The 144,179-nt window shown below is 44.1% G+C and overlaps 2 protein-coding genes, 1 non-coding gene and 1 pseudogene across 6 annotated transcripts; 1 reads left to right on the top strand and 3 right to left on the bottom strand.

The window, feature by feature from the left end:
- Positions 1–25,585: 25,585 nt before the first annotated feature.
- LOC126948961 (putative neuroblastoma breakpoint family member 5) lies at positions 25,586–37,480 on the bottom strand. Its single transcript, XM_050781385.1, has 10 exons — positions 37,346–37,480; positions 35,725–35,897; positions 34,730–34,736; positions 34,175–34,292; positions 33,028–33,100; positions 31,318–31,703; positions 30,257–30,308; positions 29,721–29,740; positions 28,937–29,037; positions 25,586–27,936 (listed from the first exon to the last, which is right to left on the bottom strand). The coding sequence occupies exons 1-10, from the start codon at positions 37,478–37,480 to the stop codon at positions 27,712–27,714; spliced, it is 1,290 nt and encodes a 429-aa protein (XP_050637342.1). The 3' UTR covers positions 25,586–27,711.
- XYLB (xylulokinase) lies at positions 31,436–134,759 on the bottom strand. Of its 4 annotated transcripts, XR_007723472.1 has the most exons (25): positions 134,618–134,633; positions 132,932–133,014; positions 124,746–124,869; positions 112,539–112,608; positions 109,610–109,690; positions 107,352–107,438; positions 106,900–107,028; positions 105,784–105,849; positions 104,400–104,472; positions 102,481–102,599; positions 99,805–99,886; positions 98,119–98,159; positions 97,375–97,490; positions 96,407–96,522; positions 95,647–95,720; positions 93,157–93,253; positions 78,935–78,993; positions 76,833–76,920; positions 72,924–73,018; positions 58,408–58,562; positions 44,874–54,403; positions 39,779–40,415; positions 35,725–38,496; positions 34,175–34,389; positions 31,436–31,532 (listed from the first exon to the last, which is right to left on the bottom strand). XR_007723472.1 is itself a non-coding variant. In XM_050780318.1 (21 exons), the coding sequence occupies exons 2-20, from the start codon at positions 132,981–132,983 to the stop codon at positions 58,431–58,433; spliced, it is 1,701 nt and encodes a 566-aa protein (XP_050636275.1). In that variant the 5' UTR covers positions 132,984–133,014; positions 134,618–134,633; the 3' UTR covers positions 42,884–54,403; positions 58,408–58,430. The 4 variants fall into 4 exon arrangements, 3 of the variants coding, with proteins under 3 accessions (XP_050636275.1, XP_050636276.1, XP_050636277.1); XM_050780318.1 differs by lacking the exons at positions 31,436–31,532; positions 34,175–34,389; positions 35,725–38,496; positions 39,779–40,415 and having other exon boundaries at positions 42,884–54,403; XM_050780319.1 differs by lacking the exons at positions 31,436–31,532; positions 34,175–34,389; positions 35,725–38,496; ... (1 more) ...; positions 44,874–54,403; positions 58,408–58,562 and adding an exon at positions 63,121–66,867.
- LOC126949509 (small nucleolar RNA SNORD45) lies at positions 40,031–40,110 on the bottom strand. Its single transcript, XR_007723788.1, has one exon. It is a non-coding gene; the product is annotated as a small nucleolar RNA SNORD45 (small nucleolar RNA).
- On the top strand, positions 41,440–42,658 carry LOC126948484 (palmitoyltransferase ZDHHC7-like; annotated as a pseudogene).
- Positions 134,760–144,179: the final 9,420 nt, after the last annotated feature.

Here is a 144,179-nt window from a genome sequence, read left to right as displayed (position 1 = left end):
AGCCAGCGGGGAAACCCGGATGTTGGATACAAAGAGGCGGGCGGGCTGGGCGGGGAGGGGGAGGGGAGGCGGGCCCTCCGGCCGCGTGGTCCGCGCCCCCCTGAGGGGCGGGGCCCCAGAGAAACAACAACACGGAGGCCCCGCCCCCAGCCCGCGCCCGATGGGAGGACGCGCATGCACCACCCTGCGCACTGGGTGGTGGACGGAGGTGGCGGGAGTGGGTTCCTGACCACTTTGCCCGGGAGCCTGTGGCCACTGCACTCGCAATTAGTGCCCCGCACGCTCGAGCCCACGCTCCTGACACATGCTACCCTACAACCCCGGAATGAGTGGATAGCCCCGGGACTCTGGCCCAGACCCCTCCGCGCCTTGGATTCCCCACCTGTGCAATGGGGGTGACGGTGGACCGTGGGAAAATCGGATGTCTTCTGATGGGCGAATTAAGTGGCAGAAAGAGGCTGACTTCCCTGAATTGACAAGCAGTCCCCTGTCTGCAATCCCTTGCCACACACTCAAAGGCACAGGTAGGGATCCTGGGAAATGGTGATTTAAACCCAACCAAGTGAGGGAGGGGGCAGAGTCCCGCCCCTCCAAGCCCAGCAGGTGGAAAAGGGCCTCTGGCAACCTGCTTGCCCTCCCTAACCCCATCCCGTCTTCAGCATTTCCTGCGCCGCCCGCAGCGGCCCTGAGCTTCAATCTGCACCTTCAGAACTTCTCAATTGCTTCCAGAGCCCTGCAGTTGAAGATCTTGTCTAGCACATGGTTTTGCTGTTTTCCTCACCCCCAACTCCCTCCTTGGAGGGCCATCGTTCTCTGTCTCGGATTCCACCCTCCTTATCACACAACTAGAGCTTCAGAGGAACCTGATGGGGCTCCCAAGTAAAGAGGGAAAGACCATCATAGCTCAGGGATGAGGCTCCGAGATCCTCAGATAACATTAATTGTCCTTTGTCTCTCTACTTGACATCCTTGCTTGGAGCAGGGCAGGAGCAGCTGAAAGGGTGGTGGCACCTTGGAGGTCTGGGTCATTTCACTTTTCTGAGCCTCAGTTTTCCCATATGCAAAGTGAAGAAGTTAGACTCCTTCAGGGTCTTGCATCTTCTTAATGGCAGAAACCTATTCAAACAAAATCTTATGTAAATGTTCACTATAGGTGGAGCGAGGTGGCTCACACCTGTAATTCCAGCACTTCTAGAGGCCCAGAAGGCACTTGAGGTCAGCAGTTCGAGACCAGCCTAACACGGCGAAAACCTATCTCTACTAAATAATACAAAAATTAGCTGAGCATGGTGACACACACCTGTAATTCCAACTACTCGGTAGGAGGCTGAGACAGGAGAATCGCTTGACCCCAGGAGGGCGGCGGAGGTTACAGTGAGCTGAGATTGCACCACTGCACTCCATCCTGGGTGACAGAGTGAGACTATCTCAAAAAAAAAAAAAAGTTTACAAATAAATGTATATTGTTCTGATTGACACTGATATATGGTCAACTACCCCTGGTCATCAGAGCACCAGGAACACCTCAGGGACCACACTTTGGAGGCACTGCCCAGAAAGATTTCTGGGTCTTTAAAAGTCCCTTCCAGTTCTGGGAAATCCTATGTGAAAAATGATGGCCCCTGCTTGATGCAACCCCTACAGGTGACCTATTATCTAAGCCCTTTAACACAGAATTGAATACTATGCAGCTGTGTGCCAAGCAAGAAGCAGTGTTGTATGGTACACCCTAGCTGTGTATAAGGTATCTGGTAATACCACAGGAGGCCACAGTGATAGACTGTGATAACGGAAGTAAGTCCATATCCAGTTTAAGTGTCTTTTCTAGGGAGTATAAATTGTTATCTCCATTCCAATATGGACTGAAAGGTATCAACTTATCCATGTGCCAAAAATTAGATTGGCTGGTTCCTCTCTTCTACTCCATACCAGGTCAGGTATCATAATAAGGGCTCAGAGTGGTCCAAGCTGCCCAAATATCTGTGTCTTCCACTCTGACCTGTCTGGGAACTCCAAATTTATATCCAACTGCTTACTTGACAACTGTAGTTGGTAACCTATCAGGCATCTCAAGTTTGACCTAGCCAAAGCAGAAGTCCTCGTTTTCCCCATAAATCTCCTCCCCCGTTTTCCCTGTCTGAATCAGTGGCATAAGCAACTACACCATTGCTCAAATCAGAACCTTATGAGTCCTACTGAAACCAGCCAAAGAGTCCCATAGACAGTTGTTTTTGTTTTTGCTTTTAAGACAGAGATTCACTCTTATTGCCCTCACTGGAGTGCTGTGGCACGATCTCGGCTCACTGCAACCTCCACCTCCTGGGTTCAAGTGATTCTCCTGCCTCAGCCTCCCAAGTAGCTGGGATCCCAGGCACGCCACCATGCCCAGCTAAGTTTTGTATTTTTAGTAGAGGTGGGGTTTCATCATGTTGGCCAGGCTGGTCTTGAACTCCCAATTTCAGGTGATCTGCTTGCCTAGGCCTCCCAATGTGCTGGGATTATAGAAATTGACCTTTTGCTGTTAAAGCTTGAAACTTATTTGTTTTATCCGAGTTCCTTCCTCAGGAAAGGACCTTCAGGCCTCTCACAAAAAGTATCAAAGAACTGAAGCCACAAAAAGTATCAAAAAACCTGAAACCAGATCATTGCACTAGATGGTGGGCTCCTCAGTCACCATGATTGCTTCCTTGCCCCTCCCATGTTCCTGCTTTCTTACATATCGTTACATTTCTTTCCTGCTGTATAAACCCTTGGTTTTGGTCGGTCAAGGAGATGGATTTGGGACTGCACTCCCAACTCCTCGGCTGCAGCACCTGATTAAAGCCTTCTTCCTTGGCAATACTTGTCATCTCAGTGATTGGCTTTCTGTGCACTGAGCAGCAGGACCTAGACCAAACCCCTGATGTTTCGATAACAATACTTGATTCCTCCCATATACAGTCCATCAGCAAAATGGCCTCAAAAGCGTTTCCATCACCCGACTACTTTTTTCCATGTACACTACTGCAACATTGTCACTGTTGCAAAAGCAGTGAACTAGAAGGGATCTTAACTGGTCCTCTGAATTCATTCTTGCCTTAAATAAATCTTCCATATAGTAACCGAAGTGGATTCCCTGCCACCATTTTGATCATGAGCTCATCAAGCAAATACTAGGCTGGTTGAGAAAGGTGATAATGGATATTTGAAAAAGGAGTTCTTTTTGGGTTTTCTGTTCTTTTGAATGACTACAGGATTGCTAAATACCACATTTGATGTCAGACATGGGGTGACTGAAAACTGAAAGGCAAAAAAATCCAAAACCCCAAATGTCTGCTGTAGAATTTATGTCAATGAGTTCTGCCATTAAGGCATTCAGTGTGTTAGGACCACTCTTCCCTGGCTTACCCACTCTTCAACAATCAAGACCAGAAACCAAGGAAATGAGAAGAATCAGTTGAACATGACATTCTTTAGGATCAAGCTCATGAAAGAAGATGGAAAACTATAGAAGTGTAATAAGACTTAGTATCTATACAATTATAATGAATTCTATTAAGGGATTAAATACATTTGTTTAGCAAGATAAACTTTGAAAGTAACCACAATTTTTATAATGTTATTTGGGGATTTCTTCATTTGAGAAAATATAAGTGGCCTCACCCTTTCTCAGCTTCTGAGAGGCCCTGGTTAGACATACTCTGTAGAGGGTAATTTAGGCATAGCAATATGAAATTAGACAATTTTATGAGAGTACCATTCACAGTGTATAATTGTGGGGGGAGAGGTGGGCAGTGCATGCTTTCTTTGATAGTACAATTCCCCCAAGACTTAATAAGCTATCTGTTATTTCCTAGACATAGTTCTCAAAGTGCTTTATTTCTTTGCCTTATTTATTTTCTTCCGAGACCTTGTACTTTTCCCTGCCTCCTTCTCTTAACTTAATGGTAGTTACTTGAGGTCAACTAAATGAATTGGCCTGGGTAGAAAGCTAACACTATCTCTCAAGAGAGATTAGATTATGCTGTGCTAATGGAAAAATCCCAAAACCTTAATGACTTAAAAGAACAAAATTTATATCTTTCTAGTGATACATGTTCATTGGAGGTCAACAAACAAGCTCTACTCATTATAGTGACTCAGGGACACAGACTAAGAGAGCTACCTTTTGATATATGCTTCTACTATTGGAGAGACAAGGGGAAGAGAGCATGTTAAATGCTGGCTCTTAAAACTTCTACCAGACTGGGAAGATGATGGTTAGGTTGTTGGTTGCATTGTTTTTCAATCTTTCAAAATCTTCACATGAAAACACAGAATAAGCTGGGCATGGTGGCGTATGCCTATAATCCCAGCACACTGGGAGGCTGAGGCAGGAGCATCACTTGAGCCCAGGCATTCAAGCCTAGTCTGAGTGACATAGTGAGACCCCCATTTGTTAAAAATAAATAAAAGTAAGGCTGGGCATGGTGGCTCATGCCTGTAATCCCAGCACTTTGGGAGGCCAAGGTGGGCAGATCACGAGGTCAAGAGATGGAGACCATTCTGACCAACGTGGTGAAACCCCATCTCTACTATAAATACAAAAATTAGCTGAGCGTGGTGGCACATGCCTGTAGTCCCAGCTACTCAGGAGGCTGAGGCAGGAGAATCGCATGAACCCAGGAGGTGGAGGTTGCAGCGAGCTGAAATCGTGCCACTGCACTCCAGCCTGGTGACACAGCGAGACTCAGATGTCTCAAAAAATAATAATAATAAAAAATTAACTTAAATAAATAAAAATAAAAAACACAGAGCAACTGTATGGAAAAAACCAGACCATCCAAGTGCACTCACCAAAAAACTAGGTGACAAGATTTCCCTCAAAACATCAAAATACAAGCAAATGGAGACAAACTACTAACAGCAACAAAAGCTGTGTGGGCCAGCCTCTGCGCAAGAGGGAGCAGGATATAACAGGGTATATGACATACCTGAGAACCTCCAAGAATTCCCACAGGATGGGGAAATGTTTAGCTCCACCCAGCAAAACTGGAGTCTTCATGGAAAACTCAGAACATTCAGTAGAGACCTAGACAGTCACTCCATAGTAGTGGAGCTAAACCAGCCCTAGATAATAAAGGCTATTGTAAACCACAATACTAAGCTAAAGGAACAAGCCTTGACATGATCAACCTGATCTATAAGTTAATTTACCCACCAGAGAAACCATCACTTTTTAAAGAAATTCTATCAATCTGGCATTCAGTAAAAAAATATTTTAAATGCCCAACAGCTAATAAAAGAATTACTAAGCATAGGAAGAAGCAGGAAAATGTGACCCAAAATAAGCAGAAAAATCATTCAATAGAAACAGATACAGAAGTGACAGAGATAATGGAATTATCAGGCAAGAATTTTACTTTCATTTGATTTTTACAGGTATTTTTGTACAAATTCATGGAGGACATCAGAAATTTTGTTGCATGTATATAATGTGTATTGTTCAAGTAATGGCATTTACGTATCCATCACCCAAGATCAATACATTTTTGTTAAATATAGTCACCCTACTCAGCTATCAGATATTGAGTTTATTCTATCTGTGTTTGTAGCTTTTAACCCAGTTCTCTTCACCCACCCACCCCAGCTCCCTACTCACCCTTCCCAGTCTCTGTTATCTATCTCTCTACCACCATAAAATCAAATATTTTAGTTTCCACATACAAGAATATATATTTGTCTCGTTGTGCCTGGCTTAGTTCACTCAAGATATATCCAGATCCATCCATGATGCTGCCAATGACAGGATTTCATTTTTTTTTTAATTAAAATTTATGAGACAAGGTCTCACTATGTTGCCCAGGCTAGTCTCAAACTCGTGGGCTCAAGCAATCCTCCCTCTTCAGCCTCTCGAAGTGCTAGGATTGCAGTCATGAGCCACCATGGCTGGCCAATTTCATTCTTTTTAATGGTCGAATAGTATTTCATTGTGTATGTATACTACAGTTTCTTTATCTATTCATCTGTTAATGAGTGCTTAGGTTGATTGTCTTCTCTTTTGAGAATAGTGCAGTAATAAACATGAATGGAGGTATTCATTTAATATATTGATTCCTTTTCCTTTGGGTAGCTATCCAGTACTGGGATTGCAGGATCACATGGTAATTCTATTTTTAGTTTTTAGAGAAATCTCTATACTGCTGTTTTCCATAATGACTGTGCTAGTTTACATACCCACCAACAGTGTATAAGAGTTCCCTTTTCGGCCAGATGTGGTGGCACATGCCTGTAATCCCAGCGTTATGGGAGGCCAAGGAGGGAAGGTTGCTGGAGTTCAGGAGTTCGAGACCATCCTGGACCAACAAAGTGACCATCCTGGACCCGCTTGTATCTACAAAAAAAATCAAAAAATTAGCCAGACGTGGTGGTGCATGCCTGTGGTCTCAGCTCTTCAGGAGGCTGAGGTGGGAGGATCACTTGAGCCCAGGAGGTGAAGGCTCCACTGAGCCATGATCATGACACTGCACTCCAACCTGGGCAACAAAGTGAGACATTGTCTCCAAAATTAAAAAATAAAATAAAAAAGTTCCATTTTCTCTGCATCCTCATCAACATCGTTATTTTTTTGTCTCTATAATAGTAGCCATTCCAGCTAAGATAATTATATCATTGTGGCTTTGATATGTATTTCTCTGATGATAAGTGACATTGAGCATTTTTTCATATGCTGTTATCCATTTATATGTCTTCTTTTTAAAAAAATGTCTATGCATGTCCTTTGTCTAATTTTTAATGGGATTATTTGGGATTTTGTTCCTGTTCAGTTGTTTGAGTTCCCTGTATATTCTGGATATTAGTCCCCTGTTGAATTAATACTCAGCAAATATTTTCTCCCATTCAACAGGTTGTTTCTTTACTCTCTTGATTGTTTCTTTTGCTTTGCAGAAGTCTTTAGTTTCATAGAGTCCCATTTGTCTATTTTTGTGTTTATGGCCTGTGCTTTTGAGGTCTTAGTCATAAATTCTTTGCCTAAACCAATGTCCAGGAGAGTTTTCCCTGGGTTTTCTTGTAGTATTTTCATAGTTTCAGATCTCAAGTTTCAGTCTTTAATCCATTTTGAGTTGGTTTTTGTATATGGTGAGATATAGGGGTCTGGTTTCCTTCTTCTGCATGTGATTACCCAATTTTCCCAGCACTATTTATTGAAGAGGGTTTCCATTCCCCAATATAAGTTCTTGTCAGCTTTGTCAAATATTCGTTGGCTATAAATATGTGGCTTTATTTCTGGGTTCTCTATTCTGTTCCATTGGTCTATGTGTCTATTTTTATACCAGTACTATGCTATTTTTGTTAATACAACCTTGTAATATATTTTGAAGTAAGGTAATGTGATGCCTCTAGCTTTGTTCTTTTTACTCTGGGTTGCTGTTGATAGGTGAAACCAGGTGGACTTCTGGATTGGGTGGCAACTTGGAGAACTTTTCTGTCTTACAAGAGGATTGTAAAATGCACCAATCAGCACTCTGTAGCTAGGATTGTAAAACTCACCAATCAGCACTCTGTGGCTACCTAGAAGTTTGTAAAATGTGCCAATCAGCACTCTGTAAAAATGCACCAATCAGCTCTCTGTGGCTACCTAGACGTTTGTAGAATGGACCAATCAGCACTCTGTAATCTGGACCAATCAGCACACTGTAAAATGGACCAATCAGTGTTCTGTAAAATGGAGGACCAATCAGCAGGACATGGGCGGGGACCAATAAGGGAATAAAAGCTGGCCACCCCAGCCAGCAGCGGCAACCCACTCGGGTCTCCTTCCATGCTGTGGAAGCTTTGTTCTTTCACTCTTTACATAAATCTTGCTGCTGCTCACTCTTTGGGTCTGTGCCACCTTTAAGAGCTGTAACACTCACCACAAAGGTCCACAGCTTCATTCTTGAAGTCAGCAAGACCAAGAATCCACCAGAAGGAACTAACTCCAGACACATCTTGGCAACCACAAAGGGACTGTCACCAAGTGGTGAGTACCATTGGACCTCTTTCACTTGCTATTCTGTCCTATTTTTCCTTAGGATTCAGGGACTAAACACCAGGCACCTGTCAGCCAGTTAGAAGCGACTAGCATGGCTGCCGGACTAAAGACATGGGTGTCAGGCTTTCTGGGAAAGGGCTCTCTAACAACCCCTGACTCTTCGGAGTTGGGAGCGTTGGTTTGCCTGGAATCAGCTTCCACTTTTCCTGTACTTCTGGGCTGAGCCAAGGGTTGACAGAGAGGAAAGCCATTCAGCTCTGAGGTCCCAACAAAATGTTGGTTGACCCTGTAGCCATGAGCAGAACTCTCAAAGTTACATTGCCCAAGCAAGACTCGCCCATCTCTCCTATCCATCCTGACTCTTGCCTCCTGGTTCCTAACACCTGTCAGACAAACTTCCTCCTGCCTCTCTTCTCTGAGACTATCCCACTTCTAAAAACCACTCCCTGTTTCTGGTGCTTTTCTAGTTTCTCTTATAAGAATGATTTCTAGTATAAATTTCAGGACTCTGTTCCCTCCTTTAGGCACCCAGGCTCACCAATTAGACATAATTTTTGCCCAAAGCCCTGTCGTGGTTGGGGGGCGGGGAGTGGAGAGCAACTATCCTTTTAGGATCCCTCCTCAGACAAGCAGGCCTAACAAAGGCTATATGGGGAGCCTCAGAAATGATATCCTTCCTATCCATATGATGAGAAGTGAGGACAAAAGGCGTTACTCTTCCAAGCCTGGAGATCCCTTCCCTCCCTCAAAGTATGGCCCTCCACTCCATTCTGGGGGCATATCATCTTTATAGGAAAGGGGTAAGGTCCCAATACTAACAGGAGAAAATGCTTAGGACTCTAACTGGTTTTCAAGAATGCATCAGTAAGGGCCACTAAATCCGATTTTTCTTGGTCCTCTTTGTGGTCCAAGAGGAAAGGCAAGGGTGCAGGTTTTCAAGAATGTGTCAGTAAGGGCCACTAAATCCAACCTTCCTCAGTCCTCTTTGTGGTCTAGGAGGAAAACTAGTGTTTCTGCTGCTGCATCGGTGAGCACAACTATTCTGATCAGCAGGGTCCAGGGACCATTGTGGATTCTTGGGTGGGCGGGGGGTAGGGTGGGGGCAGAAACAAACCAAAACCATGGGCGGTTTTTTCTTTCAGATGGGAAACACTCAGGCATCAACAGGCTTATCCATGAAATGCATGCTAAGCCTTTGGGACCAATTTGACCCAAAACCCTGAAAAAGAGGTGACTCATTTTTTTCTGCACTACGTCCTGGCCCCAATATTCTCTCTCTGGTGGGGAGAAATGGCCACCTGTGGGGAGTATAAATTATAATACTATCCTGCAGCCTGACCTTTTCTGTAAGAGGGAAGGCAAATGGAGTGAAATACCTTATGTCCAAGCTTTCTTTTCGTTGAAGGAGAATCCACAACTGTGCAAAGCTTGCAATTTACATTCCACAGGAGGACCTCTCAGCTTACTCCCATTATCCTAGCCTCCCTATAGCTTCCTGTCCTATTAATAATAGGCCTCCTCTAATCTCCCCTGCCCAGAAGGAAACAAGCAAAGAAATTTCCAAAGGACCACAAAAACCCCCAGGCTCTCAGTTATGTCACCTTCAAGCTGTAGCGGGAGGGGAATTTGGCCCAACCTGGGTACATGTCCCCTTCTCTCTCTCTCTGATTTAAAGCAGATTAAGGTAGACCTGGGGAAGTTTTCAGATGATCCTGATAGGTATATAGATGTCCTACAGGGTCTAGTGCAAATCTTCGACCTCACTTGGAGAGATATCATGCTATTAGATCAAATCCTGGACTTTAATGAAAAGCATGCGGCTTTAGCTGCAGCCCAAGAGTTTGGAGCTACCTGGTATCTTAGTCAAGTAAATGATAGAATGACAGCCGAAGAAAGGGACAAGTTCCCTACCAGTCAGCAAGCTGTCCCCAGTATGGATCCCCACTGGGACCTAGACTCAGATCCTGGGGACTGGTGTTGCAAACATCTGTTGACCTGTGTTCTAGAAGGACTAAGGAGCATTAGGAAAAAGCCCATGAATTATTCAGTGATGTCCACCATAACTCAGAAAATCCTTCTGCCTTCCTCGAGCAGCTACAGGAGGCCTTAATAAAATATTCTCCCCTGTCACCTGACTCCCTCAAGGGTCAATTGATCCTAAAAGATAAGTTTATTACCCAATCAGCTGCAGATAGCAGGAGAAAGCTCCAAAAATGAGCCCTGGGCCCTGAACAAAATCTGGAGGCATTATTAAACCTGGCAACCTCGGTGTTCTATAATAGGGACCAAGAGGAACAGGCCAAAAAGGAAAAGGAAAATCAGAGAAAGGCTGCAGCCTTAGTTATGGCCCTCAGACAGACAAATCTTGGTGGTTCAGAGAGGACAGAAAAGGGAGCAGGCCAATCAGCCGGTGGAGCTTGTTATCAGTGTGGTTTGCAAGGACACTTTAAAAAAGATTGCCCAGTGAGAAACAAGCTTCCCCCTCGCCCATGTCCACTATGCTGAGGCAATCACTGGAAGGCACACTGCCCCAGAGGACAAATGTTCTCTGGGCCAGAAGCCCCCAATCAGATGATCCAACAACAGGACTGAGGGTGCCCAGGACAAGCACCAGCTTACGTCATCACCCTCACTGAGCCCAAGGTACATTTAACCATTGAGGGACAGGAAATTGACTTCCTTCTGGACAATGGCTTGGCTTTCTCAGTGTTAATCTCCTGCCCTTGTCAGCTCTCCTCAAAGTCCATTACCATCTGAGGAATCCTGGGACAGCCTGTAACCAGGTATTCCTCCCACCTCCTCAGTTGTAATTGGGTGACTTTTCTCTTTTCACATGACTTTCTTGTTATGCCTGAAAGTCCCATACCCTTATTAGGGAGGGACATATTAGCCAAAGCTGGAGCTATTATCTACATGAATATGGGGAACAAGTTATCCATTTGTTGTCCCCTGCTTGAGGAGGGAATCAATCCTGAAGTCTGGGCATTGGAAGGACAATTTGGAAGGGCAAAAATACCCGTCCAGTCCAAATCATGCTAAAAGACCCCACCACTTTTCCTTATCAAAGGCAATATCCCGTAAGGCCTGAAGCTCATAAAGGATTACAGGACATTGTTAGACATTTAAAAGCTCAAGGCTTAGTAAAAAAAATGCAGCAGTCCCTGCAACACCCCAATTCTAGGAGTACAAAAACCAAACGGTCGGTGGAGACTAGTGCAAGATCTTAGACTCATTAATGAGGCAGTAATTCCTCTATATCCAGTTGTACCCAACCCCTATACCCTGCTCTTTCAAATACCAGAGGAAGCAGAATGGTTCATGGTTCTGGACCTCAAGGATGCCTTCTTCTGTATTCCCCTGCACTGTGACTCCCAGTTTCTCTTTGCCTTTGAGGATCCCACAGAACAAATGTCCCAACTTATGTGGACGGTCTTGCCCCAAGGGTTTAGGGATAGCCCTCATCTGTTTGTTCAGCCACTGGCCCAAGGTGTAGGCCACTTCTCAAGCCCAGGCACTCTGGTCCTTCAGTATGTGGATGACTTAATTTTGGCCACAAGTTCAGAAGCCTCATGCCAGCAGGCTACTCTAGATCTCTTAAACTTTCTAGCTAATCAAGGGTACAAGGCGTCTAAATCGAAGGCCCAACTCTGCCTATAACAAGTCAAATAGCTAGGTCTTATCTTAGCCAGAGGAACCAGGGCCCTCAGCAAGGAACGAATACAGCCTATACTGGCTTATTCTTGCTCTAAGACATTAAAACAATTGCAGGGGTTCCTTGGAATCACTGGCTTTTACCAACTATGCATCCCCAGATACAGCGAGATGGCCAGACCACTCTATACTCTAATCAAGGAGACCCAAAGGGCAAACACTCATCTAGTAGAATGGGAACCAGAGGCAGAAACAGCCTTCAAAACCTTAAAGCAGGCCCTAGTACAAACTCCAGCCTTAAGCCTTCCCACAGGACAAAACTTCTCTTTATACATCACAGAGAGAGCAGGAATAGCTCTTGGAGTCCTTACTCAGACTCGTGGGACAACCCCACAACCAGTGGCATACCTAAGTAAGGAAATTGATGTAGTAGCAAAAGGCTGGCCTCACTGTTTATGGGTAGCTGCAGCAGTGGCCATCTTAGTATCAGAGGCTATCAAAATAATACAAGGAAAGAATCTCACCATCTGGACTATTCGTGGTGTAAATGACATACTAGGTGCCAAAGGAAGTTTATGGCTATCAGACAACCGCCTGCTTAGATACCAGGCGCTACTGCTTGAGGAACTGGTGCTTCAAATATGCATGTGTGCAGCCCTCAACCCTGCTACTTTTCTCCCAGAGGATGGAGAACCAGTCAAGCATGACTGCCAACAAATTATAGTCCAGACTTATGCTGCCTGAGAGGATCTCTTAGAAGTCCCCTTAGCTAATCCTGACCTTAACCTATATAGTCCTGGAAGTTCATTTGTGGATAATACGATACAAAGGGCTGGTTATGCCGTAGTTAGTGATGTAACAGTACTTGAAAGGAAGCCTCTTCCCCCAGGGACCAGCGATCAGTTAGCAGAACTAGTGGCACTTACGCGAGCCTTGGAACTGGGAAAGGGAAAAAGAATAAATGCATATACAGATAGCAAGTATGCTTATCTAATCCTACATGCCCATGCTGCAATATGGAAAGAAAGGGAGTGCCTAACCTCTGGGGGAACCCCCATTAAATATCACAAGGAAATCATGGAGTTGTTGCACGCAATGCAAAAACCCAAAGAGATGGCAGTCTTGCATAGCCAAAGCCATGGGGAAGGATGGGGAGAACAGCAGCATAAGCAGCTGGCGGAGGCAGGGAAAGACCAGCAGAAAGTCAAAGAGAGAAAGAAAGAGGAAAGGTGAGGGGGGAAAGACAGAAAGTCAGAGAAGGAAAGGTGGGGGGAGACAAAGTCAAAGAGAAGGAAAGAGAGAGAGGAAGAGACAGACAAAGAGGGAGTTAGAGAGAGGAAGAGGAAGAGACAGAAACAGAAATCAGGCCGGGCGTGGTGGCTCACGCCTGTAATCCCAGCACTTTGGGAGGCCGAGGTGGGCGGATCACAAGGTCAGGAGATCGAGACCATGGTGAAACCCCGTCTCTACTAAAAATAGAAAAAAAATTAGCCGGGCGCAGGGGCGGGCGCCTGTAGTCCCAGCTACTCGGGAGGCTGAGGCAGGAGAATGGCGTGAACCCGGGAGGCGGAGCTTGCAGTGAGCCGAGATTGCGCCACTGCACTCCAGCCTGGGCGACAGAGCGAGACTCCGTCTCAAAAAAAAAAAAAAAAAAAAAAAAAAAAGAAACAGAAATCAGAGGGAGAAAGAGAGAGAGAAGAAAAGAAAGAGAGAGACAGAAGTAGTAAAGTATGTACCCTATTCCTTTAAAAACCAGGGTAAATTTAAAACCTATAATTGAAGGTCTTCTCTGTAACCCTGTAACACTCCAATACCACCTTGTTGTCAGTGTAACCAAGAGCATAGCCCAAAAGCACTGAGGCCACTGACAATCCATAGCCTTCCTATCAAAAATCCTTAACCCAGCAGGTTTCCTAACAGGGGATCTAAATCTTAATTAAGTACCATACAAATGTCTGACCAGACCTAGGAGGATCTCCCTTTGGGACAGGATGGTTTAGATGGTTCCTCCCAGGCGATTAAGGGAAAAAGACACAATGGGTATTCAGTAAGTGATAAGGAAACTCTTGTAGAAGCAGAGTTAGGAAAATTGCCTAATAATTGGTCTGCTCAAATGTGCGAGCTGTTTGCACTCAGCCAAACCTTAAAGTACTTACAGAATCAGGAAGGAGCCATCTATACCAATTCTAAGTTAATATGGACTGAATGAGGTTTTATGAATAGCAAAGAATTATTGAAATCCCAAACTTACAAGGTTTTCAACAAAAGTAAAATTTGCTAAAAGTTAACAGTGTAACATGTATTATCCTAACTTCTAATCTTGAGGAAATCAGACCCTATTAGTGCCCCTCAAAGCTGAAGTCTGTTAGCACAGGGCCATACAACTAATAACCCTACTTATAGGGTTAGGAATGGCCACTGCTACAGCAACCAGAATCGCCAGTTTATCTACTTCACTATCCTACTACCACACACTCTCAAAGGATTTCTCAGACAGTTTGCAAGAAATAACAAAATCTATCCTTACTCTACAATCCCAAATAGACTCTTTGGCAGCAGTGACTCTCCAAAACCTCCGAGGCCTAGACCTCTTTACTGCTGAGAAAGGAGGACTCTGCACCTTCTTAGGGGAAGAGTGTTGCTTTTACACTAACCAGTCAGCAATAGTATGAGACACCATCCGGCGTTTACAGAAAAAGGCTTCTGAAATCAGACAATGCCTTTCAAACTCTTACACCAACCTTCTGGAGTTGGGCAACACGGCTTCTCCCCTTTCTAGGTCCTGTGACAGCCATCTTGCTATTACTCACCTTCAGGCCCTGTATTTTTAACCTCCTCGTCAAATTTGTTTCCTATAGGATCGAGGCCGTCAAGCTACAGGTGGTCTAAAAATGGAACCCCAAATGAACTCAACTAACAACTTCTACAGAGGACCCCTGGACTGACCCACTGACCCTTTGGCTGGCCTAGAGAGTTCCCCTCTGGAGGACACTACCACTTCAGGGCCCTTCTTTGCCCCTATCCAGCAGGAAGTAGCTAGAGTGGTCATGGCCCAATTCCCAACAGCAGTTGGGATGTCCTGTTTAGAGGGAGAATTGAGAGGTGAAGCCAATTGGACTTCTGGGTCAGGTGGGGATTTGAAGAATATTTCTGTCTTACAAGAGGATTGTAAAATGCACCAATCAGCACTCTGTGGCTATCTAGAGGTTTGTAAAAAATGCGCCAATCAGCACTCTGTAAAAATGCACCAATCAGCTCTCTGTGGCTAGCTAGAGGTTTGTAAAATGGATGAGTCAGTGCTCTGTAAATTGGACCAATCAGCACACTGTAAAATGGACCAATCAGTGTTCTGTAAAATGGACCAATCAGCAGGACATGGGCAGGGACAAATAAGGGAATAAAAGCTTGCCACCCCAGGCAGCAGCAGCAACCCACTGGGGTCTCCTTCCATGCTATGGAAGGTTTGTTCTTTCACTCTTCACAGTAAATCTTGCTGCTGCTCACTCTTGGGGTCCTTGCCAGCTTTATGAGCTGTAACACTCACCACGAAGGTCTGCGGCTTCATTCTCGAAGTCAGCGAGACCAAGAACCCACCAGAAGGAAGCAACTCCGGACACACTACGGCTATTCAGGCTCTTTTTGGTTCCTTATGAATTTTAAGATTGTTTTTTCTAATTCTGTGAACAATGATGTTAGTATTTTGATAGATATTATGTTGAACCTGTAGATTGCTTTGGGCAATATGGTCATTTCAGTAATATTAATTCTTCTGTTTCAAGAGCATGGGATATTTTTCCTTTGTTATGTCTTCTTCAATTTCTGGTCATTGGTTTCTTGTAATTTTCCATGTACAGGTCTTTCACCTTGTTGGTTAAATGGGTTCCTAGGTATTTTATTTTATTTATTGTAGCTATTGTAAATGAGATTGCCTTTTTAAAAAAATGGAGACAGGGTCTTGCTCTGTCACCTAGGCCAAAGTGCAGTGGTGCAATCAGCTCACTATAGCCTTGAATTCCTGTGTTCAAGCAATCTTCCTGTCTCAGCCTCTGGGTAGCTGGGACTACAGGCACAGGCCACCACACTTGGCTAATGTTTTATTTTATTTTTTATTTATTTTTTTTTTTGAGTTGAAATCTTGCTCTGTCACCAGGCTGGAGTGCAGTGGCACGATCTTGGCTCACTGCAACCTCCGCCTCCTGGGTTCAAGTGATTTGCCTGCCTCAGCCTCCTGAGTAGCTAGGACTACAGGCACACACCACCACACCCAGCTAATTTTTGTATTTTTAGTAGAGATGGGGTTTCACCATGTTGGCCAGGCTGATCTCGATCTCCTGACCTCGTGATCTACCTGCCTCAGCCTCCCAAAGCGCTGGGATTACAGGCATGAGCCACTGCACCCGGCCTATTTTTATTTTTATACAGGGTCTCACTACGTTGCCCAGGCTGGTCTTGAACTCCTGGCCTTAAGTGATCCTACTGCCATAGCCTCCTAAAGTGCTGGGATTACAGGCATGAGCCACTTTGCCTTCTTGACTTATTTCTCAGCTAGATCATTATTGGTGTATAGCAACACAACTGGTTTTTGTACATCGTTCATTCATCAAATCTAAGAGTTTTTTGGTAGAGTCTTTAGGTTTTTCTGGATATAGGATCATATATCATATCATCAACAAACAGGGATAATTTGACTTTCTCTTTTGCAATATGTATGCCTTTTCTTTCTTTCTCTTGCCTGATTGCTCTGGCTAGGACTTCCAGTTCTATGTTGAATAGTCGTGGTAAAAGTGACTTGTTCCAGTTGTTAGAGGAAAGGCTTTCCACTTTTCTCCATGCAGTATGATGTTAGCTGTGGATTTGTTGTATATGCCCTTTGTTAATTTGAGGTATGTTCCTTCATTGCCTAATTTCTTGAGAGTGTCATGAAGGGATGTTGAATTTTATCAAATGCTTTTTCTACTTCTGTTGAGTTCATCATACGGTTTTTGTCCTTCATTCTGTTGATATGGTGTATCATGTTTATTGATTTATATATGTTGAACCATCCTTGTACCCCTTGTATAAATCCCACATGATTATGGTGGATTTTTTTCATTTTTGTTGTTATTATTATTATTATTATTTTAGAAGGAGTCTCACTCTGTTGCCCAGGCTGGAGTGCAGTGGTGTGATCTTGGCTCACTGCAACCTCCACCTCCTGAGTTCATGCAATTCTTCTGCCTCAGCCTCCTCAGTAGCTGGGATTACAGGTGTCCACCATCATGCCCGGCTAATTTTTGTATTTTTAGTAGAGATGGGTTTTCACCATGTTGGCCAGGCTGGTCTTGAACTCTTGACCTCAGGTGATCTGCCCACCTTGGCCTCCCAAAATGCTGGGATTACAGGCGTGAGCCACCGCACCCAGCCCAGGTGTGTTATCTTTTTGATGTGCTGTTGGATTTGGTTTGCTAGTATTTTGTTGAGGAATGTTGTATTAATGTTCATCAGATATATTGCTCTGTAGTTTTCTTTTTTGCTGTGGCCTTTTCTGGTTTTGGTATCAGGGTGATGCTGGCCTCATAGAATGAGTTAGGGAGAATTCTGTCTTCTTTGATTTTTCGGAATAGTTTTTAGGAGGATTTGTATTAGTTATTTTACATTTGGTAGAATTCAGCTGTAACTCTATCCAGTACAGGTTTTTTCTTTGTTAAGAAGCTTTTTATTACTGTTTCAATCTCGTTACTTGTTATTGGTCTGCTTGCGTTTTCTATTTCTTCCTGGTTCAAACTTGGTAAGTTATATGTGTCCAGAAATTTATCCATTTCCTCTGGTTTTTGCAGTTTTTCTGTGTATAATTGTTCGCAGTAGTCCCTGATGATCTCTTGTATTTTTGTGTTACCTGTTGTAATGTCTCCTTTTTCATTTCTGATTTTGTTTATTTTGGTCTTCTCTCTTTTTTTCTTGGTTAGTCTGGCTAGTGATTTATCAATATTGTTTATCTGTCTGAAGAGCAAACTTTTTGTTTTGTTTATCCTTTGTATTTTCTTAGTCTGGTTTTCATTTAGTTCTACTCTGATCTTTATTCCTTTTTTCTGCTAATTTGGGGTTTGATTTGTTCTTGCTTTTTTAGTCCTTTGAGGTACATTGTTAGATTGTTAACTTGTGATCTTTTTATTTTTTGATGTAGGCAGTTACTGCTATAACTGCCCTCTTTGCTCTACTCTTGCTGTATCCCACATATTTTGCTTCATTTCATTTCCATTTTCATTTGCTTGAATAATTTTTTTAAATTTCCATCTCAGTTTCTTCATTGACTCAATTGTCATTCAGGAGCATGTTGTTTAATTTCTATATATTTGTATAGTTTCCAAAGTTCCTCTTGGTATTGATTTCTAGTTTTATTCCATTGTGGTCAGAGGAGATACTTGATATGAATTTGATTTCCAAAAAACTGTTGAGACTTGTTTTGTGGCCTAACATATGGTCTATCCTGGAGAATGTGCTGTATGCTGATGAAAAGAATCTATATTCCGCAGTTGTTGGATAGAAAATTCTGTAAATCCCTGTAAGATTCATTTGGTCTGAAGTCTAGCTTAAGTCCAATGTTTATTTGTTGATTTTCTGTCTAGATGATCTGTCTAATGCTAAAAGTGGGGTGTTGAAGTCCCCCACTATGATTGTATTGCAGGCTATCTCTCTATTTAGATCTAATAATATTTGCTTTATGAATATGGGTGCTCCAGTATTGGGTGCATATATGTTTAGAACTATATCCTCTTGCTAGATTGATCCCTTTATCATTATAAAACGACCATGTGTGTGTATGTGTTACTGGTCTTGACTTAAAGCCTGTTTTATGTAGTATAATAAGCATAGATACTCCTGCTCACTTTTGGTTTCTGTTTGTATGGAATATCTTTTTCCATTTCTTTACTTTCAGTCTATATGTACCTTTACTGGTAAGGTGAATTTCCTGTAAGCAACCTACCTACAGTTTGATCATGATTTTAAAAAAATCTATTCAATCAGTCTGTCTCACTCTGTCACTCAGGCTAGAGCGAAGTGGTGTGATCTCGGCTTACTGCAATCTCTGCCTCCTGGGTTCAAGTGATTCTCAGGCTCAGCCACCTAAGTAGCTGGGATTACAGGTATGTACCACCATACCTAGCTAATTTTTGTTTCACTATGATATGACGATGGGGTTTCGCTATGTTAGCCAGGCTGGTCTTGAACTTCTGGCCTCAAGCGATCCACCTGCCTCTGCCTCCCAAATTGTTGGGATTATAGGCATGAGTCACCACACCTAGCCCCAGTCAGTCTATATCTTTTTAGTGAAGAATTTAAACCATTTTCATTCAAGGTTATTATTGATATGTGAGGCTTTGTTCCTATCATATTGTTAATTGTTTCCTGGTTGTTATGCATCTTCTTTGTTTCCTTTTCTCTTATTGTCATTGTGGCTTGGTGGATTTCTGTAGTGGTACTATTTGAGTTCTTTCTCTTACTCCTTTGTGTGATTGCTTTACCAGTGAATTTTGTTTCATGTGTTTTCATGATGGTAAATGTTGTCCTTTTGTTTCTAAGTTTAGGGTTCCCTTGAGCATTTCTGGTAGGACCAGTCTAGTGATAACAAATTCCCTCAGCATTTGCGTATTTGGGAAGGACATTTCTCCTTCATTTATGAAGGGTAACTTTGCTGAATAAAATATTTTTGGCTGCTGATTTTTTTCTTTCAGCACTTTGAATATATCATCCAATTCTCTTCTGGCCTGTAAGGTTTCTACTGAGAAATCCACTGTTAGTCTCATAGGCTTTTCTTCATAGATAATAGATGCTTTTCTCCTGCTGTTTTTAGGAATCACTCATTATCTTGGACTTTAGACAGTCTGATATAATGTACTGTGAAAGAGACCTGATATGGTTTGGCTGTGTCCCCACCCAAATCTCATCTTGAATTATAATAATCCCCATATGTAAAAAGGCAGGACCAGGTGGAGATCATTGAAACATGGAGGTGATTTTCCCCATGCTGTTCTCATGATAGTGAATGAGTTCTCACAAGATCTGATGGTTTTATAAGGGGCTTCCCCACCTTCACTCAGTGCTCATACTCTCTCCTGCTGCCCTGGAAAAAGGTGTCTTCTACCATGATTGTAAGTTTCCTGAGGCCTCCCCAGCCATGTGGAACTGTGAGTCAATTAAACTTCTTTTCTTTATAAATTACCTAGTCTTGGGTATTTCTTCATAGGAGCTTGAGAACAGACTAATACAGTAAATTGGTACCAGGAATGGGGTGCTGCTGTAAGGATACTTAAAAATGTGGAAGTGACTTTGGAACTGGATAAGAGGCAGAGGTCAGAATGGTTTGGTGACAGGAAAATGCGGGAAAGTTTGGAACTTCCTAGAGACTTGTTGAATGGCTTTGACCAAAGTGCTGATAGTGATACAGAAAATAGAATCCAGGCTGAGGTGGTTTCAGATGGAGATGGGGAACTTTTTGGGAACTGGAATAAAGTTGATTCTTGCTATGGTTTAGCAAAGGGACTGGCAGCATTTTGCCCCTGCCCTAGAGATCTGTGGAACTTTGAACTTGAGAGAGATAATTTAAGGTATCTGGTGGAAGAAATTTCTAACTGACAAAGCGTTCAAGGGAAGCAGAGCATAAAAGTTTGGAAAATTTGCAGCCTAGTGATGTAATAGAAAAGAAAAAACCATTTTCTGAGGAGAAATTCAAGTCTGCTGCAGAAATTTACATAAGTAATGAGGAGCCAAATGTTAATCACCAAGACAATGGGGAAAATGTTTCCAGGGCATGTCAGAGAACTTCATGGCAGCCCTCCCTATCACAGGCCTGGAGGCCTAGGAGGAAAAAATGGTTCTGTGGGCCAGGCCCAGTCCCCCTCTGTTGTGTGCAGCCTAGAGATTGGTGCCTTACATCTCAGCTGCTCCAGCCATGGTACAGCTTGGGCTGCGGCTTCAGAAGGTGCAAGCCCTGAGCCTTGGCAGTTTCCACATGGTGGAAAGCCTGCAGGTGCAGAGAAGTCAAGAATTGAGGTTTGGGAACCTCTGCCTAGATTTCAGAGGAAATGTGTGGATGTCCAGGCAGAAGTTTACTGTGGGGACAGAGCCCTCATGGATGAACCTCTACTAGGGCCGCACAGAAGGGAAATGTGGGGTTGGAGCCCCCATGGAGAGTTCTCACTGGGGCACTGCCTACTGGAGCTGTGAGAAGAGGGCCACCATCCTCCAGACCCCAGAGTGGTAGATTCACTGACAGCTTGCACCATGAGCTGAGAAAAACTGCAGACGCTCAACACCAGCCTGTGAAAGCCAAGAATGGGGCTGTACCCTGCAAAACCACAGGGGTGGAGTTGTCCAAAGCCATGGGGGCCCACCTCTTGCATCAGCATGACCTGGATGTGAGAAATAGAGTCAAAGGAGATTATTTCAGAGCTTTAAGATTTAATTACTGCCTTGTTGGATTTTGGACTTGCATGGGACCTGCAGCCCCAATGTTTTGGCCAATGTCTCCCCTTTGGAACAGGTATATTTACCCAATGCCTGTACCTCCATTGTATCTAGGAAGTAACTTTTTTTTTTTTTTTTTTGACGGAGTCTAGCTCTGTCGCCACACTGGAGTGCAGTGTTGTGATCTCAGCTCACTGCAACCTCTGCCTCCTGGGTTTCAGTGATTCTCCTGCCTCAGCCTCCTGAGTAGCTGGGATTACAGGTGCACACTGCCATGCCCAGCTAAATTTTGCATTTTTAGTAGAGATGGGGTTTCACCATGTTGACCAGGATGGTCTCAATCTCCTGACCTCGAGATCCACCCACCTTGGCCTCCAAAAGTCTTGGGATTACAGGTGTGAGCCACTGCATCTGGCCAGAAGTAACTATCTTGCTTTTGATTTTACAGGCCCCTAGGTGGAAGGGACTTGCCTTGTCTCAGATGAGACTTTGGACCTGTACTTCTAGGTTAATGCTGAAGTAAGTTCAGACTTTGGGGGACTGCTGGAAGAGAATGATTGTGTTTTGAAATGTGAGGACATGAGATTTGGGAGGCGCCAGGGGTGGAATGATGTGGCTTGGCTGTGTTGCCACCCAAATCTTGCATGGGGGCTGTGGCCTCTTTGTTTGGCCAATGTCTCCCCTTTGGAACAGGTATATTTACCCAATGCCTGTACTTCCATTATATCTAGGAAGTAACTATTTTTTTTTCAATTTTGAGTTATAATAATCCCCATGTGTCAAGGGCAAGACCAGGTGGAGATAATTAAATCATGGGGGCAATTTCCCCATGCTGTTCTAATGATAGTGAGTTCTCATGAGGTCTGATGGTATTATAAGAGGATTCACTCAGTGCTTATTCTGTCTCCTGCTGCCCAGTGAAGAGGTGCCTTCTGTCATGATTGTAAGTTTCCTAAGGCCTCCCCTGCCTTAGGGGAACTGTGAGTCAATTAAACCTCTTTTCTTTATAAATTACCTAGTCTTGGGTATTTTTCATAGCAGTGTGAGGATGAACTAATACAAGACCTTTTTACATTGTATCTCCCTGAGAATCACTGAGACTCCTGTATCTGAATGTCTAAATATCTTAGTACACTTGGGAAGTGTGATGGTTAATACTGTCAACTTGACACTTCATCTTTCTCCCATGCTGGATGCTTCCTGTCCTTGAACATCAGACTCCAAATTCCTTAGATTTTGGACTGTTGGACTTATACCAGTGGTTTGCCAAGGGCTCTCGGGCCTTTGGCCACATACTGAAAGCTGCACTGTTGGCTTCCCTGCTTGTGAGGTTTTGGGACTCAAAATGGCTTCCTTGCTCCTTGGCTTGCAGATGGCCTATTGTGGGACTTCATCTTGTGATTGTGTGAGTCAATACACAATAATAATTAATAAACTCCCCTTCATATATACACTTATCCCATTAGTTCTGTCCCTTTAGAGAACCCTGACTAATACAGGAAGTTTTCATTTATTGTTTCATTAAATAGGTTTTCTAGTTCTTTCTTTGTCTCTTCTTCCTTGGAGACACCTATAATTCAAATATTTGATCATTTTATGTTGTCTCAAATGTCATAAAGGCTTTGCTCATTTTTAAAAATTCTTCTTTATTTTTGTCTGACTGGATTATTTCACAAGACCTCTTTTCAAGTTCTGATATTCTCTCTGATTTAGGCTATTGTTGAAGCTTTCAAATGTATTTTGTATTTCCTTCAATTTATTTTTCATTTCCAGAATTTCTGTATGATTATTTTTCAAAATATCTATCTCTTTGGTAACTTTCTCATTCTCCTGAATTGTTTTTCTGATTTCTTTGTATTATTATTCAGAATTATCTTGTATCTCACTGAGCTTTATAATAAATATTTTAAATTCTTTATCTGAGATTTCAAAAATTTATTTTTGATTAAGGTCTATTACTGGAGAATTATTGTATTCCTTTGAAAGTGTCATATTTCCTTGCTTTGTTGTGTTTCCTGTCTCCTTATATTGACATCTGTGCATCTGTTCTAATAGTCACTTCTTCCTATATTTGAATTTACTTTCATATGGGAGGACTTTTTCCTGAATACATATCTACAGTTTTGCTGGGTAGGGTACTTTGGCTTTCATTCTGAGTGCACGCAGTAGTGTAGTCTTTGTCTGATTTTCTTGGCTATAAACAGTGCCACTGGTATCTGTGACTTCTTCAGTAACATAGGGTGTGGTTATTAGTGAAAGCTGTGGTGAAGTTTTGATGGGGAGTGGGATGCCAGGTGGGCCAGTCTTCAGGCCCCAGTGGTGGCAGTGGTGGACTGAGCATGCCTATCTTTTTTTAGAAGCAGGGTTTTTGTCACCCAGGCTGGAGTGCAATGGTGCAATCATAGCTCACTGCATTCTCAAAATCCTGGACTCAAGCAGTCTTTCCACCTCAGCATCCCAAGTAGCTAAGACTATAGGTGTGCACCACCACACCTGGCTAATTTTAAAAATAAATTTTTGTATAATGGGGTCTCACTTTGTTGTCCAGATTGGTCTCAAACTCCTGGCTGCAAGTTCTCCTCCCATCTCAGCCTCCCAAAGCACTGGGATTACAGGCTTGAGACACCAAACCTGGTCAGCATGCCTATCTTTGTGCCCCAGAGCAGTATATACTGGCACCTGTTTTAGCAGTTACCAGGGGGGCAATTCTTGAGCCTCCAACTGACTTGCTCAAATGCAGGTAATGGAAGCAGTGGGCTGGATGGGTGGGTGGGTTCTTGAGCTCCTGGGCAGTTGGCATGGCATGGGCAATGGCAGTAGCAGTGGCAAGATGCTTGTCTGCGTCCTGAGCAGTGTGCACTGATGCTGGCAGTGAGTGCAGTGGGCTGGGTGGGCCAGTCTTCAGGCCCCCAGGTGATTCTTGCAGGTAGTTGCTGGCTGAGGTGGTAGTGGCTGGGAGTTTAGGCCCAACATCAGGCCCCCAGGAAGAGTGATCCAGTGTCCAAGCAGGTGGATTGGGTTAGGCAATCCACAGGTCTCTGGGCCATGTGCTCTGTCTTGAGAGGAAAGGCTAAGCCAGGATGAGTGGGCTTGTGCTCAGACCCTGAAATGGTGAGAGCGGGCACCAGCTGTGTGTGGATGGGGGCAGGGCTATTCTCAGATTCAAGGCTTGGGTAAGGGACAGTAGCATCCATGTACAGGCCTTGCCACTAGAGAGAGTGTGGCGTCCTTTGAACACTGAATGGACCAGAGACAAGCATACACAGAGCTCGCTTGGCAAGGGCCATGGCACATGACAGAGGCAAGGTAAATGTGTATTTCACCCATTTCATGAATCCCTATGATCCTGGGAAAAGCCTTTGCTTCTTTGAACCTCAAGGAGAAACAGAAAACAGAATTTCCTAGCACAAAAGACCCTTACCCACCAAAAGAGGATGGAGGACAAATGTTTTAACTGATTTTTTCATTACAACATACTGAAATATACTGGAGGGCATCACAGAGTTATTTGCTCCCACTACAAGATGATTTGATAGGTAAAATGCCCTACAATCCAGATGCAACTCCCAGAAGTCCAAAAAATGAAATGAGTGAGAAGAAATGAAAATTGGATTTTTTCTCCACACACCCTCTGAAGCTGCTGCCCCATGGGACAGCCACTCAACAGGAAGGATCTTCTGGAGATCATGGGGATAGGAACCACTGGGCTTTGCTCTTCAGCTAGGCTACCACCTCATCATGGACAGTGGTTGTTGATGGTTTACATGACCTTATGACACTGAGACCAGACACATGATTGAAATTACAAACCCACACATGGAAAAAGTCACTGGTGCTCTACAGAGAATGAAAGCTGTGGCCATGCATGGAGGATGGGACACTAGTCTGCTTCAGATGGAGGGCAGCCACCTCAGAGGAAGTCAAGAAACTGGCCTGGGACATAGGAATCATGAAAACAGATCTCCAAAATAATTGGGCAAAACTGCCAGCACAAGTGGACAACCAGAGAAAAGTGAGGGGCGCTGTTCAGGAAATGCAACTAGCAACATACTTTCATCAAAGAAAGATGTCTTATCATAATAATGTTTTCAGCTACAATTCTAAGCAAAAAGAAACAAAGCTGGAGGCATCACACTACCTGACTTCAAACTATACTACAAGGCTACAGTAGCCAAAACAACACGGTACTAGTACCAAAACAGACATATAGACCAATGGAACAGAACAGAGACCTCAGAAATAATACCACACATCTACAACCATCTGATCTTCGACAAACCTGACATAAATAGGCAATGGGGAAAGGATCTCTTATTCAACAAATGGTGCTGGGAAAACTAGCTAGCCATATGCAGAAAACTGAAACTCAACCCCTTCCTTACACCTTATACAAAAATTAACTCAGGCTGGATTAAAGACTTAAATGTAAAACCCAAAACCATAAAAACCCTAGAAGAAAACCTAGGCAATACCATTCAAGACATAGGCATGGGCCAAGTCTTCATGATGAATACACTAAAAGCAATTGCAACAAAAGCCAAAATTGACAAATGGGATCTAATTAAAGAACTTCTACACAGCACAAGGAACTATCATCAGAGTGAACCTACAGAATGGGAGAAAATTTTTGCAATCTACTCATCTGACAAAGGTCTAATATCCAGAATTTACCAGGAACTTAAACGAAGTTACAGGAAAAAAACAAGCATCCCCATCAAAAAGTGAGCAAAGGATATGAATAGACTCTTCTCAAAAGAAGACATTTATGTGGCCAAAAAACATAGGAAAAAAAGCTCATAGAATAATTCAATCAAAACCACAATGAGATACCATCTCACGCCAGTCAGAATGGCGATTATTAAAAAGTCAAGAAACAATAGATGCTGGCAAGGCTGTGAGAAATAGGAATGCTTTTACACTGCTGGTGGGAATGTAAATTAGTTCAATTATTCTGGAAGACAGTATGGCAATTCCTCAAGGATCTAGAATAAGAAATACGATTTGACCCAGCAATCCCATTACTGGGTATATACCCAAAGGAATATAAATCATTCTACTGTAAAGACACATGCATGTGTATGTTTATTGCCACACTATTTACAATAGAAAAGTCATGGAACCAACCCAAATGGCCATCAATGATACTGAATAAAGAAAATGTGGTACATATACACCATGGAATACTATGTGGCCATAAAAAGGAATAAGATCATGTCCTTTGCAGGGACATGGATGAAGCTGGAAGCCATCATCCTCAGCAAACTAACACAGGAACAGAAAACCAAATACCACATGTTCTGACTCATAAGTGGGAGTCAAACAATGAGAACATATGGACACAGGGAGGGGAACAACACACACTAGGGCTTATTGTGGGGTGGCGGGGGAGGGGAGGGGAGAGAACATAAAGGACGGATCAATAGATGCAGCAAACCACCGTGGCACACCTGTACCTATGTAACAAACCTGCACATTCCGCACATGTATCCTGGAACTTAAAGTAAAATAAATTTTAAAAAATTAAAAACATTTTTTAAAAGAAGTCTTCAGCTGAGCTATTGGTAGCCAAGCATTTACAGTTGCACCTTACCATTCTCCACACCAGCCTGTCTTGATGCCCACAATCCACTCTTGTGAGAAGGAGCTGGGTGACACAGGAGTCACCTAAGACAAGAGGAGAGGAAAGTTCCACCCATTGGATGTCTGTGTTTAAAACTAGATCCAAGAGCCAGGCTCAAAACAATCTAAGTACAGGAATGTCATGTCTCAGCCTGTACAAATTGCAGAAACAAAAATATATAGAGGTTGCCTGGGAGGGAGACCAGTGGAACTTTATGACCTTCAGGGTGGAGTACTCATAGGCTACATCCAGAGCAGAGCAGGCGAGCTGTTCCTCCAATGAGCACAAGATGCTCCTATAAGGCTGGTGGCAGTCAGACAGGTTATGTTCAATCGAAGGAGTCAAGTAACCTTCATCCAGTGAGTCTTCTGAAACATCCCACTCTTCTACCTCCAGGAACTGCCTGCTGAGCCTGGAGGGTGGAGAAGATTGAAGATAAACACCAGAGGGAACCAAAACCACAGTGCCCAACTGACTAAAGGGAGGCCTCCAGGAAAGGCCAGAGAAAGGAAAGGGCAGGCCCCTCAGAGAAACAGAAAATCCTTCCCCATATGGGGCAGAAGAGAGAGAGCAGCAGAGGCTTGGTGCACTGGGCAGACAATGAGCTGAGGACGAACGAGGTGGAATGATCCCTGTACGAAATGGCCATGACACATAGTGCACACGGAGGGACATCAAGGTGCATTCAGCACTTTTGCATAAATTGTGTTGAAAGCAGCATGCAGTGGCAACATGAACACGGGCTCTTGAGTCTTCCTAGAATCTTAGCGATATTGTATCTTCACCATCTCTTTTTCTCAATATCGTAGCATGATATGAAGTTTTTCATTCACTTTCATGCTATCATACACTTGCATACATGGTAACACCAAGACACAGCCATCAGATGTGCATCTCCAATTCACATTAAGCAATAAGAATAGAAAAGGGGACTGCAGAAAACACCTGTAATAGATCAGTTCAACTGAGTCAACTGAAGACAGGTTAGTACCATTGAGAGGAATCAATAAGAGGGGATAATATAAATACAGTATACAATGAAAACAGGCAATGCTAATAACATAAATATTTCATGATTGGCTGAATAGATGGAACAAACATTCAGCACGTTCTGTTTTTTCCTGCATCTGGAATCTCCAGATGTCCACACTGAATTAACTGTCTTCAATTCCTTAGAGTTACCTGGGGCATGATGGGTCTTGGACCTCCTCTTTGTTATGTTTAAGTTCTGTAAATAATTTCAGACAGGGAGAGACAAATTAAGCAGATTCTCCTACACCCATGAATAATCCACCATCCAATCCTAACACAGAGCCATCAGTCTCCTCAGTGGGAGAAGAGGACACTGTGAGAGAAATATTTCGGGAGGCCTGAGGTCCTGTCAGGATAGAAATGTCTTGGGTTTCCCTGAGCCTAGGGGTGAAATCTCCCTATTCTTGTAGACCATTATCTCAATATGATCTGTCCTGAGACTGTGCAAACAGGTAAGCAATATTTTTTCATACCAATTCAAAGCAAATACCCCCAGATGTTTTCTAGAAAGGAAACTGCAATATTTAGCCTTCTCTCATCAAATATCCAGATTGTTCACAGCTTAGAGCATTTTAAACACTGAAATTGGAAGGGTGGAGGGAATCTACAGACCCTTGAATCAAAATTAATCTCTGAAGCTACACGGTAACATTGGCTATTTGGGCATCTAGGAGTGACAGTGCTCAGTCTTGCTTCCAGAAACATGCCAGCAAGGCAATGGCCCGCTTAGCTACAGCAAGCCAACATCAAAGACAGAGAATGGGCCTGGGTTCAATGAAACCTTGGTGCCATCTTCCACAGAAAGGTAGACAAAGATGCCACTGACCTTGGGTAGTCATAGAACTTCAAGGGACATGGTTGGGAAAAGAAATTTATAAGGAACACAATAATAGCTGGCAAGATAAATGTTATTCAAATTAAGACATCTCACAGACACTTCTTGGAAATATGCTGCACAGGTTGGTGTGAATTTGTCACATCTGTCTTGGGTCCAATATCCTGACAGTGGGCCCAAGATGACACAGGCATGGCCCGAGACAAGGAATAGAGCAGAGCTCACTGACCCAACCCATGTCAGTGTTTCAAATTCAACTCTAGAATCTGATTCAAAACAACTCATGTCTATGATTCCTGGGCACATTGATGACTCTCTAAGCCCACGCTGGGGCTCAGGGTGCGAGGATTATGAGGTCTACCTGAGACATCATTTGGATGTTTATCACATTCACAGTGGAGCACTCCTCCCTCATCAGGAGCCAAGCGGACTTGCTGGTCCTCAAATGAGTACAAGGTGCTTCTGTAAGACAGATGGGAGCCAGACAGGTCAGCAGGAATCAAAGGAGTCAAACAACATCCATCCCATAACTTTCAGGGGACTTCCTGCTCTGCCACCTGTGGCATCTCCCTGCTGAGACTCGTGGGATAGGTTAAACTGAAGGTCTGAGGTTAATCCAAGGGGGCTGGGGACCATAGACTCCTAGATGGATTTGATGGAAGGCATAAGGCAACGGTTGCAGAAAGCAAAGGGGCTGACCCAATAAAAGGTACAAATTATTCTCTTCATGGTGGGACAGAGTGTGGCTGCCATCAGATGTTGAGAGAGAGAGAAAGATAGAGAGAGACAGAGATAGTGTGTGTTCGGTGAATTGCCCAGATTAGAAACTCATGGGAAAAGAGAAACAAAACTCTCATATTTTGACATAATGTGGAGTTGTTTTGTTTTTTTTCAAGTTTCTTCTCTTGTGTTCAAATACTTGCCAACACGCTGACACCAGTTATCTCACCCTGGATTTAACCACATGGAAGAGGACAGGTGATATCAGGAAATCCATGAGTTTGGTGAGTTCACTTGGGTCAACTGATTGTAGATTACTCTGCTTGAGAGAGATTAAGCAATTGAAACCAGGCTGAGGCAGGAAGATCACTTGAGCCAGGGAGGTCGAAGCTGCAGTGAGCCATGATTGCACCACTGCACTCTACCTGGATGACTGAGTGAGACTCTGTCAAAAAAGAAAGAAAGAAAGAAAGAAATTGAAATCTATATGAGTACCACAGTAATAAAATAAAAAAAAAAAACCTTGTTCAAAAGAATAATTCGTACATGACCAAATGGATAAAATATTTCTATTCGGCCAGGCACGGTAGCTTACGCCTGTAATCACAGCATTTTGAGCGGCCAAGGTGGGCAGATCAGGAGGTCAGATCGAGATCATTTTGGCCAACATGATGAAACCCCATCTCTACTAAAAATATAAAAAATTAGCCAGGCGTGGTGGCAGGTGCCTGTAATCCTAGCTACTTGGGAGGCTGAGACAAGAGAATCACTTGAACATGGGAGGCGGAGGTTGCAGGGAGCTGAGATCACGCACTGCACTTCAGCCTGGGTGACAGAGCGAGACTCCAACTCAAAAAATAAAAAAAAAATTAAAAACTTCTATTCATCATTTCCTGTTTTTCACTGGGTCTTCAGTCTCCAGATGTCACTATTGAACTAACACCCCACAAATCAGAGTTACCTGGGAGACACTGGCTGTTTCCTTTCCTCTTCTTCATTATCATTTTGATTTTCTGCAAATAAGCGGGTCACATTAAGCAAATTATACTCCACACATGACCAAATCAGTGTCCAATCATAGCACAAGGACATAAACATTCTCAGCATCAGAATATGGTATTCTCACAGAAAGTGTCTAGGATGCCCTAGGTTAAGTCTTAGGAGAAGTAGATGGGCCTGCTTTCCAGGTCCGTGGGGCCGAATCTTCCTCTTCTGGTACATCATAATTCCATATCCTCTGACCTAAGCCTGTTAAAGAGTTAAACAAAACTTTTTCCCCAAGATCTTAGAAACTGGCCTAATTTCTAGAAGTGTTGCTGTGATACTGTCTTGTCTCATCAGATGTCATTGTTGTTGAATATTTAGAGGAGTTTACACACAAGACTGAACTGATGGATATATTCTAAAAACCCTTGCATAAAAGAGATTCTGCGATGTTACACAGAAACACTGCCCATGAGTAGAGTGGAGAACTCAGGGCCCAGCCTTGCTTTATGGAAACTTATAAGCAAGGTAAAGATAGAAGTGTTTATGTCCTGGTTTCGAGGTAACTGCTAAGCTAACATAAGCCCACTTAAAGGAGATAGAGACTGGGCCTGAGAGCAGTGAACCCAGGGTAACAACGTCTCCAAATCTATAGGAAAGGCTGCCAATGGCCTTGAATAGGTATAGAAACTCCATGGACGTTTTTCAGGGTCACAAATTACATCACTGCAGGGGACAAGAGGCATTGGATCCAAGATAGGAGGTCTGACAGGTGCCTCCTGTATACCTCCTGTACACAGGTGGGTATGAGTTTATCACACCTGCGTGGGACCCAATAACCTGATACTGGGGCCAGGGAGACTGAAGTATGGCACGGGCTGAGGAGGAGAGGGAAGCCCCCTAACCCACCTGATATTTGTGTTTAATATTTAATCCTACTTCCTGATTCAAACCAATATGTATCTATAGGCCCTGTCCTCAGAGTTGAACTTTCTCAGCCTAGGCAGAGGTACAAAGGACGAAGAATATAGAGGCTACCTGGGAGAATGTTTAGCACTTCCTCTTCCCCTTTGTAATGTGGCGATTCACTGCCTACATCCAGAGCAGAGTCGACTTTCTCTTCCTCAGGTGTGATTTTGGCACACCTCTGAGGCAGGGGGGAGTCAGAAGGGTCACGGCAAACTGAACAAGTGGCAGAATATTCCTCCAGTGAATTCTGAGGGACTTCCTTTTCTTCAGCTTCCTGTACCTCCCTGATGAGCCAGGTAGGATAGAGATGACAGAGGTGACAGAAGATTAAACCAAGAGGGATTCGACCCCAGGGAGTTTTAGAGAGTTTTGACAGGAGGCATAAGAGAGTGGTCCTGGCTGGGCATGGTGGCTCACGCCTGTAATCCCAGCACTTTGGGAGGCCGAGGCAGGCAGATCATGAGGTCAGGAGATCGAGACCATCCTGGCTAACATGGTGAAACCCCGTCTCTACTAAAAATATGAAAAATTAGCCGGGTGTAGTGGTGAGTGCCTGTCATCCCAGCTACTCGGAAGGCTGAGGCAGGAGAATGGCATGAACCCGGGAGGCGGAGGTTGCAGTGAACCGAGATCACGCCACTGCACTCTAGCCTAGGCGACGGAGTGAGACTGCATCAAAAAAAAAAAAAAAAAAAAAAGAGTAGTCCCAGAAAGCAGGGGTGGTTCCCTTTTAGAGGGAATAGGCAATCCTCCCTCTGTCTGCAACCGAGTGTGGCTGCCATGGGGGCCAGAGAAGAAGAGAGCAGCTGGTGCTCTTTGCACTGAGCAGATAGGATCTGAGGAGGGAGGAGACTCAGCTATCCCTGTATGGTGCAGATGTGATATACAGCACATACGGAGAACCCTAACAGCTGCTACACCATGTGGCTAAGTTGGGTTGAATTTAACATACTCTTACCAAGGGAATACAGGCTGAGCCACTCCAAAGATTGTGTGCCTTCTAGGTCGTCTTCTTCTAATATTCTAATATTGTGAAATGAAAAGTGAGTACTTTTGGTCTAGGTACTTTTCTTGGTGTGCAACTTTGCTAGTTACTTCCTAAATCCTCTCCTTGTTAACTCTTTGCTATTTATCTTACCTAACAAGAACCTAAATGACAACTGCGTAGGAAGCAAATAAACATCTTCCTCTAGTTTTCTTTTTCTTTTTTGAGACGGAGTCCCGCTCTGTTGCCCAGGCTGGAGTGCAGCGGGATCTCGACTCACTGCAAGCTTCGCCTCCCAGGTTCACGCCATTCTTCTGCCTCAGCCTACCGAGTAGCTGGGACTACAGGCACCCGCCACCATGCCGGACTAATTTTTCGTATTTTTAGTAGAGACGGGGTTTCACCATGTTAGCCAGGATGGTCTCGATCTCCTGACCTCATGATCCACCCGCCTCGGCCTCCTAAAGTGCTGGGATTACAGGCATAGGCCATGGCACCTGACCTTTCTTCTAGTTTTCATTGCAGAAGAGAACAGTTCTAGTCAGTGTGTGCAGGAAATCCCTAAGGCTGGTAAGTTCACCTCAGGTCATGCTTACAGGTACCACAAAGAAAACAGATAACCATGTTAAGGGGGCTATTTTATTATTGAATGAGTGCGCTAAATTACTACAATCTGCAGTTTTGTTCGTCCTTGCATCTGGAATCCATGACTACTTTCACCTCCCTTGTGTTCTTTCTGAGGCCTTTTCCATATTTTACCTATCCATTACCAGCTCCTGATTGTTCATTGTTACCTGGGGGCAAGTGGTTCTCCGACTTTTTCAACCTTCTCATCTTTGACATTTTCATCCTCAACTTTATCATTTTCTGAAAACTAATGCAGTAGTGTCCATTTGGATATTTCCCACTTCACCCACTGCAAACACAGTGAGCCATATGACCACAGAGACATGAACAGAGACATGAACATCTATGTACAAGTCAGTGTTGCACTGAAGGCTCTCATGTTTTGTCTTTACCTCTCATGTTTTCTGCCCTGGTGTGGTTTCCTGATCCATCAGACAATGTGTTTCTGATCTGGAGAGTCACCATCATGACATGGGCCAAAATTAAAAATACCTTTTCCCACCGTATCACTAGAGGCTTGGCCCAGCTTCTCTCTGGACTTTGGCAGCTGTCTCCCCCATCTGGACACAAATCTGATTCCCAGGAACAGTCTCTTTGTCCCCTCACAGCTCTCAATAAAACCTGTTTCTTTCTTTTAGGAGAGGACAACCAACCCTGTCCCCCACCCTTCCATTCGTTAGGAAACTTCACAGACCCTCCAAGTGGCTTCTGCTGTGTTGTCCCAGGAAATTCTCTCTACCAAGAGTGTTCCAGTCTTAACAACTTTCCTAACACCACATGCTACTACATCAACTACCTTATCTAACATCACACAGTGAGGAACTTTGTCTTATTTTGAAATACACTCATGTGTGTTCCCACATTTGAATGCTAGATCTACCATGCAAGAGATAATTTGTCCCCATTTCCAGTTAGACACAGACATCCAGGAAGGATAAATTGCTGGCCCACAGTTGCTAAGACAGTGCTGAGAATAGAGTCTGGGAACTTCCATTCTCAGTCCAGGGCTCTCTTCACTCTTCACAAGCTGCCTCCTGTCACATCCTCCTTCCTGTCCTTTAAAACTTGATGGATGCTGCTTCTTGGTCCAAAGACCAGTTCCATCAAGGAGGAAGGAGGCTTTTGCCATACTGTGACCTCCAACCCCTGACTTTCCCATCTCTCTTCCTACACAAGAAGTCCTGGTCATGTCATGGCACTAACATTTAGTGGAAAGAAAGACCACTAATAAAATTGTCATTGTGCAGGTGTGGAGGTCTGGAGTCTTCTCATAAGCCTAGGACTCTGCGTCATCAGGGCCCGTGACTACCTTACCTGGGCTGAGCTTGCGGACAAGGCACTCTGCCAGCCTGCGCCCCTCAGCCAGCTGCTCTCGGAGGTCCTGCCCCTGGTGGTTGTCAGGGTCATCATCAGTGAGAAGGGCCTTGAGATGCTGAGTGAGAAAGAGGGAGGCCTCTCTCCCTTCCCGTAACTTCTTCCTCAACTGGGTCAGCTCTAGTGCCTGAGAGTGAACTAGGGCTTTGTATCACCTAAGGTAGGATAGTAGAGAAAAAATAAGAGTGGAGAGGGATCAGTGATCAGTTCAAAGAATTGCAACAGAGATTTTTTTTGAGAATATCCTCAAAGAGTCCTCCAAGCAGAATTTTAGCACATGTTGGTGAAATGCCTTTGGCAAAGAGGAAAAAAAAATTCTAATAAAAGGCTTCCTCTGTATTAGAGAGCTCCTATAGGATTCCTCAGCATTCCATTCATCCTTTTCCTCTGTAAATAAAACTAGCTGTCTTCCCAAATTTGTTTCAGAAAGATGCCCCTTTAGTTTCTCATTTTGGTTGCAGACATTTCCATGTAAAAATGCACATAGTACATTACGCAGTGACTGGACACAAAGCCACACATAGAAATGTGGCCAGGTACAGCTGAGGTTATTCAGAGAGATGAAAGAATGCAAGAATGACAGAGTCAAGAAGAAAAGATTCTTTGAATGAAATAATGTGAAGCCAGTAAGTCAGGAGGTGATTCTAGGGATAAAGAAAACATGGTGTTTATTTACAATGGAGTACTATACAGACATAAAAAAGAATGTTATTTTTTCATTTGCTGCAGCATAGATGGAACTGGAGGTCATTATGTGAAGTAAAATTAGCTAGTTACAGAAAGACAAACATCACATGTTCTCACTTATTTGTGGGATCTCAAAATCAAAACAATTGAACTCATGGTGATAGAGAGTAGAAGGATAGTTACCAGGGGTGGGGAAGGGTAGTGGGGTTGAGAGTATGAGGATGGTTAATGGATACAAAAAAAAATAGAATGAGTAAGACCTAGTATTTGATAGCACAGCAGTGTGGCTATAGCTAATAATTTAATTGTACATTTAAAAATAATTAAAAGAGTATAATTGGATTCTTTGTAACATGAACAACAAATGCTTGAAGGGATAGATTCCTAATTTTACATGATGTTATTATAACTCATTGCATCTCATGCACCCCACAAATATATACACCTACTATGTACCCACAAACATTAAAATAAAACATTTAAAAAGAGAAAATGTAGTGGTGATTACACAATGTTTTGAATGTACTAAATGCTTCTGAGTTGTTCACTTTCCTTTGGTTAATTTTGTGTTATGTAAGTTTTGCCTTGATAATGACTTGTTTCGAGTCACAATTGTAGCCCGTAATTTACTAGTATTGTTGTTCTCTAATTGTTGTATACATGTTTGCACGACATGTGCCTGCTATGTAAATTCCTGCCCTTCTCCTGGCCCGGATTAGCTCTTATTTCTCCAGCTGAGCTGCCCCCATCAGAGACTCACACACCTTCCACCTGCCTGCCCCACCACACAGAGCCTCCCTCACCTGAGCTCCTCAGCTTGTGTCGACTTCTCTGCCAGCTTCTCCTCCTTGAACTGCATCTTCTCCCCCAGCACAGATTCTGTGATGCCTTTGTGCTCCTCACACTCTGAGAAGACACACTTGTCTCGGTGGGAGGTTGGACATGTCACTGCATATAGGCGAGAAGTCAGGATCCACTCCAAGAACACAAGGATCCCCAGTACCAGGCTCTCGGCAGCACTTGTTGCTGTCACTTACAGGTACCACAGTGTCTGGCAGGAGCAGCCTCCTCTTTAGGTTTCTTTAAAGCAGATGCTCTGTGCTACCATCGCTTCTCCTAGTGCAGCCAGCAAGAGCTTTGCCTTTTGGGCCTCAACAGAAGCGCCACATCTTTACCAACCTTCCAAATACAAGGCAGCTGATACGCCCCAATTTACGGATGAGGAAAGAGAAACTCAAAGGCACATAAAACAACTAGAAAATATGACTCAACTGGAATGAGGCAGAGTCAGAATTCACATCCACTAAGGTGTGACTCTGAATCCTGGGCCACTTTGCCAAGCCTTGCAGCCTCTCCTGTAAAACACTGAGCTGGAACATAAAGCAGTGATTTACTGTACCCTCGGGAAGGCCTCTAGAACTATGGGACTGATAGTTCTCTCGTATTGGGAATTTAAAGCACAAATATTGCCAAGATTTAAAAAAAAATCATATCTGAATACAATTAAGTGCAATGTGAGGCCTGAGACCATAAGTCCCTGAAGGAAATACGCCCAAATGCTAACAAAATATCTGCTAAATTAGGAATAGTAGAATGAAGAAGTAATAAATAGGTTTTGCTCTGTGCCAAGAACTGTTCTAGAGGATTTGAAAGAACAAGGTCCTGTACTTTATTGCAGCAATTTACAGAGGTAGGAATTATAGGACCCTATTAACAGATCAGGAGACTGAGGCAAAGAGAAGATAAACAACTTGGACTGGAGCCCAGGAGACTAGCCCAGGGTCCCCCCTCTCCACACTGCACTGCTACCTCAGCAGAGTCTTGGGCACTCTCTTTCTTCCTCGTTAGGAATAAGAGCCTCTGCTCTGGGAAGCAGGACTTCCCTCTCAGCAGGGTCGTCCCTGCTCCTGATGCTGTCACTTACGGATACCACAGGTTCTACTAAGAGCAGACTCCTCGTTAAGGTCCTGGAAAGTAGGGACTATGAACTATCACCATCTTTCTCCCAGTGTGGACACCACAAGGCTTTGCCTAATGGGCCTCAACAGATGCTTAAATTAAATTCTGCAAGATTTTATATGGTACAGAAAGGATCCTGGTAAAAAATGGTTCAGCTTGTTGCTGAGAAAATCAGGCAATTTTATGCTTGCATCAGGCATCAATAACTGAGATTTTAACTCTAATCCCACCCTACACCCCACTTCAAATACAGAAAAGTTGCTAAACACTTTGTGTCCAGTTTTTCGATTCTCAGGAAAATGTGGTTTTATATAATACCCACTTCTACCTTTCTGGGAGTAGGGGAAGGATGAAGTTTATTTTGATGAAGAGAAGAGAGGAATCGGGTCTAAAGAGTATTTAGTTGCTCAGAGAGAAGACAGTGATCATTCATCACTTTGGTGATAGTGAACCTATGGAACTTACTGCATTTCTGTAACTGGTTGGCCAGACAGTAAGCACAGCTTCAGAGACAAGAAATTTCTCTTTGAGGTCTTGGAACTGCTGTTCGCTCATTTTCAGCTGTGAACGCAATTCCTGCTTGATTTCTAGGATGTTCATTTCTGCTCTCTCATTGTACAAAGGACTGACAGATTCTGCTATGCTGATGTTTGTGGCAGAAGAGGTAGAGCCAGGGACCGGGAGAAGAAACCCAAACACAAGATGGGTTAAAAACTAGTGAAATCATGAGGTCAGGAGTTCAAGACCAGCCTGACCAATATGGTGAAACCCCATCTCTACTAAAAATACAAAAATTAGCCAGGCATGGTGGTGCATGCCTGTAATCCCAGCTACTTGGGAGGGTGAGGCAGGAGAATCGCTTGAACCCGGAAGGCAGAGGTTGCAGTGAGCCAGGATCATGCCACCGGACTCCAGCCTGAGTGACAGAGCAAGACTCTGTCTCAAAAATAACAACAACAAAAAAAACCCTAGTGAAATCAAACAGGTTTAGTCAGGACTGAGATTAACTGTCCTGAAATAACTGAAATTCTTAACTTACTGTTCAGGAAAACTTGATCAACACCCAACACCTCAAAGTCCTTAACTGCCAAAAACAAAGTTTAAGGTGCCAGAGCTTGGAGCAGAAGGCACTGCCTGTAGCTCAGACTCTGAAGGGAGTGAGGGAAGTAGTGTCCAGTGGGTCAGGTAATGGTCTGCCATCACTATAAGAGAATTAGAAGGTGGCGATGTCACGGAATCTTGGAGCCCCTGCCTTCCACCTGCCTAGGCCATGCTGAAACACAGGCCTCCTGATCTCCCCTGAGGGTCACCACCGATGGGGACACCTCCCTAAGCTGTCATTCTGGGTATCTGTGTACCCTTGTGACAATACCACAGACCTATCTCTTTCCCAATAAATCTAAGCATATTTCTCATTGTTCATCCCTTACGTGGATAAAATCATCAAGGCAGAAATAATTTCTCAACAGGTTTTATTCTCAATGGTTATGCTGAAGTCACCCACCTTCTCTTTAAGTAAAAACAGACCTGAAGGCTTTTCTACAAGTGAAAGACGTGGAACTTTTAGGCTGCCGTGATGTGCTTTTCTGGGTCTTCTGCAGTTTTCTCTGTATCCTCTAAAAAGTGTAGGACCAAAAGCAGAATATAATACTGCATGAGTGAATAATTCATTTTCGAAATGTTTTCTATCTCAATATTCTTCTTGTGGCATCCCATTGTTACGCTGGTTTCTATTACGGGGTAGCATGTTGGCTTTTCATTACGCTTAAGACCACATTGATATCCCTACTGCTGAAGCTCTTCCCCTCTCTATGGGTTGGTTTGTTTTTTAATGTCTCTAAACACTCCATTTCATACTTGTCAGTTATGGATGTCATTCTAGTACCACAAGAGCTCTTTTCAAGTGATCAAAATCATTTCCATATATCTCCTGAAAACATGCAGAGACCACCTATCTTGGGAAGTCTTGTAAACCTGAGGCTATTTTGTTGTTTTCATTTCAGTCCCCCATATATTAAACAGAACAGGCCCACGAGTGGTTTTTATGGAATATTGCTTGTTAGATGTTTTTATAAGTTGGCCTGACACCATTGACTTGTGGTTGTCTTCCACTAAAAGAACATGGTGAGATCAAGGTCATGGTCGGGGGTGGGGCTGCTGATCTGCAGGGTCCATTTGCAGTAGAAGGTGAGGTTGAGTTAATAGGGACAAGCAGGGGACAGTGATCCTCTGAAACCGCCTCAGTTTCCCAGTTTTAGTCCCCACCCAGGTTTTGTGAGCCTGAGACTTGGGAGATGGCCATCTTCAGTGGCCCACAGCCTGGGCCAGTGGGTGAGGAACATGCATCCCTCCCATACATTTGTCCTGGTAGGGCTTACCCCCAACACCTGGCAGTGGCAGCCCACACTTATTCTATTATGCACCACCCCCACCACAGCTGCAAGAACCTCCACCCAGCTGGCAACCAAGCCCCAGTGGCAACTTGTGCCTAGTTCACGTCCCAGTCTCCATTCCAGTGGTACTTCCTTCCTGGCACCAGCAGCTGTAGCCCATGCCTCACTTCTTAGTCCTGGCCATAGGAGTATTCTCAGCTCATTCTGCAGTCCCAACCATGATAGCCCAAATTTCCGTAATGCTTCTGTCCTGATGCCACTGGGCCCCAGGACAGCATGCAGTTTCCCAAAGTCTGTGTTTGAAAATGGCACCTTGCTGTAGCTGCTTAGTTTTCAGGAAGGGCGTGGGACCCAGTTCGAGCTCTCTCCCTGGGGCAGTTCTGTCCCATGGTCTCACAGCAGCTGCCTATGTTAGTTTCAGGGGTTGGCAGGGTTGAGGGTTGTCCTGTGGCTACGATTGCAAGATTCCACAGAGGAGATGTGGGTTGCTCCATCTCTCACTTACCTATGTTGGGAAGTCACTCCTGGCTCCCAGCTGATCCTGACCAGCGGGCTGTGTCTCTCCTTTCTCCTTCTCCACATTTGGTGTTTCCTGTCACTTCTCTGTTGAATTCTAGCAAATACTCTTGGGTAATGTATTTGAAGTGTCACTGTCTATACACTATTTTGTTCTTCTAAGTGGGAGAGGCAGGAATGAAATGCTTCTAGTCAGTCATCTTGAAGCCTTTAGTCAAGCATTTTTAAATTTATTGTTTTCTAGGTATCACAGTAATTTTAGAGCTACAGTAGTAATAATTAAACTTAAGATTCAGAATATATGCCAGCTCATCATCAATCCTCTAGCTGAGGATTTTTAAAAAGCCATTGGCCAGGTGAGGTGGCTCACACCTGTAATCCCAGCACTTCAGGAGGCCGAGGTGGGCAGATCACGAGGTCAGGAGTTCGAAACCAGTCTGACCAACACGGTGAAATCCCCTCTCTGCTAAAAATACAAAAATTAGCCAGGTATGGGGGCGTGCACCTGTAATCCCAGCTACTCAGGAAGCCGAGGCAGGAGAATCGCTTGAACCAGGAGGCGGAGGCTGCAGGGAGTGGAGATCGCGCCATTGCACTCCAGCCTGGGCAACAGAACGAGACTCCATCTAAAAAAAAAGAAAAAAGTCATTATAAATATGGACTTCTAGAGACATGCAATATCATTTTTTAAAAAGACTAAATGGATGGAACTGATGGCAGATTAGACATTAAAGAAAAATGAGGTCCATGAAATTGAAAACATAGCAATAGGAAGTGGCCAAAATAAAATCCAGGGAGAAAACACTGGAAAAAAGTGAACAGAGACCCTCCCTATGATCTGTGGGAAAATATAAACTTGTCTAACATAGGTATAGCCAACATTCTGAGGAATAGAGAAAAAAAAATTCTCTATAAAATGTTAGAAATTTAGAAATTTAGAAAAATTTAGAAATTTTAGATATTGTAGAAATAATGGCCAACATTTTTCCAACTTTGATGAAATTATAACCCCACAGATCCATAAAGCTCAGTAAGGTCTTAAACTCACATAATGATCAAATCACTGAATATCAATGATAAAAAGAAAATCATAAAAGCAGCCAGAGGAAAAAGACATATTAATTATGTGGGAAAGAAAAAGGATAAAATTAACGGAGGACAGAAGCTTATCAGAAATTATGCAAATTGAAACAAAATTGAACAGTGCTTTTAAATACTGAAAGAAAAAACAAAACTGTCAATGTAGAATTCTACATGCTAGAATTTGAAAAAGAAAATATCTTTCAAAAATGAAGGCAAAATAAAGACTTTTTGCAGACAAAGAAAAGCCAAAATAATTCAGTGCCAGCAGAACTTCACTACAAAAAAATGTTAAAAGAAGTCCTTCAGGCCAGGCGCGGTGGCTCACCCCTGTAATCCCAGCACTTCTGGAGGCCGAGGATCACCTGTCAGGAGTTTGAGATCAGCCTGGCCAACATGGCAAAACCCTGTCTCTACTAAAAATATAAAAATTAGCCAGACGTGGTGGTGTGCGCCTGTAATTCCAGCTACTCGGGAGGCTGAGGCAGGAGGATCGTTTGAACTCAGGAGGCAGAAGTTGCAGTGAGCCGAGAACGTGCCACTGCACTCAAGCCTGGGCAACAGAGCAAGACTCCGTCTCACCTGACGACCCCGCCCAGACCTCAGATCTGATCACATAGGACAGTATGCACCTTAATATCCTGAAGAAGAGGCACAAAATGTTCAAGTGATGTTTAGAAACAACTTGGGAGGGTGCGTCAGTGAAATCATGCAGCCATCAGGACACAGGCTCCGGGACGTGGAGCATCATCCTCTCCTGGCTGAAAATGACAATGATGACTCTTCGTCATCCTCCTCTCAGGTTGACGTGGCAGACAGGGTCTGGTTCATCCATGACGACTGTGGCATGATCTGTGCTGATGTGACATGGCTTCCGGTCATCTATGCAGACTTTGTGGTGACTTTCATCATGTTGCTGGCTTTACTCTGTGGTCAATGGGGTCATCTTTAACTACTTGGCCGCGTTTGCCCTGTTGTCCCACCTGAGAACCATGCTCACCGACCCCGGGGCAGTACCCAGAGGAAATGCTACAAAAGAATACATGGAGAGTTTGCAGCTGAAGCCCAGGGAAGTGATCTACAAGTGCCCCCAAGTGCTGCTGTATCAAACCAGAGCTCACCCACCACAGCAGTATTTGCAAAAGACATATTAGGAAAATGGATCATCACTGCCTGTGGGTGAACAATTGTGTAGGAGAAAAGAATCAAAGATGTTTTGAGCTCTTCACTATGTATATAGCTCTGTCTTCAGTCCATGCCCTGATTCTCTGTGGATTTCAGTTTATCACCTGCGTCTGAGGCAGTGGACTGAATGCAGTGATTTTTCACCTCCATTCACTGTAATCCTGTTGACCTTCCTGTGCCTGGAGGGTCTTCTGTTTTTCACTTTCACTGCAGTTATGTTTGGCACCCAAATCCACTCCATATGCAATGATGAGAGGGAGATCCAGTGATTGAAAAGCGAGAAGCCCACATGGGAGTGGAGGCTGCCCAGGAAGGGATGAAATCAGTCCTTAGGGACCCTGTTACTCCCCTGGATGAATCCCTTTGTCAGCTTCTGTTTTAGGCGACTGCCCAGGAGACCCAGAAAAGGCGGTCTGGAGTTCTCAGTGTGCGGCCTTGCTCATCAGGCTGGAACTTACTTGCTCACAGACTTCCACTTATTTATTTGGGGTCTGACGGGTATCGACAGCTCATCTGTGACCAACAGGACAACTGGAACCTACACAAACCAATTGCTTGCAGCAAGCAGAGTTTTATAAATATTTATAGTCACAGATGGCAGATTCTCCACACCAGAAGAGGCTCTCCTCAGTCTCCACCTGTACAACCATGGATAGGTGATAAAATAGGATCCTTGAGCCGGGCGCGGTGGCTCACGCCTGTAATTCCAGCACTCTGGGAGGCTGAGGCGGGTGGATCACCTGAGGTCAGGAGTTTGAGACCACCCTGGCCAACATGGTGAAACCCCATCTCTACTAAAAATTAAAAAAAAAAAAAAAAAAAAGAGCCAGGTGTGGTGGTGCACGCCTGTAGTCCCAGCTACTTGGGAAGCTGAGGCAGGAGAATTGCTTGAACCCAGGAGGTGGAGGTTGCAGTGAGCCAGAGATTGAGCCACTGTACAGCAGCCTGGGCAACAGAGTGAGACTCTGTCTCAAAATAAAAATGAAAAAAACAGAATCCTTGGTGCAGAGCTTAAAATTATGCCAGAAAGCAAAGAGCTCCCCTCCTCGGGGACTTGCCTTAAACTGGCCTGGTTTGTACATTTTTTGCTGGATGCATCAAGAAGCAATCTGTGACAAATTCTGAGGCTCTTCCTTTAAGCCTGCCGTCCACTCTAAGAGAAGTTGGTGTCTCCCTCCTGGGAACTGTTTTGCCTTCTGTTCATCTGTGAACTGTTTTGTTTTTGTTTCTAATTACTCTCTACCCTATCCGAATTAGGGCTTCCACCACTGCTGATGAAAAACCACAAAGGGGCCTACTTGAGCCAACATCTTAGCTAAGTGAGTAAACCTGCAGGGGTTTGATAGTGGACTCTGTCACCGCAGAAGCATGTACGCCTTTGGGAGAAGAATTGCATCACAGCCAGAGGGACAAAACATGGATCGTGGGTGATCCTGGAGAAACGAGTTTCCAGAGATTGTTTTGCATATTCATTTGCACATCATTGTCTGGGTTGGACATGGGTATTGGACTTCAGTGAGGCTTTAAATATGTATATCCTGTTATCAATTTAAAAAATTATCCAAGTGGTTGAATCCTGTGAGACTTGGCAAGTGTGTGCAAATCAAGTATACGTGACTTTTCAACCTCTTCTTTCAATGTAACTTTTTTTTTTCCAAGACGGAGTCTCGCTCTATCACCCAGGCTGGAGTGCAGTGTCACGATATCGGCTTACTGCAGGCTCCACCTCCCGGGTTCATGTCATTCTCCTGCCTCAGCCTCCCAAGTAGCTGGAACTACAGGCACCCACCACCACGCTCGGCTAATTTTGTTTTTGTATTTTTAGTAGAGACAAGGTTTCACTGTGTTAGTCAGGATGGTCTCGATCTCCTGACCTTGTGATCCACCCGCCTCGGGTCTCCCAAAGTGCTGAGATTACAGGCGTGAGCCCCGGCGCCTGGCCTCAATATAACTTTTATATGAAATAAAGTAATTAATTGACAGTTTAGAAAAAAAGAAAAAAGTATGGGCATAGTTTTTCTTTTGTTCACATTTGAGCCCCTCTGGGAACAGTATACTTTTGCATTTTGTCCCCTAAAAATTTGTATGTTGAAGCCCTAGCCCCCAGTGCCACTGCATTTGGAGATAGCACCTGTAAGGAGGGAATGAAGATTAAATGATGTCATAAGGGTGGGGCTCTAATCCAATCTGACTGGTGTCCTTATAAGAATAGAGGGGGAGGGTCCATTTCAATATGGCCAAATAGGAACAGCTCTGGTCTGCAGCTCCCAGCATGATCAATGCAGAAAATGGCTGATTTCTGCATTTCCAACTGAGGTACCTGGTTCATCTCATTGGGACTGGTTGGACAATGGGTTCAGCCCACAGACGGTGAGTGGAAGCAGGGCAGGGCGTTGCCTCACCCCAGAAGCACAAGGGGTTGAGGGATTTCCCTTTCCTAGCCAAGGGAAGCCGTGACAGACTGTACCTGGAAAAACAGGACACTCCTACTCAAATACTGCACTTTTCTAATGGTCGTAGCAAACAGTACACCAGGAGATTATATCCCATACCTGGCTCAGTGGGTCCCATGCCCACGGAGACTTGCTCACTGCCACTGCTAGTGCAGTAGTCTGAGATCGACCTGTGAGGCAGCAGGCCAGCAGAGTGAAGGGGGGCATCTGCCATACCTGAGGCTTGAGTAGGTAAACAAATGGGTCGGGAAGCTTGAAATGGGTGGAGCCCACTGCAGAGCTGCAAGGCTTGCTGCCTTTGTAGACTCCACCTCTGAGGGCAGGGCACAGCTGAACAAAAGGCAGCAGAAACTTCCGCAGACTTACATGTCCCTGTCTGACAGCTCTGAAGAGAGCAGTGGTTCTCCCAGCATGGTGTTTGAGCTCTGAGAATGGGCAGACTGCCGCCTCAAGTGGGTCCCTAACCCACATGTAGCCTAACTGGGAGACACCTCCCAGTAGGGGCTGACTGACACCTCATACAGGTGGGTGCCCATCTGGAACAAAGCTTCCAGAGGAAGGATTAGGCAGCAATATTTGCTGTTCTGCAGCTTCCGCTGGTGATACCCAGGCAAACAGGGTGTGCAGTGGACTTCCAGCAAACTCCAACAGACCTGCAGCTGAGGGACCTGTTAGAAGGAAAACTAACAAACAGAAAGGAATAGCATCAACATCAACAAAAAGGACATCCACACCAAAACCCCACCTGTAGGTGACCAACATCAAAGACCAAAGGTAGATAAAACAACAAAGATGGGGAGAAACCAGAGCAGAAAAGCTAAAAATTCTAAAAACCAGAGTGCCTCTTCTCCTCCAAAGGATCATAGCTCCTTGCCAGCAATGGAACAAAGCTGGATGGAGAATAACTTTGATGAGTTGACAGAAGTAGGCTTCAGAAGGTCGGTAATAACAAACTTTTCCGCACTAAAGGGGGATGTTCGAACCCATCACAAGGAAGCTAAAAACCTTTTAAAAAGATTAGACGAATGGTAGTGTACAGAAGATCTTAAATGACCTGATGAAGCTGAAAACTGTGGCACGAGAACTATGTGACACATACATAAGCTTCAATAGCCGATTTGATCAAGCGGAAGAAAGTGTATCAGTGATTGAAGATCAAATTAATTAAATAAAATGAGAAGAGAAGTTTAGAGAAAAAAGAGTAAAAAGAAATGAACAGAGCCCCCAAGAAATATGGGACTATGTGAAAAGACCAAATCTACATTTGATTGGTGTACCTGAAAGTGATGGGGAGAATAAAACTGAGTTGGAAAACACTCTTCAGGATATTATCCAGGAAAACTTCCCCAACCTAGCAAGGCAGGCCAACATTCAAATTCAGGAAATACAGAGAACACCACGAAGATACTCCTTGAGAAGAGCAACCCCAAGACATGTAATTGTTAGATTCACCAAGGTTGAAATGAAGAAAAAAAATGTTAAGGGCAGCCAGAGAGGCAGGTCGGGTTACCCACAAAGGGAAGCCCATCAGACTAACAGCAGGTCTCTTGGCAGAAACTCTATAAGCCAGAAGAGAGTGGGGGCCAATCAATATTCAACATTCTTAAAGAAAAGAATTTTCAACCCAGAATTTCATATCCACCCAAACAAAGCCTCATAAGTGAAGGAAAAATAAAATCCTTTACAGACAAGCAAATACTGAGAGATTCTGTCACCACCAGGCCTGCCTTACAAGAGCTCTCAAAGGAAGCACTAAACATGGAAAGGAACGACTGGTATCAGCCACTGCAAAAGCATGTCAAATTGTAAAGACCATTGATGCTATGAAGAAACTACATCAATTAATGGGCAAAATAACCAGTTAACATCATAATGACAGGATCAAATTCACACATAACAATATTAACCTTAAATGTAAATGGGCTAAATGCTCCAATTAAAAGACACAGACTGGCAAATTGGATAAAGAGTCAAGACCCATCAGTGTGCTGTATTCAGGAGCCCCAACTCATGTGTAAAGACACATATAGGCTCAAAATAAAGGGATGGAGGAACATCTACCAAGCAAATGGAAAACAAAAAAAAAGCAGAGTTGCAATCCTAGTCTCTGATAAAACAGACTTTAAACCAGCAAAGATCAAAAGAGACAAAGAAGGCCATTACATAATGATAAAGGGATCAATTCAGCAAGAGGAGCTAACTATCCTAAATATATATGCACCCAATACAGGAACACCCAGATTCATAAAACAAGTCCTTAGAAACCTACAAAGAGACTTAGACTCCTACACAATAATAATGGGAGACTTTAACACCCCACTGTCAATATTAGACAGATCAATGAGACAGAAGGTTAACAAGGATATCCAGGACTTGAACTCAGCTCTGCATCAAGCGGACCTAATAGACATCTACAGAACTCTCCATCCCAAATCAACAATCAACAGAATATACATTCTTCTCAGCACCACATCACACTTATTCCAAAATTGACCACATAATTGGAAGTAAAGCACTCCTCAGCAAATGTAAAAGAACAGAAATCACAACAAACTGTCTCTCAGACCACAGTGCCATCAAATTAGAACTCAAGACTAAGAAACTCACTCAAAAAAGCACAACTGCATGGAAACTGAACAACCTGCTCCTGAATGACTACTGGGTAAATAATGAAATGAAGGTACAAATGAAGATGTTCTTTGAAACCAAGGAGAACAAAGACAAAACGTATCAGAATCTCTGGGACACATTTAAAGCAGTGTGTCGAGGGAAATTGATACCACTAAATGCCCACAAGAGAAAGCAGGGAAGATCTAAAATTGACAACCTAACATCACAGTTAAAAGAACTAGAGAAGCAGGAGCAAACAAATTCAAAAGTTAGTAGAAGGCAAGAAATAACTAAGATCAGAGCAGAATTGAAGGGAATAGAGATGTAAAAAACCCGTCAAAAAATCAATGAATCCAGGAGCTGGTTTTTTGAAAAGATCAACAAAATAGACTGCTGGCAAGACTAATAAAGAAGAAAAGAGAGAAGAATCAAATAGATGCAATAAAAAATGATAAAGGGGATATCACCACTGATCCTGCAGAAATACAAACTACCATCAGACAATACTATAAACACCTCTACACAAATAAACTAGAAAATCTAGAAGAAATGGATGAATTCCTGGACACATACACCCTCCCAAGACTAAACCAGGAAGAAGTGGAATCTCTGAATAGACCAATAACAGGCTCTGAAGTTGAGGCTTTTTCTACCAACCAGAAAAAGCCCAGGACCAGATGGATTCACAGCCAAATTCTACCAGAAGTACAAGGAGGAGCTGGTACCATTCCTTCTGAAACTATTCCAATCAATAGAAAAAGAGGTAATCCTCCCTAACTCATTTTATGAGGCCAGCATCATCCTGATACCAAAGCCTGGCAGAGACACAACAAAAAAAGAGAATTTTAGACCAAATATCCCTGATGAACATCGATGCAAAAATCCTCATAAAATACTGGCAAACGGAATCCAGTAGCACATCAAAAAGCTTATCCACCATGATCAGTTTGGCTTCATCCCTGGGATGCAAGGCTGGTTCAACACACACAAATCAAGAAACGTAATCCATCACATAAACAGAACCAACAACAAAAACTACATGATTATCTCAATAGATGCAGAAAAGGCCCTCAACAAAATTCAACAGCCCTTCATGCTAAAAACTTTCAATAAACTAGGTATTGATGGAATGTATCTCAAAATAATAACTATTTATGACAAACCCACGGCTAATATCATACTGAATGGGCAAAAACTGGAAGCATTTTTTAAAACCAGCACAAGACAGGGATGCCCTCTCTCACCACTCCTATTCAGCTTGGTGTTGGAAGTTCTGGCCAGGGCAATCAGGCAAGAGAAAGAAATAAAGGGTATTCAATCAGGAAAAGAGGAAGTCAAATTGTCCCTGTTTGCAGGTGACATGATTGTATATTTAGAAAACCCCATCATCTCAGTCCCAAATCTTCTTAAGCTGATAAGCAACTTCAGGAAAGTCTCAGGATACAAAATCAATGTGCAAAAATCACAAGCATTCTTATACACCAATAACAGACAAACAGACAGCCAAATCATGAGTGAACTGCCATTCACAATTGCTATAAAGAGAAATACCTAGGAATCCAACTTACAAGGGATATGCAGGACCTCTTCAAGGAGAACTACAAACCACTGCTCAATGAAATAAAAGAGGATACAAACAAATGGGAGAACATTCCATGCTCATGGATAGGAAGAATCAATATTGGAAAATGGCCATACTGCCCAAAGTAATTTATAGATTCAATGTCATCCCCGTCAAGCTACCAATGACTTTCTTCACAGAATTGGAAAAAACTGCTTTAAAGTACACATGGAACCAAAAAAGAGCCCACCTTGCTAAGACAATCCTAAGCAAAAAGAACAAAGCTGGAGGCATCATGCTACCTGACTTCAAACTATACTACAGGGTTACAGTAACCAAAAAAGCATGGTACTGGTACCAAAACAGATATATAGACCAATGGAACAGAACAGAGGCCTCAGAAATAACACCACACATCTGCAACCATCTGATCTTTGACAAATCTGACAAAAACAAGAAATGGGGAAAGGATTGCCTATTTAATAAATGGTGCTGGGAAAACTGGCTAGCCATGTGTAGAAAGCTGAAACTGGATCCCTTCCTTACACCTTATACAAAAATTAATTCAAGATGGATTAAAGACTTAAATGTTAGACATGAATCCATAAAAACCCTAGAATAAAACCTAGGCAATACCATTCAGGACATAGGCATGGGCAAGGACTTCATGTCTAAAACACCAAAAGCAATAGCAACAAAAGCCAAAATAGACATTTTGATCTAATTAAACTAAAGAGCTTCTGCACAGCAAAAGAAACTACCATCAGAGTGAACAGGCAACCTACAGAATGGGAGAAAATTTTTGCAATCTACCCATCTGACAAAGGGCTAATATCCAGAATCTACAAAGAACTTAAACAAATTTTCAAGAAAAATACCAAACAACCCCATCAAAAAGTGGGCAAAGGATATGAACAGGCACTTCTCAAAAGAAGACATTTATGCAGCCAACAGACACATGAAAAAAAGCTCATCATCACTGGTCATCAGAGAAATGCAAATCAAAATGACATGAGATACTGTCTCACACCAGTTAGAATGGCAATCATTAAAAAGTCAAGAAACAACAGATGCTGGAGAGGATGTGTAGAAATAGGAACGCTTTTACACTGTTGGTGGGAGTGTAAATTAGTTCAGCCATTGTGGAAGACAGTGTGGCGATTCCTCAAGGATCTAGAGCTAGAAATACTGTTTGACCCAGCAATCCCATTACTGGGTATATACCCAAAGGATTATAAATCATGCTACTATAAAGACACATGCACACGTATGTTTATTGCAGCACTATTCACAATAGCAAAGACTTGGAACCAACCCAAATGTCCATCAATGATAGACTGGATTAAGAAAATTTGGCACATATACAGCATGGAATACTATGCAGCCATAAAAAAGGATGAGTTCATGTCCTTTGCAGGGACGTGGATGAAGCTGGAAATCGTCATTCTGAGCAAACTATCACAAGGACAGGAAACCAAACACCACATATTCTCACTCATAGATGAGAATTAAACAATGAGATCACTTGGACACAGGAAGGGGAACATCACACACCAGGGCCTGTCGTGGGGTGGGGGGGCTAGGGGAGGGATAGCATTAGGAGAAATACCCAATGTAAATGACGAGTTAATGGGTGCAGCAAACCAACATGGCACAGGCATACCTATGTAACAAACCTGCACGTTGTGCACATGTACCCTAGAATTTAAAGTGTATATATACACATACACCTATATATATATGTGTGTGTATATATATAAAGAAAGAATAGAGGGGGGGACACCAGATGTGCATATCCACAAAGAAAAGACCATGTGAGGACACATAAAGAAAGAGAGAGGCCTCAGGAGAAGCCAAATCTGCAAACACCTTGATCTTGGACTTCTGGCCTCCAGAACTAAGAGGAAATAAATGTCTGTTGTTTAAGCCACCCGGTCTGTAGTGTTTTGTTATGGCAGCCCTAGCAAAATAACCCAACTGTAATAGGTTAAAATGTGCATATCGGCAATGCCTACAGCAACCACTAAAAACTAAAACAAAGAAGCTGTTGCAGGTTGAGTTCATGAGTGAACTCAAACCAGAGCAGAGTTCAAGAGATGAGCAGAGATGGAGTTCAGTGTGTAGGGTGTTTATTAAGGAGTGCTCTTGGGACAAATACCTGTAGAATGAAGGCGACACAAGCAGGGGTGGGCAGGATGAGAAGCCAGGTTGTTATGCTAGCCCAATAATAGCCTTGGCCAAGTCCACATGAAACTACAGAGCTAGAATGACTCTTCAGAATTGTGCTGAGTTGGATTGAGATGGTCAGACCTTAATATTCTTGCATTCAGCACGGGATCTTAGTCACCTTGGGAAGGGGAATGACCTTGAGCAAGGTAGCTCTCTGCAATCATGGCAATCCCTGAAGGGTCTGTCAGCAGAAAGCTATCTGTCAACAGGTCTCCCAGCAGGGGAAACAATAATGACTTCTTGAAGTATTTCTTGATTTGAAGAGGAACCTGAGCAGCATTTAACATCATCCATCACAGAAATCTAACCAATAAATGGAGTAGAGATAAAATGAGATAACAAAAAATACTCAAATAACTCAAAAGAAGGCAGTAAAAGGGGAGGGGACAATGAACAGCTGGAACAAATAGAAAACAAATAGTAAGATGTGGGATTTAAAGAAACTACATCAATAATTATGTTATGTAAATGGACTCTAAACACTCCAACCAAAAGGCAGTGTTTAGAGTTCAAGAAGGTTAAAATTTAAATGATTTAAAGAAACCTATAACATGCAAATGCTAGTCTAACAAATGATGGAGTGACTGTAGTAATATCAGGAAATAGTATTCAGAACAGTGAATATTAACAGGGGAAAAGAGGGACGTTTCATGATAAGTGGGTCAAATCATCATGAAGATATAACAGTCCCAAATGTATATGTCCAAGTAATAGAACCTCAAAGGATATGAAGAAAAATGGAAAAAACTAAAAGGAAAAATGAAGACATACACAATATGGTTGGAGATTTTACTACTGCTCTCTCAGTAATTGGTATAACAAGTATATAGAAAATCAGTTAAGACATAAAAGATGGTGAACAACACCATCAACCAAATTCGACCTTATTGTCATTTACAGAACACTCAACAAGAGAGAAGACACATTTTTTTTTCAAATGCACAAATAATATTCCCTGAAAATTAAACTATATGCTGGGCCAAAAGATAAATGTCAATAAGTTTTAAAATCTTGAAGTTATACAGAGCATATTCTTAGACCACACAGATGACGTTAAATAACAAAACCAAATTCTAGCAAAAAGGTATCTGGAAAATCCCCTAATGTTTGGGAATTAACCTAAGAATTAAAGAAAAATAGCAAAGGAAATCAGAAAACATTTTGAGCAGAATGACAATAGAAACAGAACATATGAAAATTTATGGGATACAGTTAAAGCAGTGCATACAATGAAACTGATAATGTTAAGTGCTTATGTTAGGAAAGAGGAAATGTCTTAAATCAGTGATGTAGATTTCCACCTTGAAAAACTAAAAAACACTGACCAGGCATGGTGGCTCACACCTGTAATCCCAACATTTTGGGAGGCCAAGATGGGTGAATCACTTGAAGTCAGGAGTTCTAGACCAGTCTGCCCAACATGATGAAACCCTGTCTCTACTAAAAATACAAAAATTAGCCAGGTGTGGTGGTGGGTGCCTGTAGTCCCAGCTACTTGGGAGGCTGAGGCAGGAAAATTGTTTGAACCAGGAGGTGGAGGTTGCAGTAAGCCAAGACCATGCCACTGCACTCCAACCTGGGCTACAGAGTGAGATTCTGTCTCAAAAAAAGAAAAGAAAAGCTAGAAAAAGCAGAGCAAATTAAACCTGAAGTAAATAATAAAGAATGGAAATCAATAAAATAGAAAAAAGTATGATCAATAAAATTGATAAACTTCGAGCTAGACTGATTCAGAAAAAAGAGAAAAGTTGCAAATGACCAATTTCAGAAATGAAAAAGAATTCTTTCACTGCAAGTACTACAGACATGCAAGGATAATAAAGGAATATTAAAATTTTTTATGCTAATAAATTTGACAAGTTAAAATGGAAGATTCTGGCCAGGTGTGGTGGCTCACACCTGTAATCCCAGCACTTTGTGGGAGGATTACAGGAGTTCAAGACTAGCCTGAGCAACATGGTGCCAAGACCAGCTCGGTTGTGGAGACCCTAACCCAGCAGTGCTAGAGGAATTAAGACAAAGACACAGGAATACAGTATAAAGTGAGGATTAGGGGGCTGACAGCCTTCAGAGCTGAGAGCCACAAACAGAGTTTGACCCAGACATTTATTGACAGAAAGCCAGTGATAAGCATTGCTTCTGTAGATTGTATATTAGCTAAAAGCATTCCTTATGGGAAACAAAGCAATTTCAGTGAGGAGCAGAGAAACAGGCTCCAGTTGATTATCTGCAGCAAAAACATGCTCTCAAGGCACAAGCCTCTCCTGCTATCATTTGTAGTTTGAGCAGTTTTTCACTCCAGGCAGGGCCAGGTGTTCCTTGTCCTGCTCCATTAATCCAACAACTTTTAGCAGTGTGCATGACAGCCATCATGAGCATGTCACATTGCTGCAGAAATCCTGTTTATGGCCAGTTTCTTTAAGGCTTGTTTATGACAGGGTTAGGGCTTGCTACCAACATGTCCCCCCTTTTTGTTTTTGCAAAGTGATAAAGGCATAGGCAGCTTTGTCACAGTAGGCTACTTCTCACAGGATTCGGGATCCACATCTGCAGACTATATAAAGACAAACAACACCGATTAAAAGCACAGTCATCATTGAAATCACAGAACCTCCAAGAGTCTTGATCCATTTTAACAGGTTAATAGCTGCTAATCCATCTGAAGCACCTTCAAGCACTTTAGTTCCTGGCATTAGCGTCAGATGTGCCTGAGAAGCTTGAAATATTTGTTCCTTCAGTTTTGTAATATCTAAAGTAAATTTCCAATATGACCTTTCAAATGTTTCTTAACTCTTTCCCACTCATGCTCTGTTTCATTATACAGATAAGGAGTAATGCAAAAATCAGAAGTATTCCAATCACATTGTAGCTGCATTCTATATTCTAGACTAACTACTCGATCTCCTAGCCACGTTACAGTTTGTTGGAGATAACTGATTTGATTAGCTAGTTTCTGGTCTATCTTAGTTTGGGAATTCCACAGGAAAGTAGAAATTTTCTGCCAATTATTTACATAGTCTGCTGTTTGTACTGTGGAATGCAAAGCAACTCCATCTGCCGCAGCAGTAACTGTGACAGCAATCAATCCTATAATGATTAAAATTAAAGTAGCAATGAAACACTGAGAGTGTCTCAGAGTCTTCTGAAGAATTTCAGTAATAATATGCACAGAAGGAGAGGCTTCCCAAGGATGGGAAAGCTTTACAGGTATCCATACTCCTTCTTGGGCTCTTACCACTAAAATAGAATGATCAGTATTATACAAGGAAGAATTCACACAAGAAAACAATCTACATTCTTGACAAGTCACGTGATGATTAGGGAGATCAAGTTTTAAATCACCCACTACAAGCAGGAAAGGTGGACTTATTGTCAGTCTCGACATGGCTGCAAGTGGGGGATCCTCAGGTTCCTCCCAAAATCTCTTCCTCAGCATCTGGCTCATGATAAGGTTTCAGGTGTCTTGATGATATCCAAATCGGCTGCTGGTTTTGGCCTGGAGAAACACAAATATAACCTCTACCCCCATGTTATGATTTTACCTATTTCCCAACTTTTTGTTATTGGATCTCTCCACCAAACCAGTTATGCTGCTTCTGTCTTTGAAGCTGGTGTCTGTAGATGCTGTTCAGCTGCTAATAGCATCCGGCCTTTAGGCAGGCTCAAAAAATTTAAAGTTAATAATGCTAGATTTAGTTGTATGTGTGGAGTCCTATAATCACTGTTCCTCTAATAACTGTTCCCCCCTTCTGCTTTTGTAATTGTTGTTTTAGGGAGTGATTCATTCTTTCCACAATGGCTTGCCCTTGTGAATTATATGGGATGCCAGTAATGTGTTTAATATTCCATATAGAGAAAAATGTAGCTAGAGCTTGGCTTGTATAGCCTGGAGCATTGTCCATTTTAACTGAAGCTGGAATGCCCATGACTGCAAAGCACTGCAGAAGATGCCACTTAACACAGAAGATTCCCCCGTTTGGCATGTAGCCCAAACAAAGTGAGAAAATGTATCTACACATACATGTACATAAGCTGGTCTCCCAAAAGAGGGAACGTGTATGACATCCATTTGCCAAAGAGAATTAGGTTCCAATCCTCGAGGATTAACTCCTCCTGTAAAAGATGAGGAATGCACCATTTGGCAAGTTGGGCATTGCTGGATAATAGCTTTAGCTTCTTTCCAGGTAATGCTGCATCTGCGTTTGAGACCAGAGGCATTAACGTGGGTTAAATTGTGAAAGTGTCTAGCATTAGATAATGCCATAGCAACTAGGCGATCAGCCATTTGATTTCCTGCAGTCAAAGGTCCTGGAAGAGGTGTATGAGCTCTAATATGAGTAATGTAAAAAGGGTGCATTCTACTCTTAACAGCTATTTGCAATTGGGTAAATAAAGTCATCAGTTGTTTATCTGCATGAAATTGTAACTGAGCATTTTCAATTAATTGTGTGGAATGAACCACGTATGAAGAACCAGAAATTACACTGACAGGCATCTCAAAAGCAGTCAGCACCTCAATTACAATGACAAGCTCCGCTTTTTGAGCTGAAGTATAGGGTGTCTGGAAAACTTTGCTTTTTGATCCAGAATGAGAAGCTTTACCATTACTAGACCCATCTGTAAAAACATTTTCAGCACCTTCGGTTGGCTTAAATTTAGTTATTCTAGGGAGAATCCAATTAGTTAGTTTCAAAAATTGAAATAATTTTGTCTTTGGAAAGTGATTATCAAGAACACCTATGAAATCAGCTAAATGGGTTGGCAATTAAGACTATTTATACAGGCTTTTTGTATTTATGCCTTTGTAAGAGGAAGAATAATTTTTCCAGGATCATATCCATGTAATTTAACAATTTCAGTTCTCCCATTTCCTATCAGAGTAGCAATTTGATCCAAATAAGGAGTGAGAGTCCGTGAATTAGTATGTGGAGGGAAAGCTGCTCTACAAGATCCTGCTCTTGGACAATAACACCAGTAGGTGAATGCTGAGTTGGAAAAATCAATAAGTCTAAAGTCTTTTCTGGATCTATTCTATTTATTTGAGCTTTATGCACTTACTTTTCAATTAGCTGTAACTCTGCCTCAGCCTCCTTTGTTAACTGCCGAGTGCTTGGGAGACTAGGATCTCCTCTAAGGATAGAAAATAGATTACTCATGGCATAGGTAGGAATGCCTAGAGCAGGTCATGCCCAATTAATGTTTCCTAGTAGTTTTTGAAAGTCATTCAATGTTTTCAATTGATCCCTACGTGTGGTTACTTTCTGTGGCACAATGGTAGTGTCATTTACTAAGGTCCCCAAGTAGGAGTAAAGAGTAGGAGTCTGAATTTTGTCAGGAGCTATAATTAAACCAGCACGAGAAATCGAGTTTTGCAAGTGATTATAACATTGGATTAATATTTCCTGAGCGGGGACAGAACAAAGTATATCGTGCATAAAATGAATAATGTAACACTGTGAACATTTTTTACGAGTAGGTTCCATTGCTTGTCCTACATAAGTCTGACAAATTGTTGGACTGTTTAACATGCCTTGTGGCAACACTTTCCAGTGAAAACGTTTAGCAGGCTGCAGGTTGTTTACCGCAGGAATTATAAATGCAAACCATTCACAGTCTTGCTCAGCTAAGGGGATAGTAAAGAAACAGTCATTTAAATCTATGACTATTAAAGGTCAATTTTTTTGAATCATAGCAGCAGAAGGCAGTCCAGGCTGCAATGCTCCCGATAGGTTGTATAACTGAATTAATCGCTCTAAGATCTGTCAACATTCTCCATTTACCACATTTTTTCTTAATAACAAAGACTGGAGAATTCCAGGGGGAAAACGTTAGAGCTATATATCCTGTTTCTAATTGTTCAGTAACTAAGACCTCTAAAGCCTCCAGTTTCTCTTTACTCAGCAGCCATTGTTCTATCAAAATTGGCTTACTTGTTAACCGTTTTAAAGGTATAGGTTCTGGAGGCTTAACAATTGCCACCATCAAAAATGATCTCCTAAACCCTGACAAGAATTTTTTTCTTCCGCTTGAAGTGGTTTCTTTAACCCTTGTACATTTTTTCCTAATCCCATGCCAGGCACATACCCCATCTCTTGTATCATATGCTGATTTTGAGGGCTATATAATTGTTCTATATAAAGGGGAACTTGTACTCCCCATTGCTGTAATAAATCTCTCCCCCATAAATGTATAGGTACAGAAGTTATAGTTGGCTGAATGGTCCCAGATTGTTCATCAGGTCCTTCACAATGCAAAATATAAATACTTTGATATACTTCAGGGGCTTTACCAACTCTAACTATGTTAAATTGAGCGGGTTGAATTGACCACACAGCCAGCCAGTGCTGTAGAGAAATGACTGAAATGTCTGCTCCTGTATCTACCAAACCTTTAAATTTCTTTCCCTGAATAGTTACTGCACAGGTAGGATGTTTATCAGTAATTTGATTTACCCAGTAAGCTGCTTTCCCTTGTTCATTTGTACTTCCAGATCCTCCTGTCCGTTTAGTTTCACTTCTCCCCATTTCCACATACAGCACAATCAGGAGCTGTGCTATACGCTGTCCTGGCTCTGCTTTCCAGGGAATAGAAGTAGATATAACAATTTGAATTTCCCCCTGATAATCTGAATCAATGACTCCTGGTTGTACTTGCACTCCTTTTACATTTAAACTAGACCTACCTAGAAGTAATCCTGCTGTGCCCGCTGGCATCATCTGACTGGAGACAGCAACATTCTTTAACAGTCCCATTACAAAAGGAAAACCTGGTCCATGTTGATTAATAGCTTGTTTAAATTCTTTAAGTATTTTAAAAGGGAAAGACTCCCACGTAACCGTAATATTTCCCTGTTGATCAGGTGGGTGCATTCTAACAGGAAACTGCCAAGCATCCAGATCACCCTCTCGTCTAGCTTGCTGGATTCCTGCCTGAATAGAACTGAGAGCGGTCGCTTGAGGCACTGCTTAAACAGTCACTGGGGCAACTACTTTTCACCCAGTGTCCTCTGGAAAAGAAAGATCCGGAGGGTCAGGCCGCTCCTTTTCTTCAAAATAATGAGGGGGTGCAGAGGGGTAGGGACAAACCTCTCCCTCCTTTGTTGCTTTAGCTGGCAAACAAACCTGTTCTTCTCTCTTCTGTTACTTCATTAGACTCTCCTTCTTCCTCTGATTCCTCCTCATCATCATCTGTGTGGAAAGGCTCCAAGGGGGAATGAACCAGAGCCCACACTGATCAGTTATAGGAATATCCTCAGCACCATCCTTATATGCCTTTTTCAGTGTGCTGCCTACCTTTTCCCAGACCTCTACATTCATAGTTCCTCGGTTCGGAAACGAGGGGCAGTATCTCTCTACCACACTAAAAAGCTGCATAAGTCAGCCAGTGCTAACCTTCACTCCTCCTTTTCTGAGGAGATGTCGAAGCAGAATCAAATAAGCCTCATGCCTGCTCCACCCTTGTCCCATTGTTACCCTGATGCTTCTGAGCTCCCCTTCTTACCATGGGAATTGCTTTAACACTACTCAGGTGTCCTCCAGTGTAGTTCCACATTTTCTAACCGTCGCTCCGGTGATCCTTACACCTGGATTCAAGCCCCCACGTTGGGTACCGCTTGCTGAGACCAGCTCGGTCATGGAGACTCCAACCCAGCGGCGCTAGAGGAATTAAGACAAAGACATGGGAATATAGTATAAAGTGGGGATTAGGGGCTGAAAGCCTTCAGAGCTGAGCGCCATGAACAGAGCTTGACCCACACATTTATTGACAGAAAGCTAGTGATAAGCATAGCTTTGATAGATTGTAGATTAGCTAAAAGCATTCCTTATGGGAAACAAAGCAGTCTCAGTGAGGAGCAGAGAAACAGGCTCTGGCTGATTATCTGCAGCACAAACATGCTGTCAAGGCACAGGCCTCTCCTGCTATTGTTTGTGGTTTGAGCAGTTTTTTGCTCCAGGCAGGGACAGGTATTCCTTGCCCTGCTCCAGTAAACCAACAACTTTTAGCAGTGTGCATGGCAGCCATCATGAGCATGTCACATTGCTGCAGAAATCCTGTTTATTGCCAGTTTCTTTAAGGCTTGTTTATGACAGGGTTAGGGCTTGCTATCAACAACATGGCAAAACCCTGTCTCTACCAAAAAAAAAAAAAAAAGATTCTTTGAAAGATGCGTATTATTAATATTGACACAAAAAGAAGTACAAAATCTGAAGGGGCATATATTTTTATTTAAATTGAATTTTAACTTAAAAGTTCCACAAAGAAAACATCTAACTAAGATGGTTTCACTGGTGAATTCAATGAAATATTTAAGGAACACAGAATACCAAAACCATAACACATACATGTAAAACATTTGCCAAAATTCAAGACAAACCTACACATTCTTTTTAAACATTCCTCCCCGCCTCCAGCAAGAAATGAAAGGAAATTTCTTAGCCCAATGGAGGGTGTATTCACACACACAGTCTTAGTGATAAAATGCTGTCCCCAAGATCAGCAACAAGGCAAGGATTATTGCTCTCCCTGCTTCCATTCAACACTATATTAGACATTCTAATCATTGCAGGAAGGCAAGAAAATGAAATAAAATGCTTACAGATTGAAAAGAAGAAAAACTGTCTTTGTTTGTACAGATGGCATGACATGATGGATAGAAATCCTACATATCCTACTAATACAAAATACTACCATAACTAGTAAGTGAATTTAATAAAGTTGCAAGACACAAAATCAAACAAAAATTGATTCTTATGGCCAGGCGTGGTGGCTTATGCCTGTAATCGCAGCACTTTGGGAGGCCAAGGTGGGTGGATCACAAGGTTGGGGGATTGAGACCATACTGGCCAACATGGTGAAATCCCGTCTCTACTAAAAATACAAAAATTAGCTGTGCATGGTGGCGGGTGCCTGTAATCCCAGTTACTCAGGAGGCTAAGGCAGGAGAATCGCTTGAACCCAGGAGGCAGAGATTGCAGAGAGCCGAGATCACGCCACTGCACTCCAGCCTGATGACAGAGCGAGACTCCATCTAAAAACAAAATGATTTTTGTATATTAGCAACGAATAATTCCATATACCATAGACTATCCCTATATGCTAGCGAAAACAATCGAAAAAATGAAACACTTTTCCAACAGCATCGAAACAATTAAATGTGTACAAATGGCCAATAAGAACACGAAAAGTGCTTAACATCACTAGTCATTAGGAAAACACAAATCAAAACCACAATGAAACTTCACTTCACATCCTTAATGATGGCTATTATATATATATTTAAAAAAAAGAAAAATAACAAGTGTTGACAAGGATGTAGAGAAACTAGATCCCTGTGCATTACTGCTGGGAATGTAAAATGGTGCAGCTACTGTGGAAAACTGTGGTGGGTCCTCAAAAAGTTAAACAGAATTACTGTATGATTCAGCAATTTCACTTCTAGGTATACACCCAAAAAATTGAAAGCACGGACTCAAACAGATATTTGTACAGCAACGTTCATAGCAGCATTATTTACAATCACCAAAAGGTGAAAACAACTCAAATGTCCACTGATGGATGAATGGATAAACAGGATGTGGTATATAAAGACAGCAGAATATTATTCAGCCTTGCTACAATGTGAATGAACCTTTAAATTTAAAACATTAAAACATTAACTATTTTACATGTGTGTGGAATAAACCAGACACAAGAGGACACATGTATGATACCACTTATATGAAAAACCTAGAATAGGCAAATCCATAGAGAGAAAGGATAGCGGTCATCAAGGGCTGGAGAGAGGAAAACAGGAGTTATTGTTTAGTGAGTAGAGCTGCAGCCTAGAATGATAAAAAGGTTTTGGAAATGTGTGGTGGTGATGGTAGCATAATATTGTGAATATACCTAACGCTACTGAATTTGATCTTTATATGTTCCCAATGAATAATTCAACATACCATGGAATATTCCTAAATGTTAGTAAAAACAATTGAAACAATGAACACTTTTCCACTTAAAAATGGTTAAAATGATAAATGTCATACATTTCATCACAAAATCTTTTTTAAAAATCAAATAATTTAACAAAATATGTGTAAGACGTACACTAAAAACTATAAAACTTTGTTAAGGGGAATAAAAAGAATAATAGAGAATAATAGAGAACTGTCCTTTGTTTATGGAATTTACCCCTCATTGGTACATAGAGATCTTCCTCATTCTTTTTTATTGTGTGGATGCATTATAATCTATTCAATCTGTCCTATATTAATGTATATTTGCCTTTTCCCAAGTACTTTGCTATTATCAATAATTTCACAATAACCTTATACATACGTTATCTTGTATGTTGGAATTGTGCCTTTGTGCAGATTCCTATTGGAATGGTTCAGTCATACTCATATTTAGTTTTGTTAGATGTTGCCCAATTTCCCTCCTTAGGAGTCTCACAAAATTGCACTCCTACCAGAAATGTATACGAATGTCTATTGCTCCACAGTCATGGTAACACAGAATTTTATCAAACTCTTTGATTTTTGTCAGTAAGCATTTTAAAATATGCTTAAAGTGTGTTTGCATTTTTTTCTGATACGTGTGTGTGTGTGTGTATATATATATATATATATATATATTTTTTTTTTTTTTTTTTTTTTGAGATGGAGTCTTGCTCTGTCACCCAGGCTGGAGTACAGTGCTGCCATCTCAGCTCACTGCAACTTCCGCCTTCCAGGTTTAAGTGATTCTCCTGTCTCAGTCTCCTGAGTAGCTGGGATTACAGGCGTCTGCGACCACACCCGCCTAACTTTTTTTTGTATTTTTAGTAGAGACAGGGTTTCACCATGTTGGCCAGGCTGATCTTGAACTCCTGACCTCAGGTGATCCACTTGCTTCAGCCTCCCAAAGTTCTAGGATTACAGGCATGAGACACCATGCCCGGCCTGCTGATACATATACAATTTTTTTATTTTTTTTTTGAGACGAAGTCTCACTCTGTTGCCCAAGCTGGAGTGCAGTGGCGAGATCTCAGCTTACTGCAACCTCTACCTCTTGGGTTCAAGCGATTCTCCTGCCTCAGCCTCCCAAGCTGCTGGGACCACAGGCATGTACCACCATGCCCAGCTAATTTTTGTATTTTTAGTAGAGATGGGGTTTCACTATTTTGGCCAGGCTGGTCTTGAACTCCTGACCTCATGATCCGCCTGCCTTGGCCTCTTAAAGTGCTGCGATTACAGGCGTGAGCCACCATGCTCAGCCTAGAAACTGTCTTTTGAGCAACTATGCCTGCTTGCTGCCCATATAAAGTTGGGGGTCCAGGGTTTTTTAACATTTAGTCCCTTTTAATCCTGGATAATGCCATTAGTATAGCTTCCTAAAATATACTGTGGGTTTTATGTGTCTTATTGGAGTCTACGTACCAAAAGCCCACTCAATTATTTTTGAGATAGCACCCTATGGGTTTAATCACTGATATGCCAGGTGTGTGAGGCTGCTGTGGGACAACAATCTTATGATTCCTAGAAGAGTCATAAGTTCCTAGGGACTACAGGCTCCTGCCACCATGCCTGGCTAATTTTTGTATTTTTTTGTAGAGATGGGGTTTCACCACGTTGGCCAAGCTGGTCTCGAACTCCTGAGCTCAAGCGATCCACCTGCCTCAGCCTCCCAAAGTGCTGGGATTACAGGTGTGAGTCATCACGCTTGCCCTAGAGGAGTATTCTTTATTATCAAGGTAGAAAGTTCAACATATATTCATTAGATCTACTTTATAGATACTGTTATTTAGATCACTTATATCCTTAAATGTATTTTTGTCTCCTTAACTTCAGTCTTGGGTGAGACAGAGGTGTTTTAAAGTTCTCTGTTATTTCTAGGTTTCTATTCATTTTTCTTTGCATAATTTGTTATGCAAATGTTATGTGCTTTAACAAGGTAGAAGTAACACAATGGAAACAATGAAAAACGAGGGAGAGAGAAAGAGGAAAGTACAAAGAGTTCTTTGTTGTACAGGCAATAGGTGGGAGCCAAAGAATATCATTTAAAGTTGACAAACCAGATAATTGAAGCTGTAACACTCATAAGTAGTATATCCTCATTGTGACTTGTGGCTTTTAGCATTTTAATGTATCCTTCATTGTCTTGTCTATTTTTTCCTGAATTCTACCTTTTCAGATATGGATACTGTAATCTTTGTCTTCTGTGGTCCTACTTGCCCGGTCTATTTTTGCCCATCTCTTTTTATTTAGCTTCTCTGAATCACTTATTTTAGATGTGTCTCTTATAAATAACAGACAATAAGACATTGGTTTGTAAGCCAATCTGATATTCCTTTTAATAGGTAAGTCCTTTCACATGTACTGATTTAACTTACATGCTTGGACTTAATATATTTACTGTATGATGGCATGTTTTCACTGTAATCTACTGCCTTTTTTCACTGTATGTTTTTCACTGTAATCTACTGCCTTTATTATTATTTCTTTGAGCATTGATGGAGATTTACATTTTTATTCTAGTAATTATACTATGTATTCTATACTATTACTTTAAATAGTATAGTACACCTTCAATGCTCTAAATCTTCTTTTCCTTACTTACACTTCATATACTTGTTTTGTCAACTTTAAATAATGCTCTTTGACTTCTACATATTGCCTAAGCAACAAGGAGTTCTTTGTACTTTCCTCTTCCTCTCTCCCTTCTTTTTTGTTACTTCTGTCTTGTCAAAGCATATACCATTTGATACTATTTCATGTGATTAGAACTTGTGTCCCCACCCAAATCTCATCTTTAATTGTAATCTCCAGGTGTTGCGGGTGAGACCTGGTGGGAGGTAACTGGATCATGGGGGTGGTTTCTCCCATGCTGTTCTCATAATAGTAAGTTCTCACGAGAGCCGATGGTTTTATAAGAGTTTTCCCTGCTTGCTCTCTTGTGCGTTCATGCTCTCTCTTTTTTGCCACTATGCGAAGGTCCTTGCTTCCCCTTCACCTTCTGCCATGATTGTAGGTTTCCTTAGGCCTCCCCAGCATGTGGAACTCTGAGTCAATTAAACCTCTTTTCTTTATAAATTACCCAGTCTTGAGTACTATCTTTATTTATTTTTTATTTTTTTGAGACAGAGTCTCACTGTCACCCAGGCTGGAGTGAAGTGGCACGATCTCGGCTCACTGCAATCTCTGCCCCTAGGTTCAAGCAATTCTCATGCCTCAGCCTCCTGAGTAGCTGAGATTACAGGGGTGCACCACTATACCCAGCTAATTTTTGTATTTTTAGTAAAGATGGGATTTCACCATGTTGGCCAGTCTGGTCTCAAACTCCTGACCTCAGGTGATCTTTCTGCCTCGGCCTCCCTAAGTGCTGGGATTACAGACATGAGCCACCATGCCCGGCTGGGTACTATCTTTATAGCAGTGTGAAAATAGACTAACACTGTTCTTCCACCCTTATCCCCACTTCCATTTGGTCTCAGGTCTACAACCAAAGATATTCAATGGTCACGTCCAGTCCTTTTGCTCATTTCCCCAATCATCTCCTAGTTGGATGAAGCTTGTCTTTTAGTAGAATTCTAAGGAAGAAGTCGTGGGTACAACAGTCCCTGGGTTCTTGTGTAATTAAAACTTCTTCCTATATCCTTGATACTTAAAGGAGAGCTTGGCGAAATATGAAATCCTCAGTTCATACTTTCTTTGAGTTTCTTGAAAAGGTTGCCCCATTGCTATCTCGCTTTGTTAAGAAGCCTGATGCCAACCAGATCTTTCCTTTGTAAGAGACTAGGTCTTTTGGCCTACAGGCTTACATAGTTCTTTTCCTTTGGCTTCAAAGTATAGTTGGTAGGATATGTCTCAGAGCTCATCATTCTGGGTCAATATTCGAAGTAACAAGATAGACCCTTTCAAGATAAAGTTTCAGGTTTTCTTTTGTTTTCAGAAAGTTCTTTTGGGTTTGAGTTTTAATATTTGAATTTTAAATATTAACTCTATTCCACTGTCTTATCTTTTGTCTTCATGAGTTCCAATTTTACCTGTATCATCTTTTCTTTGCCAATCTTCTTTATCTATCATTTTATTTCTGGGTCTTTTTGGCTCTTCCTTTAATATTGCTTTGTTTGTTTTGTTTCTCTTAGCTTTTCTTACTCCTACCTTCTACGTGCCTTAATGTACTTGTGACCATATCTATTTTCATTAAGATATAGTATAATTTAGTATTCATATCTGTGATGACTTATCTTTTTGTTCAAATTATTTCCCAAGTTCAGTCAGTTCTCTTCTCATATATGCTTGTAGCTTTTTCATTTTTATTCTGAGGTTTTGAATCTCTGATCTCTGGTGTCCTTTTATATCCACAATTATTTAATTTATTTTCAAATTCATGTTGAAGTGTTTTGTTACAGTTTACTGTTTCATGGTCCAAGACAGCCTTTTTCTGCTGGCCAATAATGTAAAATGTCTTTAAAAAGTAACATCTAGGGGGAGTTGTCTGTCTTCTTCGGAATCTTGGCCTTGCTGTCGTATCTAACAGGCCGTTATCTTTAACCTCTTGCTTCCTTTGCCCCCTTTCGTCCACCATGCCTCCAAAGCACACCACTCCCTTTCAAGATGGCTTCATCTCCATCAGAAGTGATGCCTTTGATCCCACTCATTTTCTAAGCCCCTTCCTTTGAACTTCCCACTAGCTACTGCTCTGATCAACCAAGTCTTAAACCTATCTGCAGGATTTTGTCACTCTGGGTGAGAACATGAGTATTTTGATTTAGCTGGAGTCCTGAGCTCAGTAAAGACTTGGGGCAGAAGAAAAATCTGGAAGAGTCTGCAGGAGGCAGATCATAGAGGACTTTCTGTGGAGGCTTTTGCAATAATTTGAGCAAGGAATAGAGAGGTATAAAGTAAAACAGGAGGGATAAAGAGGAAGGAAAAAGGAACTCACTATACAAATGTAGGAAGAAAACTCAAAGTGAGAATCACAACTTTTCAGCTGATGAAATACTCCAAAATAAAAAAGAAATCCAGAATTTGGGAAATTCTTCCAGAGAAATGACACAACTTCTTCAACAAGTGGACTACAAGAAGAGAGAGGGAATGAGGGAGAAAAAGAGAGAGAAGTTCTAAACTGTGCCACTTGGGAGATGGTCCCTCTCAGTGATCTGTGGGCACAGCTACAAGGAGGGCACAGGAAGCACGTCCACCAGGCCCACCATTTGGGTGGGAGGTTGTGAATTATGCCAGGTGAGTTTGGGGAGGGAGGAGATGAAGGAGGGGGAGAGAACAGATGGTGAAAGGAGAGAATGGGGACAGCATGGAGAGGGTGAGCATAGGGCAAATAAGAGAGGCTCTGGGAGGCACCTCAGACAGCTGAAACAAGGAGGGCAGGGCGTGAGAGAGAAGAGGCTGTGGGGTTTGGATTGGGGGAGAGGATGGAAGGTAGGATCAAGATATGGGGTGGGGGCGGCTGTGGGTCATGGTTTGGGGAGGAGTGGGCAGAGAGTCAGGGTTGGAGAAAGAGATAGGATGAGGTTAGGGGGTGAGACAGGGCTTTGTCTCCCCCATTCTGCTAATTTGAGTCCCTAGATTAGCTTTAATTCTGCCTCTACAAGGGGAAAAGTCATAGTTTTTATCGGCTATATCCCAGTCTCAGTGTTGTCCTGCCTCCTGGGATAAAAGACAGGAAAAGAGAGATGTTTTCCTGCCCTGGGGCACACGGGCACATGGGCACAAGGACACGAGTGCCTATCTATCTTCAGGCAGATGTGCTGAGGACGGCTTTAAAATGGTCCTGGACACTCCAAGGAGTCAGCAGAGGCAGGAAGAGCTGTTCAGAACAGGGAAGTGGATCCCTGCTGTCCGGGGCCATGTCTCCAAATGGGGTCAGTAAATCTGGGCAGGCAGGGGCAACAGGGATGCCTGTTCACTCCAGAGGCCCCCGGGTCTGAGACAAGATTCTCTGCTCGAGTTTGGCGTACTGGGGGAGGAGGGCCTCATAGACCTAGAAGAGCAGAAAAAGCGGTTTAGAACAGGGAGAGGGGAAATGCCTCTTACATCTGGTTGCACTTTGCAATTTAAAATTTTTAAATTTCTTTTTTTTTTTTTTTTTTTGAGATGGAGTCTCACGCTGTTGCCCAGGCTGGAGTGCAGTGGCGCGATCTCGGCTCACTGCAAGCTCCGCCTCCCGGGTTCCCGCCATTCTCCTGCCTCAGCCTCCTGAGTAGCTGGGACTACAGGCGCCCGCCACCGCGCCCGGCTAATTTTTTGTATTTTTAGTAGAGACGGGGTTTCACTGTGGTCTCGATCTCCTGACCTTGTGATCCGCCCGCCTCGGCCTCCCAAAGTGCTGGGATTACAGGCTTGAGCCACCGCGCCCGGCCTAAAATTTTTAAATTTCGTTTACTTGCAATTTAACTTTTTTGCTGGGCAAAAGAAAGAAAGCATCAATTCACAAAAGAGGGAATGCTAGGAGTTCTCAAATCTGTAGTTTAAGATATTTTTAAACTATAAATTATGACAAGAAACTAATTTTTATGATCAAATCTACAAAAGTTTAAAAAAATTCTGGTGAGAGTACCTAGAAATGGCTGCCTCATTGCACAGCTGGTGAAAGTTGGTGATACAACTCTTTGGGAAATAGACTTGACTTTATATCTGTATTAAGGAGCCCATAGTGTGGGACCCAGTTATTCTACTTGGGTGAAGCTCTCCTAAGGAAATAATCCTAAACGTAGGATGCCAAGTCCGCCAAGGGTCTTCTTTGATACCATTGAACATTCAGACGTATAAGACCACCATGAGCCAAGGGAAGACAGCCTGGAGAAACACAGTGGCGGCAGGTGCTCCTCTCAATGGAAGACCATGTAGCAGTTGATACAGCAGTTCACACAGCTGTACAGAAGAGGGTCTCTTTGTCTCCCAACCAGGTTACAGCCCAGGCAGAAAGAGCTGAGATCTGGCCGTGTGCGGTGGCTCATGCCTGTAATCCCAGCACTTTGGGAGGCCAAGGCGGGTGGATCACCTGAGGTCAGGAGTTCAAGACCAGCCTGACCAACCTGGTGAAACCCCGTCTCTACTAAAAATATAAAAATTAGCTGGGCGTGGTGGCAGGCGCCTGTAATCCCAGCTACTCGAGAGGCTGAGGCAGGAGAATCACTTGAACCCAGGAGGATGAGGTTTCAGTGAGCTGAGATCGCACCACCGCACTCCAGACTGGGTGACAGAGTGAGACTCCATCTCAAAAAAAAAAGAGTTGAGATCCACATCATACAGACGAAAGAATGACCCTGGCTTCAAAACCTCATATGCCCTACAAAAGTATCTCCTGTAACAGCTTAGTAGGTAGGAGGCTTGTCCAGGAGGAGTCACTACTCAAGGAGGCCCTGAGGAAGACTTCTCACCAGGTGGTTACAGTTTTCTCAGTTCAGATGCAGTTTCCCAAGCAAAGGCCATTTTTACAAAAGCAACGTTGTCTAGTAAAACTGTTGATATTCCACTTTTATGAGATCTCAAGGAAAACAGCTAGAAAGTTAACCAAAGGTTAAATTCGCATGTAGAATAGGAAAGTTTTTTTTTTTTAATCCTTTATCTAAGAAGAGTTAATCATAATTGAAAAACTAAAAGCAACTGTGCTAAGGCATGGAAAATGCTCAAGTAAACTGTGGTTCTGGTGAAAAATTTGCCAGACTTTTTTTTTTTTTTTTTTTTGTAGCGATGAGGCTGGTCTCCAACTCCTGGCCTCAAGTGATCCTCCCGCCTCAGCCTCCCATAGTGCTGGGACTATAGGTATGAGCCATCGTGCCTGGTCGACCCAGATAGAATATTATACAGTCATTAAAAATGGTATGCACATACATTTTTAAGAATGAAATATTTATGTTGTAATGTAGAAATTTTAAAGAAGCTACAAAATTATATATACAGTGTGCTTCCTTATAAGCCAAAACAAACAAAAAGCCCAACATAGAAGAAAGACCAAAAAGAAACACAAGCCCACATTCTTACCCTTCTTTTAACCCCCTAAGCAGTCTTCCCTGTGGCTGTCCATCTTACCTGAGAAATGCAGATGCACTTCAGGCGAGCACACGCTGTCTCACAGACAAACAACACTGAAGACCAAGGACCTGGATTTTCCTGGGACTCGCAAGTAAACATAAGCAGGAGCTCATGCCAACCCCATTCCTTCTTAATTTGGTTTAATTTGCTCCAGAGTTAAGTTGTGTTTTTTTATTTCTTGAGACAGGGTCTCGCTCTGTTACCCAGGTTGGAGGTGCAGTGGTGCAATCTTGATTCACTGCAGCTTCTACCTCCTAGTTTCAAGCGATTCTCATGCCTCAACCTCTCGAGTAGCTGGGACTACAGGTGTGCACCACCACACCCGGTTAATTTTTGTGTTTTTTTCTTTTTTAGTAGAGACGGGTTTTCACCATGTTGGCCAGGCTGGTCTGTAACTCCTGACCTCAGGTGATCCATCCGCCTCAGCCTCTGAAAGTGCTGGGATTACAGGCGTGAGTCACCACGCCCAGCTGGAAGTCAAGCATTTTAACAACTCATTATGCGACTGGGGCCTACTCGTGGTGCAGCTGCAGCAGCTCTGTCTGCGAAGGCTCAGGGACAGTTACACTGGGTGTCAGAGCCAGAGAGAGGGAGCCTGCTGACTTCTAAGTCCACGATGAGTCTGTGCTGCCTAGAAGGGCTTAGGGGGATAAATTCCTTTGCTCTTCCAAATGAGGGTGACACAGCTGATGTTCTGGTTCTACCCTGTGAATTATGTGTTTGTGAAGTACTTGGGAATAGACCCCATGAGTAAAATAAAGCAAAAGATAACAGGTGACCCTTTATAAAGAGGCCCACAGGCGAGGAGCCTAAGGTTGTCCTAGCCTGTACTGGACATTAAGAAGTCAGAGAACAAAGGTAAGGGGCTTTGATTTCTCCCCATGGAGAAAACTGCAACGTTTAGCTGAGCCAAGGGAGAAAACATTCTTACTGCTTTGAGTTTCCGCTTGAGCACAAGCAGTGCTGTAGGTGCCACAGAAAGAATGAAGGATGTGGCCCTGCTCTCAAGGAGTTTAACTCTAGTCCACAAATGCAGTCTGCATATAAGTCGTGTATGCTGACAATCACGTAGACTGTCACTGCTGCAACCCGCTATTGGGAGGGCTTTTGAGGATTTGGATCCAGCGGTAAAGGGTTCCATGAGTTGTCAGTGATTTCGGCCATGGGCAGGCCAGGGAGAGTGATGAGGCACTCTCATCAGCTCAGGGGACACAGCTCCGAGGATTTGCCACTCCATACTCTACATGAGGCAGATGCTGCTGTGCTGCCCTAAAACTTTCCCTAATTACCTTCCTCCTTGCTGGCCTCCTTCCAGATAGAATGAAAGAGCCAGACCCTACCCTAGCCTTTCCTACAATCAGAATTCACCATATATGACCAAGTGGTAGCCTGTTGGGGGTATGTGGGGTAGGTGAGGGATAGGCCAGTATTTTTCTCCCTGATGAGCAAGAGGTGTGTGAAGAGAGGCTCTCTGTCCAATGTCACCTATATCCCTGCCTTTGAACACAGCTGTGAAGACATGATGTTTGGGGCAGCTACAGCCATCCTCCCACCATGTGAGCACATCCAGAGCTGCACTATCCAGCACAGTAGCCACAAGCCATGTACACCTCTGCATACTTGAAGCATGCCCAGAACTGTAAGTATTAAATGCACACCAAATTTCAAAAGCTTCATGCAAAAAAGGAAATGTAAAATATCATATTTGTAACTTTTTTTTTTTTTTTGAGACAGGGTCTCTGTCGCCCAGGCTGGAGTGCAGTGGTGTGATCTTGGCTTACTGCAACCTCCACCTCCTGGGCTCAAGTGATGCTCCCACCTCAGCCTCCAGAGTAGCTGGGATTACAGGCATGCACCACCACACCCAGCTAATTTTTTTATTTTTTGTAGAGACGGGGTTTTTGCCATGCTGCCCAGGCTGCTCTTGAACTCCTGGGCTCAAGCAATCTGCCCACCTCGGCCTCCCAAAGTGCTGGGATTACAGGTGTGAGCCACTGCGTCCAGCCCCACATTAGTAACTTTTCTATTTATTACATGTTGACATGACAATACTTCAGATATAGTGGATTAAATAAAATGTATTATTAAAATTAATTTTAATCATTTCTTTTTATTTTTACTTTTAAAAATGAGGCAACCAGAATATTTTAAATGACATATGTGGCTCACATTATGTTCCCATTGTCCACTGCTGACCTGAGGAATTGCAGGGAACATGACCAGAGTTCTCATGTTGAACTACTGAAACAATTCTACCTCCAGATTTCCTGTTAGACTATAATGCCATTTCGGTCAAGGATTGTTTTTAAGCCTCACAATTAGTAGGTGAAAGGGAGGCAGGACAGATGTTGTACCCACTTCACAGATAAAAAACAAAGGTCTAGAGACAAGGAGTGCTGCTTAAGGTCTCATGGTGAAGGAGAAGCAGAATAAAAATCAGAACTTAAGTGCCCTTTATCTCGACATCGAATCTTTTCAGTGTATCGAGTGGCCTCTCACACACAACAGAAAAATTACAGATGCTTGGGCACACCTGTGTGTGTGGTTTGTCTGGTCTCCTAGACAGCATGAGTTCCTACTTCCAAGATATGCTGGGAGACAATTCTCCATGGTGTTTCTACATGTTTTGTGACAGCTTTCGTTTCAGACTATCTTTTCAAGGATGTTTGTAAAGCATAGAGACATATAGATAGTGTCTCCAGGGCAGAGACACTGGAGAGAGTGTTTGTCTGCTGACAAGAATAATAAGGATAATGTCTCCTTTGGTGGCAAAGTTTGGGCAGGTATGCTCGCAGTTCCTTTACAAGGTTGGGAGTTTTCTATGCTCGGGATCATTTGGTTGTATCACAGCCTATTATGTGCACAGTATCCACCTGGGCACACTTTGCATCACCCTGTGGAATTTGGAGGCCAAGGGAAACTGATGCAAGCATGAAGCTCATGCTTCCTGATGAACCATGAGTTTATCACGGTTCATCATAATAAAGCCCTTTGTCTCTGATCCAGGAGTCCTGTGTCTTCTGCCTGCCGCTACAAAACTGGCAGGCTCACCTGTTAGCTTGCAAGTCAGGTAAATGTCAGAGCCTTCACAGTTCCTTACAAGATGCACCCACCCCTGCTGCTGGGCTGCCAGACCCTTCTGCAAACAGGTACAGTGGTGTGGCGGATGCTGTGGTGTACCATCCAGATTCACCTCAGGAACGAAGAACTTATTCTCCCAACTGCTGGGAGTGCTGTTGGCAGACAGCCCTCGGCTGCCCGCTTTGGAAATTGCTTTCGCTATAAAGAGCTGCCTCACCCCCTCCTGGGGTGGCCCACATGTGATGACTGATTGACATGGGGTATAAAGGCCCAGCCCCTTAGCACAACTGGATAAAACTCTAAAGGTCACCTCAGCTTCAGAGCTTTCTGTAGGAATAGCTTAGGCTCCAGAAATTGCACTGCCGCTCCCCTTCTCCCTCTGTCCAATCCTGTCTACTCCCTTTCCTTTCTACAGTTGGGGATTCCAAGAGCAACTCCTCCCACTCCCATAAACCTCATATATCTTAGTTGACATCTCAGACTCTGCTTTCTGAGGAACCCAACCTGCAACAAGTGAGGTCTGCCTTCACAGGGGTTTCCTGGCCTGGGTGACTGCACAGCTATCTTGGGTCTAGACTTGAGATTTGAGTGCTAGAAATCCAGCATGTCTTGAGTTTCAGTGACGGATCCTTTCAGTAGCTTTTATAGCCTAGTGACATGGAAGGGCCCACCGTGAGGCATACGAAGCAATAAAAATATGCCCAGCAATCCATCTGACCCTGGCTGTAAAATCAGCAGCATCTGTGACTTGCAGCAGACAACCTGGCTCTTTTGCTCCATTTTCTTGATAATTTCAATGAAGCAGAATTTCTCCTTTAGTTGAGCACATCAGGTTTAATGTAGGTGACCTGTTGGTGGGGGAAAAACCCTAGCGAGCTTTCATAATGCAAATGTTATAAACAAATTCTGACGGTCTCTCACCTGAGAAGCTCCCAGGCTTGGAGTAGCAGCTAGTCTGGGATTTGGAGCTAACTTCACAACCTCTGAAAAGGGCACATCTCTTCCACCTGCAAGACCTAGAAGGGAAAACTCACTTCACGTTAGTGCATGTTGCAAATGAAAACTAACCATAAACACCATGAAGGATCTCACTGGGGTGGCAAACTCTTCTAAAACTGGATTATAGTGACAGTTGCACAATTCAGTACATTTATGAAAAATCAATGAATTGGACACTTAAAATGGATGATTTTTATGTCATGTAGATTGTACCTCAATAAAATTACAAAACAAAACCAAAAAATGCCAAGCGCAGGCTTGTCTCCAGCAGGACCTAGCTTGTCTTGCCCTTTGTGGTTGTGCCTTTCATGGAATGGGCCAGGTAACCTCGACATATGATGGGGAAGGGTCTGCCTGCCCCTCCTCTCTCCCCTCGTTCACCACATTCTGGACAGCCTGGTCTCCTCTCCACTCATGCTGCCTCAGAGCCTTTTCACTGTGCAGAATGTTCTTTCCACTCTTCACACGCCCGTTCCCTTCTCCTCAGCTAAGATGCACCTAGGACCATCACTTGTTCAGGAGGCCCTCCTTAGCCCTCAGCACCATCTGCTTTTCCTCAGAGCACTTTTCCCAACTTGTGCCATATGTTTCAGTGAGTATTGGCTTAAGATCCCTCTTTGGCTGAGGTGTCTCTCTGGGTCACCACTATAACCATGGTGCCTAGCACACCATCTGGCATACAGAAGGGACTCAATAATTACTCACCAAGCAAATGAGTAGCAGGGGGAAGGTTGCCGTTGGTGGGCAAGAAACAATGAGCAATTTCTAGGCAAGGTAAGTAGTAGCGTCAGATAGAGAAACACACCACCACCAGGAGTGAAGAAGGGCCCTCTGAAGATGTGAGGAGCAGTTTTCCTAACCAAATGCTAGAAAATTCCAGCTCAGAGCAGAATGGATGTGGGACTGGGATGGTGGTGGGGTGGACAGCAAGAGAAGACTCTAGTCCCATCTCCACTCATACTCGCAGATGCTACACAAGACAGTCATCCCCAGGCCCAGCTGGGGAGAAGAGATCTCTAAATGAAGCGGTTAGTAACCCTCTGGGTGGGGACCAGTGAGCTAAGATTTGGCTCAGGCTTTGGTTTTGGAGGGCAGAGCAGGGCAGTGGCCCAGGTACCCTTTGGCAAGCACAGAAAGGGAAAAAGAACAAAACAAAACACAGTGCAGGATAGCAGTGAAGTCCCTAAAGGGCAACTCCTTTCCCACTTCCACAAAATAATTATGAAGTGGACCCCATACTTCTATTCAGCCACCCTGAAGGCCAGAAGATTATAGAAGAGTATCTTCAAAGTTCTCAGGAAAAGTATTTTGAACATAGAGTCTTTTACCCAGGCAATCTTTGGGAGGATGAAACAAAGGCCTTGCTGGACATGTCAGGCCTCAAAACCATCACCTATTGAATTCTCTCTTACAATATTTATTTAGGCTGTATATTCCAACAAAACTACCACACAGCTTGGATGTGGTAATCGTAGCACTAGGATTCATGCCTGTAATCCTAGCACTTTGGGAGGTTGAGGTGGGTGGATCACTTGAGCCTAGGAGTTCGGGTTCAGCCTGGACAACATGGCCAAGCCCTATCTCTACAAAAATTAGCCAGGTGTGGTGGTGTGTGCCTGTAGTCCCAGTTACCTGGGAGGCTGAGGTGGGGGTGGGAAGATCACGTGAGCCTAGGAGGTGGAGGCTGCAGTGAGCCATGACTACACCACTGCACTCCAGGCTGGACAACAGAGACCATGTCTCAAACAAAACAAAACAAAACCTCAGCATAGAAATAAAGGAGAAAGAAGAAGTTTTTTGTTTGTTTGTTTCTTTTTTTTTTTTGAGACGGAGTCTTGCTCTGTCGCCAGGCCGGAATGCAGTGGCGTGATCTTGGCTCACTGCAACAGCTCACTACAGCCTCCACCTCCTGGGTTCAAGCTATTCCCTTGCCTCAGCCTCCCGAGTAGCTGGGACTACAGGCATGTGCCACCATGCCCAGCTAATTTTTTTTTTTTTTTTTTTTGTATTTTAGTAGAGATGGGGTTTCACCCTGTTGGCCAGGATGATCTCGATCTCCTGACCTTATAATCTGCCCATCTTGGCCTCCCAAAGTGCTGGGATTATAGGTGTGAGCCACTGCGCCTGACTGAAATGTCAGGAAGTTTAAAAAAAAATAAAAAGTAAGAAACAGAGAAAGGAAGGAAGGAAGGAAGGAAGGAAGGAAGGAAGGAAGGAAGGAAGGAAGGAAGGAAGGAAGGAAAGAAGGAGGGAAGGAAGGAAGGAAAGAAGGAGGGAAGGAAGGAAGGAACAAACGAACAAACGAACAAAAAAAGGCAGGCAGACTCATGGGTAAGTGTGAATAAAAGCCAATATGATGTTAAATGTACTTAATATAAGAATCTGGAAATAAATTCCCAAGTGATCTTGATATAGGATGTGGCATGAGGCGGGGTGAGGTAGATGGGGTGGGGAGAGAATAAAAGGGTAAGAGGTTAATTATTATTTTTTTTTTTTGAGATGGAGTCTCACTTTTTCACCCAGGCTGGAGTGCAATGGTGCAGTCTCGGCTCACTGCAACCTCTGCCTCCCAGGTTCAAGCAATTCTCCTGCCTCAGCCTCCTGAGTAGCTGGGACTACAGTCGTGTGCCACTACGCCCAGCTAATTTTTGTATTTTTAGTAGAGACGTGGTTTCACCATACTAGCCAGGCTGGTCTCGAACTCCTGACCTTGTGATCCACCTGCCTCGGTCTCCCAAAGTGCTGGGATTACAGGCATGAGCCACCACACCCCGCCAAGGTTAATTAAGAGAAGGATATGTTGCCTGATTAATTCTCAACGTTGATAGAAAAATATAAGCTTAGGCCGGGTGTGGTGGCTCACACCTGTAATCCCAGTACTTTGGGAGGCCAAGGGCAGATCACAAAGTCAGGAGATTGAGACCATCCTGGCTAACACGGTGAAACCTCTCCTCTATTAAATATACAAAACATTAGCTGGGCGTGGTGGCGGGCGCCTGTAGTCCCAGCTACTCGGGAGGCTGAGGCAGAAGAATGGTGTGAACCCAGGAGATGGAGCTTGCAGTGAGCGGAGATTAAGCCACTGCACTCCAGCCTGGGTAACAGAGCAAGACTCTGTCTCAAAAAAAAAAAAAAAAAAAAAAAAAAGAAAAAAGAAAAGAAAAGAAAAGAAAAATATAAGCTGAAATATGTATGTTAAAAAGTTAAGAACATGAAAAGAATAGAACCACTTGGGCTGCTACAGGAGCTCCCTGAACAGGCAGGAGGCAGGGCAAATTGATCCAACTTGAAGGACGAATGCCCTTGCGGGTATGTGCTGCTCCCGCCAGAACTCGCCTAGATCAGGGAGCTTCCCTTAATGCCCAGAGTTTCAGCAAGGCCTCCATCAGGGCAACAGGGCTCCATGGCGCTGTCCAGGGTCCTGGACTGCTTGGGCCTGAAGTCTTCCCCTTTGTTTCAACTTTTGTTCTTGCTGAAAAGACGGCTCTGGACTTTGTCCACTTTTCCTGCTCTCTAGCTGTCCAGACCCATGCCCACGTGCCCTCAACCATGCCCTGTGTTCTTTTCCCGTGTCCCTGTGCTGACCTTAACTCTGACCAGACTTCATTCAGTTAGGACCCAGCCTTTTTTCCCCAATTTAAGCAAAGAATAAAGGAAAAGAGAGTATGGGTTGGTTCTCACCTGCTGGGTGCTAGAAAAATGAAGCTGAAGTCCCCAAGACTCCAATGTCCCCAAAGACTGGGAACACCTCACTCTCCCATTTCCACCCTCCTCAGCCCACCCCATGTCCTGGCCACTTCCAGAGACAGCTGTCTCCCTCCATCGACCTACCATGAAAAGCTCGGTATGCAGAACCCACACAGGCTGAGTTGGCAGTGTCTATAACATACACCGGGGCACCAAACACATCTGCAAGCACCTGAAAAGGACACAGAGGTTCTACTGTGGTGAGCCACTCCTCAGAGGGAACACAGATGTTGTGGGATGCACTTTCCAAGCTCTCTCCCTCATATGTCTTCTGACGCCTTCCATTCCACTTCGACTGCCTTAAGAGGAGTACGCTTGGTCATGCTACCCTGGTGATAATAGTCAGGATGACCTGGGGAAAGTCCCTAGTGGAGGGCCACAGCTCCCCAGGCTGTCCCTGTACTTTTTAGCCATTTCACCAAAGACAGCAGAAGATTTAGGAAGTATGCTTAGCAAATGGCACTGACCTAGGGCTGGAGACAGCTGGGTATTAGACTAATATTAACAAGCCCAAACAAACCCAAACTAACAAGGGCATGTTTCAAGGGGATAGTGGTGAAGTTTCCCATTTAGGTTCAAAAATAAATTGCACACATTTCAAATGGAGGACCTGTACTAAGAGGAGTTCACATGGAAAGAACTTGTGGGAGGTCTTAGTTGACCAGAGATATTGTAGTAGATGCCACTGATGCCTACACAGATCCCCCTCACTGGACCGTTGTGCATCCCACCCCAGCTGCTGTGAGTACTGGCTACTAATGGCTTGCAGCACTACTTCCTCAAGAAAGCTGACTTTGGCTTAGCATAGGCCACCGCTCACAGGAAATTTACTCACCCTCCCTAAGGTGTCCTGTTGGCCCTTTGTCGCAAGGTAAAACCAGTTCTGTGGTATAATTCATGTTCTAGAGCCCTGTCTCCCCGCCAGGATGGAGGGGAAGTAGACTCCAGACAAGACCATATCCTCACTTATCCTTCTTCCTCTGCACTACCCTGAGTCCCACACTTCCTTCTTCCTGGGAGCACTCTCTCAACAAACTGCTTATAGAAGAATTCCCATTTCAGGCTTTGTTTCTAGAAAATCTTACCTAAGATAGGTAATCACAAGTAAACAGCTAATACAATTACTCTAACAGTTAAGGCAGCCCCAGGCTACACCCAAAAATGCACAGTGTCCCCATAACAGGATCTGACAGACCCACAGGTGACAGTCTGAGGGTCAGACATCTGCAGGTTGATTCTACTTTTGGTCATATGTTTCTGGCATAATGAAGGACCAAAAGGACAGTAACAGTCTGGCAACTGTGTTACAACAGGACTAGTTGGAGAATCGGCGATGGTTAAATTGGAAGGCAGAGGCCTTGAGGAAGACAAGAACACTGGCATTAGATGTGAGAAGGTTTGCCATGTGGAAGAACAGGCACTTTCCATGTGACTCTAGAGGACATGCTGGTGTCAGACAGTGGATTGTACACAGCCGTAGAATTCACCTGCATGTGAGACAGATCCCACTCACAGTGTGAGCTGTAAGGCAACAGAGCTGCTTCCTGGAGAGTGTGAGCTAAGAACTCCCCATTCCTGCAGGAATGGGAATGGAGACTGTACTTCCTGTTGAGTCTCTGGCTCTTAGAAGTAGCAGACATAAGAAAATGTGGCACATATACACCATGGAATACTACGCAGTCATAAAAAAGGATGAGTTCGTATCCTTTGTAGGGACATGGGTGCAGCTGGAAACCATCATTCTCAGCAAACTATCACAAGAACAGAAAACCAAACACCGCATGTTCTCACTCATAGGTGGGAATTGAACAATGAGATCACTTGGACACAGGAAGGGGAACATCACACACTGGGGCCTGTTGTGGGGTAGGGGAGGGGGGAGGGATAGCATTAGGAGATATACCTAATGTAAATGACGAGTTAATGGGTGCAGCACACCAACATGGCACATGTATACATATGTAACAAACCTGCACGTTGTGCACATGTACCCTAGAACATAAAATATAATATTAAAAAAAAAAAGAAAAGAGAAAAGAAAAGCATGCATCAGAATGTATATTTACTCTTCAGTTTTCTTAGTGTACTGTGCATGTAGGCAAACAAAAATTTGGCACACACACACAAAAAAAAGAAGTAACAGACATGGGAGAGGCCATGGTGTAGGGCCCACTACCAACACTTACCTGTAAGATGTCTCTATTGTGAGATGCTCCTCCTGTGGCCAAAATCTTTGTCTTGGACACTGCAAGGGAAAAGAAAAAAAGTGAAATAGCTATGCCAGTTCTCCCAAGGCAGAAAGGGCTGTTTGTGCAGAGTTCTTCAGCTACAGAGGGTTCATGATGGGCCAATGCCTCCCGCTCATCACACAGGAATCTGGTAGAGATCCAAAGGTGGCTCTGTGCATGCAGGCCTGTCACATTCATTTGCTTGTGAGGTTGCTGCCCCACTCACCTTAACTGTCTTTAATAATTTTTTTTGTTTTAAATATCTCAACAAAACAGGAGCAGAAGGTAACTTCTTTAAAGATAAAAGTCATATATCCACAACTTATAACAAATGTCATTCTTAACAGAGATTTAGAAGCACGTTCTTTCAGGATAGTGTACCAGCCAGATTCCAAAATGGCCTCCACATAATCCCTCCCTCCTGATATTCACACCTTCAAGTAGTCCCCTCTCACATTCAATAGGGCTGACATGTATACCCAACAGAACCTTGTGTAAATGATGGAGTGTGAAGTCCAAGACTAGATGATAAAAGACATTGAGGCTTCTATCTCGCTCTGACACAGATCACGCTCTCTTGGATCACTAACTTTGGGGGAAGCTAAGTGCCACATCCTGAAGACACTCAATCAGCCCTAGGGAGAGGTCTACATGGGAGTGGACTGAGGCCTCCTGCCAACAGTCATGCAAGTGAGCCAGCAGGGAGGCAGATCTTCCAGCCTCAGTCAAGCCTTCAGATGACTGCAGCCCCAGATGACATTGTGACTGCAACCTCAGGAGATATCCTCTATCAGAATCACCCAACTATGCTGAAACCAAATTCTTGACCCAAAGAAATTGTATAAGAGAGTAAACATTTATTACTGTTTTAAGCTGCTAAATTTTGAGATAATTTGTTACATGGCAATAGATAACGAATACAACTACAAACAAAACAAAGATTCACAGTATCCAGTCCGCTGTTTAACACAGACCTACCAGTCAATGCCACAAGATAACAAAAGCAACTAAAATGTTTAAGTATTGAAAGAAAGGAAAAGAAAACTGTCATTTGCAGACAATAGTCCATCTACTTGGAAAAAATAAAGAATAAGCAAACTAATAAAACTAACAAGAGTTTAATAAGTTTGCCAGATACAAAATCAACTTCTAATAATCAATGGCATTTCTAATAATAATCAACTAGCAAACGTGATAGAAAATAAATTATCATTCACAACAGCAACCAGAAATGTAAGGTAGCCTTACATATAAGGGAATACCTTAACAAAGAATTCAAAAGTCTCTATGAAGAAAAAGTTGAAATTGTTGTTAAAGTACAAAAAAAAAAATCTAAATAAATTAAAAGATATTCCACGATCTTGAATGAATATGAATTAACATTATAAACATGTCAATCATTTCCAATTAATGTATACATTCTATTCAACCTAAATAAAAATTCCAACTGGACTCTTTTAAGGAACTAGACCAATTTCTTATAAAATATTTATGGAAAAATGAAAACCTATAAACAGCTCAGACAATATTTTAAAAAGAAAAGCAAGGAGGGGATAATTGCTATACTACATATTAAAACATTATTATGGGCTGAAATGTGTCTACCCTAAATTTATATGTGGAAGTCCTAAACCCCAGTATCTCAGAATGTGAGTGTATTTGAAAATAAAGATAAAGACAGACATTACCTCTTTAAAGAGGTAATTAAGATAAAAATGAAGTCATTAGGGGTGGGCCCTAATCCAGTAGGACTGATGTCCTTATGAGAAGAGAAAATGAAGACACAGGGACACACAGGAGGAGACACAGGAAGAAGATGGCCATCTACAAACTAAGGAAAGAGGCCTAAGAAGAAATCAACCCTGCCGACACCTTGATCGCAGACATTTAGCCTCCAGAATTGTGAGAAAATTAATTTCTGTTGCTGAAGCCACCCATTCTGTGACACATTCTTATGGCAGCCCTAGCCAACTAATGCAAACATACTACAAAGCCACAATAATACAACAGGTTTTCTGCCTCAAGAACAAGACCCAATAAACCCATGAAGTAGAAACAGGAATGTAGGTCGGGCGCCGGGGCTCACGCCTGTAATCCCAGCACTTTGGGAGGCCAAGGCAGGCAGATCGCTTGAGCCCAGGAGTTTGAGACCAGCCTGGGCAACATGGCAAGACCCTGTCTCTACAAAAAATATTTAAAAATTAGCCAGGCATGGTAGCACGTGTCTGTAGTCCTAGCTACTCGGGATGCTGAGGCGGGAGAAACACGTGAGCCCAGGAGGTGGAGGTTGCAGTGAGCTGAGACCGCGCCGCTACACTCCAGCCTGGGCGGCAAAGTGAGACCTTGTCTCCAAAAAAGGAAAAAGAAAAAATGAAAGGGAGTACAGAGAAAGACCCATGTATATATAGGAACTGGATAAATGATAAAGGGGGCACTACAAGTAATGGGATAAAACAGACCACTTAGTAGACAGTGTTTGGAAAACTGGACCAACATGTGGAAAAAATTAAACTGGATCCCAAGTTACACCATTCGCAACGACTCCAGATGGATCAAAGTCCTAAATGTGGAAGGTAAAATTGTAACATCAACAGGAGAAACATAAAACAGTACTTCTATGATACTGGAGTAGGCGGAAAATATCTTAAACAATACCTCAAAGGCATAAAATGTAAGATGAAAAATTGATGAATTTAATCAAAATTCTGTTAAATTGCTGACACTATAAATAAGCAACAGACAAATGAGAGATACCTGCAACAAAAAACTGTCAACAACCTAACATTCAAAGTATACAATAAACTCCTGCAAATCAGTAAGATAAAGATAGGAAATCAAATAGAAAAATGGGAAAGGATGTACATAGCCAATTCAGAGAAAGAAACCAGTTACAAAGAGCTGCTCAAAATCACTATTAATTGGCTGGGCATGGTGGCTCACGCCTGTAATCCCAGCACTTTGGGAGGCCGAGGCAGGTGGATCACCTGAGGTCAGGAGTTTGAGATCAGCCTGGTCAACATGGTGAAATCCTGTCTCTACTAAAAATAAAAAATTAGCTGGGCGTGGTGGCGTGCACCTGTAATCCCAGTTATTTGGGAGGCTGAGACAGGAGCATCACTTGAACCGGGAGGTGGAGGTTGCAGTGAGCTGAGATCGTGCCATCGCACTCCAACCTGCCTAAAAAGAGTGAAACTCCAAACAAAATGAAATAAAACAAAATCATCATTAATTAAGAAAACACAAATTAAACTGACACTGAGATACCAGTTTGCACCCATCAGACTGGCAACAGATTTGAAGGTTGTTGCTGTGAAGTGTTGGTGGGGATATGGGAAAGAAGAACCCTCATAAACTGCTGCTGAGAGTACATGACCGACTTCATGACAGCAGGGCTCTCAAGCTCCTTCCCTCCACTCCCTCACACACAGCAGCAGACGCAGCAGCAGTATTTGTCCCCAAGCTAAAGTAAAGGATTGCTCATTAGTGAAAGTGGGCTACCAGCTGGGGAGGGTGCTGGGGGCACCGAGTGAAGAGGAACTTGAAATGACACTGAGCAGCAGGCATGGAGACAAACATGGAAAGTAGCTCCACTCATCACAGAAAAAGGCTGGATTCCTCTTCTAACCAGAATAAAATCCTGCTTATTTTGGGTTGGATAATTCTTTTTGTGAGGGATCATCCCATGTATTGTAGAATGTTTAGCAGAATCCCCAGAATGCTGTGTCCTCACAAGGCTGAAAAGCAGAAAACGGTGAACTCACTCCTGAAAGCACCTTTATAGTGGCATTAATACCTAAGAGCCTTCATGACCTAAACACCTTCCACCAGGCCCATCTCCCAACACTGTCACCTTGGGGATTAAGTTTTCAACATGTGAATTTGGGGAGACACGGTCAGGCCATAGCAAATGGATAAATGGTTGTATAATCATGTGATGGAATATCAGAGTGCAATGAAAATTAATAGCTAATAGCTATCTATGCATGTTAACATGGATGAATTCATAAACATGACATTGAGCTAAAGTAGCAAGTCACAACACATGTAGTATAATTCCATATATTATGAAGTTCAGAAAGGGCAAAAAACCACAATGTATTTAAAGGAATGCATACACAGCTGGCAAAACCATAAAGAATTCCAGGGAAATGATAATACAAAAATCTGGAAAGAAATGATCTCTGCAGGGATGAGGGGAAGATGAGGATATAGTGGAAGAGGAGCACAGCAAGATTCTAAGGTTCTAGCAATGTTCTATTTCTTTTTTTTTTTCTTTTTCATTTTTTCTTTTTTTTTTTTCTGAGACAAAGTCTCGCTCTGTCACCCAGGCTGGAGTGCAATGGGGTAATCTTGGCTTACTGCAACCTCCGCCTCCTGGGTTCAAGTGATTCTCCTATTTCAGCCTCCCAAGTAGGTTATAAATGTCCGCCACCATGCCCGGCTAATTTTTGTGTTTTTAGTAAAGATGGGGTTTCACCATGTTGGCCAGGCTGGTCTCGAACTCCTGACCTCAAGTGATCCGTCTGCCTTGGCATCCCAAAGTGCTGGGATTACAGGTGTAAGCAACTGCGCCTGGCTGATGTTCTATTTCTTAACCCGAGTGCTGATCATCAGATGTTTATTAATATGTTTTATAATTAGCTGTAAGATACATATACTCTACCGTATACATGATATTTTTCACAATAAACTGAGCATAGTGGCTCATGCCTGTAATCCTAGCACTTCAGTAGGCCAAGGCAGGAGGAGGATTGCTTGAGCTCAGGAATTTGAGACCAACCTGGACAACAAAGTAAGACCCTGTCCCTACAAAAAATACAAAAATTAGCCAGGCACGGTGGTGTATGCCTGTGGTCCCAGCTACTCAGGAGGTTGAAGTGGGAGGATTGCTTGAGCCCAGGAAGTCAAGGCTGCAGTAAGCTGTGATTACACCATTGTACTCCAGCCTGGGTGTATTCTTGCCTGATAAAGCCAGACTTTGTCTCCAAAAAATATAATAGGCTGGGCACAGTGGCTCACGCCTGTAATCCTAGCACTTCGGGAGACTGAGGCAGGAAGACCACCTGAGGTCAGGAGTTCGAGACCAGCCTGGCCAATATGGTGAAACCCCGTCTTTACTAAAAATACAAAAATTAGCCAGGTGTAGTGGTGGGCACCTGTAATCAGCTACTCAGGAGGCTGAGGCAGAAGAATCGCTTAAACCCAGGAGGCAGAGGTTGCAGTGAGCCAAGAATGCACCACTGCACTCCAGCCTGGGCCACAGAGCAAGCGAAACTCCATTTTAAAATAAATAAATAAAAATAAATAGCAAAATAATAATAATAATAACAAACCTTAATCTAACAAAATACATATAGTTCCACTTTGGGCTAAGATGATAATGGTCAAGAAAGAACACACTTGTGCTGCAACGACGACAGAATGGAGTAAACAACAACAACCAGAGCATCATATTTTTGTTTGAAGTTATCAAAAAAGTAAAAATTCAAGAAATCTAAATAAAATAAATTCCAGAATGAGATGAGCCCTTAAGTGCTGATTCATACCTGCAGCATGGAAAACATGAAGAAGTAAGACTCTATAGGCAGATAAACTTTGCTAGAAAAGAAAAGCAACTATATTTGGGCTGGTATGGAGGACTGAAATCTGGAAGAGTCTCCAATATAGAACTAGTCCTCCCCACCTACCAATTGTCTCCAATGAACTACTATGGAAGCAGTGATGTGGAAGTGGGGGAAGAGCTGGAAAACACAGAAAGAGCTCTGTAATCTCACTGGTTAGGTACCAAAGACTTGATGGAGGGAGGGGCCTGATCCTGCTGATCCTGATCCCAAAACACTGCAACGACTGGTGAACTAAAACTAACTAGTACTGATCCAACCCCTGATTAAACAAAAAAGACCACCACCTCACCCTCACTTCCTGATAGAAGGGCAAGCATTCTCTGCAGGTAAACATTAGCTATTTATTTAACAACTGCATGTGAATCTACAGTTATCTCAAAAGTAAAAGGGTTAAAAATTAGCCACTTTAGTCAACACTGTACTTTTAAACACAATGTACAGAATTCAACCAAAATTAAATAGCATTTTAAGAAGCAGGAAATGGGAGTAAAATAGTAAATAGAAGCAGACTCTCAGAAGAATTAGCAGATATTTATAATTTATAATAATTATAAATATGATATAAAGTCAAAGGAAAAGATGAACAAAATGGTTAAAATATGAAAAATTTCAGCAGACAAATAAGAAAATATAAAAGAATGAAATGGAAATTCTAGAAATAGAAAAAATATAATATCCAAAATGAGTTTGTTAGATGGACTTAATAGCAGACTGAATACAGCAGAAACATGAATAAAAAGAGGTGTGATAGAAATCGTCCCTCTGAAGGCCAGGCACAGTGGCTCATGCCTGTAATCCCAGCACTTTGAGAGGCTGAGGCAGGTGGATCACCTGAGGTCAGGAGTTTGAGACCAGCCTGCCTAACATGGTGAAACCCCATCTCTACTGAAAATACAAAAAATTAGCCGAATGTGGTGGTGCTTGCCTGTAGTTCCAGCAACTCAGGAGGCTGAGGCAGGAGAATTGCTTGAGCCCGGTAGGTGGAGGTTGCAGTGAGCCGAGATCATGCCACTGCACTCCAGCCTGGCAACAAAGCAAGACTCCGTCTCAAAAAAACAAAACATAACAAAACAAAACAAAAAATGAAATTGTCCAACTGAAGCAAGGAGAGAGAGAAAAAAAGAAAAAAAAAGAACAGAGAGTCAAAGTCCTAAGGGACAACAGCAAATGTGTAACTGAAGTCCAGAGGAAAGGAAAGAGGAAATAGGGAAAAATAAATATTTGAAGAAATAATGGCTAAGAATTTTCCAAAATTGATGAAAGAGATTAACCCACAGATCCAACAAGCTCAATGAATCACAAAGAGGATACATACAAAATAATAATAATTTAAAAACCCTTACTTAGGTATATCATAATCAAACTGCTGAAAATCAAAGATTAATAGAAAAATTTTAAATCAGCCAGAGAAGAAAACCCCATCACATTCAGGGGAACAACACTAAGAATGACAGCTAATTTCTCATCTGAAACATTAGAAGGCTAGAAAACGATGGAATGACATTTTCAAAGTGGTGAAAGTAAAAAGTGCCAATCTAGAATTCCACAACAGAAAATATTATTTGAATATGAAGTAAAATAAATACATTTTCAGAAAAAGTAAAACTTAAGAGAATCCACTTCTTATAGATGTTCTACATTCCTTCCTGAAGCTCTGACTTTCCATCTGGTATGATTTTCCCTTTAGCCCAGAAAACTTCTTTAGCTGTTTTTGTAGTGCAAGCATGTTGGTAAAAAATTCAAGAGTATAATATTAGTGCAAACCAGACTTTTCAAGTTAAAGATTTCAATTTAAAAATCAATTAAAAAGTGTATAGCTTAAAAAGCCAACAGAGGAGATAAAATGGAATACTAAACATTGCTCAGTTAATCCAAAAATAAGACAGGAAAAGAATAAGGAAGAAAAAAGAACATATAGAACAAAAGAAAAGAAAAAGCAAAATTGATATGTAATCCATTTTGTACATGGATGGATTGAAAAAAATAAAAAAATAAAAAATAAATGGATGGACTGGATTAAATCCAATCATTTCAATAATTACATTAAATGTAAATGGACTCTTCCCTTTAAAAATATTTATTGCCTGCCTACCTCCCTACCTTTCTTTTTTTTCTTCCTTCCCTAAAAAGCCATTAGACAGGCAAACAGAAGTGGCTCAAGGGCCACATGTAAGTACATAACCAGAGTGGGGCAGATCCAAGAGGCTGCTGGAGAGAGGCCACAGAGACAACACAGGTAAAGGTAAGCAGAGAAGCCAAAATGGGGCCTGCATGTCAAGGAGGCAGCAATCTGGAGGGGTCAGAAGAATCAACTTTGTCACTGTTAGGATAAGATACAAATGTGGGAAGGAAGACAGCCAGAATGAACCCCATGGTGTTGGACTGGAAGTGGAGTGTATAGGGTTGAACTCATGTTTTTCAACACATGGAGAAGTAGACAGACAGATAAATAGAAAGGTAAATGTGTGTATAGATACAGACTTATATATATGATGCTGTTCCCAGCCCCTTTCAGTGGGCTGAGCTGGGAAATATTAGGATATATATATATTAGGATATATATGTATGTAGATTTATACATATACATATATACATATATATGTACACTATATATGCTCTATACACTATATATACTCTATACACTATATACTCCCCTTCCAGTCCAACACCATGGGGTTCATTCTGGCTTTCTTCCTTCCCATATTTGTATCTTATCCTAACAGTGACAAAGTTGATTCTTCTGACCCCTCCAGAATATACATATACATATATATATGTATATGTATATATCTACATACATATATATCCTAATATATATATATCCTACTATTTCCCAACTCAGCCCACTGAAAGTGGCTGGGAACAGCATCATCCCAGTAGCAATGAGCATCCAGAGACAGCATCCAAACATCTCTCCCCACTCAAAGGAGTCAGGGCTCCTTGGATAAATGGAAGATTACAGGGCTGATCCAAGGAAAAAACAAGACGAGCCTGAAACTTTTTTTATGTTAGAAGCTATGGAAATGCTCAAGGAATGATGGAAGATATACCAAAAGGACAAGGGGCCAGTTCACTCATTGGTGCATAAAAAGATGAAAATTACTATCTTTTTAGAAATGAAAGATACGTTACATAAATAAAGTTAACATATAGCCTTCTGAAATGCACAAATTAGAAGTTAATACAGAATGGGAATAAATGAGCTAAGATTTCAACTTAAAAATACAGAAAAAGAAAAAAAATTCATAAAGTAGAAGGAAGGCATTTAAAAAGATAAAAGTAGAAATTAATAAAAGGGAGCACAAAACAAAATATTAACATTGCTTAATAAAATATACAAAACTTTAGCTAACATGCTCAAGGGAAAAAAAACACACAAACAAGAATGAACTAGGGACAAGGGTACAGGACATAGAATGAGATGGTGAAAGTGGAAATTACAATCCCAGCACTTTGCGAGGCCAAGATGAGTGGATCACTTGAGGTCAAGAGTTTGAGACCAGCCTGGGCAACATGGCAAAACCCCATACCTACAAAAATACAAAAATTAGCCAGGCGGTATGGCGCACACCTGTAATCCCAGCTACTCAGGTGGCTGAGGCACAAGAATCGCTTGAACCCGGGAGGCGAAGGTTGCAGTGAGCTGAGATTGTGCCACTGCACTCCAGTCTGGGCAACAGAGTGAGACTCTGTCTCAAAACAACAAAAACAAAAACAAAACAAAACAAGAAATAATCTTAACGTCCTTCAACTAGGGCTGTAAAATAATTTAGCAAACCTCATGCCAGTCATTAGAAAACATAAAGGTAGACCTGTACATACTGTTATGGAAAGCAAGTCTCAGAATAACACATAGAATATAATAGCATTTCTGTTAAATATATATATACACATACACACATGTATCAGGTTGAACCATATGAAATTGCCATTTTTGTAAATCAAAACTTCTTCAATATTGGCAATGCCGTATGATTCACAGGAAGGAAGTCACAGTCTGGAAGGAAGGAAAGGAGTCTGAGAGGCATATGAAGGGGGCATTTGCTTCTTATTCCATATTTCTGTTTTGCATGAATCTTTTATGATAAAAAGACATCCATTCGTTATGTATTTTAAAACAAATAGTTGTTTTAAGACCCTGCTGCTTTCCATCCAGCCCCTTGGCTCTGTCCAGGAGAAGACATTCAGCCCCCACCTCTCAGCTTCTCTCAGCTTCATTGCTGGAACGCCATCCTCCTGGGGAAACAATTCAAGCTATGGAAGATGTTCTAGTGTGATTCCATGTTGGAAAACCAAGAACAATGGCCAGGTACAGTGGCTCATGCTTGTAGTCCCAGCGATTTGGGAGGCAGAGGTGGGTGGATCATTTGAGGTCAGAAGTTCGAGACCAGCCTGGCCAACATGGTGAAACCCCATCTCTACTAAAAATACAAAACTAGCTGGGCGTGGTGGTGCACACCTGTAGTCCCAGTTACTCGGGAGATCGAGGTAGGAGGATCACTTGAACCTGGGAGGTGGAGGTTGTAGTGAGCCGAGATCGCGCCACTGCACTCCAGCCTGGGCAACAGTGAAACCCTGTCTCCAAAAAAAAAAAAGAAAACAAACAAAAAAAACAAGAACACCTTCAGTGCCCAAATGCAGGAAAAGTAACCTGGCCATCATACGCAGCACCACAAAGATGACTTTTGACAAACTTTGGTTCTCGTATACACCCTTTGCATATAAGGTACAAAGGAACAAAACTATGGCTGTATGGAAATAAGCTCATAAAGGAGACTGGGAGAAAATGTCCCTAAATGGTACCAGTGGTTGGAGAGAGGGGATGGGATTATGAGTCATTTTCCTTCATTTTTTTGAGACATGGTCTCGCTCTGTCACCCAGGCTAGAGTGCAGTGACACAATCACAGCTCATTGCAGCCTTGACTTCCCAGGCTCCAGCAACCCCCCCGGCCTCCTGCCACCCCCTGCCACCCCACCCCCAGTAGCTGGGACCACAAGCACATGCCACTACGCTGGGATATTTATAATTACTATTATTTGTAAAGATAGTGTCTCTCTGTTACTGATCTCAAACTCCTGGGCTCAAGTGATCCTCCCACCTCCACCTCCCAAAGTGCTGGGATTACAGGTGTGAGCACTAGGCCCATTTTCTTTTCTTTATTTCTCAAACTTGCTACAAGGTTTGACTGTTTTTACTATCAACCTAAACAACATGAAACACACTGAAATACAAGCTGAAAACTATGGCTTATTAGCCCTGCCCAGATGGTGTCTATCATGCCTGATGGTGTCTATAAACATCAAGAGGGCAATTGTTCCTTAAAAAAAGCAGGTTCAGCCAGTGGTTGAGAATCCAGCATCTGGAGCCAGAATGGCTTGGTTGAGATCCCAGCTCTGCCAGTCCTGACCAAGTTATTTAACCACTGCAAGATTTGGTTTCCTTGGTTGTGAAGTGGGAATCATATCAGTACCTACTTCAGAGGTACTGTTGTTAATAAAGATTAATTGCTGGCCAGGTGCTGTGTTTCACGCCTGTAATCCCAGCACTTTGGGAGGTCAAGGTGGGCGGATCACAAGGTCAGGAGATGGAGACCATCCTGGCTAACACAGCGAAACCCCGTCTCTACTAAAAAATACAAAAAATTAGCCGGTTGTGGTGGCGGGCCCCTGTAGTCCCAGCTACTCGGGAGGCTGAGGCAGGAGAATGGCGTGAACCTGGGAGGTGGAGCTTGCAGCGAGCAGATATCGCACCACTGCACTCCAGCCTGGGTGACAGAGCAAGACTCCATCTCAAAAAGAAAAAAAAAAAAACAGATTAATTGCTAAGGAACTGGGCCAGGCACAAACTCAGTGCCCAACAAATGCTGGCAGCTGTTAGTATCACAATAATCATTTTTATTCAAAGTGCCTCTTTATTCCCCTTAGACACTATTAAAACCAAATGAGATGATGACTGGGCAAGAATGAAAACTAGAGCTGGCCAGTCCACATGGCGGCCTGGAGAATGAGTCCTCGCGTGTGTGCAACCTCTGTTGGTTCCAAGTATGTCTATTTCAGTGATCACTCAGCAGAGTGGCAAGACAGGTCTGATTCTGCATTTAAGCTTGCTAAGAGGATAAGTAACTCTATGCTGTTTTGCACAAGAAATGCTTTAGAGGCTGAGAATAATGCCACAATCCCATCAGCTCCTCCTAAGCCCATGGGGGCCTTCTACCCTAACTGCTTCTCCCTGTATGCTGGGCTGTTCCCTTCCCTGGGCTCCCCTTCTGAGAGCCAGAGGACCCCTGCCAGGCACTCCACCAACTCCAGCACCATCCCTGCCCTGCTCACCCAGTCTCATTTTCAGGGAACTTGGAAGTCTTCGCAGACCTTTGGGAAATGTCTTTTTACACTTAGGGTGGTGGGATGAGGGCATTCGGAATGCTCATGGTGGTAATTTTACATATTTTAAAATATTGTATTGACCTAGAACACACATCCTGAAAAATGCACACATCATAAGCCTATAATCTTCATAAATTTTTACAAACTAAACACACCCATGGAACATGAAACAGAACATCACTAGCACCCCACAGGCCCCTTCTGAAGGGCAACTACTAATTATCCCAACTTCCAACAACAGTAAATAGTTTCGTCTGCTTTTTAAATTTTTTTTTTGAGACAGGGTCTCATGGCTCATTGCAGCCTCAACCTCCTAGGCTTAAGCGATCCTCCCACCTCAGTCTCCTGAGTAGCCAGGACTACAGGCATGGCCCACCACGCCTGGCTAATTTTTGTATTTTTTTGTACAGATGGGGTTTCACCATGTTGCCCAGTCTGGTCTCGAACTCCTGGACTCAAGCGATCTACCTGCCTCAGCCTCCCAAAATGCTGGGATTACAGGTGTGAGCCACTGTGGCTGGCCTGTAGTTTCATCTGCTTTTGAACTTGATGTACAGAGAACCCTGCCATATGTATGTCCGTGTTTGGCTTCTTTTGCTCAGTGTTACATTTGGTGAGATTCACCCATTTCATTGTGTATCACTGAGGCTGGTTCGTTTTCATTTGTGTGTAGTATCCTGTTGTACAAATGCACCACAATGCATTTTTCCTGTCTACCATTAATGGGCACTGGGCCACTTCCACTGTGGGGCTATTCAGCATAGTGCTGCAATGAATGTTCTCCTGTACATCTTTAGTAAACACATGCACAAATTCCTGTTTTGCCTTCACTTAGAAGTGAGATTGCTGGCTAGACGGGTATTCAGCTTTAGTAGATGCTGTCTAACAGGCTTTCCAGGAGGTTTCCCTAGTGGGTATTTTTATAGTATCATTTTACTCTGTCAATTCAAAGGTATAAAATATACATTACATAGAACTCGGATTGTCCATAAAGTGTCATAGGAAGGCCCTCAAGCAAAGCAGCTTCACTATCTTCTCTAGTGACAACAGCTATAGCCCAGAGGGACAAATACATCTTAGAAACCTGGACTTTATAGGTGGCCAGTCCAACCTCCTTACAGACCCCTAGACCATTTCAACAACTTCTGTAAAGGGAACTCACTGACCCCCTAAGCTGATTATTCTACAGCTCAAGTTCTCAGAAATCCCTTCCTCCTCCTTTTGCCTCCCCCAGCCCCGGGTCTGCCCTCTCCATGCCAGTTGCCATGGTTTGAGTATGTGTCCCCTCCAAAACTCATGTTGAAGCTTTACCCCCAACATCACATATTGAAAGATGGGGCCTTTAAGGAGATTGGGTTATGAGGGCTTTATGAGTGGATTAATCCATTCATGGGTTAACAGATTAACAGGTTAATGGATTAACGGGTTATCGTGGGAATGGGACTGGTGGCTTTCTGAGAAGAGGAAGGGAGACCTGAGCTAGCACACTCAGCTCCCTCACCATGTGATGCCCTCTACCTCCTCAGGACTCTGCAGAGAGCCCTACTAGCAAGCAGGCCCTCAGCAGATATGATCCCTCAACCTTGGACTTCTCAGCCTCCGTAATTGTAAGAAATAAATTCCTTTTCCTTATAAATTACCCAGGATCAGGTATTCTGTTATAGGCAACAGAAAATGAACTGAGATATCAGTCTTCTGAGTTTTGACAGTGCTACTACATCCCCCTCTTCCCTGTCCAAGCTGAAAGACGCAGACTGTGTCCCACAGGCAACGGGACCTGGCTAGGCTAGAAGGACAAGATCCACTCATGTCCCCAGACCTTGCACTGCCTATGTCTTTGGAGTCCAGAGCTCAAAACAGCTCATCTGCAGCTTGGAGCTTAGGGTTACAGAAAGACCTTTCCCAGGTCCTACAGGTCCTGGTCAAAAGGTCAGGCTATTGTGGACACAGCTGAGAAGCAGGAACAGCCTACCTGCTATTCTATGCCTGCCTACAAGTGCCAACTGACACACTTTCTCACCCCATCCCCAAGGTCAGGCTCCACCTTCCTCCTGCACAAGGCCCCCTGAAAGAAAACTTTAGTAGACATTGACCCACTAGCCTTGGCCCCCCGGGTGTGAGCTGGCCCTGAGCCCCCACCCTGGGACACATGCTGCCAGTGGCTCACTTACTGACTCGATAGCCCAAGCCTTCTGCGTGAATCCTCTTGGCCATGAATTGTCCTTCAATCAGTGCTCGAACCTCCACATCCCCAGGGAATGCTGCGACCTGTCTCCAGGAAAAGGTGGGCACAGAGTAAGGAACTCTCATTGTCCATTCGTGTGTGTGTGTGTGTGTGTGTTTGTGTTTGTCTGCGTGTGTGTCTGTGTGTGCGAGTGTGCGTGTCTGTGTGTGATCTTTTTAAACAATAGCCCAGATTTGAAACTCATAGCTGGGCTCTTTAACCACTGTCTTTGCCTGTCACACACACTCACACAAACACACTACTGAAGCACACAAGCCCACAGCCTCACATGCATGTCACTTTGAAGAGTCAGAGACATTACAGAATTTAGTCTCAGGCAGCTGAGAGATCAAGTTCTGTCTACCATTCAGCTCTGCAATCTTTAATAAGTTACATTAGTCTTGCTATCATTCTTTTTCTTAACAAAATGGAGATAATAGTGGTGCCTGTTTTTTAGGGTTGTTGCAATGATCAGATTAGACAACAGAGCCTGGAAAATGCAGTACATACTAGATAAGTGACAGCCACGAGCTTACGCTGAGATCCCACCCCTGTGGCATGTCCTTCAAGCTAGCACTGATGGGAATCAACCCCAGGCTCACCCCTGCTTCTTTGGCACCTGAGACCAATGCTAGAACCTGCCGCCATCCCCCTCACGAACAGCTACACTCTAATCTTACCGACCTTCTTCTAGTTCCCAAGCTGCTCCCTCTGCCTGGAAGTCTATCCTACTCTTTCCATGGTGAGATCCTGAGTACTTTCAGGTCTCAACCTAAAGGCCACCTTCTCAGAGAGGCCCAGGCCCGATCACCCCACCCAGGGTAAGTCTCCAGCCCACCCACCAGCTGCTTTCCCTTGCAGCACTCTGTTCTTCTGCTTCCCAGCCTTAGCACCTGCTGCATTCATGTACGTGCTCATTCACTCATCTACTGTCCCTCTCCCTCCTAGACAGCAGGCTCTAGAGAGCAAGGGCCACCGATGTCTTGTTCTCCTTTGTGTCCCGGGTGCCTGGCACCAATCATACATATCTGTTGGTTGAATGAATGAATGAAGAACACTACTTTCTCCTTGACAAATCTAGGATTGATATGCATGAAAGAACAGGCATAACTTCTCCCTCTAATAAAAGAAACCAAACTGATTCTCCATCAGAAGATTGAAATGAACTTCCTCCTTTATACAAAGCTTTCCGTTCATAATCCAACATGTAGTGCCATCATCTGCCATTGAACCCAATGCCAACTCGGACAGTTACAGTTTCCAGACAGAGTGTCTTACATAAACCCCCCATTTACTGTAGTGCCAACATGTAGTGCCATCATCTGCCATTGAACCCAATGCCAACTCGGACAGTTACAGTTTCCAGACAGAGTGTCTTACATAAACCCCCCATTTACTGGGGTCAGAAACGTCTCTCAGGTACAACCCAAAATGTGGTGATGACTCTCCAGTGACTATCTAACAGCAATGTCAATTTCGAGCAGCAAGAACCAACTAAATCCTTCCTGGGAAAGGTCACATTGTGGAGGAGAAAGAAAACAGCAGCTTCAGAGCCAGAGAGGACTGGATTTGAGCCCCCTCCACCACCTATGACCTGTGACTCTGGCCAGATTATTTAGCCTGAGCCTCTGAGTCTCAACCTCTCCATCTGGAAAGAGGAACAATAGTGCCTATTGCTTTGAAAAGTAAATGATAGCCAGGCATGGTGGTTCATACCTATAATCCCAGCATTTTGGGAGGGGGCGTATCACTTGCGGTCAGGAGTTCAAGACCAGTCTGGCCAACATGGAGAAACCCCTCTCTACTAAAAATACAAAAATTAGCTGGGTGTGGTGGCTTGGGTCTGTAATCCCAGCTACTCAGGAGGCTGAGGCAGGAAGATCGTTTGAACCCAGAAGGCGGGGGTTGCAGTGAGCCAAGATCGTCCCACTGCACTCGAGCCTGGGCAACAGAGTGAGACTCCATCTCAAAAAAATAAAAAAAATTAAAAAAAAAAAGAAAAGTAAGTGAGGAAGATATAGAAAACCATGAGCACAATGCCTGGCACCAAATGGGCTCAATAAATGTTAGAACCTCCCGGGCTCAGTGGCTCTTTCAACCACGAGGAAATTAATGATCTCAAGATCCATGTGTTCTTGATGGGTACGGGATAAAACTCGCCAAGGAAATAAGCTCTGTGATACTCAATGATAGTGTTAGCATTTGCTAAATTGGAAGAGAACTCTCAGGTTTTCTGCATTCCTCCCTGAGGGAAAGGACCGTGTCCTGCAGATTCCCCAGGATCTAGACTGCATGCTGGCACACCACAAGTGTGTATGATATCAACGGATGAGTGAATGAATGAAGTCCCTAAAAGTCACACAATTTCATAGGCAATTGTTACATTTTACACTCACAAACGGAGCCAGTGTAACTCCAATACCAACAGCACACGTACCTTGTGGTTTTCTGCGTTAAACCTATGACATCCAATAATTTCAGGGGTGATCTCCATTACATCAAAATAAAAACCTGACATAAAACCAGGAAGACATCAGCTGTCATTAGTCAAAAAATAAAAGATCGGCCTCTCAACAGACGTAGAACAGGGCAAAAGGACCCCATATCCCCGGGTCCCCTGGCTCTCTTTCATCCCCCAGATGAGACCTGCGAATATTCTCAGTTCTTCTCTCCAACAGGATAGAAGGGAACCAGGGAGCCCTGAGCTAGCTTTTCTCAGAGACAACTCTTCCACTCTCACTTGGCAGCCTTGAACAGGAAGCAGCTGCCCAGTCAATCCTAAAATACCAACACACGTTTGACCAAGGGAGGCACAGCCCCTCCCTGCTCAGGCCTTCCGAGACACTGGGCACTTTTCCTCGTGCCTGGGGCAGAGGGCTGTGAATGGGGATACACCAGGGCAGAGGTTGCCCTCTCTGATGCTGTCACCAGGGGCTTGGTGGGGACAGAAGATGTAGCTATGGCCTGATCTTCTGCTCAGAGCAGAAGCCAAGGACAGCCTTACAGGCCCACCCTCGCTCAGAACACAGGGTTCCACACCAGCTTGTAGGATCTGTGGAATAGAAGTGCAGACAGACAGCGCTCCCCTGGACTTCTCCACGGCCCTCCTCTCCCCCAGCTCATGGGGCCCCAGGCCCTGCCCCTCCAGCCGGCAGCTGCTGACCCTTCACAGGCTTGGGCACCACCAACTGGCCTACCCAGGTTTCCACCGTTGCCCATCTCTGTGGACTGCAGTGCCTTAGAGAACTTGCTCCAGGAATGGGACGCGGACTTGTTGCGGATCTTCTCTCTCATGAGGGAGCCATTTTTAAAGCTGCAGAAGAGGGTATAGCTCTGAGGAAGGAGCCAGTGCTTGCTCACTGGACCCATGAGTTTCAGTAAAGAGACCCAGGCAGAGGAACTGCAGGTCAGGCTGGACCACAAGCCCTAGTCAGTGCACAGCAGGCTCTGAAACTTAGGTATCAGAGGTGCTTCCTCAGATTCCAGGCCCCTGAACGTCCCTGGGAGGCACCGGAAATGCCCTTATCTTAGGCTGTTTACACAGGAGGCTGACACAGAGGAGCCCCAGGTAGAGACAGGGAGCTCCGGTTTCTGCACATTCTACCATGGGCACAATGAGGCAGGGTGGGCTAGATTAACTAGCCACATTCTCCAGCGCTTCTCAGGGCTTAGGAGCTCAGAAACCATTTCCCTCAGGAGCTCTGGACGGGTCTCCAAAGGCCTGTGGTCAGAGCACAGAGCATGTCCCTTCCATGAGAGCTGTTGGGAAGCAGGATGTCCTTTCCGCTATGAGGGTCCACCACATGCCGGACAGGTCACAGCAACAATGTGCGGTAAATGCTCTTGCCCTCCCCATCTCATGAGGAAAGTGTGGCTCAGACATGCCACACTACAGAGTTTGCCCAAGGTCACACAGGATATAGGTGGTGAGGATAGGATTTGAACCCGGGCTTGAGGGACTCAGGGTCTTGGGTTATTCCCCACCCAGCTCTGCTGTCAGCAAGAGTCGGTGAGTCCTTGGGGGTCTCAGCTGCCCAGCAGAGCCTGGGAAAGTGGAGGGAGTCATTCCAGAGCTTAGTGGAAGGACTTAGGGTCCTCAAGATGGTGCCAGATCTGCCCACACCTCCTCACCCAGGGAATGGTGCCAACCAACACCCATGCTCACCACAGGAGTGCCATGTAGTGCTGGGAGTCAACCGGGTTGCAGAAGATGTGGCCTTCCAGGGCAGGCCTGGGTTCTTGGAGCCAGAGAAACAGGGTGTCACTGGTGCCCAGGCTGACCTGGGGAGAGATGGGCAGAGGCGGGGCGCCTTGGGCTTTGCCCACACACACTGCCCTCTGCCAGCGATGCGCTGTACTCCACCCACCTTAACCCTGTCACTTTACTCACGCTGCAGACCTCAGATGCAAGGCCACTTTCTCAGAGCCACTTCTGACCCTCCCACACCAGATGAGCCAGGAGTTAGCTCCCCAGATGCAGATTTCATGGATCTTCTGTGCTGATTTCCCACAACTGCATCTAAATAATGGTTTGGGTGATGGCTGGTTCCCCACATAACTTTCCCACTAGAAGTAGGAAGGCCTGGGTTATGTCTTCCTTATTCATCTGGGCTGCTCACAGCCCTTTGGCCCCAGGTCTGACCCTCTGCCACTGCACGCACTAAGACTGGCCACTGTGAAGCAGGCAGAGGTCTTGCCCATCTAGCAAAGAACAATGACTTTCTGAGAAAGATGTGCACCCCCATCCCCTCCCTCCACTGTCTTCTAGAACTGGCAGACACTCTGATATACAGGGACCCAGATCCTGGTCCTTCAGGGTCTGGGTCCCAGCAGTATCTCTGCTACTTATCAGAGTGTGGGTGTGAGCGTGGAAACAGAAAGAGCCTATGGGTGTGGGAAGTCGCCTTACCGCAATGTCACCTTCCTCCAGTCTCATGCCTGCCAGCGACGCTGAGAATGGGAGGGGAGCTTCTGGTTAGCTGGTGGCCACGTGGGAACCACAAAGCAAACCACAGGGCTCTCCAGGCAGGCGCACAGCCCCCACTTCCAACCCCCACCCACACCCTAGGGTGGTGGCAGGAGCAGGGGGAGCTGAGCTCTCAGGAGGCCCTAAGAGAAGGTCATAGGGGTCGGGGGTGAAGTCTGTTAGCAGAGGCCTCTGATTTGAGCTGTGAAGTCTCTTCCCTGAAGGGGTCCAAACATCCCTCCACTGTCAGGCACTCCCAGGAGTGCAGAGAATCAAGGAGGCCAAGACAAGACACCAAGGATACACAGCAGAGAAAAGCACAGGCAGTAATGGAAAAGAAGGGGGTGAGGTTATGTTCACTGTCTGTGCCCTGCCTTAGACACAAGGCCCACAACAGCAGTCTTTTTTTTTTTTTTTTTTTTTTGAGATATAGAGGTGGGGTCTCACTCTGTCACCCAGGCTGGAGTGCAGTGGCATGATTATAGCTCACTGCAGCCTCAAACTCCGTGATCATGCAGTCCTCCCAACCTCAGCCTGCAAGTAGCTAAGACTACAGGTGCACACTACCACACCTGGCTCACAACAGCAATCTTTATCTGCCTTGATTGCTGAAGTGCCCCAGCGCTGAAGGAAGGCCTGGCACATAATAGGCACTCACTAAATGCTGAGTGAATGAACATGTGAGTAAAGGTGAAATGGGAGTGAGAAACAGGTGCACTCAAACACTGCCACTGAGGTTCAATCAGCAGCATGTGTGTCAGAAGCCTTGGATCCAGGAATCCCACCTTTGAGAACTTATCCTGTAACAACAAAGAGATGAGACCGAATGTGCATCTCAACGTCATTTGCACTGCCAAACACTGAAGCAACACCACCGTCCATCCATAAGGGACTGGTGAAATAAATGCTGGGACAATTGAGCTCTAGACAACTGTTAAAATGAGAAAGATACTGCCCAGGTTGATTAAAATAAACAATGCTTATTTATGAGCACAGAAAGAAGACTGAAAGGACAGAAAGTAACCTTTCTAATTAGGGTTAAAAATTAACCTTTCTAGTTAGAATTAAATGTAACCCTAATCTGATGGATCGTTAGAAAAAGACTTTTCCTGGGGTGGGGCTGAGGGGTAGTAGTTAGGGTGTTGTTTAGTGCAGCCCACCTGGCCTTCCTTCAGAGATCCGAGGGCCCCTCCAGGGGTGGCTTCAGGACTACCCAGAGGAGAAGAGGAGGAAGAGAAGAGGCTAGGGAAGGAGATGAGGTGTCTGGACGAGAAACAAGTCATTGCTGCAGATCAGATGACAGGGCAGAGACTTAAAACCATGTCCTAGAGGAAGGGTTGGAGGAATTGAGCTATTCATCTTGGAACAGAAAAGACAGGTTAGGGATGGGGTGGGCAAGACTGCCTTCCTTAATCATTGAGCAGTTTTCATCCAGAGAGAGCAGACTGACCAGCTCCTGAGGGCAGAGTTGGAGCTGAGATGGGGCAGGTACAAGGAGTCAGATCGCAGGGTGGGGGTGGTGGGGAATGACCACAGAAGGCTTCACCAAGAGGCTGGACTGGAATTCTCAAAAGTCCAGCATGGACCCAGTCAGGCTCATCGGACAGAGAAACTCCCCGAGATACTCACCTGGGTTGTCCCCAGTGAAGGCCACCACTTTGCATCCTGGAGGAAATCCGTAGCGCTGGATGTAATAGGAAGAAATGGCTCCCTGAGGGACGGGGATAAAGCAAAGGTGCTCTGTTGAGGTAAATCCCGCCTGCCCAGCACAGCCACCCACCCTTCAGGCCACGAAAATGCTACAGGCTCCAGGTCACTGGAGCTGAAGGAATGTTTTGCAGAGCCTGGAGTCACACCACTCCCTGTCACAAACTGGGCGTGTCCCTCCTGTTCACAAATCGCCAGAGAAGTCCAGTGCAGGTTTGGAACCACGAGCATGAGGTCATCTCAAAAACTGCTGATCTTGAGATTTCAGGTAGAGAGAACAAACCAACCCCTAACTAGTGCTTGCTTTAGAAGCTCCAAATTCTTGTATAGCATAAAAAAAAAAAAAAAGGTAACAGGACGCCAGTAAGCAAACTCATGGGAGCAGATAATGCCTCGCACACTCGCTCTATCACCCTAGCGACTGGATAAACAATAATTGGACGTGAAAGTGCAGAGAACAACGTTCTAAGGAAAGTAATCCAAAAAAGACATATGCAGGGAGGGCTATCTGTGCACTACCTGCAAAAAGAGGGATGATGAAAAACATGGGTCCTGCTTGGTTCGCCCACACATGACACCTATGTGACAAATGAAAATGCCTTTTCAGAGTCAGTTCTTTCCTGATCCTCAAGCTGCTTGTCCGCACAGGCTCCTTCTTGGAGGCAAGTGTTCTCGCATAAGGCAAACAAAGCCTGCTCTGAATTTCACATCCAACTAAAAGCCACGTGTGGATTATCAGTCCCAATGGCTTGGCTGTTTTCTATCTGCCCTTTCTCTGCCTTTCTGACCGGCGTCAGTCTGTCTGGGTTCTGCACTGTCGGCTTCCACAGGGCCACATGGCTCTTCCTTCAGCTCCGTGCGCTGGCCTCATGGCATACTTTAGATGCTGATGGTTTGGCTTTGATGTTCTGCCTCATGGTGGCAGAGGCTGTTTTCAGCATGTCAGTGTGAATCATACAGGTGTGCGCAGTGGTTCACACCTGTGATCCCAGCACTTTGGGAGACTGAGGCAGGAAAATTGCCCAATCTGAGCAACATAGTGAGACTCTGTCACTACCAAAATAAAAAAAAAAATTAGCTGTGCATGGTGGTGCACGCCTGTGGTCCCAGCTACTCAGGAAGCTGAGGCAGGGGGATCACTTGAGCCCAGGAGTTCGTGGCTGCAGTGAGCTATGATCATGCCACTGCACTCCAACTTGGGTGACAAGGTGAAACTCTGTCTCTGAAAAGAAAACAAAAGTGCTTCTGTGGCTGAGACTCCCAATGAGAAGTCCTCACAGCAGCCCCTCCTCCACATGGCCCAAGACTCCCAGTTACACGACTCCCTCCAGGCCTCAGAGTGCCCTTGTCCCTTGTTCACACCAACATTCTCTCCCACCCAGAGTTCCTTCTGGTTGTTCTGGCTCTGTGGTAAGCATTTCCCACCAAAGGGCCCCAGGGGCAGAACCCAGATCTCTCTCTCTCTACTCCATTGTGCCCACAGGACAATGGAGAACAGGGCTGGCCAACTAGGACACACCAGCGCATTCACAGCTGGTGTCCACTGCAAATGGGTGGCGCCGCCGTGATGGGTAAATGTTTTTCCCATTACCCGTGGGACCAGGCACTATTTTAAGTGCTTTAAACATATTAACTCATCTAATTTACACAACAGCCCTGTAAGATGAACAGCATCATTCCCCTTGTTCCAGATGAGGAAACCGAGACAAAGTCACAAAGCTGCTAGAACCAGGATTCAGTCCCAGGCTGTCCAGTGCCAGGGCCTGTGCTGTGCCAGCCCCGCTGGTATTTCTTTCTGTTTTCCCCAAGGCTGCCTCCTTCAAGCTTCATCAGCAGTCCCTAGAATTTCAGCACTCTGTCCATTTTTTCGTTAGCTATGCAATCATCTGCCATTTTTATCCCTATGCTAATAAATTTCTAGTGGAATTTCCCAAAGTCCTGCCGACCATAAGGCATGTAGCTGAGCACCTACTATGTGCAAGGCACTGATCCAGACACTGACTTACATCTTACGCTAAACCAAAGACCCTGCGTGTGTATGCCTGTGGGTGAATGAACAAGGGAGTGTGCAGCGTGTGTGTGTGTGTGTCTGTGTGTGTGTGTGTGTGTCTGTGTGTGTGTGTCTGTGTGTGTGTGTCTGTGTGTGTGTCTGTGTGTGTGTGTCTGTGTGTGTGTCTCTGTGTGTGTGTGTGTGTGTGTGTGTGTGTGTGTCTGTGTGTGTCTGTGTGTGCGTGTCTGTGTGTGTGTGTCTGTGTGTGTGTCTGTGTGTGTGTGCGTGTCTGTGTGTGTCTATGTGTGTGTCTGTGTGTGTGTGTCTGTGTGTGTGTGTGTCTGTGTGTGTCTGTGTGTGTGTGTGTGTCTGTGTGTGTCTGTCTGTGTGTGTGTCTGTGTGTCTGTGTGTGTGTGCGTCTGTGTGTGTCTGTGTGTGTGTCTGTGTCTGTGTGTGTGTGTGTGTGTGTCTGTGTGTGTGTCTGTGTCTGTGTGTGTGTGTGCCTGTGTGTGTGTGTGTGTCTGTGTGTGTGTGTGTGTGTGCGCTACAGTGCTTCCCTGGTAGCTGCCAGCTCTTAAATGAGCCACATCGCCAGAAAGGAGACCTACCACAACTGAGCATGATGGTACTGGTGGGCCAAGCTTCTCCTCTAAATGAGGTGCACAGGCACCAAGGCAAGTCTGGGACCAGACTTTATCCTGTATCTGCAACAAATTCATTCCAGAACCTGAGGAAGGAAGGAAACAAACAACAGACACATCTTGAAAACGGACCTTTTGTGAAAATGCACAAATCTGGCAAACAGCAGATAATTCTCTTGACGCAACTTGTACTGGAGCTCTTTCTTCATGGAAGGTAGGCATGCTTGTGTTGTTCTGGAACCAGAGAACCAGAGGCCCTAGGGGCCCTTGGAAACACCTGGCACCGCACCTCCTCCAAATATTCCTCATCAATTCAAACACTACAGTTAGCTTGGAAATCTGCTGCTCAGAGACCTCCCAGGGGGCCTGGAACTAGCAGCAACACACTGACCAGTAACCACTCTCTATGTCCCTTAGGTTTCCAGGTCAGCCCCCAGGGATTTCTCAATCTCATCTGACCTTTCAAGGAAAGGTCTCAGAGTCCTCTAAACTTCCTCCTGGTCACTGAGATCAACCTATTAGCTCCTTCCTAAAACATCCTCCTCCCAAGGCTTCCCTGAGGATGGGAAAGGACAGGGAACCCAGAGCATGGGTGGAGAGACCTCCTCCTCCACTGGGCCAGTGTGGAGGCAGACAGAGGTGGGCTGGGATGCTGATGGTGTCACCTGCCCAGGTGAAATTAGGAGGTGCCATCTCAGGTGAGTGAAGGGGAGCAGAGTGGAGGGCCCAGCTGCGGCTAAGGAACATAAACCTCCGGAATGCCCCCCGCCGCAGCTGCTGCGGTTATCAGCCCTGTGGCAGGAGTGCAGAACACGGGTAGACATGCAGGCTACTCCAAGTTGACTGTTCTGCCTGTCTGAGTTCTACGGAGCTAGCTGTAGGGAACCCTGTTGCCTCCTTCAGATTGTGAGGGAAGCTTAACAGCACTCCTTAGTCACTCTCTCTCCTGAAACCAGAATAAAGCCTGGCACACAACAGCCCTCAAAACCTTCCCATGAACTCCCACGAGGCTCAGAGCATCCCAGGCTCCATTCTGAAGCCACGTCGATGGCTCTGGGCTCCTGCCCTGCATTCTCCACCCCCATTCTGTCCACACGCTTCTCACTCTTAGACTCATCCAAGAGTTCCTGCAGCAACCTCCTCCCAGCTTTCCCCCCTCACTGGCATCATCCGCAGTTTATTTTTTTAGCGTTTTGATTCCAGAAGCTCATAAATCTCATGAGTTCACCAAATGTGAAACAAAAACTTTAATAGCTCCTTGCAGGAGCCAGGCTCCATGATTGCCCCTGCTGATCCCAACCTCCTGGTCTTCACCCCTTGTGAGGTTCCCCCCAACATTATACTGGGTCAGCTGTACTTAGTGTGTGACCAGTAAGATGAGACAAAAGTGATGGCACATCACTTAAAGATTAGGGTATAAAAGACTGCTCAGCTTCTGCTTGGCCTCTGTCTCCTCCCTCCCTCTCTGCAATGTCACTAATGGCCCCCTAAAGAGGTCCACATGTGAGGAACTGCGGCCTCTTGCCTGTAGTCCTGTGCATGATGCTGGAAACGGATCCTCTAGCCCCTGAAGATGACTTCAGCCCTGGCTGCCAGCCTGACTGCCACCTTGTGGGAGATCCTAAGCCAGTACCTCCCAGCTAAGCTGCCCCCACATTCCTGACTCTCAGACACTAGGTGAGAAAATAAACATGGTGGTCTTCAGCTGCTAAGTGTTGGGGCCATTTGTTAAGTGGCAAAAGATAATGAATACACTTCCTTCCTGGCAATAGATGACCGGGCTACAAGATTGGCACCCACTCAGGGTAGATGGGGCTCCCATTGCCTGCACACCCACATGCCACATGCAGGCTGCCCAGGCACCCACCCCATACCCCGAGGCTCACCATCGCTGTAGTCAATAGGGGAGTAAGAGCCAAGGAACAGAGAAGCAGCAAAGCTACTGACCAAAGAAATTCTCTGTAAAGGAAAGAAACAGTGAGAGGTGCCTTACTTCCACACACCCTGCGCTACTGAATGCTTCTGACACACACACAGCATGAAAAAAAATTGGAGAGGGAAGTGGAAACTTTGAGCAAAAGGCCCAAATAATGGTGGAGACTGTGCATCTCAGATAGGAGCTGCTGGAATACCATGAGCGGACTCCTCGGGAGAGCATTCATTCTCTACAGTTTCTGATGGGCCATAAAACTGCCAAGGTCAAAAGAGACAAAAGCCAAAAGCCCTATGAGAAAGGGCTTAGGGAAGCTGCCTTTCCATCCAGAATCCACGTGCTGGGGAACGTGTGCCCGGATTTCCTTCCTCTATTTCCTTGGCATTTACTTCTGCTCACAAGGGAAGTGGATGTGTGGCCTCAGAACCAACCAGGACACTCTCAGGGCTTCAGGAAAGCTGACTCCTCAGAAGCCACAGACCCTGAGCAGTAGCCAGAGAAATAAATGATGGATTTTCAATGCCACCCTGAGGGTCTGTACTTCCGCATGAGAATCGTGGGCCTTTGGAACTGTGGAGAGAATGTTATCACCCCCTGTCCTCGGTCAGGCCAACTTCGTTCCACACACAGAATTTAGGGAGGGTTTTCACCACTCCACCCAAAGCCTACATTAATGGCTAATGCTGCAGAGTAATCTGGAACCTCCAATCATTAAATAATACACCACATGTTAATTTCTAAGATTTAAAAGGCACTTTGGTTTAACGTGAGCTGATCGTTTCCTTATCACAAGATGAAAATCACTAGCCAGGGTGTGGGGCTGTTTCTCAGGCAGCAACAAGCGCTGGCTTCAGCAGCTGTGGAGCCAGGAATGAACCTGGGTTCCTGTGACAGAGGCTCTGGCTGAAGGGCCACAGCTGGGGACACAAAGGCCTAGTCCTGCACATTTCCAAAGAGAACACTGACTCCGCGCCAGCAATGTGCCTGGTAGTCCTTCTGTGTTAACCACACAGGAAAGTGAGCAGACACAGCCTGCTCAGACACCCAGATCTTCTACTCAGGTGGTCTCGGGAACATGTCAGTCCCCAGTGCTCCCACCTGGACCTTCACCCTCACCCTTCTGGTCAGGAGAACCCCTGACTTCTCTTTCCCACATTCCATTCTTCCCCTCCTCTTTGAAAATGTCCTGACAATGAGAAAAAAGCACATCGAATATATCATTGGTTAATGTCTGCTTATCAATGTTTTCAGTCACTGCACATGAGATGTATCTATTCTAATGGATTATGAGAAGAATTCAACTGTGACTTTCAATCAAACAGGAACATTTGACCAACCTCCGTGTGTGAGTAGACCTCGGGGTTCTGCTGGTAAATTTTTGCAATTTGGTTTCCTGTAAAACGCTGGAAAAGAAATATAAATTCTTAGGAACCCAAATCCTACACAGAATGAATAATCACCTCCATAAAGCGAGTTTACTGTAGCAAGCTCTGTATAGGAGTAGGTACCATGAAAGCTTTTAAAAGTAAGCCCCAACCGGCCATGGTGCTGTGTGCTTGTAATCCCAGCTACTCAAGAGGCCGAAGTGGGAGGAGCTCTGGAGCCCAGGAGTCCAGCCTGGGCAACACAGTGAGACCCCATCTCTAATAAATGAATATTTTTAAAATCAGCATTAAATCTGCTTGATATCTACTGAACAATGGGATTTTGGCCTTTAAATCCTTCAAATGTCCTTAGTAATCAAATATTCAGGCAGTAAACAATGGCTCTGCACCCACAGGATAGAGAAGTGAGTAACTTTCGGGCCTTCCTGGAGGGCCTCTCCCACATCAGGACCGGACAACACTGAGTGAATGACCCTTGCTCTTCACACAGCATGGTGACTGTTCTGACCAAGGCACCAGAGCGGGGATCGGGGTATTTTCCCCATCCACATATTGTTATTTCAGGTGGCCCAAGTAGGGTTGGCCCTATCCCCAAAACTTTTACTTGGGTCATAAGACCCAAGCTGGCCTAATCACAATCACCCCTGGGGACATCGCTGAACCAGTGGAACAGAGACATTCTTTTTTTTTTTTTTTTTTTTTTTAACTTTGCCAGGCACTGCACTAAGTGCCTTACATGCACTGGCTTCTTTCAACTTCAAACCTACCCAAAACATAAGTCCTGTTGTAATCCCCAGGTTACAGACAATGAGAGGAGGAGCCCTCCTCACCCCCAAGCACAGCACCTCCGTGTCAGGAGCACAGCCATGTGCACACCCAGCCTGGCCTGGGAACACACAGGGCGGCAGGTGGCCTGGATCAGGACCCAGGGGCCAGAGTGCCTGTTCCTGGCTCTGCAGGGCCAACACCTCCACGACCTCATGTGATCCCCACAGAGGCAGGTCACCCACTATGCCTCCAGAGCCTGCAGCCAGACCACTGCCTGCACCCCCTCCATCCTCAGCCTACCTCGTAGGCACGGGACCCCGTGAGGCAGCTGAGAGCCTGAGCCCCGCCCACGGCAGCCTCCAGCTGGCGGCACTGGGCTGTGGTGCTGGAGTCCATCCACACCGGGCAGTCGCTGATGGAGAAACAGTCCTGGGAAGGAGGGCAAAGGCGCAGGCTTAAGCTCCATCCCGCTGACTTGGAGAGCTGCCCCAGGGCTGGCGGTCACACTGCCCATCACGGCAGTCGTGACGCTTCTTCCCAAGTGACCTTGGTTGGAGACACATGGGATAGCCCTTTGTGCTGTAAGCTAGAACTGGCCCAATGGGGTCTCTCCCCAAAAGCCTGAGGTTGAAAGCTCTTCTGGTGAGGGTGCCTGAGCATAGCTGCAACACTGAGATGAGCAGGCTTCAGGACCCACAGGACGTGGGACTCTGCAGAAGTTTCTCACACTCACACAATGTAGTCACAGCTACCTGCAGCTGCTGGTGTAGCGGGAGGTCTGGTGATAGGCTTGTCAGTGCCTGCTGGGCTCCAGTCTTCCAGTATATACTTCCGTGTTGCTGTTGGGAAACCCAAGCACATGTTCACATGACCACACACTGGTGTCACAGCCTCCTGGAGACACAGAAAGACCCCAGACCACATGCCAAAGAACTGGGCTCCGCACCTGCCCCTGCCACTTAGTCACAGAGCTCATCACCCTCCTGAGACTTGGTTTCCATTTCAAGAAAATGGGGGGGAACTCTGCCCTGTCTACCCTACAACTTATAGAAAAGGTCCAAGAACTAATTATTGGTCTGGATTTTGATACCTTTTGTAAAACTGCATTTAAAGACATTGCTTGTAATATTACCTGAAATTCATTTATTTATTCACTCACCCCATTCATTAATTAATTCATTCATTCAACGAACATTTATTAAGCACATAGATCATGCCAGGCTTGGGACAGATCAATAGGATACTATCATCCCTGTTCTTCAGGCTATTTGAGTTGAGTCAGGGAAAAGGACACAAGTGTACAATTACAAAACCCTATGGAGCTGCAGCGACAGGGCCGTGGGAACAGAGGCACCTGACCAGCTCGGGTACAGATGGGTGGAAGCAGTCGTGAGTATCAGGAAAGGGTCCTAGAGTGTGTTGCAAGCAGAGAATCTGCAGGTGAGGGGCACCAGGCAGGTCCCGGGAAGGGTGGCATTCTAAGCAGTGGGCCTGAGGCTGGGTTGGGGGTAGGTGATGGGCTGAAGAGAAAGGAGACAGCCTGAGCACTGAGTGCCTGAAACCATGCTCAGGAGGCTGGGGTTTATCTTGGAGGTGGTGGGAACCCTGGATTACCAGGGGGAGTGGCGTGGACAGGGTTGAATGTATGAAGGGCTTGTGGGAGTCACAGGGAAGGTAGGCTGGAGGCAGGGAGGCTGCGGTAGAGACCTGGAGAAGAATGACAAGCAAGTAGTGCTGGAGAAGACATGGTAGAGTCAAGAGTCACAAACAAATCAGTGGGACGTGAGGACCCTTGGATGTGGGGTGGGAAGGTGGAGGAGTCAGGGATGACAATTGAGTTGTGCCCTGGGTGGATGGGGAGAATTCCCTGAGAAAGAACCCAGAAAGGAGGAGGTAGGAATCAGTCTGGGACATGCTAAGTTTGAGGCATTTGTGGGATATTCAGTCATGGGGGTCAGGGAATATCTAGGAGGGAGATGGGTGTCCAGGCCTGGGATTCGGGAGACAGAAGTAGACAAGATCACCCAGGGAATCTCTGTTGTATTTAACAAGAACCAAAACAATAAATTCCTGTTAGGTCATGGAGGAAGAAGCATCTTCAGAAAAATTAGTTACATCCTAGTAAGGATTTGAAAATATGGCAATCTAGCATGGAGAAAAGTGATCCCAGCACAACCAAGGGACTGGATGAGATGGACTTGGGTCCTGACTCCCACTCCCAGCACGGTGTGATCTCGGGTAAGTGACATCACCTCTCTGTGCCTCATGGAAATATTAACGATCATAGCAGAAGCCCAAGCTTTAATAATGCTTACTGTGTATTAATAGGAGGCACTGTGCTATGTACTTACACTCACAATGACCCTATGACAGATGAGAATACGGGGGCACCAGAATGCCAGATGACGCATCCCAGGTCACTGCTTGTGAATGGCAGAGCCAGGGATCAAACCCAGACAGGATGCCCTGCGTGTGTACCAAGCACTCCACAGCACTACCCTGTAGAATCGTAAGGATTAAGTTGGATGGTATCTGGAAAGGCCTCAGAGTTGTATCTGGCATGCACTAAGTGTTCAGTCAATGTACTTTGATATCATTATTAATACTCTTCCTTCTACTGAAACAACTATCATTATTAGGATCATTTTTGACTTTGCTTTTACTTTCAGGAAATAGAAAAGCAATTGTGGTGCCCCCAAGCAGTCATAATAAATTCATGTCAATTGCTTCCTCCATCCCCTTTAGAGGACCTCTACTCAGTTCTCTCACCAAGAGTCCTATTTTATATAACACTTACTCCTAAGAACTGTCTCAGATCCTTTTGCAATGAGACAAGTTATACAGCCTCCAAAGTAAAATAGTTGTAGGGATTTTTATTCACAGTGAAATTTGTGCAGTGCCTGTCAAGAATGAGCCGCTCCCCATCCAAGGGGAGCCATCTCTTCAACACCAGCACCACTGCCCAGGACAGTCACCCTCACATGGCAGACAGAGTCTGCTGCAAACGAACCTGGCCTGCCCCGGACAAGGCTAGGACTTGAGAGAAGTCAAAGCCTGAAGCCTTCATCCTCTCCAAGATGATATCCAGTGCCTGAGAAGAAAAACAGAACCCACCATGACCGTACAGAACCACTGAATCAGACACGCAAGCCTCAGAATTGAAACACAAGTGCCTGCCATTACAGCAGAGGACTCTGGGCAGATGATGAAAAAACTCATGACTTGGGATTTGTAAGCACTAGAGTACAGAAATTAAACAAGTAGGCATCAATCAAATAAAAACGTCAACTATCCTAAAAATATTTTAAATAAATGGAATCATAAACCACCAACGCTCAAATTTTACTCCCCCCCTCCCCACCTTTTTTTCAAGACAGTGTCTTGCTCTGGTTCCCAGACTGAAATGGAGTGGTGCAATCTTAGCTCACTTCAGCCTCAACCTCTCAGGCCCAAATGATCCTTCCATCTCAGCCTCCCGAGTGGCTGGAACTACAGGTGCATGCCATCACCTCACACCAGTAATCCCAGCACTTTTGGGGGCCAAGGCAGGAGGATCACTTGAGCTCAAGAGTTCAAGACCAGTGTGGGCAACATCATGAGATCCCATCTCTACAAAAAAATGAAAAATTTAGCTGGGTGTGGTGGCATGAGCCTGTAATCCCAGCTACTCAGGAGGCTGAGGAGGGAGGATACTTGAGCCCAGGAGATTGAGGCTATAGTGAGCCATGATCACACCACTGCACTCCAGCCTGGGCAACACAGTGAGACCTTGTCTCAAAAACAAACAAAGTAAGGCAGCCAACTTTTGGCTTCTTTTATTTGCATTTTCAAGCCACTATATTAGTGATCTGACTTTACTGCAACAGGGAAGTGAAGAGCAAAGTAGAGAGCTCCCATAAGAGTGGAGCATCAGGCCCAGACTCCCTGTATCCAGGAGCCAGAGGCTGGAGGGAGTGGGTAGAGATGATGGCCGCCTGTTCCAGGCCCCTATTCCAGCCTCTACTGTCTGGTTGGACTCTCCTTTCTAGCGAAACCCAATGAGTGGGATGGATGGTGGTGCCCAGCAGAGCTTGCACCATCCTCCTAAGATTTCACAGCAGGAATTAGAGATTCTCTCTGACCTGTGTTTTCCTGAAGGCAGAGAAGACTCTCTCACTTTTGCCTGACTCCACCACCCCCAGCCTTTGCTGGGAGGGCTCCTTTCAGCCCTGGCTGTGGATGCCATCTCTATCTGTGCCCATCAAACCTCGGGCAGGGAGTGGGGCACAGCCGGAACAGGGGCTGGCAGAGCTAGGATCAAGTTTGGTCCTGGAGGCTGTGTCAGATGAGAAATCACCCTGGCCCCGCCCCCAAGCCTGGCTCTCACCCACTGCTCACCTCCCCAGGTGAAGGCCTTGGCCTATGAGATGCCCTCGCCATCATCACTGGGACCTCCTGACACTGACCATTGCCTCTAACCCCCGACCCTCCCACTCTGCCCCTTGGTCTGGCTCAGCTCCCTCTGAAGTACATTCTAGCCAGTTTGTCTGGATAAAACTTCATCCTTTACCCCAATTCTCCAGTGTATGAATCAGGGTTACACCAATAAAAAAGAAATCATACTAGTTATTTTTAACAAAAAGAATTTAATATAGGAAACTGGTTAGATAGGTATTGGAGGACAGAAAAAAGCTTTTGGAAGACACACACTTAATTGGCCTCCAGTTTCAGGGACTTGGGGACCCTGTAGCATATGATGAGGTAGCCCCTGGTGCTACCATGCCTCTCTGTGCTTTCCACATCCCTGCTCCTGTGGCCCCCTAGGTCACCAGATCCTGCTACAGGCATTCTCCTTTCCTGTTGATGCTCAGAGGCAGGCCTGGCTTGGGACTGATATGAGTCTGACTGGCCAGGCCATAACTTGCCATTCTGAATGCTTAGGGAGCTAAGGGATCTTGGAGGCTGAGCACTAAGACCCTAAGGGCTATGTTTGTATTTCTTTTTTTCTTTTTCTTTTTTTTTTTTTTTTTTTTTTTTTTTTTTTTTGAGACGGAGTCTCGCTCTGTCACCCAGGCTGGAGTGCAGTGGCCGGATCTCAGCTCACTGCAAGCCCCGCCTCCCAGGTTCACGCCATTCTCCTGCCTCAGCCTCCCGAGTAGCTGGGACTACAGGCGCCCGCCACCTCGCCCGGCTGGTTTTTTGTATTTCTTAATAGAGACGAGGTTTCACCGTGTTAGCCAGGATGGTCTCGATCTCCTGACCTTGTGATCCGCCCGTCTCGGCCTCCCAAAGTGCTGGGATTACAGGCTTGAGCCACCGCGCCCGGCCTTCTTTTTCTTTTTTTTTTTGAGATGGAGTTTCACTCTTGTTATCCAGGCTGGAGTGCAATGGTGCAATCTCAGCTCACTGCAACCTCTACCTCCCAGGTTCAAGTGATTCTCCTGTCTCAGCCTCCTGAGTAGCAGGGATTACAGACATGTGCCACCATGCCCGGCTTAACTTTTGTATTTTTAGTAGAGATGGGGTTTCACCATGTTGGCCAAGCTGGTCTTGAACTCCTGACTTCAGGTGATCCACCTGCCTCGGTCTCCCAAAGTGCTGGGATTACAGGTGTGAGCCACCACGCCCAGCCTATGTTTGTATTTCATGGTACAAGGGAGGCCACAAGGCCTGACTGCAGATGTTTGGAAAAGATTTGCTCTGTGGTATTTTAAAGATGGTTAACGGCAGGACTTGCCATCTACTGTGGCTCCAGTACCTGGAAGCTCTGAGCCTGGGAGTGTTGACACCAGCTGAGGCTGGGCCTGGTCCCAGGAGCCATGCTAACTCCACTTTCCCATGAGGACCTGGTCTCAACAGATGCTCTCATTGGCTGCCACCTTTGGACTTCCTAGCAAATCAACGAGTCTGCCAGTGAGACAGGCTGGGGACAGAAGGAGAACAGGAATCCCTACGCTTACCTGGACCCACATTAGCACTGGAGAAGTGACCGTCAGCCCATCCTTGTGCACATGAACACCGCCCTGAGTCCTGCAAGAACAACAGAGAATTAGGCCAGAGCCTCAGGGCAGGCAGACTGTTGCAAAGCAGGAGAAACCCTGTGATAGATGACTCTGGAAATGTCCAGATGAAGGAGAACCTTCCCCAACCCCAAGTGGGAACTGTTGATTGAACAGGCACAAGGGCTGCAAAGATGGAAAGAGAAGACAGGCAAATTGCCCAGAGTGGCCCAGAGGTGGCAATTCTCAGACAGCACCTTCTAAAGAAACCTTCTAGATAAGAAAGGCTCACCCTGGGGGAGTGCAGGGTTGGATTATAAAATCCCTTTCAAGCCCCATAGGTTTGGAGAGGTAGAAGAGGGGCAGCTACCCAGAGATGCTGCCTTGGAGGAAAGAGTGTCTCTACTATCACAACAGACCAGGAAGTCCTTGGACTACAGGCTTTGGAAGTTTGACTGGAACCCTCTCCCCACCCTCCTCACTCCTAGAAGATTCTAGTGCAAAGAGCTGAACTGATAAAATCCAACCCTTTTAACTATGTGTTTAAAAAGAAAAAAACCACGCTCAGAATCCACACCAAGACTCTATTAGATAACCATGTGATCTAGCCATACAATTCCTAAGTATCCAGCCAAGAGAAATGAAAGTTTAAGTCCATAGAAAGATTTGCACACAAATATTCATAGCAGACTTATTTGTAATAATTAACTGGAGTCAACCCAGTGTCCCTAAACAAGTGAACAGATAAATTGTGGTGCATATATGTGATACCATACTACAGAGCAAGAAAAAATATGAACTATTGATATGTACACAATTATAACTTATATAGGAATAGACTAGAAGGTGTAAATTAATCCATACAGAGTAAAGGAGATCAGTGGTTGTCTAAATCTAGTGGGTTCTGGGAACAGGCCCTAAGCCTGTCATAAAAAGGCCTTAAAGAAACTGGCCATAAATAGGATTTCTGCAGCAATGTGACATGCTCATGATGTCTATCACACTCATGCTGGAGGTTGCTGGTTTACCGAAATAAGAGCAAGGAATACCTGGCCCACCCAGGGCGGAAAACCGCTCAAGGCATTCCTAAACCACAAACGATGGCATGAGCAATCTGTGCCTTAAGGACATGTTCCTGCTGCAGATAATCAGCCAGAGCCTGTTTCTCTGCTCCTCACTAAGAATGCTTTGTTTCCCATAAGGAATGCTTTTAGCTAATCTATAATCTATAGAAACGATGTTTATCGCAAGCTTACTGTCAATAAATATGTGGGTAAAACTCTCTTTGTGGCTCTCAGCTCTCAAGGCTGTTAGCCGATTCCACACTGCACTTTATTTCTGGGTCTTTGTCTTCATTCCTCTAGTGCCGCTGGGTTGGGGTCTCCACGACCGAGCTGGTCTTGGTAGGTGGCACCCAACATGGGGCTCGAACCCAGGTCGAAGGGTCGCCGGAGCAATGGTTGGAGAACACGGAACTATGCTGGAGGACACCCAAGTACTCTTAAGCAATCCCCATGGTAAGTAAGAAGGGGAGCTCAGAAGCATCAGGGTAACAATGGGACAAGGGTCAAGCAGGCACAAGGCTTATTTGAGTCTGCTTCAGCAGCTCCTCAGAAAACAGGGAGTGAAGGTTAGCACTAGCCAACTTATGCAGCTTTTTAGTGCGGTAGAGAAATATTGTCCCTGGTTTCTGGACCAAGGGACTATGAATGTAGAGGTCTGGGAAAAGGCAGGCAGCACACTTAAAAAAGGCATATAAGGATGGTGCTGAGGATATTCCTATAACTGTCTGGTCAGTGTGGGCTCTGGTTCGTTCCACCTTGGAGCCTTTCCACACAGATGATGATGAGGAGGAATCAGAGGAAGAAGGAGAGTACAACGAAGTAACAGAAGAGATGACAAAGCAGGTTTGTTTGCCAGCTAAAGTGGCAAAGGAGGGAGAGGTTTGTCCCTACCCCTCTACACCCCCTCATTATTTTGAAGAAAAAGAGTGGCCTGACCCTCCGGATCTTTCTTTTCTGGAGGACACTGGGTGAAAAGTTGTTGTCCCAGTGACTGTCCAAGCAGCGCCTTGAGCGACCGCTCTCAGGCAGGAATTCAGCAAGCTAGATGAGAGGGTTATACGGATGCTTGGCAGTTCCCTGTTATATTACACCCAGATGATCAACAGGAGAACATTATGGCTATATTTGAGCCTTTTCCTTTGAAATTACTCAAAGAATTTAAACAAGCTATTAATCAATATGGACCAGGTTCTCCTTTTGTAATGGGACTGTTAAAGAATGTTGCTGTCTCCAGTCGGATGATTCCTACTGACTGGGACACTCTTACTCGAGCTTGTCTGACTCCTGCTCAGTTCTTAAAATTTAAAACTTGGTGGGCAGATGAAACTTCCATCCAGGCTGCTCACAATGCCCAGGCCCAACCTCAAATTAATATAACTGCAGACCAAGTTTGGGGGTCAGCGGCTGGGCTGGTTCAGGTGCACAAGTGGTCATACAGGATGATGCTATAGAGCAGCTTAGAGGAGTGTGCATTAGAGCTTGGGAAAAAAATCACTTCAGGAGGAGAACAATATCCTTCCTTTAGTGCTGTCAAACAGGGACTGAAAGAATCTTATGCAGATTTTACAGCTCAGTTACAGGAATCTCTTAAAAAGGTGATTGCGGATTCGGCTGCTCAGGATACAGTGTTGCAGTTATTAGTTTTTGACAATGCCAATCCTGAGTGCCAAGCCGCTCTGTGACCTATTAGAGGAAAAGCACATTTGGTTGAGTATATTAAAGCTTGTGATGGTATCGGAGGTAATCCGCATAAAGCTATTCTGCTAGCCCAGGCAATTGCAGGACTGACAGTAGGTAAAGGAAATACTTCGTTTCCTGGAGCTTGTTTTAACTGTGGGAAACACGGTCATAAGAAGGTCGAAAAAATCAGTAAGTCAGGCCGCCAGTTGGGGGTAAAAAGAAAACTGCTGAGCCTGGAATATGTCCAAAATGCAAAAAAGGAAAACACTGGGCTAATCAGTGTCACTCTAAGTTTGATAAAGATGTGAACCTGATTTCAGGAAATGCTATGAGGGGCCCGTCCTGGGCCCCAGTCCAAACTGGGGCATTTCCAGCTCAGGCCACTCCCTCACCCCTGTACAATGCCTGTCCCCCACCACAGCAGGTGGTGCCACGGTAGATTTATGCTGCACAAAAGCTGTGAGCCTTCTGCCTGGGGAACTCCCGCAAAAGGGGCCAACAGGAGTCTGTGGACCCTTGCCGGGGGGACAGTAGGATTACTTCTAGGTACAGGTACAAACAGGAGTCATTGATTCAGATTATAAGGGGGAAATTCAAATTGTTACATCTACTTCTGTTCCCTGGAAAGCAGAGCCAGGAGAGTGTATAGCACCGCTCCTGACTGTGCCACATATGGAAATAGGGAAAGCAGAAACTAAACTAAAAGGAGGATTTGGAAGCACAAATAAACAAGGCAAAGCAGCTTATTGGGTGAATCAAATTACCAATAAGCATCCTACCTGTGAAATAACCATTCAAGGAAAAAAACTTAAAGGATTGGTAGATACAGGAGTGGACATTTCAATCATTTCTCTACAGCACTGGCCGTCTGTGTAGCCAATTCAATCCACTCAATTTAACATAGTTGAAGTTGGTAAAGCCCCTGAAGTATATCAAAGTAGTTACATTTTGCATTGTGAAGGGCCCGATGGACAACCTGGGACTATTTAACCAATTACAACTTCTGTACCTATAAATTTATGGGAGAAGATTTATTACAACAATGGGGAGCACAAGTGTTAATTCCAGAACAATTATAGAGTCCTCAAGTCAACATATGATGCATGAAATACGGTATGTCCCTGGTATGGGACCAGGAAAAAATTTGCAAGATTTGAAGGAACTGCTTAAAGTGGAAAGAAAAAGTTCCCGCCAAGGCTTAGGATACCATTTTTGATGGCAGCCATTGCTAAGCCTCCAGAACCTATACCTTTAAAATGGTTAACAGATAAGCCAATTCAGATAGAACGATGGCCACTGAGTGAAGAGAAACTGGAGGCGTTAGAGAATTTAGTTACTGAACAATTAGAAAAAGAACACATAGCTCCAACATTTTCCCCCTGGAATTCTCCAGTCTTTGTTATTAAATCAGGTAAATGGAGATTGTTGACAGATCTTAGAGCCATTAATTCAGTTATACAACCTATCGGGGCATTACAGCCAGGACTGCCTTCTCCTGCTACGATTCCAAAAAATTGGCCTTTAATAGTCATAGATTTAAAAGACTGTTTCTTTACTATCCCCTTAGCTGAGAAAGACTCTGAATGGTTTGCATTTACGATTCCTGCGGTCAACAACCTGCAGCCTTTTAAGCGTTTTCATTGAAAAGTGTTGCCACAAGGCATGTTAAACAGTCCAACAATTTGTCAGACTTACGTAGGACAAGCAATTGAACCTACTCGTAAATTGTTACATTATTCATTATATAGATGATATTCTTTGTGCTGCCCCCACTCGAGAAATATTACTCTAATGCTATAATCACTTGCAAAACTCCATGTCTCATGCTGGTTTAATTACAGCTCCTGACAAAATTCAGACTACTACTCCTTACTCCTACTTGGGGACCTTAGTAAATGAAACTACTATGGTGCCACAGAAAGTAACCACACATATGGATCAACTGAAAACACTGAGGCTGGGTGCAGTGGCTCACGCCTGTAATCCCAAATCATGAGGTCAGGAGATCGAGACCATCCTGGCTAACTGAAACCTCTCTACTAAAAAATACAAAAAACTAGCCGGGCGAGGTGGCAGGACCTATAGTCCCAGCTACTCGGGAGTGAGGCAGGATGGCGTGACCCGGGAGGCGGAGCTTGCAGTGAGCTGAGATCCGGCCACTGCATCCAGGAGCGAGACACAGAAAGAATGACTTTCAAAAAACTACTAGGGGACATAATGGATACGGCCTGCTGTAGGCATTCTGAAAAATCTGTCTTCTATCCTGAGGAGATCCTAGTCTCAGAAGCCCTTGGCAATTAACAAAAGAAGCTGAGGCAGAGCTGGCTAATCAGAAGCAAGTCCATAAGGCCCAAATAATAGAACAGATCCAGGTATAGATTTGCTACTGCCAACTTTCACTTACTAGTGTTATTGTTCAAGAGCAAGATCTTATGAGTGGCTTTCCTTCCACATTTAATGACTTTGACTCCTTATTTGGATCAAATTGCTACTATAATAGGAAATGGGAGAACTTGGATTGTTAAATTACATGGATCTGATCCTGGAAAAGTTATTGTCCCTCCCACAAAGGCACAAATACAGCAAGCTTTTATAAATAGTCTTACTTGGCAAACCCCGTTTAGCTGACTTGAATAATGCTCACGAAACTGTTTCAATTTTTGAAACGGATTCCCCTACAAATTCAAACCAATGAAGGTGCAGAATGTCTGATGGGTCTAGTAATGGTAAAGCTTTATTTCGAAAGGTAGTTTTCCAGACGCCCTAACTTCAGCTGCAAACTGTAATTGAGGTATTGACTGCTTTTAGGAGCATTTCTGAATGCACCCTTTTTACATTACACAGATGATGATGACTTTATTTACCCAACTGGCAGTTAGGAGCAGAATGCACCCTTTTTACATTACTCATATTAGGGCTCATACACCTCTTTCAGGACCTTTAACTACAGGGAATCAAATGGCTCATCGCCTAGTTACTACTGCAATATCTAACGCTAGACACTTTCACAGTTTAACCCATGTTAATGCCTCTGGTCTCAAACGCAGATACAGCATTACCTGGAAAGAAGTTAAAGCTTTTATCCAGCAATGCCCAACTTGCCAAATGGTGCATTCCTCATCTTTTACAGGAGGAGTTAATCCTCGAGGATTGGAACATAATCCTCTTTGGCAAATGGATGTCACACACGTTCCCTCGTTTGGGAGACCAGCTTATGTACATGTATGTGTGGACACCTTTTCTCACTTTGTCTGGGCTACATGCCAATCAGGAGAGTCTTCTGCTTGTGTTAAATGTCACCTTTTGCAGTGTTTTGTAGTGATGGGCATTCCAGCTTCTATTAAAACAGATAATGCCCCAGGCTACACTAGCCAAGCTCTAGCTACATTTTTTTTCTATACGGAATATTAAACACATTATTGGTATCCCATATAATTCTCAAGGACAAGCCATAGTGGAAAGAATGAATCTCTCCCTGAAACAGCAGTTGCAAAAACAGAAAAGGAGAGACAGTGACTATAGGACTTCACACATACAACTAAATCTAGCATTATTAACTTTAAATTTTTTGAGCCTGCCTAAAGGCCGGATGCTATTAGCAGCTGAACAGCATCTACAGAAACCAGCTGCAAAGACAGAAGCAAAACAACTGGTTTGGTGGAGAGATCCGATTAAAAAAAGTTGGGAAATAGGTAAAATAATAACATGGGGTAGAGGTTATGCTTGTGTTTCTCCAGGCCAAAACCAGCAGCCGATTTGGATATCATCAAGACACCTGAAACCTTATCATGAGCCAGATGCTAAAGAAGAGATTTGGGGAGGAACCTGAAGACCCCCCAGCTGCAGCCATGTGGAGACTGGCAATCAGGAAGACATCAGTCTCGGCAAGCAACACTCGTCAGGCACAGCCACCCACCTGGGACCAGATCAAGAAGTTGACACAGATGGCGAAAGAAAATCTGAAGAAAGCGGGATGACCAATACAACGAATAATCTAATGGTAGCTATCATGGCTGTGCTCACCATTGCCATGAGTATTCCCCCAGTAACTGCTGAAACAAAAAACAATTATACTTATTCGGCATGTATTCCTTTTCCACCACTTCTACGGCCAGTAACATGGTTAGACTCCCCCCCAGTGGAGGTATACACTAATGGCTTTTGGATGCCTGGTTCTGCAGATGATAGAGGCCCGTCTCACCCCCAAAAGGAGGGAACAATTATGAATATATTGTTGGGATTTGAGCATCTACCTATTTGCTTGGGAAAAGCCAACAGGTGTTTACCTCCCAGTCATCAATCTTGGCTGGCAATAGTGCCTGAACATAACATCTCTGTGGCACAATTACATATACTTTCTGGTCTTAGTATTTATCACAGTGATTATGCCCCTGTAACCAAAGTTTACTGCCCTCAAAAACCTATCTGTAAAGTAGATTGGACATGGTCAGAAAAAATGAAGGGATTTGTTTGTATCGCAGGGCATGCACAGGTGTTTCGTCATGATTCATATGGCGTCGTTATTGATTGGTCCCCTAAAGGGGCACTTATGAGGCTCACCTCTCAATCTGTAGGTAATGGTCACCCTGCATCTAAACAAAATGATATCAGATGGTGGACACTATAAAAAGTACAGCAAGAGTTCCTATTATTTGGGCATATGGTGGTATAGTGACACCTCAATCCCAAATGATATGGTCTGCTGTAGGAGCTAAACATAAGGAGTTGTGGAAAATATTAATGGCACTGCAAAAGATAAAGATTTGGGAAGGGAAATATACTAAGCCAACCCAATATAATCCTAATTACATGTTAGAATGGGCTCATAATGATTCAGTCTGGATATAGAGTTGTGTCCGTCCTCCTTTCCTGCTTGTAGTGGGTGATTTAACACTTGATCTCCCTAATCATCACGTGACTTCTCAAGAATGTAGATTGTTTTCTTGTGTGAATTCTTCCTTGTATAATACTGATCATTCAATTTTAGTGGTAAGAGCCCGAGAAGGAATATGGATACCTGTAAAGCTTTCCCGTCCTTGGGAAGCCTCTCCTTCTGTGCATATTATTACTGAAATTCTTTAAAAGATTCTGAGATGCTCTCAGCGTTTCATTGCCACTTTAATTTTAATCATTATAGGATTGATTGCTGTCATAGCTACTGCTGCGGCAGCTGGAGTTGCTTTGCATTTCACAGTACAAACAGCAGACTATGTAAATAATTGGCAGAAAAATTCTACTTTGTTGTGGAATTCCCAAGCTAATATAGACCAGAAACTAGCTAATCAGATTAATGATCTCTGACAAACTATTGTATGGTTGGAAGATCGTGTAGTTAGTTTAGAATATAGAATGCAGTTACAATGTGATTGGAATACTTCTGATGTTTGCATTACTCCTCATCTGTATAATGAAACAGAACATGAGTGGGAAAGAGTTAAGAGACATTTAAAGGGTCATACTGGAAATTTATCTTTAGGTATTGCAAAACTGAAGGAACAAGTATTTCAAACCTCTCAGGCACATCCAACGCTAATGCCAGGAACTGAAGTGCCTGAAGGATCTGCAGACGGATTAGCAGCTATTAACCCATTAAAATGGATCAAGACACTTGGAGGCTCTATGACTTTAATGATGATTGTGCTTTTAATCTGTGTTGTTTGTCTTTGTGTAGTCCACAGATGCGGATCCCGAATCCTGTGAGAAGTAGCCCACCGTGACAAAACTGCCTTTGCCTTTATCACTTTGCAAAAACAAAAAGGGAGACATGCTGGAAAAAGGCCCTAAGGCTGTCATAAAAAGGCCTTAAAGAAACTGGGCATAAACAGGATTTCTGCAGCAATGTGACATGCTCATGATGGCTATGACACTTACGCTGGAGGTTGCTGGTTTACCGAAATAAGGGCAAGGAACACCTGGCCCACCCAGGGTGGAAAACTGCTCAAGGCATTCCTAAACCACAAACAATGGCATGAGTGATCTGTGCCTTAAGGACATGTTCCTGCTGCAGATAATCAGCCAGAGCCTGTTTCTCTGCTCCTTGCTAAGAATGCTTTGTTTCCCATAAGGAATGCTTTTAGCTAATGTATAATCTATAGAAATGATGTTTATCACAGGCTTACTGTCAATAAAAATGTGGGTAAAACTCTATTCGTGGCTCTCAGCTCTCAAGGCTGTTAGCCCCCTGATTCCCACACTGCACTTTATTTCTGGGTCTTTGTCTTCATTCCTCTAGCGCCGGTGGGTTGGGGTCTCCACAACCGAGCTTGTCTCAGTAAGTGGGAAAAAAGGAATCTTTTGGGGGGTGATATAAATATTCTGTATCTTGATTGTGGTGGTAGTTTCACAGCTATAGGTCTATGGCTGTGAAATACATTTAATTATACATTTTTAATGGATGGCATTTTGTGCATAAATTATACTCAATAATATGGATTTTTTTGGCTGGGTGCGGTGGCTCACGCCTGTAATCCCAGCACTTTGGGAGGCCAAGGCAGGTGGATCACAAGGTCAGGAGATCGAGACCATCCTGGCTAACACAGTGAAACTCTGTCTCTACTAAAAAGACAAAAAAAATTAGCTGGGCGTGGTGATGGGCACCTGTATTCCCAGCTACTAGGGAGGCTGAGGCAGGAGAATGGCATGAACCCGGGAGGCAGAGCTTGCTTGCAGTAAGCCGAGATGGCGGCACTGCACTCCAACCTGGGTGACAGAGAGAGACTCCGTCTCAATAACAATAATAATAATAACATGGATTTTTTAAAAAAGATACTACTAGGGAAAAAGAGGAAGAGAGCAACAAAATTTTACTATGGACAACAACAGTTCACCAAAAAATGTGGCCTTTACAAAACAGATAAAAACTGTAAGCAGACATTCTGCCATGTATTTAACAAATTAAAACTGGCATTTCAGCTGGGCACGGTGGCTCACACCTATAATCCCAGTGCTTTGGGAGGCCAAGGCAGGCAGATCACCTGAAGTCGGGAGTTCAAGACCAACCTGGCCCATATGGTGAAACCCCGTCTCTACTAAAAATACAAAAATTAGCCAGGCATGATGGAGGGCACCTGTAATCCCAGCTACTTGGGAGACTAAGGCAGGAGAATTGCTTGAACCCAGGAGGTGGAGGATGCAATGAGCTGAGATCGTGCCACTGCACTCCAGCTTGGGCGTGACAGAGCGAGGCTCTGTCTAAAAAAAAAAAAGAAAGAAACCACACACACACACACACACACACACACACACACACACACACAACAAAAACTGGCATTTCCAGCTAAGAAGGAAGACCAGAGCTACCCCATGCCCCAAAAGCACCAGACCCAAATGGTTTCACAGAAAAATTACACCACACCTTTAAATAGCAAATATTTCTAATACTATTTAAATTGTTGTAGAGCGCCCAAAAAGAAGGAAAATTTTTCCAGTTATTTTAGTGAAGTAAATATAAAATTGATACCAAAACCTAACCAATACTGCACCAAAGCACAAACAGCAAAAGGAAAAAAGTAGGAAAATTAGACTTTATCAAAAGTAAAAACATTGCTTCAAAGGATCATCAAGAAAGTGAAAAGACAACCCATGGAATGGGACAAAAATTTTGAGATCACGTATCTGACAAGGGACTTGTATCCAGAATATATATTAAAAAAAAAACTTTTACAACTCAATAATAAAAGAGAAATAGTACAGTTTTTTTAAAAGGGCAAAAGATCTTAATAGACATTTCTCTAAAGAAGATATACAAATGGCAAAGATACTCAACATCATTTTCATTAGATAAATGCAAATCAAAAGCTCAGTGAGATAGCATTTCACATCCACTAGGATGGCTGTCATCTGTAATTAAAAAGACAGTCAATAATAAATGTTAAGCAAGGATGTGGAGAAACTGGAGGCATCATCTACCAGTGGTAGGAATGGAAAATGGTATAGCTACTTTGGAAAACAGTTTGGCAACTCTTCAAAACTTTGAACATAGAGTTCCCTTGTGACCCAGCAATTCCACTTTTAGGTAATATACCCAATAGAAATGAAAATATACGTCCACACAAAAATGTATACATTGTATTAGTTTGCTCAGGTTGCTGTAACAAAATACGATAAAGTAGATGGTTTAAACAACAGGCATTTATTTTCTCACAGTTCTGGAGGCTAGAAGTCCACAATCAAGGTGCCAGCAAATTCAGTTTCTGGTGAGGGCTCTCTTTCTGGCTTGCAGACAGCCGCCTTCTCACAAGGCCTTTCCTTTGTGCATCTGCGCATGAAGTGGGATAGCCCTGGGGTCTCTCCTTCTTATAAGGAAACCAGTCCTATCAAATTAGGGTCCCACCCTTACAACCTCATTTAATCTTAATTATCTACCTAAAGGCCTCACCTCCAAATACACTGTCATGATGAAGGTAGGCTTCCAACAGATGAATTCTGGGGGGCCACAATTCAATCCATAACATATGTGGATGTTCATAGCAGAATAACTCACAATAGCAAAAAAGCAGAACAATTCAAATGTCCATCAGTTGAATGGAAAAACAAACTGTGATATATCAGTGCAATGGAATATTACTGAACCACAAAAAGGAATGAAGTACTGATATATGCTATGACGTAGAAGAACTTTGAAAACATTATGCCAAGTATCTGGTTCAAGTTGGTATTTGAAATAAAGAAAAAGCTATGAAAATTTTTTAAAAAGAAAACATTGTGCTAGGTAAAAGAAAGCTGTCACATATTATATACATTCATGTCTATGAAATGTCTAGAATCAGCAAATCCAGAGATAGAGAGTGGACTGTGGTTGCCACTACTGGCAGGAGGGGGACTATAGAGTGTATGCTAATTAATACCGGGTTTTCTTTCCAGGTAGTGAAAATGTTCTAAGATTAAATAGTGGTGATGGTGACATGGTTCTTTGAATATACTAAAACCATCAAATTGTACATTTTAAAAGGGTGAATTTTATGGTATGTGAATTATATTTCAATAGAGCCAGTATTTTCTTTTTTTCCCCCCACTTTTTTTTTTTTTTTTTTTTTTTTTTTGAGACAGTCTTGCTCTGTCACCCAGGCTGGAGTGCAGTGGCACTATCTCGGCTCACTACTAACTCCACCTCCCAGGTTCACGCCATTCTCCTACCTCAGCCTCCCGAGTAGCTGGGACTACAGGGGCCCACCACTATGCCTGGCTAATGTTTTGTATTTTTAGTAAAGACAGGGTTTCACCATGTTAGCCAGGATGGTCTCGATCTCCTGACCTCGAGATCCGCCCACCTCAGCCTCCCAAAGTGCTGGGATTACAGGCATGAGTGACCACGCCCAGCCCCAGTATTTTCTTTTAAAAAAAAGATACGAGGGAAACAATTATGTTAGTTAAGGAAAAACACATTTCTATGGCTTGATACAGCTGAAGTTTCTTTCTCACTCACGTAAAGCACAATTGGTAGGGATGAGGAACACGAGTGGGGAGTGGGGCGTTCTGATCCACGTAGTCATTCAGGAACCAGGTTGATGGTGGCTCTGTCATGTGCCACATGTGCTTCCAAGGTTGCTCTGGATACCCACATCAGCCAGAAAATGGGAGAAAAGTCAGAGAAGGAGGTTTTGATGGACTAGGTCTTTTAGAGGCCTGATCACATTTTCTTATATTCCACTGGCTAGAACTCAGTCACATGGTTGAACATAACTACAAGCAAGACAGGAGAGTGTCTAGGAAGAAAGGGAAATGAGTTTGGAAGACAGCTTATAAGCGTCTGCTAGAAACCTCCCTTCCCCACTTACAGTAGTAAAAGGAAAAAATAGTTAGAAATAAATTTAAAAATAATTATCTACATTGGGTAGTTTTTGCATTGTCACAAACCACTTCAAAACTTAGCGGCTCAAAACCATTAAGCTCACAATTCTACTTGCTATCATTGGATAGGGCTCAGCTGCGCTCACTCATACATCTGCAGTCAGCTAACGGTAGCTAGAAGGCTCTGCTTCATAGGTAGCTAACAGCAGCTAGGGGCTGGCTGGCTCTTAGGTGAAGAAGTTGGGGCAACTAGGCCACATATGTCCAGCTCTCCAGCAGGGTAGCCTGAGCTTGTTCATTTGGTGGCTGGGCAGAGTTCCAAGAATGACAGCAGAAGCATGTAAGGCTGCTTGAGGCTTAGGCTTAGAACTGGCACAATGCCACTTCCCCTGTTCTACTGGATAAAGCAAATCAACAGGTAGGGAAATGACTCCTCGATGGGAGGAACTGCGGTCACATTGCAAAGCATGTGGGTACAAGGACGGGTGGAGTATTGTGGTCATTTTTGCAATCTACCAAAATGAGCAAAATCTGTACGTTACACATATTAAAACACATGTGAAGTATTCAAAAGAAGACTTGAACAAATGGAAAGTCATAACATGTGCTGAGACAGGAAGTCTTAATCTCATAAAGTTGTCAATTCTGCCAAGTTAATTTATAAAGATAATATGATCTCAATAAAAATATCAACAACAGGCTGGGTGTGGTGGCTCAAGCCTGTAATCCCAGCACTTTGGGAGGCCAAGGTGGATGGATCACCTGAGGTCAGGAGTTTGAGACCAGCCTGACCAATTATGGTGAAACCCCGTCTCTACTAAAAACACAAAAGTTAGCCGAGTATAGTGGTATGTGCCTGTAGTCCCAGCTACTCGGAAGGCTGAGACAGGAGAACTGCTTGAACCCGTGAGGTAGAGGTTGCAGTGAGCCGAGATCACACCACTGCACTTCAGCCTGAGCTCCAGAGCAAGACTCCATGTCAAAACAAAAACAAAAACAAAAACAAAAAACAACAATTTGGCTTTCTGGAACCTGAAAAGCTGATTCTGAAGTACATATTGAAAAAGAACAAGAAAGAATAGCCATGGAAACTCTGGAAAAAAAAGAGAACAATCAGAGGGGACCAACAATTCTAGATATTAAAACACATTACAGGCCAGGTGCAGTGGTTCACGCCTGTAATCCCAGCACTTCAGGAGGCCGAAGCAGGCGGATCACCTGAGGTCAGGAGTTAGAGACCAACCTGGCCAACATGGCAAAACCCCGTCTCTACTAAAAATACAAAAATTAGCCTGGTATGGTGGCGCATGCCTGTAATCCCAATTACTCAGGAGTCTGAGGCAGAAGAATCGCTTGAACCCAGGAGGCAGAGGTTGCAGTGAGCCAAGATCGTGCCACTACACTCCAGCCTGGGTGACAGAGTGAGACTCCATCTCAAAAATAAATAAATAAACAAACAACATATTACAGAGCTGGGATAATTGAAACAATGTGTTACTGGCTTATGAAAAGATCTACCAACTCATGGAACAAAAAAGAAAGCCCAAAAATGGACCTAAGTGAACACAGAAAGTAGCACATGATAAGGCTCACATCTCAAATCATGGAGATAAAGATGGACTTCTTTTTTTTTTTTTTTTTTTTGAGATGGATTCTCACTTTGTCACTCAGGCTGGAGTGCAGTAGCATGATCTCAGCTCACTGCAACCTCTGCCTCCCAGATGCAAATGATTCTCCTGCCTCAGCCTCCCAAGTAGCTGAGACTACAGGCACCCACCACCATGCTCAGCTAATTTTTGTATTTTTAGTACAGACAGGGTTTCAACATGTTGGCCAGGCTGGTCTTGAACTCCTGACCTCAAGTAATCCACCCACCTCAGCCTCTTACAGGTAAAGATGGACTTCTAAAAACCCAGTTGAGGCTGGGTGTGGTGGCTCACGCCTGTAATCTCAGCACTTTAGGAGGCAGAGGTGGGTGGACTGCTTGAGCCGAGGAGTTCAAGACCAGGCTGGGCAACATAGTGAGACCCTATCTCTACAAAAAAAATACAAAAAAATTAGCTGGTCATGGTGGGGGCGCACCGGTGGTTTCAGCTACTTGGGAGGCTGAGGAGGGAGGATTGCTTGAGCCTGGGAGGCATAGATCGCAGTGAGCTGAATCATACCCCTGCATTCCAGCTTGGGTGACAGAGCCAACTCCTGTCTCAAATAAATAAATTAAATTAAATTAAAACATGGTTGGTGTTACAACAACTGAGGAGTCATCTGGGAAAAATTAAAGTTGGATACAAATGTCATACTATGTACCTGGATAAACTCCAAATATTTTTATGTATGAAAGCTGAAATCTTACAAGAAATAGATAAAAACATAGGTGAGTTCCTTCATAATTTTGGAGTGAGAAAGGCCTTTTAAACTATGACTCAAAATCTAGAAGCAATAAAAGAGACTGGGAAATTCAATGACATAAATATGTGTGTGTGGCAATAATAGCAACAACCTGGCTGGGTGCGGTGGCTCACGCCTGTAATCCCAACACTTTGGGAGGCCGAGGTGGGCAGATCACGAGGTCAGGAGATCTAGACCATCCCGGCTAACATGGTGAAACCCTGTCTCTACTAAAAATATAAAAAATTAGCTGGGCGTGGTGGTGGGCACCTGTAGTCCCAGCTACTCGGGAGGCTAAGTTAGGAGAATGGTGTGAACCCGCGAGGCGGAGCTTGCAGTGAGCAGAGATCATGCCACTGCATTCCAGCCTGGACGACAGAACGAGACTCTGTCTCAAAAAAAAAATAGCAACAATCCATAGCAAGTCAAAAATCAAACAAAATCTGGGAAACATATTTGCAATTCATTTAACAACAGAGGGAATTCCTCCAATATATGAAAAGCTCCTAGAAATTATGATAAGAAATGGATAACCAATCCAAGAGATGATAGGAAATAGATAACCAATCCAACAGAAAAATGGGCAAAGGACATTAAAAACAACTTCACAGAAAAATAAATTCAGGTAGCCCTTCAACGTATGAAAAGATGCTCAACTTCACTCATAAGAGAAATGCAAAGTAAATCATTATTCACCTATCGTATTGGCAAAGAATCAAAAGCTCAATAACCCTCACTGTGCTGGCTAGGCTGTGGGAAAACAGGCCCTGTCATGTGTTAGTGGTAGGATGCAAATCAATATAATCCCTATGGGAGGCAATCTGGCCACATCTCCTTGAACCAGCAATCCCACTCCCAAAAATTTAACTTACAAATAAATTGGCACACATCTGCAATGACATATGTAATGTAATCTACTATATTATTTTTCATTGCAAATAAGTCAGTGTCCTCCATTAGGAAATGGTACATCTACACAATGGAATACTACACATCTATAAAAAAGAACACAAAAGTTTTTATGTATTGACATGTAAACACAGCCACATTATTGTGAAGTGAGTAAAGCAAAGTACAGATCAGTGAGTATAGTATGCTTTTTCTTGTGTGAAAGGAGGAAAATAAGAACATTCACACCTTCCTATATTTCCATGTAAAAACACTGGAAGGAGCCTGGCACAGTGGCTCAAGCCTGTAATCCTAGCACTTCGGAAGGCTGAAGTGGGTGGATCACTTGAGTCCAGGAGTTCAAGACCAGCCTAGGCAATACGGTGAAACCCTGTCTCTACCACAAAAGTGCAAAAATTAGCCATGTGTGGTGGCATGCACCTGTAGTCCCTGATGCACAGGAAGCTGAGGTGGGAGGATCGCTTGAGCCTGGTGGAGGATGCAATGAGCCAAGATCGTACCACTGCACTCCAGCTTGAGGGACAGAGCCACACCTTGTCTAAAAAAAAAAAAAAAAAAAAAAAAAAAAAAACACTGGAAGGATACACAACAAATTAAAGTCATCTGTAGAGAAGGGATGGAGGGGAGAGATGAGCTCACAGGTGGGATTAAGACTTTTCACTGTTATATGGCCAGGCGCGGTGGCTCACGCCTGTAATCCCAGCACTTTGGGAGGCCGAGGTGGGCAGATCACGAGGTCAGGAGATCAAGACCATCCTGGCTAACACGGTGAAACCCTGTCTCTACTAAAAATACAAAAAATTAGCCGGGTGTGGTGGCGGGCGCCTGTAGTCCCAGCTACTCGGGAGGCTGAGGCAGGAGAATGGTGTGAACCCGGGAGGCAGAGCTTGCAGTGAGCCGAGATCGCACCACTGCACTCCAGCCTGGGTGACAGAATAAGACTCCGTCTCAAAAAAATAAAAAAAAAGACTTTTCACTGTATACTTTTCATTTGAGTTACATATCAAGTGCAATGTAATGCCTGTTAACAATATAAAATATTTTTTATTAACATCACCACTTTGGAAGAGAATGTCTTAAGAAGTTAAACATATACCTGCCATATGATCCACTGTACTCCTGGTATGTCATTTCCAAGATAAATGAAATCATATGTCCATGAAAAGACTTGTATGCGACTCTCATAGCCCTTTGCTTATAACAGTAAAAAAGAGAAACAACCCCAATATCCCTCATCAGGTGAAACCAATTGTAGTCCATCCATACAACATCATACAATGAAATACTACTCGGCGATAATAGGAACCAGCTATTGGCACATGTAGCCACATGGATGAATCTCAAAACCGTGATGTGAAATTTTAAAGGTTTTAAAAAAGAGTACATAATTATGATTCCATCTACACAAAATTCTAGAAAATACAAACTAGTGATAGAAAACACATCAGCAGTTGCCAGTGGGTAGGGGTATGGGGAAGGAGGCACGGATTGCAAAGAGGCAGGAGGAAATTTTTAGGACATGGAAATACTCATTATCTTATTTTTGTGATAGTTTCATGAAAGAATATAGATGTTAAAGCTTCTAACTGTATACTCCAAATACGTACAGTATTGTACATCAGTTATACCTTAATAAAGTTGTTAAAAAAAAAAACAAAACCTCACAGTGTAATTGAGGTGATGGGGAAGGAATGAACTAAATCTATAGGTATCTGGTTTAAAATATCTTGAAAATATAACAGAAAAAAGCAATACCATATTTTGGTTATGGACACCTTTTTTTAAATGTTCAGTGGAGAGGATTGACTTATTAAATGGAAGAGAGACAGAGGAAGAGAAAATTTTAAAATTTTGAAAGACTAGAAGTCATATAGGGTATGTTCTCAGACCACAATGAAATTAAACTAGAAATCAATGACAGAAAGCTGGAAAAGCTGCAGATTAAACAACATACTTCCATACTTCTTTTTTTTTTTTTTTTTTTTTGAGACAGGGTCTCCCTCTGTTGTCCAGGCTGGAGTGCAGTGGTGCGATCTTGGTTCACTGAAACCTCCACCTCCACAGTTCAAGCAATTCTCCTGCCTCAGCCTCCCTAGTAGCTAGGATTACAGGTGTGCACCACCATACACAGTGCCTGCCACCATGCCTGCCACCACACCCGGCTAATTTTTTTGTATTTTTAGTAGAAACAGGGTTTCACCATGTTGACCAGGCTGGTCTCCAACTCCGGACCTTAAGTGATCTGCCTGCTTCAGCCTCCCAAAGTGCCGGGATTACAGGTGTGAGCCACCGCACCCAGCCTAAACAACATTATTCTAAATAATCTATGAGTCTAAGAAGTCTCAAGAGAACTAAAAATTATTTTGAACCAGAAAAAATGAAACTATAACTTATCAAAATTTATGGGATGCTGCTAAAGCATCCCATAAAAAGCATTTGTGCTTACAGAGAAAATTATAGCATTAAATGCGTATATTAGACAAGAAGGTCTTAAATCAATCCTCTAAGCTTCCACTTCAGGAAACTAGAGAAAGAAGAGCAATTTAAACCTAAAGCAAGCAGAAGAAACTAAGTAATAAAAATTAGAACACAACTTGAAGAAAACAACAGGGGAAAATCAACAAAACCAAAAGTTGAACTTTGAAAAGATCAATACAATTGATAAAACTCTAGCCAGGATAACCAAAGAAAAAAAGAGACAAGACATAAATTACAATGTCAGAAATGACCAACAGCAAGCTATCATCACTACTGGTCCCATAGATCTCATAAGGAGGATAAAAGAATATTATGAACACTATAGCCACACATTTGACGGCTTAGTTAAAAAGACCAAATCCTTGAAACATACCAACTACCAAAAGGCAAACCATGCAAGGCCTGCAATAACAAAAAATGTGAAAAAGCAAGATGGCTTCTAACCTCGACTTCAATGGGCCGCATTAGCTAGGGGAAGAGAGTTGGCAACACAAAGGTGATGGGTAATGAGAGGCGCACAAAGGGCCAGCTGGGAAGGCTTCAAAGAGGAAGTGTGTCTGAAACAGACAGGGAAGGACACTTTTACCAGGACCTCACAGGGTGCCTCAGAACCAGCAAGTCCACAGTATTACAGACTGAATTGTGCCCCCTCTGCCCCCAAAACTCATATGCTGAAATCCTAACCCCGAGGGCCTTAGATTGTGATTATTTGGAGACAGGGCCTTTAAAAAGGCAATTAAGTTAAAATGAAGTCACTAGGATGGGCCTTAATCCAGTATGACTCGTGTCCTTATAAGAAGATTAGGATACAGATGACACAGACACCAAGCACTCCTGCAACGAGTGACCATCACGTGGAGACACAGCAACAGAGTGGCCACCTGCAAGCCAAGAAGAGAGGCCCCAGAGGAGACCAAACTTCCCAGCACTTTGATTTTAGACTCCTAACGTCCAGATGTGTGAGAATATAAATTTCCACTCTTTAAGCCACCCAGTCTATGGTACCTTGTTATGGCAGCCCAAGCTGAACTCATGATCCTTCTCTCCAAAACCCATTCTTTCCCACAGTCCGACATCCACCCTGAAGGACAGCCAGAAATCCCACCCTTACACCTCACATTCAATCTTGTAACAGGACCTGTCTATTTTACTACTCAGCTCTCTCCTATCCATCATTTCATACCCGGATGACCTGCAAAAACCTCTTCAATAGTTCTCCATGTCCATTCCAGTCATGCTCTGAATCCGTTCTCCCAATGCCCCCAGAGAGATCTTTTCAAAACACAAATACAACCTGTCATACCTCACCCATACCCCTACCCCTTATGGCCCTTAGTGGCTGACCACAGCTTTTAGAATAAAGACAAACTCTATACCATGGCCTATGGAGCTCTGCCCAGCCTCCACCTCTCTCTCCCCAGCCTCACTGGCTTTCTTCAGTTGCACGAAGGAACGAACGATGCTCTTTCTTGCCACAGGGCCCTTGCACATGTTGTTCCTTCTGCCTGGAATGCTCTTTCATCACCTGGCCAACTTCCCTTCCATCGCTTGGCTAACTTCACTCACTCTGATCTCTAGCTTAAGCACCACTTCCCTAGAAACCCTCTGGGACTTGCCCTCCCAAGTCTGAGTCACATTCCTTATAATAAGCACTTGGAGAAGTGAGTTCCTTTCCTTCAGAAGCCTTCTCAGAGTTTATAATGAAACACTCTTTTGTGAGAGTCTTTGTTTGATACCAGTCTCCACTACCCAGTGGGAAGCTCTGGGAGAGCAAGGACCATTTCTCTTTTTGGTTCACCATCAAGTCCTAGCACCTGGCACAAAGTAGGTCTCAACTGATGCTTACTGCATGAATGGATGAATGAAATTATGAATAGGGGAGATGGCACTCCCAGTATGGGAAAAAAGATACTTGAAAGGTCTGCTGAGACCACCATTCCTGTAGTTTAGCAAAGCCTGAACAGTGCAGTCTGTGAATATAAAAGGTTGTGGGAGAACCCCAAAACCAACACCCACATCACACACGCATGCACATCAGGTACATACCCAAATTCTGGAAGGTCTCTGTCAAAATGCACACTTTCCTCGTAGAAGACATTCAACTCTGCATCAACAGCAACAACCTTTACCTGGAAGGCATTTTAAAAAATGAAGTGTAGAATTTTCCTCAGCTTCTACACTGGTCCAGGGGGTACTAACATCACCAGATGAGGCCCCACACCCTAGGAGCAGTTCAGCCCAGAGACCTCCTTGAAGGCAGGGCTGCCTCACCGTAATTGTGGTAACAGAGGACTCATCTGGGTGACACTCAAAGATTTGGTAAAATGAAGAAACCGAGGCTGAGGAAGAATACCCACATGTCTCAAGGAATCTTTGTTCCCCAAACAGCCAAAGCCAAGATCTTCTAGAGGAAGATGTTCACATATGAGTTGGTTCATGCACCTGACAAGGAGGCAGGAGAAAGTGCCAGAGAGGAAGGAATGGGAAGCAAGGTTTGGAGGCATCTCTGGGGGTCCATGTTTGCAGAGGCCTGAGACCAGGCAAGGCCATGGGCTGTTCTCACAGGCCATGGTTGTGGTCCAGAAACATTAATACCCCACTGAAGCAATATCCAAGCTTGGGAGTATAACTACTTTCCTGGACACCTGGGGAAACTGAGGTCTAGCAAGGCAACTCGAGTCATCCAGAGTCCCACAGGACTTTCACCCCAAGGACTGGCCAGAGGCCTGCCTCCCTTGACCCATTCGAGAAGAGGGGTTTGACTGCAACTGTGTATACAAAAGGTGCCCCTGGTCACCCCATGCCCTGTTTGAAGGCAGATTTTGATTTGCTTGCCTGTTTGCAGGGCGTTGGCAGCAGCACATTGTTCCTCTGACCAGCAGTCCTGGGTCGGCAGACCAGGCAAGCTGGTGTCAACGAAGGGCGGTCACAGGGTAAAGTCCATTTGTACACTATGCATTTCACTTTTTTTTTTTTTTTTTTTTGATACAGGGTCCCGCTCTGTCGCCCAGGCTGGAGGGCGGTGGCGCCATCTTAGCTCACTGCAATCTCCACCTCCTGGGCTCAAGCGATCCACCTCGGCCTCCCGAGAAACTGGGACTATAGGTGTGCGTCACCATGCCTGGCTAATTTTTGTATTTTCTGCTAGAGACGGAGGTTTCTCCACATTGCCCAGGCTGGTCTCGAACTCCTGGGCTCCAGCGATCCACCCACCTCGGCCTCTCAAAGTGCTGGGATTACAGGCAAGCGCCACCAGGCCTGGCCCATTTCAATTTTTAAAAAAAGGTTTCGGGCTATAATTTGCTTCCAGGTCACTGGTTGTGCATGTGCGCAGGGCTACCCGCCTGTCTGTTCCCCTGCCTTACAGTAGCTGACTTCCTTCGGGTCCCTGTCACTCGGTGCCCATAACAGCGCACGAACCCACCGAGTCCTCCCGCCCCTCTGGGCACCGGGGGTCCTGCCGAGGGACGCCCGCAGTTTCCTGGGGTAGCGAGGTCTAGGCGGGGTCGAGGCTGCATCTTGCGAATGGGTGGCATTGGCAGGGCATCTCCAGGCGAGGGCACCGATGCCCCACGGCCGCGCGCGGGGTAGGGGCGCGGGGTCCCGGGAAGCCCGAGAGGTAGGCGCGCCCGCGGCCGGGCCCATGTTTTTCCCGCGTCCGGGTGACAGCCCGCCCCTACCCCAGCGTAGCGGAGGAGGCGGCCCCGTGGCCCTGCGACCAGGCGACTGTACCTGCTGCGTGCTGAAGTCCCAGCCCAGGCAGCAGCGGCGAGGGGCGTGCTCCGCCATGACCCTGGCGGGTAAGGCTGCGCGTCCGTCAGTCCGTCCGTCCGCACCGCGGCGTGACTGTCGCCGCGCTCCAGCGCCCAGAGACGCAAGGGCCCGCCCCTCGCTCCGCCCGGCCGGACTGTGGACCCGAGTCACGAGGCGGGCTTGCGCTCTGGCGCCGCCTGCGGGACGACGCGAGCCGGCACCGCGTCCTGTGCAATCGACGGTGCCCCCACGCAGCCGGCTTTCCTTCCAAGCGCACCCACTCTGGTCCTCCCCATCTTCATCTTCTCTCTACATGGGCCTTGCCTTGACACAGTCTGGCTTCCCTTAGAGGACGCCTGGGCCAGAGGTTTCAACTATAAGCCAGCTTGTCTCTCAGAGGGACCCTGCCTGTCCTTCTGGAGGCCCTATGCCTGAAGTCCTCTGTGGCTGTATCTTGGCACTGGAACAGCTGTCCGCCCATGGGGGTGACTCAGGGGCCACAGGGAAATGGGCCCTGGGGTTGGAAGCACTGGATCCTGACAAGCCCCGCCTAGATCCAGCAAATCTGAGTGGTTCCCAGTGTGTCACATCCCTGCCGTGTATTTAAACTCAGAGCTCCTGACGCCCCCACGGGGAGACACTCATTCCTGGAGTCAGCTGGTATTGATGGTCTAAATGTGTGCCAGACGTGGTGAAGAGGAATGGGAACCAAAGTCAGACTCACTCCCTTTATTCATGGAGCTGAGGGCACCTGTCCCACCAGCTACATCCTCCTGGTCCCTAAGACTGACTGCTTTCCAGAATTCCTCCCCAAACCCAGCATGTGAGAGTCTCCTCCTATGAACTTCCCAGCCCACCAGTGCCCTTCTCATGCACTTGCAATGGTCTGTCTCCCTTGCTGAACTTGAGCTGCTCGGAGTCTACATGGGATCCTCTTCATTGCTGGAACAAGAAGGGGCCAACTTGTCCTCCAAGAGATTCACAGCTTATTGGGGACACAGCCCCTCTAGCAGTCACCACCTGTGACAATAGACAAATACTGGATACTAGCTAGATCGCAAACAATTAGGCAACCTGCTGAGCACATTTAATCCTCACAATGATGCTGGGAAGTAGGTAATATTATCTCCACTTTTAAAACATTTTAAATAAAGATATCTAATCTAATAAAGGTAACTATTCTAATTAAGATTAGATTACTGCATTTTAATCTAATCTTAACTGCTTGATGACTTTTTTTTTTTTTTTTTTGACAGAGTTTCGCTCTTGTCACCCAGGCGGGAGTGCAGTGGCGCGATCTCGGCTCACTGCAACCTCCACTTCCTGGGTTCAAGTGATTCTTCTGCCTCAGCCTCCCATGTAGCTGGGATGACAGGCGCCCACCACCATGCCCAGCTAATTTTTTTTTTTTTTTGGAAACAGAGTTTCACTCTTGTTGCCCAGGCTGGAGTGCAATGGCGCAATCTCGGCTCATTGAAAACTTCGCCTCCTGGGTTCAAGTGATTCTCCTGCCTCAGCCTCTCAAGTAACTGGGATTACAAGTGTGAGCCACTGCGCCTGGCTCTAATTTTGAATTTTTAGTAGAGATGGGATTTCAACATGTTGGTCAGGCTGGTCTCGAACTCTGACCTCATGTGATCCACCTGCCTCTGTCTCCCAAAGTGCTGGGATTACAGGCGTGAGTCACCGTGCCTGGCTGATGACTTTTTAAAAATGTATGTATATACCCATGTAAACACTGAGATCAAAACAGAACATTTCCACCATTCCAGAAGTTTCCTTCATGATCCTTCCCAATCATTAACTCCCAAGGCAATCACTATTCTGATGTCTGCCAGTATAAACTCACTTTGAACTTTGTATAACTTACCATCTTCATTTTACAGAGTGAGAAACTGAGGTGTAGAGAAGTTAATTAACGTGGCCTAATGAAATTGCCATTGCGAAATTATAACTGAGAGAGTGTAAGAGATCTGAATTAACCAACTCCATCTTGCTTCTAGCCTCCAAGCTGTGGTTGCTCATTCCTGGGCAAAGGCAGAACTAACTCTGGGAGGAACTTACTTTATAGTTTAAAACAAAGATGATAACAGCATCTCCTTCTTGCCTGTGACTAGACTGCCTTTGTAGGGCTAACAAATTAGCTATAAGATTAGAAATTAAGGTTTAGGAGTCATGCAGCTGAAGACTACAAGATTCTGACCATCTCCAAATTGCTCCTGGGGATAACATCACTATTGTGCTTGAGGTATTTTAGAGACCCTGCACTTGATGGATCAGCTGGCCCCACCCAGATCCATAAGCTGGCTCATATGATCTTGTGGCCTCCACCCAGGAACTGACTCAGTGCAAGTAGATAGCTTCAAATTTCTGAGTTCATTTCCGACCCAACCAATCAGCACTCCCAACTCACTGGCCTCCACCCACCTACCAAATTATCCTTAAAATCTCTGATTCCCAAATACTCTGGGAGACTGATTTGAGTAATAGTAAAACTCTGGTCTCCTACACAGCTGGCTCTGTGTGAATTACTCTTTCTCTATTGCAGTCCCCCTGTCTTGATAAATTGGCTCTGTCTAGGTAGTGGGCAAGGTGAACCTGTTGGGCACTTATACCTCCTTTGCTCAGATCGTTGGACCACTCCTTCCTTTGTACAGAATGAGGTGTTGCCCAATTCTAGAATCACAAACAAAATCCATTTAGGATCTTTAAACTAAATTTGTTGTAATTTTGTCCTTTGACAGGAGATATCAGCTCCCAATAAGAGTGGGTTAGATTACACAGAAGGCCAGGCGCGGTGGCTCAAGCCTGTAATCCCAGCACTTTGGGAGGCCGAGACGGGCGGATCACGAGGTCAGGAGATCGAGACCATCCTGGTTAACACGGTGAAACCCCGTCTCTACTAAAAAATACAAAAAACTAGCCGGCCGAGGTGGCGGATGCCTGTAGTCCCAGCTACTCGGGAGGCGGAGGCAGGAGAATGGCGTGAACCCGGGAGGCGGAGCTTGCAGTGAGCTGAGATCTGGCCACTGCACTCCAGCCTGGGTGACAGCGCGAGACTCCGTCTCAAAAAAAAAAAAAAAAAAAAAAAAAAGATTACACAGAAAGGGCTCAGAGTGGACAGATGAACCCCCATAGGGAGCTGTGAAGGCTATCAAAGACACAGAAAGAGATCATGAGAGGGGCATAATGGTGGAATTCACTAGACTGAGCTTGTCCAACCTGCAGCCCATGGGCTACATGTGGCCCAGGTTGGCTTTGAATGTAGCCCAACACAAATCAGTAAACTTTCTTAAAACATTGTAAGATTTTGGGGGGGATTTTTATTGTAGCTCATCAGCCATCATTGGTATATTTTATGTGTGGCTCAGTGTGGCCCAGGGAAGTGAAAAGATTGGACACTCCTGCATTAGAACCTTCCTGGGAGGTGGGGCTTTTGACAGGGTCACGTGCTGCCTAGGAGCCTCTCCCTCAGGCTTAGCAGTAAAGAGGGCAGGTCATTGAAACGGCAAGAGCAGGACCACAGACCTTACTTTGTGCTTTTTGGCCTGAGCTGCTTTCACAAATTGCCACAGATTGATAGCTTAAATGACAGGTATTTATTTCTCACAGTTCTGGAGGCTGGGAATTCTGACATCAAGGGGCTGGCAAATTCAGTTCCTGGTGAGGGCTCTTTTCTTGGCTTGTAGACAGCAGCCTTCTTAATGTATACTCACATACAGCCTTATCTCCAAGTGTGCATGTGGGGAGAGGGAAAACTCTCTTATCTTTTCCTCTCCTTGAAATTTAATAATCTCCTCATGAGGTCCCCACCCTCCTGACCTAATCTAGATCTAATTACCTCCCAAAGACCCCATCTCCTAATACCATCGCATTGGGGGTTAGGACTTCAGTGAATTTTGGAGAGATACAAACATTCAGCCCATAACAGTTTAAATACTTTTAAAATTCAGCACCGTTTTGAAGATTTATTAATATTCATGTATATATCTAATCCTGTGGTTCCCAAACTCTGCACAAACATGCTCTGGGTAGCTGCAGGGAACCCACAGAGGTGCTCTGGGATACTTTCCATTTTCGTGGGAAACACAGTGATGCAAAACATCTGTCAGGCATCATGTGAACCACTAACTTGAGGCAGTTCACAGTTCCAGCATTAAACTGCTGCATTCCTTTCCATGATATCTTATTTTTGCGAAGCTGTATTTTCAGCAGTTGCAGTGACAAGCAGATACTACATGAAAATCAAGGAGAAACAAAATAAGGGCACAGTATCCAATCTGACCCCAACATTTGAGAAGCCACACGGTGCCCAACAGGAACACACATCACATCCCCTCAGTAAATAATTCTGGTTATTTAAGAATGAAATATTATTTTTTCCTCCAATGTATGTGTATAAATTTCTTCAAAGAGGTACTAGTGTGTTGGTACATAAATACGTATTAAGCTATTTGGACCATCTACTTAATAACAGAACAGAATGGCTAGCCAGAGCTGTTAGCCATTTCTTTTGGCCTAGGAACACTGTGAAGACATTGGTGCGTGAAGTGAGAATGTTTGGGAACCCCTGGTCTAGTTGATCATATTCGTTAGTGAGCCAACACCACATTTTATTATCCAGGCCCCCAGTGAGTGACACCTGGGTGGAGTCCAGTTCCGTGCAAACAGCATTGCATGGAACGTCCTCCCCCATGGCCCTATGGACCTGTGTAAAAGAATGTTTCTGGACTTTATGTCTGAGAGTAGGATTTATATGGTGTATGCATGACTGATTGGACCAGAGTGCTGGAATACTCCTGAGAATGGCTGTGCCAGTCAACGCTCCTGCCTGGAATGCATGAGGCTACCCCATTCCTACCCCATATATTTAGCACTTGGCACTTCCATCCTTCTAATTTTTTGCTGGTTTAATAGATGAGAAGTGATTTCCCTTACTGCTGTAATTTGCGTTTTTTTTCTTATTATTGATGAATTGGAGCATTTCTTCATATAGACTCATTGGCCACTCAGGATTTCTCATTCAGTGAATCCCATACTTATCCTTTGCTCATTTCTCAGTTGAGTATTTTTGTCTTTTTCTTGTGGGTTTGCAGGAATTTCTGGATGTTTCAAGATGTAAACCCTCTGTTCATTTTAGATGTTGCAACTTTCTTCTCCCAATATGTCATTTATCTGTTAACTTGATCCAACTAACCTTTTGTTGACTGGAAATCTTTAAATTGAATATAATAAAATCCATCAATTTTTTTGCCTTATTGTCCAAGTTATTTGATCTTAAGAAGTGCTTCCCCACCCTCAGTTCACAAAGATATAATCCTATATTTTCTACGAAGATATTAGCCTACATTTTTTTCTATTAACAAGATCTTTGAATTTCACATTATTGAATTTTCTTTGAATCTAGGCATTTTTCAGCTGAATAAATTACCATCATAATAAACCAGTGAAAACGAATTCAAGGATAAGCACTAGGTGTAAGCTTTTCAGAGAAAGAAAAAACTTTTCATTTAGTAAATATAATAATGAAAATGTATCAAACATCAATCCAATTCTTATACACTGGTCTCCAATGAAACAACATCAGAACACTTCTTTGAGGTTTGTCGCCACGTGAAACATGAAGTTTTCTCAAAGTAAAACTTCATCTTGGCAAAGATCCTTAAGAAAATGTGCTTTCTTCATAAAGATGCATTATTTTCAAATTCCAGTATGCTTTATTCTGTTCTTTATTATACTTTATTCTATTAATTGTAGGCTAGCTGTTTTTAGCTCACACATTCCTAAATCTGCATTCATTAACATGGAAAACTATTGAAACCACTCAGGCTTGTATATATTTTTCAGAATGAGTAATTTTATCTTATTTATTTTTACTTATTGTTTTTTAGACAGAGTCTATTGCTCAGACTGGAGTGCAGTGGTATGATCTTGGCTCACTGCAACCTCCGCCTCCCAGGCTCAAGTGATTCTCCTGCCTCAGCCTCCCGAGTAGCTGGGATTACAGGCGCGCACCACTACCACCCAGCTAATTTTTGTATTTTTAGTAGAGACGGAGTTTCACCATGTTGGGCAGGCTGGTCTCGAACTCCTGACCTCAAATGATCCACCCACCTCAGCCTCCCAAAGTGCTGGGATTACAGGCGTGAGCCACCACGATGGGCCAGAATGAGTAATATTAAAAGTAAAAAGTAGGCAGTATATTAGTAGCTTAAATTTTATCCCTTCTACTTCCAAGTCAAAGATAAAATTACTGAGTTAAAAATAATCAGAGGGCAGGCATGATGACTCATGCCTGTAATCCCAGCACTTTGGGAGGTATATGTGGGAGGATTGCTTGAACCCAGGAGTTCGAGACCACTCTGGATAATATAGTGAGACCCCACCTCTAAAAAATGAAATACAAATAAATAAATAATAAAAATAATCCGAAATTAGGGAATGAATTAGACAAATCAATTATAATTCAGATTCACTAATTGATTGTATAGATCTGAAATTCTATAACACGTACACATATAGAAGATTTCATCTTGTGATACGTTGGAAATGAATATTTCTTCTGTCCTTTCTATACCAGAGGCAGTAAAATTCTTTGTAAGATCAGTGAGATGCTCTTACAAGTGAAAATAAATGTTTCACACTACAGCCCATAGCAGGTCAAATGTTTGAGGGTGGGGGTAGGTCTGCCTCCAGTTAAATAAGTAACTCATGCAGCTGAGGTTAAAATTTTTTAAAGCTGAGTTTGGGTTTGTATCTGGAGAAAAGTTTAATGGACTTTGATATTTAAGCAAACAGATTCCAAAGAGCTCTTAGGAGAAATGTTTTTATTTTCGCCAAAGTGTGAATATATCTGCTGTTAATTTGTACTCACTTTAGGAGCAAATTTGGTTTAGGAAAATTAGATGTGAATATCTTCCATTTTTTTTCTGGTTTTACTGCATTCACTCCTTGGGATCTGCCCTTCTCCCACTCCATGAGTATTTGAAGCACATAATTCAGCCAAGTACTTCTTTTGTTTTGTTTTGTTTTTTAAAATAAATTGAAGGTGTACAAGTGCAGTTTTGCAAGATGAATGTATTGAGTGGTGATTGAGTCTGGGCTTTTAGTGTAATCATCACCTGAAGAGTGTACATTATCATTAGGTAATTCCTCATCCCTCACCCCCCTCCCACTGTCCCTAAGCCAAGTACTTCCGTATACATGAAAGAAAGGTTTGCAGAGATAAACTCCAAGTTATCAATAACAACGATCTGTGGGAGTGGGATTGAGAAACTGTTGGTTAGGGGATGACTTTGCATTTTAATGTATTCTGTATTAATGAATTTTTGTGAACTAAAAGAATAAAGAAAAAGAAAATAAACAAAATAATAATAATTGAAGGAATCTCAAGCTGCTTGGAGCATTTAAATCATTCTCTTAAATAATTAGTGACTCAAAGAGGCAATAATAATACAACACACTAGTTAGAAAGCAGGAAAATGAAAACATTCTTATCAGGACCTTTAAATATCCTCAAAGATAAATGCATATTCTTGAATGCTTTCATTAAAGAGTGAAAGTAAATTAACCCCATGTAGTGAGTAGAACTGTGTATCCCAAAAAGATGTGCTCAGGTCCTAACTCTCAGTATCTGGGAGTGTGACTTACTTGGAAATAGGGTCTTTGAAGTATAATCAAGTTAAGATGATGTCGTACTGAATTGGGGGGCTCTAGTCCAATGACCAGTGTCCTTATAAGAAGAGGAAAATTGGCCAGGCATGGTGGCTCACCCCTGTAACCTTAGCACTTTGGGAGGCCGAGGTGGGTGGATCACCTGAGGTTGGGAGTTCGAGACCAGCTTGACCGACATGGAGAAACCCCACCTCTACTAAAAATACAAAATTGGCTGGGCGTGGTGGTACATGCCTGTAATCCCAGCTACTTGGGAGGCTGAGGCAGGAGAATCGCTTGAACCTGGGAGGTGGAGGTCTCAGTGAGCGGAGATCCCGTCATTGCACTCCAGCCTGGGCAACAAGAGTGAAACTCCATCTCAAAAAAAAAAAAAAGAAGGGGAAAATGTGGACACAAACACATGGGAGAAGGCCATGTGAAGGTGGAAGCAGAGACTAGAGTTTTGCATCTGCAAACTAAGGAACCCCAAGAATTGCTGGCAACCACCAGAAGCAGGGAGAGGTAAAGAAGGACTTTCCCCGGGATCCTCCAGAGAGCGCATGGCCCTGCTGATGCCTGATTTGGGACTTCTAACCTCCAGAACTGTGAGAGAATCAACTTCTTTTTTAAACCACCTACTTGGTGGTACTTTTCAAATGGAAGCCCTAGGAAATTAATACACTCCATAATCCAGGAGGTTAGAACAAACAAAGCCAAGACTGGGCATGATGGTTCATGCTTGTAATTTCAGCACTTTGGGAGGCCAAGGTGGGAGGATTGTTTGAGCCCAGGAGTTTGAGACCAACCTGGGCAACACAGTGAGACCCTGTCTCTACCCAAAATCAAAAATAAACTGGGTGCGGCAGTGTGTGCCAGTAGTCCTAGCTACTTGGGAGGCTGAGGCAGGAGGATTGCTTGAGCCCCGGAGGTTGAAGCTGCAGTGAGCTGAGATTGCACCACTGCACTCCAGCCTGAGATCCTGTATCAAAAAGCGAAGATGAAGAAGAGGAAGAGGAGAAAGAGGAAGAAGAAAATGAGGGGAGGAGGAGGAGAAGAAGAAGGACGAGGAGGAGAAGAAGAAGACGAGGAGGAGGAGGAGGAATAAAAACAAAAGCAGGAAAGCAGAAAGAAGAAGACAAGAAAGGCAAAAACATGAGAAAACAGTACCACCAAAATGAAATAATAATAAATTATTATTTCAAAGAGTTGATCTTTGAAACCAGAGAAAAAGATATCTAGAAGAAAACAAAAACAAAAATTAAAACAAAAAAACTCATAAAAATAAACCTGTAATGTACAATGTTGAATCCAAGCCCTGACCTAATGGCACTTGGGCCCTTTTACCATGTAGGTCTCTAGAGGAGGCAAAATCAGCTGCTGGGCTCCTGCAGGGTGCAGAATCCAGTCTAAAGTGACACTGGCCTCAGGTGTCCAGGACACAGGTCATCCAGGCCTTGCCAAGGCTCAGGGAAGTCTGGTAGCTCCACACAGGGCCCTGGATCCAATGCCACATGAGGATGTTTCCTTCAGCTCTTCATCTGGGACATGTTCTGAAGCATCCAGATGCGGAACTTCATAATCCCATCCATGGAAATACAGCGCCTTGATGTCTGTAGCTCCTTTGCCTTCACCTTATCCCTACTTTAACCTTTGCTCCCAGATCTTACCATCACTGCCCTACCTCTGAAGCATAGCATCCTCTGCCCCACGCTGCGCCCACCCTTCCACCTCCCCACCACATTGCATGAGCTTTGAGACCTTATCAAGACCTGTTTAGTGTTTCCTCACCTCACTCTTTTCGGCACTACTTCCTTTTCTAACCAGCCCATCGCTTTAACCACTCTGTTGACATCACACTCAACTCCTGGTGCTTTACAGGCAGTGGAAA

This window comes from Macaca thibetana, chromosome 2 (assembly GCF_024542745.1).
Source record: "Macaca thibetana thibetana isolate TM-01 chromosome 2, ASM2454274v1, whole genome shotgun sequence".
NCBI classification, from domain to species: Eukaryota; Metazoa; Chordata; class Mammalia; order Primates; family Cercopithecidae; genus Macaca; species Macaca thibetana.
Note: the sequence above shows the minus strand (reverse complement) of the source record. Positions and strands in the feature narration are given on the sequence as shown.

Bases quoted from the DNA above. Each gene is read 5' to 3' on its own strand.
- LOC126948961 (XM_050781385.1), bottom strand. From the start codon at position 37,480: ATGAACATCCTAGAAATCAAGCAGGAATTGCGTTCACAGCTGAAAATG. The intron at 30,309-31,317 runs GTAGCCTCTATA...GCTTATTTGCAG, and splicing joins AGTGCTAAACATTCTCCCAG to AAAATCAAAATGATAATGAA. The intron at 29,741-30,256 runs GTAACTCTGATT...CTTTTTTGACAG, and splicing joins AAACAGCCAGTGTCTCCCAG to AGTCTCACTCAGTCATCCAG.
- XYLB (XM_050780318.1), bottom strand. From the start codon at position 132,983: ATGTCTTCTACGAGGAAAGTGTGCATTTTGACAGAGACCTTCCAGAAT. The intron at 93,254-95,646 runs GTACGTGTGCTG...TCCTGGAGACAG, and splicing joins TTAACGCAGAAAACCACAAG to GTCGCAGCATTCCCTGGGGA. The intron at 58,563-72,923 runs GTGAGAGACCGT...TAATTCCTCTAG, and splicing joins CAAGCCTGGGAGCTTCTCAG to CGCCGCTGGGTTGGAGTCTC.